This window comes from Arvicola amphibius, chromosome 9 (genome assembly GCF_903992535.2).
Source record: "Arvicola amphibius chromosome 9, mArvAmp1.2, whole genome shotgun sequence".
NCBI classification, from domain to species: domain Eukaryota; kingdom Metazoa; phylum Chordata; class Mammalia; order Rodentia; family Cricetidae; genus Arvicola; species Arvicola amphibius.
In genome coordinates this window covers 121,252,410-121,374,305 of record NC_052055.2, presented here as the reverse complement: position 1 = coordinate 121,374,305, position 121,896 = coordinate 121,252,410, and the positions used below count along the sequence as shown (strand labels likewise).

Genomic DNA, 121,896 nt, shown 5'->3' with positions numbered 1-121,896 from the left:
TCTGGCCCTCCAGGAATAATGGATCCAGGCTGGCTTGGAAAACCTGTAAGAAAAAGTAGTTGTAGATGAGTGAGTGCATTGTCGAGACTAGAGAGTCTGGTAATGGCTGTCACCGTCCACTGCTGCGGGTGTCTCTGGATGGCGGTGAGGCCAGAAGTAGGGAAAGAGGGATGGCAAAAGCGCTGTCTGCTAAGCAGGTTCCAGTGCTGCAGGCCTGAAGGCCAGCTTACCTTTGGCCCTGCCCCTCTGGATGGTGGCAATACCTTCCTGCATGTCAGTTCCAAATGCTGCCTGGGTTTTCTTTTGCTGGCTCCCTTCTGGCGTCCCTCCCACCTGGCATTTCTTCAGGGTTGTGGGATACAGAGACAGGCAGGAGAAGTCCGAATGTTTTAAGTATAGTCACGTATTTTATTTGAGCCTCATTTCTTTGGAGAAAGGGGGACGGAGAGGAGAGGAGGTAGTCAGAGACAATCTGGCACAGTTCGCAGAGACGTGTAGAGTGTGCAGGGAAGCCGGCGCTGGAAATCTGCCGAAGGTGGAGTCTGGGGCTCCTGGGACCTCAGAGACAACTGTGGACCCCAGTCACGCAGCCTGGGCGTGTGCTGGGCATGTGATCCCGGAACCCAGAAAGAAGGAAGTCAGCAGGTGCAGGGTTACAGAGCCAGAAACCGTGGCTTGTACCCAGTCTAGATCTCGTGCCCGAGTGATGCCTTTGGGCCGGGAGGATTCGCCAAAATAATCTGCCTGCTATCTCTTCCCAGTTCACCTACTAAGTGTCCTCATCGCCGTGGGGCGAGTTTGGATGTGCTCGCGGCTGTTTCTTCTCCGCTGAAGGCGTCTGAGGTGGAATACGAGACTGGGAGCTTGCAGTCCCGAAGCGATAGGCAGTGAAGTAGTTCCGCCAGGGGCTGTGAGCCCTGGTCCGGGTCCTAGGCTGGGGCCTCCTCTCTTTCTCTGACTCCAGCTCTGGCTCTGGCTCTTCCTCCGTCTCAGGCTCTGTCTGGGCATCTGTCTCTAGCTCTGCCTCCAGATCAGATCTGGCTTGGATCTCAGACTCCAGCTCAGACTCAGGTTCCAACTCTGACTCCTGGTCCAAGTCCAGGTTCAGGTCCAGATTGAGCCCCAGCCCACTGTTCTGTCCAGAATCCAGGTTCAGGTCAAAATCCAAATCATCCTTGATGGGCTGATGGGTCTTGATGTAGTTTGAACCTGCACGTTGGGGAGCTTCTAAGATGCTACTGCCGGTTTGATGTCTCAGATTGCTCAGATTGCCGTTCTGAAACAACGCACATTTGGAGGGTTAAGACTTACCAGTGAATTCCACTTCCAAGCAGTCAAGGATTTCAGAACACAGCACTGACCGCTCTTCCAGAGGACCCTGGTTCAATTCCCAGCACCTACATGCTGTTAACCGCAGAGCCATCGCTCCATCCCCTTAATGTCAGGCGAGCAGAGAGGTGCTTGTTGAAGGGCGTTGGTGAAGATGCCCACCGGAAGCCACACTCGCTCCAGACTTAGTGCGCATACTCCAGAAGCTTCTCCCACCAGTCCAGCAGCAAAGCAAGACCTATCACTCCTGCTCCCCTGTCCTGGGGACCCTGACTTCAGCAACAGGACGTACTATCAGAGGAAGAGTTCTAACACAGGAATAGGAGATGAGTGCTAGATTTGTAAATAAAAACTATTACATGTTTGTGAGTGTGTATATGTGGGGGTACATGGGCAGGCATGTGTGTGTGTGCTCTTGTGTGGGCACTTGTGTGGGCGCAGGTGTGTGTGTGGGCATGTAGGGGTACATGTATACTATATGTGTGGGCACATGTGCGGTGTGGGTGGGCACATGTGTGGTGTATGGGTGAGCACATGTGTGGTGTGGGTGGGCACATGTGTGTGGGTAGACATAGGTGTGTGAGTGGGCACACATGTGGAAGTCAGAGGAAACTTGAGAGAGTCAGTTCTCTCCCTCCACCATGTGTGTCCTGGGGACTGAACTCTGGTTGGCAGGTTTGGCAAGTGATAAGTGCCTTTACTTTCTGAGCCTTCTTGACAACTTTGTAATTTTTTTTTAATAAAGAAAATCCATGAGAAATAACAGTGAACCTTCTCATGACTGGTAGAACACTCCAGAAAGTTGGTAAAATAATTTTTTTTTGGTTTTTCGAGACAGGGTTTCTCTGCAGCTTTAGAGCCTGTCCTGGAGCTAGCTCTTGTAGACCAGGCTGGTCTCGAACTCACAGAGATCTGCCTGCCTCTACCTCCCGAGTGCTGGGATTAAAGGTGTGCGCCACCACTGCCCAGTGGTAAAATAATTTTTAAACTTCATCCTTTCCTGTCCTTTGGAGTTTTCCTTCTGCCTGCTTTGCACAGCTGTCTATTGGAGCATTTGGTGCAGAATAAAGTTACTTTTAATGTGGTTTTTAGCTTGGGATTGGGAAGGACAGTCTTGCTATACTGTCCAGGCTGCTGACAAACTTGTGAGCTTAGGTGATCCTCCTGCCTCAGCTTCCTGAGCAGGCGGGTTATAAGTGAACTAGCACACCCAGGTGGCAGAGACTTGTTCTGAAAGGCAATTAACAACAAAAACAAGTAAAACGGGGCATGGCAGCTCAGCAGTGAGAGCATTGGCCTCTTCCTGAGGGACCGGAGTCTGCTCCTGGCGCACACATCAGGTAGCACGCAGTCCCTTATAACTCCTGCTCCGGGGGATTTGTCTCTGGAGCCAGCCGCCTTCCTGTGACTGCAATGCTAGGAGACTGGATGCATGCAGAAAACCTGCGCCCAGAAAGAAAGGAAAGTGGAACAATACACATCTCAACCTCCTCTGTATTTTAGGGTGATTCTTGACAGAGATTTTGTTTGCCTCTCTGAGGACAGGACGGAGCCTGAAGAATAATGGTAATAATGGGTTAGGAAATTGGGAACTAGAACCAGTGTTCGAATGTATTCTAAAGTGATGCCGATCAAAACAGCATGGTGTGCCAGCAGAACAACAGAGCAGCAACAAACCCCTAAGCTATACACGTTTTCACAAGATGTTTATGTGAAAATAGTTTCTCAAGCTGGAATGGGGAAGGCTCACTCAATAGAGGTCAGCAGGTGCTAACATTTGTGTGGCCTTCAAGACTGATGTTGGAACTTAATACCCACTGTGCTCAGCGTCAGCTTCTGGCACGGGTGCAGCCCAGCCTTCCGTGAACACCCTTCACCTCTCATCAGACACCCCCTCTCCCCACTTCTCCCCCACCTTGTCTGACTCTGAGTAGGTTTCATGGATCACAGTCTCAGTTGCATCCGTGCTTAACTCCGAGGGCTCGGGCATCTTCCTTGATAAGGCAAACAGCACTGCATCGTGGAGGCTGAGGAAGAGCTGGGCCTTCGTGATGCCTTGGTCAAAGAAGTCATTCTTCTCCAATGACTTGACCACAGAGGCTACAAACCAAAGCCAGACACACAGGTGTCAGCGCCTTGGAGCAGAGCACTGGGGGACAAGACACACAATCTCTCACACGGGGGAAGGGTACTCACTGTGACACCCTGAAATGAGCACCAAAATGTTGGCATTGTGGAAGGCATTGCAGATCTGCAGGGAGAGAGACAGCCTGAGTCAGAGCGTTGCATGCGCACCAGAAATGACCCACTGGCTGGGTCTAACGCCTCAGCGGCCGTTCACTACTCCTTCCTTCCAAACCCAGGAGCATTGGGTGAGTGGGCCTTTGAGTACCATGGCTGGGAACACAAATACCCATCAGTGCATCTCATGTGGGTGGGGCGTGATGGGGAGGGGTGCTTAAAACCCAAGTAGGAAGACTGTTCCCATGATGATGCTTACATGAGGCAGCTCAGGATACATGGGGCGAGGATGCTTTTGGGAACATTCTAGATAGTGGTTACAAAGAGTTACCCTCCTTGTAAAAAAAAAAAGTTGTATTTTTATTCATGTGTGTGAGTCTGTATGTCTGCAGGGTGTGCCTGGTGCACATAAAGGCAGAGAGGACGACATTCAGCCCTCTGGAACTGGAGTTATAAACAGTTGTAAGCTGCCATGTGGGTGCTGGGAACTGAACCAGCAACCTTTGGAAGAGCAGCCATCTTAACCGCGGAGCCATCTCTCCACCCCATTTTCTTTATTTCGGGCAAGTGGACCATAAAAAATTCCTACAGTGAGAAATGCACAGGACCGTTGCAGAAGCATGAGGAAGCCTAGACTGCAGGACAGAGCTGTAGACCATGCGTCTCACAGCTGTACGGCAGAGGATCCCGGTTTGCCTAGACCACAAGGCCTCCTGTGTGGGTCAGGTGTGGGTGCCTCTAACGGGAGGCAAGAGAGGGGAGATGAGAAGAGCTAGGAAAGCCAGGTGCTTGACGCTCTGAAGCACCAAGCCGTGGACTTTTCCAAACAGGGCTGTTATGGGGGCTGCTGGGAGGATGGAAGGCAAAGATGTGCCTATGTGGAGCAGCCATCCTGCAGACTGCATCCAATCACGTGACCTCAGTCACTCTAAAGGAATCAGTATAGCACCAGACGAGAGGAAGGCAGCCTGGCCTCGCACGAAGGCCTACGATGGAAAGTTTGGGAAAGAGACCACATCAAATACATTTGGATCTAAATGGGTGGTGAGGGCTGGGCGTGGTGGAGCACACACTTAACACCGATACCTGGAAGACAGAAGCAGGCCAATCTCTGCTTGTCCCAGGCCAGTCTGGTAGGCCTACATAGTGAGTTCCAGAGTTCCAGACCAAACAGTGCTACACAGTGTGAGACCCTGTCTAAATAAGAAAATTAGAGCCGGGCGGTGGTGGCGCATGCCTTTAATCCCAGCATTCAGGAGGCAGAGGCAGGCGCATCTCAGTTCGAGGCCAGCCTGGTCTACAAGAGCTAGTTCCAGGACAGGCTCTAGAAACTACAGGGAAACCCTGTCTCGAAAAACAAAAAAACAAAAAAAACAAAAAAAAAAAAAAAAAATGAGAGAGAGAGAGAGAGAGAGAGAGAGAGAGAGAGAGAGAGAGAGAGAGAGAGAGAGAGAGATAGGCAGATTTCTGAGAGTTCAAAGTCAGCCTGGTCTACAAAGCAAGTTCCAGGACAGTCAGGGCTATTAAAAAAAAAAAAAAGGGGGATCTTGCTGGGCAGTGGTGGCACACACTTTTATTCCCAGGTCTCAGGAGGAAGTGGCAAGCAGATCTCTGAGTTCAAGGCCAGGCTGGTCTACAGAGCTAGTCCTAGGATAGCCAGGACTACCCAGAGAAACCCTGTCTTGAAAAAACAAAAATAAATAAATAAATAAATAAAAATAAAGAAGGATCTCAGGCCTAAACTCACCAAGTGACTGGTGATGACCTTGAGCTACCAAATTTCTTGCCTCCACCCCCAGGCGCTGAGATTATAGGTGTGTGCCACCACAACCAGTTTCTTTGGTGCTGGGAAAGGAACCCAGAGCTTCAAGCGTGCTGGGCAAGTGCTCTGCCAGCTGAGCCACATCTCCAGTCTTAGGGACGCTCACAATGTTAACTCTTAAGGGCTGCTGCTGAGGAAACAGACACTGGGCATCTCAGGAATGAGGGGCAGAGGGACAGCGCTAGCTCGGGAACCCTAGGGAGCCCGCCTTGCACAGCCAGTCACAGGTTTTCCGGCTTTGAAAAGCTTCTCACGCCTCAGCTCAAAGAGGAGCCAGACTCCCTTAAGAGAGAAGCTTACTTCTTGAGGAGTGTGAAGGTTTCATAAACCTGGATCCAAGTCAGAAGAGGGCATGCCCATCAAAGGAGCGCAGCTCACAATGGGCAGATCCATGGGGGCTGGGAGGGAGCCATTGTGGGCAAGGGTGGGACAGAGAGAAGTGTCTGAAAGGAAAAGGAAAAACAACAAAGCCAGCATGGTAAGCAGGCAGCCTTGCTGTCTGCTCTGTGGCAGAAGCAGAGGCTCGGCAGAGAGTAGAGGAGGAGGACCTCTTGACACCCCATAGGCAGGGCCAGGAGCAGCTGAAAGGTGGAGGATAGGGGAGGGTGGGAGGGCAGGGGTGTCTGGTCCTCCATAGCTGTCCTGGAGTTCCACAGTGGGTGGGACAGATACTGCCTCAGCGATATTAAGAAGCTCTGCTCCCAACCTTGAGAAATGAATGAACCATGCCCAGGGAACTAACTGCTCTAGTTCCGCAGACCAGCGCCGGTTCATGTCCTTCTTATTCTGACTGACTTTACACCACCTTTGGTGTCCCCGTCTCTAGGATCTGAGCAACACCATGACTCACAGAATTACACTGGGATGGGGCTATGTGTGGGAGGGGTTCAGAGCCTAGGGCCAGGTCTCTGTGGTACGTGCCTGCCTTAACACGACCGAAGCCTGGCTGTCCACATAGTGCACCATGGAGAAGTCCAGGATGATGGTGTGGGTGCTGAGCTGCGCACCCGACTCTGAGTAAGGGACGATGACGGATCTGGACCGACTCTGCGCTATGCTTTCTGAGGGCTCAGGCGGAGGCAGTGAACTGGTCCTTGAGACGTTGCTGGGCAGCCAGGCCTTCTCCATGTCCTCATAGCTCTGCCCTAGATTTTTCTGCGACGTGGAAGACACCGTGTAGGGGATCTGCTCCTCGGAGGTGGTCTCACTCGTATCCATGCTGCCCAGGTAGAAGCAGCGGATCAGGTTAATGGACGAGTGGTCATGCTCCTGCTTGTTTTCATATCGCTCTGTGTAGACGACCTGGGGTGACAGGGGAAGTCGGGGCCCTGGTGAGGCTCAAGCAGGGCAAACGCAAAGGCAGTGTGTCCCCTAGCTCCCCCATCTCCCCTTTGAAGCTTTACCTCATTGACTTCCTAAGGTGCTTTCTCTCTCTCTCTCTCTCTCTCTCTCTCTCTCTCTCTCTCTCTCTCTCCCTTCCTTCCTCCCTCCCTCCCTTCCTTTCTTTCTACATGCATGTGTATGTATGTAATGTGCCTATGTGTATTACACAGCATATACATGAGGCTGAATACAGCACGTGACAGCTCCCCTAGAACTCAATTACAGGCAGTTGTGAGCCACCTTCTGTGGGTGCTGGAAACCAAGCCCAGATCCTCAGGAAGAGCAGTGCGTGCTGTCAATCAGCGACTGCGCCATTTCTTCAGACCTGTAACGTGCTCTGTCAGGCTTTCCTCAGTACCTTCTTGCATGTGTGCAACAGTCTTTCCTCAGCCTTCTTAGGACTGCAGTGGGCCATTTCTGGGAAGCCTGTCTTTATCTCTGACGACTGCCGTCAGTCTCCTGAGAGACCCGGGCAGCTGACACCAAGAGCAGGAAGTGCCGCACTGTGCAAGGTCCTAGCATGGCCTCTGCAAATGGAGTGTGACTGGATTCATGATCACTCCCCTGCCCTTTCTTCCTCACCCTTCACCGCATTGTGCCTGACTGAGAGCAGCCTTCTGGTGATCCTGAGAGCCTCGGGGTCCTTGCCAAGTCCCTGTACTAGCGTCAGTGTCTCTCAGCAGCCCGTGCCACTCTCTGTACACCAGAGCCGTCTGTGTTGAGAGGAGCTAAACACTGTTGGGGGGGGGGGCAAACTCATCTGCTGCTGTACTGCACCGCTCCTAGTTACTTTCCTAGTCCAGCTGGAGGCATGGCTCAGTGGTTAAAAGCACTGCTGCTCCCAAAGAGGATCAGAGCTCAATTCCGTGCATCCATTTCAGGTGGCTCACAATCATCTGTGACTCCAGTTCCAGGGGATTTGATGCTTTTCTGACCTGTGTAAGTGCCTACATATGCACACACCATATATACACACATGCATAAACACACACACCATACACACACACATACACCATACACACACACCATGTAGTCACACCATACACACATATACCATATATATATACACATGTATATACATCATACACACAACCCATACACATACATACACACACATACATATACACACATGCTGTATATACACATGCATACATACACACATATATACATACATCACAGACACACAAACACACACGTGATACATATGCATACACATAGACATATACATAAATTGAAAAATAAAAAATTCAAATTGTAAAAAAAAAACAAAAACAAAAACAAAAAGAAAAAAGAAAAAAAATTCAAATTGTGCGCTGGAGAGATGGCTCAGAGGTTAACAGCACTGCCTGCTCTTCCAAAGGTCCTGAGTTCAATTCCCAGCAACCACATGGTGGCTCACAACCATCTGTAATGGGGTCTGGTGCCCTCTTCTGGCCTTCAGGCATACACACAGACAGAATATTGTATACATAATAAATAAATAAATTAAAAAATTCAAATTGTACCACCATTTACCATCTAGAAAGGAGAAGATATTAAAATTTTATGCTTGAATTATATAAATCAGAAATGTGAAAGATGTTAACTTTATGTCACATTACTGGAGAGCTGACTCCCTAATTTAATTTTAAACCCCATGAATTGCTTTAAACCAGTCTTGCACATTTTGGGGGTTGAATAGATAAGCAAAACAAGCTTAGCTATGGACTGCTAAACTTTAAAGCCATTCAGTGTGGTGCGGTACACACGTCTGTAATTCTAAGATTTGTGATATCACAGGATGATTACTGTGAGCTTGAGACCAGCCTGGACTACACGGTGACATCCTGTGAGTTCAAGGCCAGCCAGGGCTACATAGTGAGTCCTGCCAAAAAAAATTAATAAAAAAAATATGTGCATTGACACATGTGCTTGAGTGCAGGCAAGCACAAGTGCATGTGTGTGATATATGTGTGTATATGTGCATGTATTAAACATTAAATATTAAATATTAATATTAAAATATTAAAAGATAGCCAGTCGGTGAAAAGATTCACCACCTGCCTCCCAGTATTTGGGAGGCAGAGGCAGGGTGATCTCTGAGTTCAAGAACAGCCTGGTTTACAAAGTGAGTTCTAGGACAGTCAGGGCCACAAAGAGAAACCCTGTCTTGAAAAACAAGAAAAAAAGGAAGAAAGAAAGACAGACAGACAAGACACACACACACACACACTATGTTGTTGGGATCAGACCCACCCCACATTCTTCCACTCCAATTTCTCTTCTACCTCCACCATCACTCCCAACCTCATATGGCTCTCTCTCCATAGCCAGAGTCTATTTAGTGCATTCGTGTGTGTGGAATGGACTGTTTTTTCCTTAAAGGGGATGGCTGTTTCCTTTTTACAGGAAACGGGTGGAGAAGTAGGAAGGACAGGCGTGGCTCACCCTGGTCTCCGGCTCCACCTCTTCACAGTCGCAGAAACACCTACAGATCTTGTTTTCTGATAAATTGGTGTAACTATCACTAAAGAGGGTGAATATTTCTTCTTCTTTAAGAGGCATCTTCACCATGTTGACCTGGGAGACAGAAGAGGGGTCACACAGGGAACAGGCGGTGGAGACAGAGGCCCAGGGCGTGAGGGCCTGGCCGGCAGTGGGTCCTCACCTCCTTTAGCAGCTTGTGCTTCAGTCTGTACACATTGACAAACGTGATGGAGCAGCAGCACTGCAGGATTTTCACCCCAGGGATGAGCATCGCCTGCAAGACACGCTGAGGTGGGGCACAGGCCTCTGCTCTTTCAGGGAGTAAGAACCACACAGCTTTAATGGCTCCTCAAGAGCTTCTGGCCTAGCCAGGCAGTGGTGGCGCACACCTTTAATCCTGGCACTGGGGAAGCAGAGGCAGGCATATCTCTGTGAGTCTGAGGTCAGCCTGGTCTACAGTGCGAGTTCTGGCTATTCAGAACAGGCTCCAAAGTAACTCTGTCTGGGGGGCTGGGGCTGGGAGGGGGAAGGAAGAGAACTTCTGGCCTCAGTGAGTTGAGGGCTAGAAAAGACCCCCCTCCTAGCGACCTCTCTCTCTCTCTCTCTCTCTCTCTCTCCTTCTCTCTCTCTCTCTCTCTCCTCACTACGAACCTCTTGCTAGCTCGCTGAGGTCCAAGGCAAGCAAACACCTCCATAACTGCCACCCCGTACTCTTCCGTGTCTTACTGCTATCTAGCCTTCTTCTCCCTGGAGTCCACAGTGAGAGGGCCCCCTGCTGGCTGGAGGGGGTGTGGACACTACCTGTCCTCTGGAGCCCATTGCCAGTGAGTGGGTTGCAGTGCCTTGGTGAAGGGTTTGGGGTTGAGCTGGCCATTCTCCACACCCCCTTCCGTGTGTGTGTGTGTGTGTGTGCATGTATATGTGTGTGTGTCGCACACACACACATATACATACACGCACACACAGGAGTGCAAGTACACTGATGTGTAGGGGGTGTGTGTGTGGAGGCCAGAGGTTAAGGTCAAGAGTCATCCTCAATTGCTGTCCACTGTTGACTGAGGCAGAGTCTCTCACAGAAATCCAGAGCTCTAGGATTCATTGAGTCTAGATACCCAGTTTGTCCCAGGGATGTCCTCTCCTGCCTCCCAAGACTGAGATCCCAGTGAGCTCAGAGGAAGTGGACCGGCTTTATCCACTGAGCAATCTCCCCCATACCTGGACTGGCTCCTTACCTCCCGATAGTCATTGACGTTCCTGTAAATGTTGGTGTTGGGGATCTGACCCAAGACAAGGATCTTGGTCCTGGAAGGAAACGAGCTTGTCTTAGGTCCCAGCGCCCTGGCCCGGCCGTGGCTGTCCTCCACCCACCAGAGGCTGAGTACCTGTGGGAACGAACAGTGATGATGAAGAAAGCAAAGACTAAGGAAATCAGCAGTCCAACGTCCAGTCCCAGGAAGATCGCGGAGGAGAACGTCACCATCCAAACAACCTTGTGTGAAAGGGTGGAGGGGAAGGAGACCGTGAAAATGAGCAGACCAGAGAGGTGCCAGCCTGTCACAGAAGACTTGGCCCTCGAGGTTGTCTGGATGTTCTCTGATAGAGTCCTGATATCTCTCCCTTTATTTCTTTCCTGGATGATAGTTAAATGTCTGTAATAGTTATTATACACATTTAGTCTATTTTGTTTTGTTTTGTTTAGTTTTTCGAGACAGGGTTTCTCTGTAGCATTGGGGCCTGTCCTGGAACTAGCTCTTGTAGACCAGGCTGGTCTTGAACTCACAGAGATCTGCCTGCCTCTGCCTCCCGAGTGCTGGGATTAAAGGTGTGTGCCACCACCGTCCAGCTTAAAATTTTATTTCTTTTGTGTATGTATGTGAGCGCTCATGTTAGTGTGGGAGTCATATGTGTGTGCATAGGTGAGTATACATGTGTGTGTTTGCATGTGGAGACCAGAGGAACTATATATACTTTGTGTTTTTCAGACTGGGTCTCATTGGCCTAGAGCTCCTCATAGGCTAGGCTGATGGCCAGCGAGCTCCAGGGATCCCTCTGCCTCTGCCTTTCCAGTCCTGGAAGTCTAAGTGTGTGTCACAACGCCCAGCTTTCTTAGTAGGTTCTAGGCTCTTGAGCACCAAGAGACAAAGCCTTTGACGGCCCCTTCTGAGATGTTTAGCGATGCTGCCTGCAGCTCGGCTCCGGCTGGTTCTGTTCCCCCTGCAGGCTCCAACTCCATCCGTCTTCCCCCCAACCTCTCCATCCCCCTGGCAGCTGTACTCACACAGTCGTACTGGTCCTGCCTCCACAGACTGGGTAAATAGTAAATGGTTTCAAGGTAGGGTATCACATTGCTCAAGATGATCCCTGCCAGCACAGCCTGTGAGGGAAAGATGAACCACCCTAACTGCCTGGTTCTCCATTCAGCGACGGCATTCCCAAGTCTGCACAAAGGAACCACAAAATCTAGCCTTGCCTCTAGAAGTGCTGTGTGAGTTTATTTTATTTCATTTTTTGAAATGAACAGCACGCCCAAGATCTGGCTCACGGTTCAAACACTAAAAGCCCTCTCCGTCTTTCTCCAGTTTCCTCAATAGTGTGTCAAGTCTGACGGGGAAGGCACGCACGTCTTCAATCCCAGCACTCGGGAGACAGAGGCAGGCGGGTCTCTGTGAGTTCCAGGCCAGCGAGGGCTGTTACACAGAGAAATCCTATCTTGAAAAACCAAAATAATAAATAAATAACCCCCCCCCCAAAAAAAACAGTGTCAGAAATTGCAGAAAAAGAAGGCATCTTAACTTCACAGGGGCTTGTAGAATTCTTTTTCTTTCTTTCATCTTCCTTCCTTCCTTCCTTCCTTTCCTTTTTTGTTTTTTTGTTTTGTTTCGTTTTTATTTTTGTTTTTGGAGACAAGGTTTCTCTGTGTAGCCCTGGCCATCCTGAAACTCACATTGTAAACCAGGCTGGCCTCTAACTCACGGAGATCCATCTGCCTCCCTAGTGCTGGGACTAACAGTGTGTGCCACTGCTGCCTCACTGGATTCTTTTTCTTTTAACCTGAGGCGAGGAATAGCCCTAGGAAACAAATCTTATCATAAAGCCACACACAGCAAAGCTGTGTCCTTTCTGAATATTAAGGGGAAACATTTGCTTCATTAGAAATTAATTGCATTCCTATATAATGTCATTAAAAATTTTTGTTTCTTTAAGACAAGGTCTCTCTGTGTAGCTCTGGCTACCCTGGAACTCACTACATAGATCAGGCTAGCAGGCAATCCTCCTGCCTCTGTATACTGGGTGCTAGAATTATAAGTGTATGTCTCTGTTATTTCCATCACTGAAGAGACAGCCACTGCTAACATTCTGCTATGTTCTGTGTATCTGGGCGTCAGCCTGTATTTTGCTTAGAGTCACTTGCTTACAGGTGTAATAAACACACACAATATGGTTAAAGATCAGGTCATGTCTCAAGCAAAGGGAAGAAGAGATACATTGAAGCAGAGACACCCAGCTGAACACAGAGCCAGGAGTCAATCTGCAGGCCTGTCTTCTAATGCTCTGCATAACTAAGAGGCTGTGTGACAGCAATGGAGGGACCAAGTGCAGACACAAAGGCAGACAAAAGCCTTCTGGAAACAGCTAAGTGAGTCTCACTAGCAATGGGGTTCACGTTTCTGAATCTGGCTCTGTCATTACTCACAGAGTCTCCACACTTACAGCTGAACTTGCAGCTTAATGAGACCAGATGTGACTCTTTCTTGACCACCACTGTGAGTTTAGCATGATCTTGCTTTACATGAATATATACATGTATTACATACAGACATGGATCCCAAATAATCATGTTTAATGTTTAACTTACAATGGAGACACTGCCACGATTACTGCTGTCTGAGTTGGTCCACGAGTTACTCAGAGGACGGAGGAGAACCTCAAAGGCCCTGCTCTCACTCCTCGCCATTCCCCACACTCTCCTTCGTCAAGGTCTCTCACTGAACCAGAAGCTTACCAATTGTTTTTCCTGTTGGTTTTTCGAGACAGGGTTTCTCTGTGTAACAGTCCTGGCTGTCCTGGAACTCACTCTGACTCTGTCGACCAGGCTGGCCTTGAACTCACTGGGATCTGACTGCCTCTGCCTCCTGCGCGCTGGGATTACATGCGTGTGGCACCACTCACCATTTTTTTAAGCTAGGCTGGCTAGTCATCAGGCTCCAGCAATCCTCCTGCCTCTGCCCTCCTCCTTCTAGCACTGGGCTTACAGGTGCATATAGTCGCACCTGTTTTTTCCATGGGTGCTGAATATCAATCACCCTTACCCACTGAGCCATCTCCCTGGCTCCAAGATGTCATTATTTTAAGAAAAAAGATTGGGAACCAGGCAAATACAATTCTCTGCAAGAACGCTCTACCAAGATTCCATCTTTCTTCCTTTGAAGATGAATTTATTTTTATGTGAATGCGTGTTTGCCTGCATGTATGTATGTGTGCCACATGCATGAAGTGCCTGAGGAGGCCAGAAGAGGGCAACGAATCCCTGGGGAGTCATTATAGAAAGTTGTGAGCTGCCATGTAGGTGCTGGAAACCATCTCTCCGCCCCGGGATCCCACCCTTCCTGACTTCCTCCAGCCGCTCAGTCCCACTTACGTTGGGCAGGTTGTGGAAGAAGTTCCCCATCTTCACCATCAGGAGCACCATCACACCTGCGCCTACCAGAGATGCAAACTGAGGAGATAGAGCCGGTTGGAGAGAAACCGTCAGGAGTGTGCTGGTCCCTGTCTGCAACTGAGGCCTTCTGTTTGCTGGGAAGTGCGCCATTTGCATTTCTTAGGAGTTGAGGGTTGAGCACACCTGTCTTTTAGGATCTTAGTGGTGTGGACCACACTTAGTAGGTACTTCTTAAGTGTCATGTGACTGCTGACTGCAGAGTTCCAGTTCTCCCTGTAATCCTTCCTGTCACCGCTTAGGGCTATGGCTCTCCTAAGATATATGGCTCGTATTCCTTCAGAACTTTAGCCTCTCCTCACACAAGCAGACCCCTTGCTGGCAGCCTGAAGTTCCACCCATTCTACTTCCTGGGTAAATAAAGGCCCCATCTGTCTCTGTGTTGCCGGGAGCTTTGACAACTTCCCAGCTTCAGTGCTGTTCCATCTTTTATTTGTTTTGTATTTGAAACAGGATCTCATGGTGCAGCCCTGGCTGTCCTGGAGTTCCCTCTGTAGACCAGGCTGGCCTCGAACTCACAGAGATCCGCCCGCCTCTGCCTCCTGAGTGCTGGGATTAAAGGCGTGCGCCACCACCGCCCGGCTTGTTTCATCTTTTTAAAGGTGATTTTTATTTTATCTGGATGAGAATTTGCCTGCATGCATATATTTGCACCATGTGAATGCCTGGTGCCCCAGGAGTCCAGACAAAGATGCTGGATATCCCAAAACTGGAGCTGCGGATGTTTGTGAGCCACCTGATGTGGATGCTGGGAATCAAGCCTGGGTCCTCTATATTCTTAACCATTGAGCCATCTCTCCAGACCCCCAATAGGGCAGGGGATGAGTGCTGGGGGTTACAGGCATATGCTACCATGTGCCTCTCCCAATAACTTTTTTAAAAAATAATTTATTTTTATTTTATGTGCACTGGTGTTTTGCCTTCATGCATGTCTATGAGGATGCCAGATACCCTGGAACTGGAGTCACAGACAATTGCGAGCTGCCATGTGGGTGCTGGGAACTGAACTCAGGTCCTCTGGGAGAGTAGCAATTAACTGCTGAGCCATTTCTCCAACCCCCCAATAACTTTTAAGACAAAATATGAGCAAAAATTAATGTGAGCGTGGAACCCAAACTCTTCCCAGAGTCTTTCCACTGACTAGAACATTACAATGAAATCAACCCAGATGAAGCCCTTCTATAGACAGACATGCAGACAGCCATGGGCACAGACGTGCATCTCTTTCCTTATGGGGACACCCTAGGGACAGGACTCCCTTTCAACACACCTGCTGTCTTCCTCCGGATTTGTCTTGGATAATAGTCCTGGCCATGGCACCCGTAAACACACACGATCTGAAAAAAGAGCTGACCACATTGCAAAGGCCGATGGCTATTAAATCCTGTGGAGAAACAGCAGAGCCTTTGAGCCCACATTTTTTTGAGGAATCTGATTTTGAGCTAGAAGCACACTGCTGTTAGGGTTCTTACGCCCCTCCCTTCCGACAGCACTTGGACGTAGCCTCAGGAAGCGTACAGCGAGGGCCAATCTGATCTAGATTATGCTGGGTCTCTGCCCTAGCCTCTGACCATAACGGAAGTACTTTATGAAAGTAATAAAACTGACGCTTGCCTTTTCCTCTTTCCCGTGACCCCTGGGACTCAGACACACAGAAAGAGCTCAGTGGTGGCTTCTCCCCCCCTCTACACTAACCTAAGTGTCTGGCTGGGGCACCACTTGCTTCTGTGTCCCTCTTGACTTTTTGAGAAAGTACCACTTTCAGAGTAGTTGGAGATTTTTTTCCTAAAAAATAAAAGCAAAGGCCAAAGGCAGGGAGGGTATTGTCATAACGACAGGCAGCCTGGTTCCGTATGTGTTATCACATGGTTCTGGTGCCCCAGCATGCACCTGCCTTCTTCGGCCATAGGGAAGTGTTGACAGAGGTTTCTGTCCCACCCGGTTCTGTAGTCATTCAGTCCCAAAGAAACACACAGAGGTCTACATTAATCATAAACTGGTTGGCCTAGTAACTCTTATTAACTAGTAGGCTTCTTATTAATTCTTATAACTTATATTAGTCCATAGTTCTTGTCTGTGTTAGCCACATGGCTTGGTCCCTTTCCTGGCAAGGCAGTCACATCTTGCTTTCTCTGCAGCTGGGTCACGACTGCAGACTGAGACTTCCCTCTTCCCAGAATTCTCGTTGTCCTGCCTCTACTTCCTGCCTGATTGCCCCACCTATACTTCCTGCCTGGCTACTGGCCAATCTGCCTCCCTGGTGCTGGGACAGCAAGCATGTGCCACCCCACCTGGTTAATTCCTTTGCCTCTCTGCCCCATATCTATTCTAGGGAAATAACGTGTTGCATGAGTTCAAGCGTGTTCAAAGTTACACATCCTCCACTTCTCAGAACCCTTATGTGATTACAGTCAGATTATGGTCCTGGTGGCCGGTGAAAGAGTAATGAAAGTTGGTGTGAGGCTCACAGCAGAGAAGAATCCCTCACCTGGTTGGAATTGGTTCTGTAGTTATGTAAGCTGGCGATCTTCTTGCCCAGAGATATGAGCAGAAAGGAGCTCACTAAAGATAAAGACATGGCTTGTAAAATAACCCTGCTAAGGATGCCGAACTCTGGAGTCTCCGGGAACACGAAGCTGGAACGGAAGACTGGGATTACTGCCGGGTGGCGGGGAGTCCCTTACTGCACCTCTCCCACTCCTCCTCATGCCAGGCAGGCCGCAGGACAGACAGAGCAATGGAGGCAGCAGCTGGCCAATGAACTGAGCCAAGTTACAAAGGAACTGGTCCCAGTTCCTACCTTAAAGTGGGGCAAGCGCCAGATGTGATTGAAGGAGGATGTTTTGCTGCTGTCTGAGAGCATCCTGGGGTGTGTGGGGAGGTTGACCTACATCCTGGATGCTCTAGAGCTCAGCGGCTCCACGAGTCCTTTTCTATTCACCCTCTTAGGACAGGGCTCTTCTCCCTTCCAGGTCCACACAAATTCCACCGCACCTTCTCCCCTGGACTGTTTTGTTTTTACTTTTTGACTCAGAACCTTAGACATCCCAGGCTGACCTGGAGTTACTCCCCAGGGCTGGGGCCATAGCTGTGCACCATCACACCTGGCTCATTGAACTGTGTACGGTAAAGAATGAATCTTGCGGATATCAACAAGATGATGAAGGAGTGGTGCAAATAACTTTATGCCAATGTGTTTGATCATTCAGAATAAATGAATAGATACTTTGAATGGCTCAGATGAATGGAGTGTTCTCCAGGAGAGACAGATAACACAAAGTAGACACAATGATCACACGGTGTGATGGTTGGTGGCTACTGTCAACTTGAAGTATCTGGTCACCTGGGAGATGAGCCTCCGGGCATGTGGTCGTGGTGGGGATTCCCTCCATGGCATTGATTAAGGTGGGAAGATTTGCCCATTGTGGCCAGTGCTGTTCCCTGGTCAGAAGGGAGCTGAGCATGGCATGCACTCCTTGCCCTCTGCTTCCTGACGCAGGTTACCCTGTCACCAGCCACCATAAGCTCTGCCACCTTGACCTCCTCTGGCATGAGAGGCTGTGCACTTGCAGGAAAAGCCAGACTAAACCCCTTCTTCCTTGAGTTGCTTTTGCCAAAGAGTATTTTACCACAAGAAGGGACTGAGACACAATAGGCATTTTGTTTAGTAACATACAAGCTGGGTATGAGCATTTGCCTGTGAAAAACCCAGAACATGGGAGGTAGAATCTGGAGGAGCTCAATGCCAGACTTCAAGCTTAGGCTGCCTAAGACCCTATCTCAAAAATAAACTTTAAAAATCGCACACTTAAAGCTGAATTATAATTAAGAGCCTTCCCTTTCACTGTGAAACCTCCAGGCCGATCTAGCTACACTGGTGGATTCTACCGAGTGTGTAAGGAAGAGATCATGCCAGTTTTATAGGAACTTCAAGAAGCTGCAGACATTATAGGAAAAGACATTCCCAGCCAACGCTTTTCATGGCTATAATGGAAGAGATCTGACCAGCCTATAAACTGTTAATATGACAGGACCACTTGGGCTTCTTCTCAGGACATGAGAGGGTTAACCTTCAAGTGTGCTTATCATTCATGATAGGAAAAGACAAAAAAAGGAGAAGAAATCCTAATGGTTTGGGAGAGAGATTTTATATAGATATAGATATGTATGTATGAAATATATATAACTTCATGCTGACACAATATGTTCCATCTTTCCTTTCTCTATTTTTGTGGTAGACTTTCCTGCAGAGCAAATAATAGCTTATCTAATTAAAACTTCTTAGTTCATGCCTAAAGCCCACCTCCCCCTCTTTGTTTATTTATGAAGGTGGGTGAGAAAGTGGGTGTTCTAAAGAGGTAAATGACAAACACCATTGACCACACAGACTCAGCAACACGAACCGCTGGCTCTCCCGCCTGCTGTTGTCTGTGCCATACTCTTTCTGGGCTTTTTGAGAAAGGGTTTCTCTGTGTAGCCCTGGCTGTCCTGGAACTCACTCTATAGATCAGGCTGGCCTCCAACTCACAGGCCCAACCTGCCTCTGCCTCCCAATTGCTGGGTTTAAAGGTGTGCACCACTACCCTGTGCTCAATTCTTACCAGAAAATTAGGATTAAAAAGGACACAGAAGCTGGGCATTATAGAGCACATCCATAGTACTAGCACTTGATGTGCATGCTGGAGGATCAGGAATTCAGCACTGGTCTGGACTACCTGTATCACAAAAGCCAAAACCACCACTGAAAGCAACAGAAAATAACACCAGGAAACATGAGCATAACAGGAGTTAAGTTACAGTATCCAGTTTTACCCATTCCTGGGAGCCATGTATTAAAGAAGGGGGTGGCTCAAATAAAGAATGTTTAAATTGGAGTTTGAAATGCTTTCTTCTCTAAATGTGAATCTTTTGGTGGAAGATTAGCTGAAGTGAACTGGGTGCTTTGGAAGTCATGAAGGATACGAACCGGGCTGAGGGAGCGCTCAGGGGTAATGCTCACTGATGTTCTCCAGCACGGCTGCCGTCCCGAGCGTGATTCCCGGGACGTGCACAGTATAAGGAGAGACCTGACTCTGTTAAGTTGTCCTCTGACCTCCACGTGCACACTCTGGCATGCACGCTCCTCCCTCCACAGATGTGAAGAAAAAAATCTTTAAAAAGAAAGCAAGTTGCTGGGCATGGTGGTACACACACCTTTGAACCCAGCACCTGGGAGGCAGAGCAGGTGGACTCTGTGTAATCACCTTCAAGTGGGTGATGGCAAAGCAACAGTTCTCCCCTGAACACAGAACCCTGTTTTCTATCAGAGACACTAGAAAATGGATCTCTCATCCTAGCTCTTTTGGTTTGTTTTATTTTGGGGGGGGGTGGTCTCAAGCAGCCCAGGCTAGCCTGGTAATTGATGTGTAGCCAAAGCTAGCCTTTAACTCCTGAGCCTCCTGCCTCCGCCCCCTCCCCACAAATGCTGGGATGACACATGGGCACTACATGCCTGGCTTTCTTGTTCTGCTCTTGAAAGTTAATCAGACAAGGGTGGGGCTCTGTGAGACCCATGATACCTACAGAGAAAAGAATCAAGGCTCTGTGTTCTGGGCTCCCAGCGGGTGTCTTAGTCAGCTGACAGGCTCTCTTATGAGAAGAGTGACAGAGGGTGAGTAAAGAAGAAACAGGAGATGTGCTGGCCTGATTGTTCACAACCTCCGCTCTACACCTGACCCCAGTTGAAACTCTGAGAACTGTTCCTGTGCCAAGTGCGGCCAGGGACACCCACCACCCGGGCTGTGTGCAGGGAGGCCTGGGGAGAGTGCTCAGAAGGGAAGAACAGTGCCATGAAGGCAACATCTGTCATCCCTGTGGCCAACCTGGGCTATAAAGCAAGACCCTGTCACAGAAAAATAAAGGGAAGCAATCTTGAAAGGTGGAATGACACCAGTTGGTGATAGCACAGGCCTTTAATCCCAGCACTCAGGTGGCAGAGGCAGGCGGATCTCTGAGTTCAAGGCCAGCTTGGTATACAGGCTGAGTTCCAGAATAGCCAAGGCTACACAGAGAAACTCTGTCTCAAAAAAAAAAAATCAAAAACAGAGTTGGGGAGATGGCTCATTGGTTAAGAGCAATGGCTGCTCTCCCAGAGGTCCTGAGTTCAATTCCCAGCAACCACATGATGGCTCACAATCATCCTTAATGAGATCTGGTGCCCTCTTCTGGCCTGCAAGCTTACATGCAGGAAGAACACTATATATATATATATATATATAATCTTAAAAAACAAAAACAAACAAACAAAAGAGAAGAAAGGCAAATGAAATGACTGACCTGTACGGAATCATGTTGATTAACATCTTGCTGTTTTCTGTCGCCATGCTTATCTTGTTGGTAAGTATGGAGAAGCCAAGAATCTGTCCGGAGTTAAAAGGAGAAGCATATGACTAAATATGACTAAATACTGTGCATTGACTCCAGAAGCGAGGTGCAGAGGCCCCAGCATGACGGAATGAAATGTGGGCCGTCCTGACATGAAAGCCAAGAGAGGCCTTATGTTTTGATTCTCCAGGCTCCTTGTGGCCTGGTCTCTGACACACGGATGGGGACTGAGGCGTGCCGCAGCTTCTCTCTCCTCTGGCTTCCAGCACAGGCCCCACCACTGCATGTGTTCCAAGAACCCGAAGGCCAGCCAGCCTGGCTAATCAGGACTCCAGGTTCAGTGAGAGTCTCTCTCAAAAGAACAAAGAGGAGGGGATGGAGAGATGCTCACGGCTTAAGAGCACTGGCTTGTTCTTCCAGAGGACACAAGTTCAATGCCAGGCACCCACATCACTGGCTCAGAACCATCTGTGATTGCTGCTCCAGGGGGCCCAATATCCTCTTCTGGACTCTGCCGGCACTTATATTCACACAGACTTTCCCTGGACATGCATACATACAGGGAATTTTTTTAAAAAAAACTTTTAAAATTTCAAAGAAAAGCCAAGGTAGAGAGCAACAGAGGAGGAAACTTCTGGCCTCTACATGTGCTCACATGGGCAAGCACTCTCAAACACACATGTGCATACATACACATCACATACAACACATTCTCACATTTTAAAAACATAAGCATTTCAGTGGAGATCACTGATACAGCCTGGGGCCTGCAGTTAACAACAGTGTACTGGAGCTTGAAAACTGGGAAAGAGATAGATCTTAAATGTTCTCACAATGAAAAGATGATCACGGGCCGTGGGCTCTGTGTTAGCTAGCCGTGGGCACTGTGTCTGTTAGCTGGCCGTGGGCTCTGTGTCTGTTAGCTGGCCGTGGGCTCTGTGTCTGTTAGCTGGTCGTGGGCTCTGTGTCTGTTAGCTGGCTGTGGGCTCTGTGTCTGTTAGCTGGTTGTGGGCTTTGTGTCTATACCCCAGAACTTGAGGGTAGGCTGAGAGTTGGATTCTAGCTAGAGCTGACTGGCAAGACCTGTTTCAAATGAAGACAAAGAAGCAAAGGAGAGACACCTGTGTGGTGGCAGAGGTGCTGACTTGACAAACCTATAACATGCCAAAACCTCTCCAAGTGAAGCAAGTATATAAAATTCCTATGGTCAAGTATGCCTGAGCAAAACCTAAATTTTTTAAAAAACCAAAACACACGACTGATTTAAAAGGTCAAAGCACTTGCTGGGTGCTAGGCTGATGACCTGAATCTGATTCCCGGAACCCACAGTGGAAGGAGAGGGTCGACCCCACCAAACTGTTCTCTGACCTTCCCCCACGCTCTATAGAACTTAGATGCTTGTGTGCTTGGCTTATACATAAGAATAATAAATTAAAGCCGGGCGGTGGTGGCGCACGCCTTTAATCCCAGCACTCGGGAGGCAGAGGCAGACGGATCTCTGTGAGTTCGAGGCCAGCCTGGTCTACAAGAGCTAGTTCCAGGACAGGCTCCAAAGCCACAGAGAAACTCTGTCTCAAAAAAAAAAAAGAATAATAAATTAAAAAATAAAATAAAAACAAGACATGTCACAGCCAGGTTTGATAGCACGTGGCAGAAGTTCCAGCATTGGATAAGCTGAGGCAGGGGGACTGTTATGAATTTGAGGCCAGTCTGGGCTACATAGTGAGACTCTATTTTAAAATACCAGTGAGAAGCCGGGCAGCACGCCTTTAATTCCAGCACTTGGGAGGCAGAGGCAGGCGGATCTCTGTGAGTTCGAGGCCAGCCTGGTCTACAAGATATAGTTCCAGGACAGGCTCCAAAAGCTACAGAGAAACCCTGTCTCGAAAAAACAAAAAAAAATACCAGAGAGAGAGAGAGAGAGAGAGAGAGAGAGAGAGAGAGAGAGAGAGAGAGAGAGAGAAAACAAGAACCAGAGTCACAAAGAGAATTTTACAAGAATAGCATACATTTAAAACTGTATTTAGTGGATTAGAGAGATGGCTCAGTGGTTGAAAGCAATGGCTGCTCTTGCAGAGGACCTGTGTTTAATTCCCAGCACCTCCATGGCAGCTCACAGCTGTCTGTAACTCGAGGTCTAGGGAATCCAACCCCCTTTTCTGACTCCTCAGGCACAAGGCATGTAGGTGCTGCCTTGCACACATGCAGTAAACTCCTATACCCAAATAATAACTCTTAAACAGAGCAAAAGCCTATAGCAGCTTTGACCTGATTTAATGTTTCCTTACAATTCTTTTAAAAAGAGATTTATGTTATTCTTATGTATGTGTTTGTGTGTATGGCATATGTGTGGAGGAGTGTCCATGGAGCCAGGAGAGGACATCTGATTCCTGGAGCTGCAACTGGGTCATGGGGAAGGCAGGTCCTGTGAGCACAACTCAGACCCTCTGGGAGCAGCACACACACACACACACACACACATACACACACACACACACACACACACAGACTCTCTCTCTCTCTCTCTCTCACACACACACACACAGACTCTCTCTCTCTCTCTCTCTCTCTCTCTCTCTCTCTCTCTGTCTCTCAACAGGGTTTCTCTGTGTAGCTCTGGCCATCCTAGAACTCACTCTGTAGACCAGGTTGCCCTCAAACTCACAGAGATCCACCTGCCTCTGCCTCCCAAGTGCTGGGGTCAAAAGTACAGCAAACACTCTTAACCATCTCCTTGCCTGCGGTTCTTTTTTTTACAGTGTTATCTTTGCCTCCCTAGGTTATATGTTTCATGCGTCTTTCAAGAGCGAGTGTCTAGACTCACTGGTGGAATTGTGGAGTCAGGCCGTAGAGACACCTACCAGGAACAGCTCCATGGGGAACTCAATGGGGTAGCGGTTGAAGGAAATGCGTATGCACTTGTTGATTCTCAGAGCCACCACAGAGGTGAGGAAGAGCAGGATGCTGGTGGAGTTGGCTTTGGGGAGAGCGATGCAGTAGTTAACTATGTTCTGAAAGGAGAAAACGTTGCAGAGGCTTCCTTAGGGATACTGCCTGGGCTCTACGGGAACACTAGGGGCAGGTATGAGGGCTGTGTTGTTTGGGTAGTTTTTCTCCATGCTGGGGACTGAACCCAGGGCCTCGCTCATGTTGGGCAAGTGCTCTTCCACTGCACCATGTCTCCAGCCCTCTATTTTGTTCTTTGAGACAAGGTCTCATTAAATGGCCCATGCTGGCCCTGAACAAATCTTGTAGCACAAGCAGGTTTTGAACCCGAGATCCTCCTGTCTCAGCCTCCCAAGTGAGATTACAAGAATGAGCCACCAGCCTTACTTAGCTTAAAATGTTTTTTTTTTTTATTTTGGTTTTTAAATTGAAGAGTAGATACTTTAAAAGGCGATAATGCTAAATCAGGAGAGAATATGCTTATGATTATTATACTTACACTCATTGTAAGGGGAAGGACTTAAGAATCTATTTAGGGGGTTGGAGATTCCTGCCTGGCCTGGAACTTGTTATATAAAAAATGTTGCCTCTGCCTCCAGAGTGCAAGAGTTCTATCTGTTAACCTGTCCATGTTATTTTTAAGGCCATGAATGCTATTTAGTTGAATTTTTGTTTCATTTTTGCATTCAGGGGCTATTTACACTCTGCGTATTTAGGATACAAGTCTGCTATGTGGCATGTGATAGGGAGAATAATGAAATGATGTGGGATTCCCCTCTGTATGCTATGAATATGTTTTGTTACCATTGGTTAATAAATAAGCTGCTTTGGCCTATGGTAGGGCAGAATAAAGCCATGCGGGAAATTCAAACAAAGATAGAGAGAGTGGGCAGTCAAGGAGACGCTATGCAGCTGCCAACGGAGAAAGAAGCCGCTGGAACCTTACTAGTAGGCCACAGCCTCGTGGTGATTAATAGAAACAGATTAACTGAAGATGTTAAAGCTACCTAGGAATACATCTAAGCTATTGGCCAAACAGTATTATAAGTAATATAACATCTGTGTGATTATTTGGGTCTGGGCGACAGGAAATGAACTGACAGTCTCTGTTTACAACTAAATAGTAACTTCCTGACAAAATTTAAATTTTTTACGTTTAGTTATTATATGAGTGTGTGTGTGTGTGTGTGTGTGTGTATACACAACTTTTGGTAGTTCACTCTTGCTTTCTAACAGGTGGGCTGCAGGGATGCTTAAGTATGTAGCTTAAGTCTACATACTTGCTGGCAGTCAACTTTACCAGCTGAATCATGTCACTGACCCCATGATCAATCTTTTTTTGGGGGGGTGGGGTGGGGGCAGGGCTTCTTTGTGTAGCTTTGGCTGTCCTGGAACTCACCCTGTAGACCAGGCTAGCTTCCGGAGATCCACCTGCCTCTGCCTCCCGAGTGCTGGAGTTAAGGGGGTGCTCCATGGACAAATTTTAATGCAAACCCTCTAGCTTAAAAGCTGAAGTGAAGTGAGCAGTTGCTCCAGTCAGCTTCTGTAGTGGAACAAGACCCTAAATCTGCAGGAGACAGAGTTGCTTCTGGGCCCCTCTTACCCTCTTGGTACAGGCAGGAGTCTCTCTACTCAGGCCCAGTTTTCCTTCTAGGCCAGAGGAGGGGTGTGTGAACTCTGGGAGAGGTTTGAGTTTACTCACGTAGAAGAAGGAGATGGGACCAGCGTGGAAACTGACCATGATCCCAAAGATGCATGTCATCTGGGCCAGTATGACGTGTAGGGCCACAGCAGCAAGGTAAGCACTGATTGCTGCCTCCGGAAGGTATGTGGCTACGAAGCCCATCCCCATCATACCCATGGACAGCTGTGGAGTTGGGAAGAAAAGCAAAAGATCAAAGAGACTTGGGTCATTGTGCTGGCTAGTTTTGTGTCAACTTGACACAGGCTGGAGTCATCTGAGAGGAAGGAACCTCAAATGGGACTATGACCCCATAGGATCTGGTTGTAAGCCTGTAGGGCATTTTCTTTCTTTCCTTTTTCTATTTTAAAAAGATTTGCTTTGGGGCTGGAGAGATGGCTCAGAGGTTAAGAGCACTGCTTGCTCTTCCAAAGGTCCTGAGTTCAATTCCCAGCAGCCACATGGTGGCTCACAACCATCTGTAATGGGGTCTGGTGCCCTCTTCTGGCCTGCAGGCATACACACAGACAGAATATTGTATACATAATAAATAAATAAATATTTTTTTTAAAGATTTGCTTTATTTATTATATATACGTTTGCCTGCAGAGTGCATCAGATCTCATTATAGATGGTTGTAAGCCACCATGTGGTTGCTGGGAATTGAACTCAGGACCTCTTGAAGAGCCATCTCCCCAGCCCCTAGGGCATTTTCTTAATTAGTGATTGATGGGGCAGGGCCCAGCCCATTGTGGGCCGTGTCATCCCTGGGCTGGTTGTCCTCAGTTCTATAAGAAAGCAGGCTGAGCAAGCCATGAGGAGCAAGCCAGTAAACAGCAGCCCTCCATGGCCTCTGCATCGGCTCCAGCTGCCAGGTTCCTACCCTGCTTGCATTTCTGCCTTCATATCACTTCAGTAATGAACTATTATATGGAGCGATGATGGAAATAAACCCTTTCTTCCCCAGGTTGCATTTGTCACTAGTGTTTCAGCAATAGTAACCCTACAGCTATCAAGTCAGCAACATCAGCTCAACTCCCCAGGGGCCCACGACCTCTGCTCAAAACAGATTCCCAACCAAAAGATCAGGAGCGCCTTGGAGGGCTCCTTAGGCTCTCCTTCCCCAGGGAACTGGGGTCCTTGAGTGTTGACTACCCAGCAAGCACCAGCCCACATTCTTTTCCTTCTGAAACACTGGCAGCTGTTAGGCTCCTCCCCTAGAATCTCTGCCCTCTAGATGGATGTGGAGGAAGAAGCGACAGAGACTGACAGTCACAGGACCCATCTTTTCCAAAGGCCTTGGGTCGGAGCCCCTCTCAACTCTATGAGGAGCACCACTTTCCACAAAGGCAGAGGACCGCAAAGAGGAACTGAGAGGGAGAATGTGAGGTGGTGGCACACACCTGAAGCTTCAGCACTCCAGAGGTGGAGGCAGGAGGATCGGGAGTTCAAGGTCCTCTTTGACTATAAAGTGAGTTTTAGAACCCTGGGTTATGTGAGTCCCTGTCCCAAAACAAACAAGCAAGCAAACAAACCCAAGCACCAGATCAAACTTCCCGGCCTTGTGACTCCTGTGTATTAAGAATGATTCAATGGGGCTGCCTTGGTGGCGCACACCTTTAATCCCAGCACTCTAGAGACACAGGCAGGCAGATCTCTGTGAGTCTGAGGCCAGCTGATCTAAATACAGAGTTCCAGGACAGAAACCTTATCTCAAAAAACCACCAACGACATCAACAAAAAGAACGATTCAATAGGACTTTCTTAAATCCTTGCCATACCACTGGGTCATCTCTCCAGCCCAAGTCTCCCTTTCTTGTACTTTAAAATTTTGTACACTCTTAGCCCTCGGAGAGGGGACAAACCACTGCGACTCTGGACACGTGAGTTGCGGGAGGGCCTTTCACAGCTGCTGTGTGAGTTACCACTGTGACTAAACGCCCAGCGAGACGGGGCTGACGTCCACCATGGCGCTCGGCTCCCCGCACTCACGTCCTGCACAGTAGGAAGCAAAGAACAGACAACATGGGGGACTTGACAAAACCTCCAGACCTGCCTAGGAGCCAATTCCTCCGCGGGCCTCTGTCTTCTAAAGGTTCTGGAACCTTCCCAAACAGTGTCACCAGCTGGGGACCAAGTGTCCACTCACAGGAGTAGAACATTTCACAGTCAAACCACAACGGATCTGTTCTTTACTTCTTTACAAATTCAAAGATTCAGTTCCTACCTGAATAACTCCCGTCAGGAAAGTTGTGGTTGCCACCACACTCAAGGATCTGTTATAGTTTTCGTAGAAGGTCGGGAGAGAAAAGTCATCCTTGATGAACGTTCCCATGAGCAGGTGGCCGTTGTTGAATGGTCTTTCCTTCAGAACGTTGATCATCAGAGCGCTCACGAGGAAGAAGGGGCCTGTGAAGGAAGTGTGGGAAACAGATGGCAAGCTCAGAAAAACGGAATCATTATTATTGTTGCTGTTTGACAAATCATCCTTGAGAAGGAAGAGAGAGCAGGGACGAGAATTGGGGCTTCACAGGTTTGGTGGTTCAGGAGTTTCACCTCTTTGTAACATGGGCATAGAGGCTGGGATACAAGCGCAGGCTGGCTGGAAGTCACTGTCAGGCTTAGCCACTGTGCCTGCACCTCGAGACTAAGTTAAAGAGGATGGAGCCAGGCATGGTGGCATACAGCCTTAACCTCAGGACTTCTGAACTATGCTGGAACTGTAAAGACTATGGAGAGAGACTTAGGGAATGACTGATGTACTTTGCACTATGGGACAGATGTGGGTTTTGGGGTTAAGACACTACGCTTTGGCCTCAAATGCTCCCTAAAAGCTTCTATGTTGAAGTCTTGGTGTTCATGCTACTGGAAATGGATGAAGTAGGTCCTTGAGGACATGCACTTGAGGAGTAACTCTTGTCCCCTGCCCCATATGTGTGTGTCTATGTGTGTGCATTCATAGATGTGTGTATATGTATAATCATGTGCATGTATGTATGTGTATGCATGTGTATGTGTGCACACATGAATGTGTCTGTATTTGTGTGTGTGAATGTATTTGTGTGTGCATGTGTGTGTCTGTGTGTATGTGCATGTGTCTTGTGGGCATACCTCTGTGTGTGTGTGTGTGTATGTATGCGTGTGGGTGCATTTGTGCATGCATACAAAGATGTGTCTGTGTATTCATGTCTATGTCTGCAGGTATGTGTGTATGTGTGTATGTGTGTATGTGTGTATGTGTGTCTGTGTGTGTATATGTGCATACGTGTCTCTGTGTGAGAATGTGCCTGTGTCTGTGTGCATGAGCCAATGTAAACTGTTCCTGTTTAAGTCCATGTTCCCAAGCATTTCTTTATGGTGACTGAAAGCTAACTGGCACTGGTTGCTAAGCAACAAGTAGATAACTGACATATCATCTAGCTCCTGTGGCTCCGACATTGAACTCACCGATGGACATTTGATGGCATGATCCAAATATTACATAAATGACTGAAGAGCAGAAGGCAGCATAAGTGATATTGAGGGGAGGAATCAGTTGCCTTGTCAGCAAACTAAGTGTCAGGCCTGAAAAGCAAAATAACTTAATTAAGCAAAGACAGTAGCTTGGCTTTAAAAGTTACCTTAAACCGGGTAGTGGTGGTGCATGCCTTTAATCCCAGCACTGGGGACGCAGAGGCAGGCGAATCTCTGTGAGTTCGAGGCCAGCCTGGTCTACAGAACAAGTTCTAGGAGAGCCAGAGCTGTTATTCAAAGAAACCCTGTCTTGAGAAACCAGAAAAAAATTACCTTAAAATAAAATGGCTATGGATACTTAGCCTGTATGTAAATAGCTCCTATAGTGTCCTAGTTTCCAGCATGCTTTTATAACTTAGCTTTTGGGTTTTTGTTGTTGTTGTTTGTTTTTGGAGACAGAGTCTCATATAGCCCAGGCTGGTTTCAAACTCACTACATATCAGAGAGTGACTTTGAACCTCTGATCCTCTTGTCTCCAGCTCCCGAGTGCTGGGATTACAGGTGTAAGCCGTTCTGTCAGTTTGTGAGTGCTGGAGAGTGGACCCCAGGGCCTTTGAATGTCAGCAGGCACCCTACCACCCGAGCTACAAACCCTCATGGACTCACTGAGTGGCTGCAGCACTGACATGGAGAGGAGACGTGGCACTGAGTGCTAGCTCCAGCACCCTGTGCAGTGCTCATCTCTCCCAGCTCCAAAGGCCTGGAGGGCTGCACACACGGGCAAGCAGTGCAGAGCTCTTGCTGCTCTGCCAAGGACCTGGCTTTGGTTTCTAGCACCGAGGCTTGGCAGCAGACAGCCTCCTGTGACTCCAATTCCAGGGGACTGGATGCCTTTGGCCTCTGAGGGCACCTGTACTAACACGTACATACACACAGACACACACATATATATACATACATAAATGAAGTAATAAGAAAGAAAAAAGGCGACCCTGGGAATCCTCCAGGACCAAAGATAGAGCTCGAGAACAAGGCAGAAGTCACACAAAATCACTTGATTTTGGCTTGCCAGATGCAGTCTGTCTTCTATATGGTAACCAACCCAGTGTCTTTTCTTAGTATTCCTATTCAAGGTTTCAAAAACACTTATTTATGGCTGGCTGGGTGTGGTGGTGCAGCACTGGGGAGGCACAGGTAGACAGATCTCTGTGAGTTCAAGGCCAACCTGATCTATAGTTCCTTGTGAAAGACTGGGTCCAAAACAACACTAAACCACCAAAACGCTTATTTATTATTATGTGGTGTGTGAGTGTGCACACATCTGTACCACAATGTGTTTGTATGTGTGTGTATGTGTGTGAGAGAGAGAGGGTGTGTGAGAAAGAGAGAGTGTAGGTCAGAGGACAACTTCATGCAGTTGGTTCTCTCCTTCAGGTTCTGAGGGTTGAACTCAGATCATCAGGCTTGCAAACCTCAGGCAGTAAGCACTCTACCAGCTGAGCTGTAGCCCCAGTCCCAGTCTGTTGTGGGAAATTATTAACTAGGCAAAGATGTGTCACATTTGTTTGTGCTTATTTGTTTAATTATGTGAAGATGTGTTGCTATTTCACCTTGCCTGCTTAAGGAACCTGATTGGTCTAATAAAAAGCTAAATGCTAATAGCTAGGCAGGAGAGGGATAGGCGAGGCATAGGGTGAGAAATCTAAGCTCAAGAGAGAAGATGGAGGTGAGAATGAGAGAGAAAGAGAGGGACAGGCCCAGGGCCAGAAGCCAAGCAGCTGCCAGCCAGCCAGCTAGACACGAGAAGCAGTGAGAGCAGGACAGAGAGAAAGGAAGGGAGGAAGGAAAGAAGGAAAGGGAGGGAGGAGAGGAAGGGAAAGGAAGGGCAGACAGAAGGAAAGAAAAGGGGAAAGGGGGCTGGCAAGATGGCTCAGCAGTTAAGAGCATTGGCTGCCTTTCCAGATGACTCGGGTTCAAACATTCCCAGCGCCTACATGGCAGCTCACAACTGTCTGTAACTCAGTCCCAGGGAATCTGACACCATCACATCAATAAAATAAAAAAGGAAGGAAGGAAGGAAGGAAGGTAAAAAGCCCCAGGGCAAAATGTGGATAAAGAGAAAGAGATGAAAACAAGAGTTCAGCTAAAGCTGAGCATTCGAAACTAATAATGTCTCCATGTCATGACTTAGGAGGCCAAAAGAAAGCCTGCTATATCTGTCACCAATTTTATCCTTTTTTGGGGGGGGAGGCAGATATTTGGAGACAGGGTTTTTCTGTTCTGGAACTTGCTCTGTAGACCAAGCTGGACTTGAACTCTGAGATCTACCTGCCTCTGCCTCTCAAGTGCTGGGATTGAAGGTGTGCACCACCACCGCCCGGCCCTAATTTCTTTCTTAATCAAGCCTCTATGCATTGCTAAAAGTAGAAGCTGTGCTTAGATTAGCTTATACTAAATAGGGAATGCAATATGAGGGCTTGAGGGACAGTTAAACTTCATGAGAAACTTGAACCAAAAGGCCATTTCCCTCACCCTTGTTGTCTTCAGGATTTCACAGTACTCTGTCTCTGGCCCCAGGATGGGCCTAAACTAGGGATGTATTCTGGTGTATATCTCCTGGTCCACAGATATACAAATTCTTCAAGATTTTACATACTTTTCATGAAAACTCCTGAGGCATACTTACTAAGCATATATTGGCAAACTTTGCCAGGTGGATACAGTCAGTAAAGACTCGGGGGGGGGGGAGGGTAGGTGTAGTCACTGAGTACTTCCCTAGTGTGCACAGGGCCCTAAGTCAACCTCCAGCATGACTACGTGGGAACCATGACTAGTGGGAGCCAAGGGTAAGGAAACCCAGCCTCTCTTCACAGTGATCGTCACATCTGGTCTTCGGAGATGGGATAACAGTAGAACATCAGTGCTACCAGAAGTATTGGCATGGTAAAAAATGAGCCCTGTTAGCACACTCCATCTGCAGAGAGCCTGGGGATGCCTTGATTTGGAGCCTCTCTGAACACAGGGACTCCTCAGACTTGGTTTGTCACTCTTGGAGGTCCTAGAAATGACATTTCAGGGACCTTTAAGACAGTGGCTGGCTCCAGGAGCCCAGTGTCCAGCAACAGAGGAACAGATAAAGAAATTGTGGCATAGCTACAGGAGAGTCCCCGGCCATCGAGAGTGAAGTTGTGTCATCTGCACAACATCTGGAGGCCATCAGAGGAAGTGAACTATTTGTGTCTCAGAAACACAGATATGGGATGTCTACTATCATATGTGGTTCCTAGGTCTTATTATATAGGCACATGAAATCATGACTGTATATATAACATGTAAGTACAGTAAAACCGTCTAGGAGAACAGGGGACCAAGAGGCAAAAAGGGAGGAGGATGAGGAGATGTGCGGTCATGTTCAATGCATAGTATATACTTAAATCAAAGGTCTGTGTAACATACTACCACGTATAATCAATATACACAATGGAAAAAAAGAGAAATTGGAAATTTCTTTAAACACGTAGCTAACAAAAAACAGTTGTGGAACCCTTAATAAATTCAACATATTCTCTGTGTGTGTGTGTGTGTGTGTGTGTGTATTAAAAAAAAAAGGTTAAAAAAGGGTGTGTGTGTGATGGCTCAGGACATAATATCAAGCCTGAAGACCTGAATTTGACTTCTGGGACCCATGTCATGGTGGAAAGTGAGAACAGACCCCCCCCTTAAGCCATCCCCTGACCTCTACATATACACAATAAATAAATAAATGTTAAGAAAATAAAAAAAAAGCTGGTTGTAGTGGCACACGCCGGTAGGATTTGCTGAAGGAGGCAGAGGCAGGAGGATCATGAGTTCGAGGCCAGCCTGGGCTATACATTAAAAAAAAAAAAGAAAGTAAAAAAAAATAGTTGTGCCTAGTAGCACAGCCCTTTAATTCCAGCACTAAAGAGACAGAAGCAGGCAGATCTCTGTGAGATAGAGGCCAGCCTACATTATGAAACTGTCACAAAGATAAACAGACAAAAGAGTTTCTGATTCCTATTTGGAGTTGAGATTTTGTTTGTTTGTTTCTCGATAAATTCTCAAGTAGGCGTGTCCCCACCTTTTGGTGCTGGGGCTGCAGGTGTGCTCTACTGCTCCTGGGTAGAAAGGAGCTTTCTACAGCCCAGTGAGATCTTGTGGTCTCTCACCTAAACTAGTAATTGGATAGCAGCTGTGGTGTGTCACCTGCTGGAGAGACAGGTGCCCTGTTCCCTAGCGCTCTTCTTTTCTTAAGGAAAAGTAACACCTCCTGAGATCTACTGTCATCATGAGTGTGAAACCACCCAGGGGCAGAAAATGACCAGGAATGGGGATTGCAAATACTGTGGGAAGTGATCATGGGTCTCAATTCAATCAGAGCTTTTGGAACCACCTGGAGAGCTTAGAGACCTGGGGATTAAAGGGAGAAATGACCACAGTAAGAATGCCACTCCTGTGTTTCCCTTCCATTCACCCAGCAGAACTGCTTGCTCCTGAAAGTCGTTGAGGTCTCGTAGATCAGCTCTGGTAAGAAGGCTTTGGATTGCCCTTACCTTGGGGAACTTGAACAAGACCAACACTTAAACCAGCAAGTAAGTCTCCAAGAAGCCAGTCCTTGAATCGATACAAACACATCCACTCTAGGAAGGGAAAGACCGTAAGCATGCATCGTAGGAACTTGTGCCATGAGCAGCTGGGAGAAAGAAGAACAGAGACTCAATTAGGTTCTCCAGAGAGAATCCCCTGGCCAAGTAAAGACACAGGATGCAACCCTCATTCCCTTATAGTGCAGTTTCTCATCAGCATGGCTGACATTTTAACATATTGGACCGAAATAGTCTTTGTTGTGAGACTGACCGTCCTATGGTTTCAGGATGTTTAGCATCCCTGGTTTCTATCACTAGATGTCAGTAGTCTCTCCTCCCCTGGCTTACAGAACCAAGGATATTGAGAAATATCCCCAGAGGACAAAACTACCAGCAAGAACCTGCAAGGTTGTAAGGACTGAGATTCACATGCCAGTTTTGTGTTTTTATTGGCTGTTTAGAGAGAGTCAAACTTCAAACTTACCTATTTCTTCTTTGTTTTTTCCCTTTTGGGGGGAGGCTGTTTTTTGAGACAGGGTTTCTCTGTGTAGCTTTGGCTACCCTGGAACTCACTGTAGACCAGACTGGCCTTCAACTCACAGAGATCCACCTGCCCCTGCCTCCTGAGTGCTGGGATTAAAGACTTCTAGTAGAGAAGGAAGTAATATCACTGTCTCTTCATAATAACAGTGTTTGGGGGGCTGGAGAGATGGCTTGGTGGTTAAGGACACTTGTTGCTTTTCCAGAGGACCTGGGTTAATTTCCCAGCACCCACATCATTGTCCATAATCATCTGTAACTCCAGTCTCAGGGGATCTAATCCCTCTTTTGGCCTCTGCTGGCACTGCACACACACGGTGCACCCACATACATGCAGGCCAAACACCCATATACATTAAAAAGACAAAACAAACCATTTTGTTGTTGTTATGAAATCAATGGGTGGTAGAGATAGTTAACACCTTAGTTTTCATGTTTTTGATGTTGGTTTTTCGAGGCAGGGTTTCTCTGTGTAACCCTGGCTGTCCTGGAACAAGCTCTGTAGACCAGACTGACCTCAAATTCACAGAGATCCACCTACATCTGTCTCCCGAGTGCTGAGATTAAAGGTGTGCGCCACCACCACTTGGCAGTTTTCATGTTTATTTACTTGTATGTATGTATGTAAGCATGTTAAGTACGCATGTATGAATGGATGGATGGATGTGGGCACATGTATGTGGAGATCAGAGGACAACTTTTAGGAGCCAGTTCTCTCCTTCTACCACGTGAGTCCCTGGCATTGAACTCTGGGAGGTTGTGCCTGGCAGGCTAGGCAAGCGCTCTACTTGGTAGCAGGTGCCTTCACCCTTGAAGCCATCCTGCTGTGGTTAGGACTGTCATATTATTCTCACACAGAAAAAAACAAACATTAACTGTCAGGATTTGCCTGGGACATCTAGACAATTACAGAAATGGAGTTAGCCATTTAAAGAAAAGACTGTGTGCTTTAAAGGCTGTGTTATCTGTGGGTCTCCAAAAGGAGCAGTCTGTCTGTCCCCAGGAGGCATGTGGACTGTGTCTGCAGATCCTTAGGACTGGATCCAGTAGTAGAAGCCAGGAATACAGATAAATAGTCTACAATTGACAGGACATTTCTCTACCAGAAAGAAACTGGGGAGTGGGCGACTGGGGATGTGGCTCAGCTGGCAGAGAGCTTGCCTAGCATGCATGGAGCCCTGAGCTGTCTCCAGCACCACACAGACTAGCTGTGGTATATGTGTTACATGCCTATAATCTCAATAATCATGAGGTAGAGGCAGAAGAATAAGTTCAAGATCATCTTTGGGTACATGGTGACTTTGACACTAACCTGGAGGACATAACCTGTCAGAAAGAAGAAAGGAAGGAAGGAAGGAAGGAAGGAAGGAAGGAAGGAAGGAGCATTGTCAGGTGTGATGGCACACTTTAATTCTAGCACTCTGCAGACGGAGGCTGGGAGATCTCTGTGAGTTCAAAGCCAGACTGTTCTACAAAGGGAGTCCCAGGCAGAGCCACACAGTAAGAGCCTGTCTCAAAACACCAACCAACCAACAAATAAAAAAACGCAGCATCACCACTACCACCAAAACAGAAACAAATTCATGCTCCAGAATGTTAGCGTGAAAAGCCGAGTCTAGTGGCACATGCTGCAGTCCCAGCCACTGTGGAGTAGCACATGCTGCAGTCCCAGCCACTGTGGAGTGGCACATGCTGCAGCCCCAGCCACTGTGGAGGCTGAGGCAGAAGGATCACCGGAGCCCACGAACCATCCTGGAAAGCATAATGACACCCTAACTCGGAACAAAAACAAACGTCAGTGTTGCGGAGACCGGGTAACCCTACAGCAGCTTGAGGTCATCTAAAGCTGTGGTTCTCAACCTTCCTAATGCTGCAACCCTTTAATACAGCTCCTCATGTTGTGGTGACCGCCCAACCCTAAAATTATTTTCATTGCTACTTCATAACTGTAATTTTGCTATTGTTATTTGTATTGTAGATATCTGTGTTTTTCGATGGTCTTAGGTAACCCCTGTGAAAGGGTCATTTGACCCCCAAAGGTATTACAGCCCACAGGTTGAAAACCACCGCTGTAGAGGAAGGTAACAACCTACTGGTGAGTAAAACCGGTTTGACTTTAAACTGCCTTGTGTCATTTACACTTTGGCATGGACTGGCGGGAGACTAGATGGTTTTCTTCATGTCCATGTTGGACTAGATAACAGATTTAACTATAACAACAAATATAACTTTACCATGTGGAACACTAACGTGTGCACTCAGAAAAGAGGCAATTTCATGTATTTAAACATTTTTAGATTTATTTATTTTATGTATTTGAGTGTTTTGCCTGTATGTCTTGTACCAAGTGCATGCAGTGTTCAAGGAGGTCAAAAGAGGGCGCTAGATCCCCTGAAACTGGAGTTGTGGATGGTTAGGAACCACCAAGTGGTTGATGGCAATTGAACCTGGGTCCTCTGCAAGAGTAACAAATGCTTGCCCAACCCTGATCACATGTATTTTGTCTTGCATGACCATAAGTATCTTTAAGGTAGATGAGGCCAGATAAGTAGGAATGATCTCCCCAAAGTCAGTGTCACAAACATGAGCAGAGTTGGGGCAGAAAGCCACGTCTCCTGACACCTAGCTCAGTGTTCTAGTCTCTCTACAGACTCAGAGCCTCCTGCTGACAGATGCTCCTCCATCCTGCTCAGGTTTTGGAGGAAGGTTGAGCTGTTATTTCCATGTGGGTTGCTGGGTTCAAGGTAGATGCACAATCATAATAGACAGAATGATCTTGGTGTGCATGGAAACCCAGAACATGGTGCGGGGACAACCTGGCACAGTGTTCCCTCTCAGACACGTGAACCTGGCTGAAGACCACTAACCCTGTATAGTCGGCATCAGGGAAAACCAACGAAGATGGCCTGAGCTACACAAAGCCAAGAAGGGAGATGGTTCAAAGAACAAAAGGAGCTGATGGGGGAGACGGAAGGCATTTAGAGAGAAAGTCTGATTAAGTGAGAAACGTTGGCTCGGGGCGTGGCGCAGTATGAAGACCTGAATCTGAGTTCCCAGGACCAGGGTGAAAACCAGACACGTAGTTTAAGAGCTTGTAATCTCAATGACCCTCCATGGAGGTGCGGAGCGGAGACAGGATCCTCAGAAGCTGAACAGCCAGCCAGCCTGGCATATGCGGCAGAAAACAACAAAGACAGTATCTCTAATGCGGGGGAAGGTAAGGACCAACCCAGGGTTGTCATCTGACTTCCACACATGGGTATATATGCACCCCCTGCAAGGAATGTGTGTGGCCTGGTGGCACACATCTGTGTGGCACATATCTGTGTGGCACACATCTGTATGGCACACATCTGTATCCCTAGCGCTTGGGAAGTAGAGAATCAGATGATCAGTGGTTCAATGTCATCCTTGGCTACACAGTAAATCTGAGGACGGTCTGAGCTGTATGCGACCAAATGAAAGAGTGAGGAGTACAGGAGCCGGTAAGAAAGCACAGGGCATTTTGACGTGAAAGGGGCAAAGGTAGTTGCTAATCAAGAGAAAGAAAATGAGGGAAGAGATAAGACGTGTTTCTGCAGAAAGGAAGAGATGGAGTTGATAGATTATTTTATTTACTAAAAATGTTCCTCAAGACCAGAAAACCAAAACCACTTACATAGTGTTTACTATTTCCTAGACATAAAAACAAACAAACACTACCACCAACATATCCTTTAAATCCTCCTTATAGACCCAAAGCAGGTGCCATCATCAGCCCCACTCTACAGAGGAGAGGCAGCACAGGAAGAAGGGGGCCTAGATAAGTTACCAACTGCCACACAGCTGGGCACCCTGAGATCAGAGCCACGCTCTCAGTGCCCTGCTGGCCTAGATTTCTGGTTAAAATTCAGAAGAGGCCAGAACTGTGTTTTAGAAGTGGGAATATGAAGAGAAGAGAAAGAAAAATGTGAGCAATAAAAGAAAAGATTTTTAAAAATAGAAGCTGAGACTCAGAACATCTATAAAAGCCCACGGGAGAGGCTGCAAATACGCTCAGAGGTGAAGAGCATGGAACACTCTTGCAGAGGCCCAGCGTTCAGATCCTTGTCAGCTGGCTCACAACTGCCTGTAGCTCCAACTCCAGGGGATCTAACGCGTTCTCCTGACCCTCGTGGACACCTGCACACACATGGCATCCATGTATACAGATACATACATAGAAATAAAATAGGCACACACGGCATGCAACTCTTTTGACAGTGTCTCATAATGTAGTCTTGGTTGGTCTGGATCTCTGTGTAGAACAGGCTGGCCTCTTTTCCTGCTGAGTGCTAGGCTTCTTAGGCACGTACTACCGCACCCAGACCTTAAATTAAAAATAAAGTAAAATAAAATAAAAAGGCCCACAGGAAGCTGACTCAGTCTTATTTAAGTGTCTAGATGGAATGGTGGAGCAAGCAGAGGCCAGATAAGTTGAAATAGCCTTAGTAACAATTGTTTACAAGGGTAAAGTCATAAAAAGCAATCATTTTGTCTGCTTGCTGGGATTCTGGGGTTCGAACCCAGGGCCTTCCACCTGCCTTGGTGAGAAATGTCCCCATTGACACACGTTCCCTTCTGTTGCCCGAGGTGGAGGAAGTTGGGGTGGTGACAGGGGAGCAGAGGGGGGACATCCAACTGCAGCTTGCACAAGGCAGGATATGAATAGAGGGAGTGGAGCATCGGAAGCAGAGGTGCAGAGGACTTTGCTATCAGCAACTGCAGGCCAGATTGTGACAGGCCAGCAGGGGATTAGGGGCAGATAAGGCCGGATGTGGGTAGGGCAACTGGAGCGGTGAGTTACCCTCAGTTATGAAGCAGCTCACACGGGATTCTCAACCTCATTTAGTGGACCCTTGGGGGTCTCAGGCAGAATTGGAGGCGAATGTGAATTTGGGGCTAAAAGAGTCATTATTTCCACTAACTTCAGGCCTAAATTTCATATTTCCTTCAATTATGTTTTGTTCGTTTGTTTTGAGACAACTTGCTCTGTAGTTATTGTAGGCATTGTACATGTAATTTAGATGACCTCAGACTCATGACAATCCTTCCGCCTCAGGCTCCCTGGGGTTACAGGCATGTGCCACCATGACAGGCTCCTTCAGTTAGGAGTATTGATTATAAACTGAAGCAGAGCCCAGAACTGAATGTTGTAATCAGAACATTACTGTTACCATAGGTATCCTTTTGTGTGTGTGATAGATTTCTTCAAATCTTATTTACATTCCTTACTTCCTTGAAACTATGGTTTTTACTATGTAGTTACTAGGCACATGCACACAAACACACACATACACACACATATACATATATGGACTAAAGGCTGGGATTAAAGGGGTGCGCCACCACCATCTGGCTCACTAAATTTTAATACAACTGTTTTTCCTTATAATTTTATCTAGTTTATATATTAATAAGTTCTTGGGCAGAGAGATGATTTAATCAGTTAAGATTCTGTGCTACTCTTGCAGAGGACCTGAGCTCAGCTCCCAGAATCCACATCAGTGGGTTCAAGGCCATCTGTAACTCTGGTTCCAGGAGATTTGACACCTCTCCCCTCTGCAGGCACCTGAAGTATCGTGCACAGACCCACGTGCATATACACATAATTAAGAATAAAAAACAAACAAACAAAAACGGGAAAAAAAATGTCACAAGGCTTTAATCCCAGCACTTGGGAGGCAGAAGCAAGAGGATCTCTGTGAGTTTGAGGCCAGACTGGTCTACAATAAAAATTCCAAAGTAGCCGAGACTATTATGTGGAGAAATCCTGTCTTAAAAAAACAAATAAAATTAAATTAAAGCTATTCTTACTAAGACCTTTCTCTTTTCCTTCCTTCCTTCCTTTGGTTTTTCAAGACAGGGTTTCTTTGTAGCTTTGGAGCCTGTCCTTGAACTTGGTCTGTAGACCAGGCTGGTCTCAAACTCACAGAGATCCGCCTGCCTTTGCCTCCTGAGTGCTGGGATTAAAGCGTGTGCCACCACTGCCTGGTGCTGAGAATGGGAAAGTAACATTCTCTTCAATAGACCATGCTGTTAAAGTGGAATATCTATAAATTAAAGAATAAAGTTGGACCCTGACTTTATACAAGGTACTAAAAACTAAAAATAGATCAAAGACTTAAAAGTGAACACCAGCAGGCGTAGTGGCTCAGGCCTGTTAATCTCAGCTACTTGGGATGCAGGGGCAGGAAGATTCTAAGCTCAAAGCCAGCCTAGGCTATTGAGTGAGTTCAAAACCAATCTGGGAAACTTAATAAGACCTTGTTTCAAAATAAAAAGTAAGAAAAGAGTTGGATATAGCTCAGTAGTGGAGCCCTTGCCTCAGGAGTGGGAGGCCCCATGTTTAGGAAGAAAGTTGGATACAGCTCAGCAGTGGAGCCCTTGCCCCATGAGTGGGAGGCCCCAGGTTCAACCTCTAGCTGGAAGAGAAAAAAAAGGAGCTAAAGTATAAGATTCTTAGGCTAAAACATAGATTGGATTTTTATCAAAGTAAAATCTTTTCAGAGCTGGAGAGGGGGCTCAGTGTCTAAGAGCACTGGCTGCTCTTCCTGAGGTCCAGGATTTGGTTCCCAGCACTGTCATGTGGCTTTCAGCTGTTCATAATTGTAGTTCCAGGGCACCTGCAGTCACATGTACATTCCCACATACAGACACAAACAACTACACATAAGTAAAAATAAGTATTTTTTTTTTGCTTGTTTGTTTTTCGAGACACGATTTCTCTGTGTAGTGCTGGCTGTCCTGGAACTCACTCCGTAGACCAGCCTGGTCTACAAGAGCTAGCTCCAGGACAGGCTCTAAAGCTGCAGAGAAACCCTGTCTCGAAAAACCAAAAAAAAAAAAAAAAAAAAAAAAAAAAAAAAAAAACCAAAACAAAACACAATGGATTATTACTCTGCCATAGAAAAAAGGAAGCGTGCTAGCCCTTGCTATAACGTGGGTGGGTCTGAAAGTATGATATTAAATAAAACAAGAGAGACGCAGAAAGACAAACGCTGTGGCTCTGCTTGAGTCACAAGGGGCGGGTTCATAGCTCCATCTCGAAGAGGCAGACTCGCAGGGACAGTAGGGGTGGGGTGAGAGGCAGGGAATCATTGCTCAATGAGTACAGAGTGTCTGTTTGAGGTGATGAAAAAGTTTCACAAATCAACTGTGGTGGTAGTTGCACAATAACAATTATGCCACGAAATCCCACACTTAAAAATGGGGAAAACAGAGCCGGGCGGTGGTGGCGCACACCTTTAATCCCAGCACTTAGGAGGCAGAGGCAGGTGGATCTCTACGAGTTCGAGGCCAGCCTGGTCTACAGAGCGAGTTTCAGGACACCCAGGGCATACTGTATATATTTTACTATAATAAACACACACACACACACACATACACACACACACACACACAATGGCACTCTGAGGACACAAATCTATGACAGAGTGCTTGCCTAGCATATGTCAAACTGTGGGTTCAAGGCCCAGTACTGGGGATAAAAAGCAAAAGAGCTGGGGGTGGCGGCGCGCACCTACAGACCTAGCACTGGGGACGTGGAAGCAGGAGGCTCGGGACTTCAGGCTAGGCTGGACTACATGGAGAGTACCAGGCCCTGTCTTGAAAAAGAAACAAAACAAAACAAAACAAAACAAACTTAATGAAAGAGCTGTTGTGAAAAGTGTCCTTTCCCTTCACTTTGTCAGTTTGCAGAGAGGCTCACGGCACAGGAACAGGTTCAAGATCCCCAGCTAGTCAGGGGAGTTAGAGGCGGCGTGTCCTCTCTGTTACTAGTGCTTAGTCCGTCAGAGCTGTCTTTATGGGAGACTGCTAGTGGTGGCTGGTGTTTTATCACATCTGTTTAGTGTGGAGTGGAATGGGGAACAGTTTTGTAGAGTCTTTTCTCTCCTTCCACCATGTGGTCCCAGGATTAGAACTCAAGTCCTCAGGCTTTACAGCAAGCACCTTTTACCCACTGAGCCATTTTGCCTGCCCTGATCAAACAATGTGTTTATTAGACATCATCCCGAGATCCTGCAGGAGGTCTTTATGGCTACAGAGGCTGGACTGTGGCTAGTCTTGCACAAAGATTCAAGTGCTGAGAGCTTGGGTCCAAAGGAGGCGATGTTTGGAAGTAACACACAGTGAGACCTTGGCTGTGGGAGCCGCTCCCCCAGGCCTGGATCTAGCTCTGAGGGGCTGAATTGGCACCTGGAGAGCAGCTTTTATAAAGTGAGGCTGCTCCATGCCTTGACCACTTGGCAGCTTCCCTTTCCACTCCTGCTACACTGTGACACAGCAGGGTGTCCTCACCAGGACTGTTTGGACCCACTGGCTATCGGAACCATGAGCCAAACAAACCTTTTATTTATAACTCAGTCTTGCACCTTTGGTTATAGTAGAATACTAGAAAACAGACTCAAAGACAGTGCCAAAGAAGTTTATAATCAGAGGACCCTGCAAGACATATACAGGCACACAGACACACAGATAGACACACAGTCACACAGACACACACACAGACACACAGTCACACAGACACACACACAGACACAGACACACACACACAGACACACACACACACACACACACACAGAGATACCCACCAACAGACACAGAAACGTCCACAGACAGACAGACAGACACACACACATCTAACAACAACAGAAAACATCATACAGTAAACAGCACGGTTCTGACAACAGGGAACCAGAGAAGGGAGAGAGAGAGATAGAAGTGGGCCGCAGAGGAGTCCGGTTAGAGTTGGCTCCTGCCTGGCTTGGCAGCCACTGAGAGGCAGAGTACACGCACCGGCACTGGACGTGGTGTTTGAAGGTGGTGATGTTGATGTCCACGTTCCCGGAAGAGGGAGCCTTCCTCTTGTGCTCCTGCTGGAAGTTCTCCTCATTATACACATTTCGCTTGACATCGTATGCGAAGGGGATTTGCCTGTATCTGCTGCCCAGACTCTGGATGCTCCTCTCTGTCTGCATTCTTCCTGGGTGAGCTGGAAAGACGCGAGATGAAAACGGGTGTTAGGGCCGATGAGACCAGACAGCTTAGTGGCCTAAAGGTGTTGCTGGCAAGCCCGACTACCTGATGACCTGTGTGTGACCCTGGGGTCCACATGACAGGAGAATACCCGTCCCTGTAAACTGTCCTCTGACTTCACATACAACCTGCGGTAACATACGCCACTCCTACCACCGGATAAATCAACGTAACACAAAATATTTAGGGTTAGGTGCTTATTAATCCCAGCACCTGGCATGCAGAGACAGAAGGATTTCTATGAATTTGAGGACAGCCTGGTCTATATAGCAAGTTCTAAACCAGCCAGGACTACATAGGGAGACCCTATCTCAAAAGATAAGTACATTTTTAGAAATTTAAATCATAAGCACTTTTTTTGATTTTTTTTAAAAGATACTTTTATCAAGTCCAAAGACCTCAACATAAAGCCAGCCACACTGAACCTTATAGAAGAGAAAGTGGGAAGTACACTTGAATGCATTGGCACAGGGAACCACTTCCTAAATAGAACCCCAACAGCAAAGACACTGAGAGAAACAATTAATAAATGGGACCTCATGAAACTGAAAAGCTTTTGTAAAGCAAAGGACACGGTCAACAAGACAAAACAACAGCCTACAGAATGGGAAAAGATCTTCACTAATCCCATATCAGACAGAGGTCTGATCTCCAAAATATAGAAAGAACTCAAGAAATTGGACACCAAAAGATCACATAATCCAATAAAAAAAATTGGAGTACAGACCTAAACAGAGAACTCTCAACAGAGGAATCTAAAATGGCTGAAAGATACTTAAGGAAATGTTCAACATCCTTAGTCATCAGAGAAATGCAAATCAAAACAACTCTGAGATTCCGTCTTACACCTGTAAGAATGGCCAAGATCAAAAACACTGATGACAACTTATGCTGGAGAGGTTGTGGGGAAAAGGAAACACTTCTGCACTGCTGGTGGGAATGCAAGCTGGCACAACCCCTTTGGATGTCAGTGTGGAGATTTCTCAGAAAATTAGGAAACAACCTTCCTCAAGACCTAGCAATACCACTTGTGGGTATATATCCAAAGAATGCTCAATCATGCCACAAGGACATGTGCTCAACTATGTTCATAGCAGCTTTGTTTGTCATAGCCAGAACCTGGAAACAACCTAAATGCCCCTCAACCAAAGAATGGATAAGGAAAATGTGGTACATTTACACAATGGAGTACTACACAGCAGAAAAAAATAATGACAGCTTGAATTTTGCAGGAAAATGGATGGAGCTAGAAAACATTATTTTGAGTGAGGTAACCCAGACACAGAAAGACAATTATCACATGTACTCACTCATAGGTGGTTTTTAAACATAAAATAACGAAAGCCAGCCTACAAACCACAATCCCAGAAAACTTAGACAACAATGCAGACACTAAGAGAGACTTACATAGATCTAATCTTTATAGGAAGTAGAAAAAGACAAGATTTCCTGAGTAAATTGGGAGCATGGGGACCTTGGGGGAGGATTGAAGGGGAAAGGGAGGAAGGAAAAAAAGAAAAGAAAGAAAAAAAGAAAAGGAAAAAAAAGATACGTTTACTATTTGTGTGTGTGTGTTTGTGTGGGTGTGCTCATGTGTGAGTACACGTGCTCTCCAAGCCCTGAAATGGGAGCAGGAGTTTGTGCTTATGAGCTTTCCAGCGTGTTACTGGGATCCAAGCTCAGGTCCTCTGCAAAAGCTGTGTTTGCGTTTATTGGCTGAGCCATCTCTCCAGGACCCTTGCTTTTTTTTTTTTTTTTTTTGGAGAGAAGGTCTCTTGTAGTCCAGGTTGGCCTCAAACTCACAATGTAGCCAAGGATAACCTTGAATTCACGATCCTCCAGCTTCCATGTCCCAAGTTATGGGATTACATACATGGCCTACTATCCCTGTGTCTGTTTGTTTTGTTTTTTTAATTAGAAACTTTCTTTGTTGCTCAGTCTGGTTTTGAATGATGAGTCTTCAGCGAGTGCCCTACTTCACTCTGAGCACTGGGACCATGGGCGTGTCTAACTGTGCCTGCCTTTCAACATACTTTGATGGGAATGCAATTCACACATAATCATGTTACATTTGCACTGCAGTTTGATAAGACCCTTCCTCCATGTTGCATAATTTTACTCTCAAAGCACATATTATTCTCATGTTCAAAATGGACAAGGTGTCAGGTGTGGTAGCCTGGCCTGTAATCCCAGCACTGTAGACACAGGGGCAGAAGGACCACGAGGCTGAGATCACACTGGGCTACATACCAAGAGCCTATCAGAGCAATTGGACACAAGACCCCAAATGAGAACACAGCTCAGGAATTTAGGCAACTTCAGTGTTTACTGCTTGCTTACTTTGTGTGGCGGCATGTGTGCACTCAGGTGTGTGTGTGGTCGCACACGTGTGCGGGTATGTGGGGGGGGGCTATCTTTGTTCTCACTATGTAGCTCTGCACTGGGAAGACGCTGGTATTTTCCTCACAACCGCCAGACTTGTCTTTTCTGACAGGTGTAGGAAGTTCCTCAGCACACCACAATGATTCAGTCACAGACACAGTTCAGGCCCTGTCTGTAAAACAGACATCAAGTCTTAAACCACGTAACCTAGGGCAACACTGATGGCCCCTGAGAAGGTGAGTTGAGACTCAACTCAAGTCGGGGAAGAGGAATAGCCGTTTCCGGGACAGGACTGGACACAATCAGAGATGATATAAGGGAAAGAATCCAAAAGATCTGAGTCAGGCCTGCTTTACACTGTGGGGGAGGGGTAAAGGTATCCTAGAGGAGGGCCCGTGAGCTGACAGCTGGGGAAAGCACCTGCCACTAAGCCTGACGACCTGAGCTGGATCCCTGGACCCGTGTGGTGGAAGGAGAGAACTGACTCCCACGGTGGTGTCCTGACCTGCACTCGGCAGTGTGGCCTGCGTGCATGAGCACACGCACAGAATAAACAGCTTAACTGTTTCTAGAGGGAGCTGGGTGTGGTGGCACATGCCTGTAGTCTCAGCACTTGGCACACAGAGGCAGGAGGATCAAGGGTTCAAGACCAGCCTCTGTAATGTAGCAAGTTTGAGGTCAGCCTGGTTATATGAGAGCTTTTTTCAAAATAAACAGACAAGACCACACGCCAAATAAAAGTCATTTCAAGAGGGTCCTGGAGGTTTGACTTGCCCTGGATCTCCTAGGATCTGGAGCCGGAGAAGGAGTCGTGTGTGTATGGGATATACGTAAGGAGACATTGGATCAGAGGTGCTGCCTTGAGCTGCATGGTCCAGAATGCTGAGCCACATGCTCCACAGTGGCTCACACACAGCTCACACGTGGTTCACACGCTGCTCATTCACAGCTAGTGACTTCCTACCAGTGCAGGTATAAAACTTACTGTCAGTAGGAGAAGCTGTTTTGAACAGGGCTGGGGAAGGAGAGGTCAAGGCACCATTAAAAGACCTCTGCATCATACTGATCTAGGGACAGGATAGTAAGTCATTTAGAATAACTGACCAAGCAAACAAAACCATGAAGCCCCAGTGGAGAGACAGGTGGAACGCTGCCTCTGATGTCTGATCCTATGTCTCCCTGAAACATCAAAGGGAAACACATGACTTCCTTATTATGACTTTCTTTGGAAGTCTCAGCAATGGCTCCAACTCCATGACTTTGTATATGTGTTTGTGTGCATGCATGTGTGTATGTGGTGTGTTTGTGTGTGTGTGGTATGTTTCTGTGAGTGCATGCATGTATGTGGTGTATGTGTATGGTGTGTTTGTGTGTGTATGCATGTGTGTGGTGTAAATGAGTGTGGTGTATTTGTGTGTATGCATGTGTGTGGTATATGTGTGTGTGATGTGTTTGTGTGTATGCATGCATGTGTGTAGTGTATGTGAGTATGTGTGGAGGCCAGGAGACTATGCTCTCTATCTTTTTTTTTGGTAAAGATTTCCTTATTCTATTTTTACTTTTACATGTACATATGTGCACTGTGTGTGCCTGGTGTCCTCTGACTCAGAAGAGAGTGTCAGATCCCCAGGAATTGGAGTTATAGATAGTTGTGAGCCACCATGTAAATTCTGGGAATTGAACCCAGGTCCTCTGCAAGAGTCTCTTAACCACCTTATTTTTGAGACAGGGTCTCTTACTCGACAGGAGTGCACCGATTCAGCCAGACAGGGTGGACATAAGCTCCCTGTTCCTTCCCCTCCCCAGCTCTGGGTGTCTGAACTCAGCCCTCATATTTTCTCAGCAAGTACTCTCCTGATGGAACCATCTCCCCAGCCCTTCCATCTCTTTTTGCTTTCATGAAAACCCAGCAGCGTCTCACACGCCAACCCTTTCTGCACATGTTGGGATGTGCAGAAATCCTACGGACATGTGAGCCGCACCGAGCAGGACTTCCCGAATCACAAGTTCTGGGGCAGCACACAAATGTGTTTCAAGGAGTTGGGTGAGCCCAGTTTAGCGGCGCACGCCTTTAATTGTGGCACTCAAGAGACAGAAGCAGGCGGATCTCTCTCTGAGTTCCAGGCCGGCCAGTGAGAGAGGCAGCAGCAGCAGGATTCTGATATAGAGTAGCATATGTGGGTGCTCTAATCTAAGCTAAGCTAGTTATCTTTCCCGTCTTGGCTTTTTTAATTTTTAATTTTAATTGTTGAGACAGGACCTCATGTGGTCTAGCTGCTCTTGAACTCCCAGTCCTCCTGCCCCATCTATCAAATGCTAAGATTACAGGTATACGCTGCCATGCATGCTTTAATTCCTTTTTTTCTTCCTGAACTGGGAATGCACCTGAGGGCCTCACATGCTAGACTGCTCTACCCTGAGCCATAGTCCTAGCCTTTAACTATCTTTAATCAGGCTCTAAGTGCTAAATTTAGAATACTATTAAAATACAAGCGCTTTAACCCAGCTCTTTCAAAACATCCACTGCCCTTATTCATTTATCCGTCTTATCCGTCCATCCACCCAGCCACTGATTGATTCGAAGAATCTCCATTTGAAATATTTAAATGCAAAAAAGTAACGTGATATATAAAATTTTGACCTAACAGAAAAGAAATCCTGAAAGTTAAGGTGCAAGAATATCTTTCACCTGATACAGTCTTTTTTTATTTGTTTCCTATAACCATTAGGCAAAATTCAGTTCCAAGTTTTAAAAATAGCACGTGTAATTCCCAACCAAAACCTACTCGTTGCCTGTGACCTTCTCAGTTTTGATGGAGAATGTACAGGGGACACGTACGGCAAAGGTGTTCGCAAATAGCGTTGTCTAGTGTCAGGAGATAATTGAAGGTGACAGCCCTCCAGCTGCTGATCACAGGTCACGTAAAACACGGACACCTTCCTTTAGGGTCATACAGTGTGTTTTACATAGTAAAACACGGACACCTTCCTTTAGGGTCATGTTACCAAGGGGGTGTGTTGGTGAGCGACTCATCACTGGGCTGAATGGAGAAGGTTTCATGGGCGGACCCAATACATAATCTATAAGCAGGGATTTGACTGGAAGACAGACGGGGAGTGGGGGTGGGGGTGGGGGTGGGGATGGGGTGGGAGGCGCGGAAGTGGAGCAGGGTTTAGCCAGAGAGAACGAAATGAACGAAAGCAATGAGGTTGAAAGGATAAGGAGCCTTGGGCTGAGGCCTGAAGGGGACTCTGATCGGGTGAAGTGTGGTGAAGCTCACAGACCGGTTCTCTCAGCTTTTGACAATACGGAGAGTTTTGGAAGGATCCAGCCTGCAAAACCCACTGTCTCTAGTCACTGTTTCACGTGGCCTTTCGATAGGAGAGAGAAGTTCCAGGGACCACCGCCATTCATTCATTTATTCATTCATTCACCCACTCGTTGCGCAAATCATTCAAAGGGTGTCGGGGACCTTCCGGGGTTGCAGGTGATCCAAACAGCCCAGCCCTGGGACGCGCCGCAGCTCCCGGGGTCCCGGGCTGCAGCCAGTGCTCCCGATGGCTCCCGACCGAGGCTCACCTGGTTCCCGATGGCCGGCAGGAGCGCTGACGCTGGGGTCAGACTCGGCTCCAGCCTGGCGGGCGGCGGCGCTGCGGACGCGGAGGCCGGCAGTTCCCGAGCCGTTGCTGCAGAACCCGCCGGCGTTCCGGCTGTGCGGGTGACGTCTGGGGCGAGGAGAAGGGTACCTGGCTGCCCTACACACCCCTGGGCCATGGGTACCCTCTGGATCGTCTAGAAATAGCCACGAGAATAGGAGGTCCTTTTCCTCCGTCTCCGTGTAACAAACACAGGCATGCGTTGGTCATAGCGGGGTGGATGTGGGTAGGGATGGGTTGAACTTGCCCCGTTCACATTTATTACTAGCTTTTACAGAAGATTTCACTAGGTGGGAATGTAGGGCAGGATTTCTCGTGTAGACACGGGAGCCAGGGCCCAAGTAAGGTCAACGGACTTGCCTAAAAGCGGGACTGTCGCCCTGTTCCCAATACTCCCAGAGGCATGAGATAAGTCTAAAAATTTCTCTAAGTTTAGATTCTAAGATTCTCCAAAGTTTCCTTTAAATTTCTACATTTTGGATGGCTCTAAAGGGCAGGAGTCAGTCTCAAACTCCAGTAACAGGTTTTGGGGTGTTTGACATATGATCTCATAATGGCCCGGGCTGGCCTCTAATTACTCACTACATTGCAGAGGCTGGTCTTGAACTGCTGATCCTTACAAATGCTGGGATTACAGGCTGTATAATGTGTGTGTGTGTGTGTGTGTGTGTGTAAAACATATAAACATTGCATATATACATACACACATTATATTCATGAATATGTGTGTAAGAGGAGACCTTCCTGAAATGGAATGACTTACCTACTAATAATTTATGTAGTTTTATATATGTGTGTGTGTGTGTGTGTGTATGTATACATATTTCTCTTTCCCTTCCAGTGCGGGGATGGAACCCAGGACCTTGCATATGCTGGCCTCCAGCCTGACAGCGCACATTCTTGATGTCTATTCTGACCTTGTCCATTGGACTCCCTATGGGTCCCTGGAAGTAGAGGAACTTCCAGGGTGGTTCTTCAGCTTGAGAAAATTTAAGAGCTACTAGAAGCGTCTGTAGAGAAAGCCTCGGTTTTGAGGCAGGGTTAATATTTCCTTAAGGGGCAGATTTCGTCAACACCCCCAGGAGTAAGCCATGTGTCCTTGAGTAGACAGGAATGCAACAGCTTTCTGGACAGGGCCAGTCTGTTCTTGCAAGGGTTTCTTGGAAATTGCGAGCTCCAATGAGCAGGTGGCTTGCAGTTCAAAGATCTTTTGGCTTCCCCCCGCACTCCCCCGCCCCCATACCCGACGCTGTCACAGTCAGTGGCTTTCCGCCATGGCGCCAGGCATTCGCCAAGTCGACCACAAAGAGGCGCGCGCGGCATGCGCTGCGGCCTCCTCCTCCGCGCCCTGGAGGAGCCGAGTCCCCGAGAGTTCCTGCCTCGGCGCCCCAGCTGGGTCTCTCTTCTCGCGAGAGCTGCTTCCCTCTCTCGAACCTCCCGTCCCCCTCCCCCCCCGCCCCCCCCCCCCCCCCCCCGCAGGTTCCATATTGGGTAAGATCTCGGCTGGCCGAGGGCTGGCTCCGGGATCTGTTCTCGCGAGACTTCTGCGAGCGGCTCCCCGTCGTTGCCTGGAGGATCTCGGCCACAGGAGCCCGAGCGGGCGCTGTGGCGCGAGCTGGTGTTTTGCGGTGTCGGCCCGGGCAGCGGCTGCAGGGGGACCGCGGCGGGAGCAGCCTCGAGCCGCAGAGCCGGCTCCCGCACGCTGCCGAGGCTCGTCGGAGCCTTCGCGGCTGACAGGGGTCGCGCGCCGGGGGGTCGCTGCGTCTGGAGCTGCGCGGGCGGCTGGGGCGGCAGGGTCCGGCCAGCCGCGCGGAGGGCGGGCGGGCGGGCGAGCGGCGGGCGCAGAGGAGAGCGTGCGGCTGCAGGCAGGGGCTCCCCCGCTCGGCCACCTCCTCGCCCCGCAGCCGCCGCTGGAAGATGTCTCAGGAGAGGCCCACGTTCTACCGGCAGGAGCTGAACAAGACCATCTGGGAGGTACCCGAGCGATACCAGAACCTGTCCCCAGTGGGCTCGGGCGCCTATGGCTCGGTTTGGTGAGTGTCGCCGGGCCTCGGGTGGAGGGACGCGGTGGAGCAAGCAGGGTGGCCCTGCATGCCTGAGGGCCAGGCCTGTCCCCACAGCTCAGCGATGCGCCCAGCGGCAGGAATTCTCCGGGCGTGTGTGGGGGTGCAGGGGGCAGTCGGAGCGGTGCGTGTGCTGCACCCCTCACCCTGCACACGCAGGTAGGTCGGGAGCCATGTGCAGGAGCGGGTCCACGGTGGGCGCCCTGCGATGGTGCTCCACCCAGCGCTGTCTCTCTGCTTAGAAGATTGTTCCTCTCGGGGTCCCCCTGCAGCCGTGCAGCCGAAGGACCCTGGCCCCGGGTGCGGCCACTTGGGACGCTGGAGCCCTGCCCCGGTGAGCAGACGAGCCGGGCGGAGCTTCTGCGGGGAGCAGTAGGGCAAAGCCTGACCCGGGGACTGTGGTCACCTGAACGAAACTTGCAAGAAAAAGCGCTCCTTTCCCGAATTTTTTTTTTTTTTTTTTTACAATCCTCCATAGAAAAGTCCTGGTTTACGAACCGTTCTTTTGGAATTCGCACATGAATTAGCAGCACCCCGAAGAGCTTAAAATACCGACTTTATCTCGGGGAGCGCGGTGCCAGTTTGCGTGGTGTGTTTCCGATTCGGTCGAAAGCTTTATTTCCTTTTCGGGGGAGGGAGGGTGGCAGCGCCTGCAAGGACGCTACTGCTCGCCGCCTAGTCACATACCACTGCTCATTTCAGTATTGTTTGACAAAACAGTTTTTCAGTGCGGAGCCAGAGGGATTCTGACCTGTTGGGCTTTCTTCTCAGAATCAGAAAAGTAGGACTAGGGCTCGGAGGTTTTTAATTGGAACAAGACCTGGGGATGCTTGCCTTTTTTTTTTTAAAGCCCCTTCGAAGATTTACAGGGGAGCTTTATCAGCTTTTAAGGACCGAGGTACATAGTGGTTTTCGTGAGAACTGGAACGTGTATAGCAAAGGAAACGATGTTTTTCAATTTTAAGCCACACCGTGATTTTTGGTATTTTATTGTTCGCTTGAAACTATGTATCTCCCTGGCTGTCCTGAACCTCACTGTCTTGGCCTGAAACTCAGGAGACATCTCTCCTCTGCAGGCGCTTAGCATAAAGTCTTTTACCACCCTGCAAGGCTCTGGGAATGGGTTTAAAATTAAATCCATACCATACAATTTCCACTACAGAAATGTCTTAGGAACTTTCATTCCTACAGTATCTTTTAGACTTGGTATCTGATTAGAACTCCCATTCTGAAAGTAAGCGTCGGGGTCAGCAGATGAGCTCTTTCTGTCTTTTAGTAATTTATCTGCATTCCTGCTTTCCAAAGAGTCTGGGGAATTGGTTTGTTTTGTTTTGGAACAAATTCCAGGCTTCTGGATGTGTTAATCTCTAAGTATGAGTCCTGTGTTACTTAAAGTCACACCATGAATTTCCTGTTTGGTAGAATCTTCTGGGTAATTGAGATTGTGCAATCGTGTCCAGCAACAGATCGTATTACATTTGCTGGTACGAGCTGCATAAGTTATGTTGCAGATGGTACCAACCTTGACGCCTTTCTCCCTGTTTACGGTGTGGCAGTTTGCATTTTAATAAAATGGCAGTAATACACATTTCTCGTGTATTTGCGATTGGATTGTTATATTCATTATTTTTCTAATATTAGCTCATTAGCATACCTTTATTTTTCATTCCTAATTATTACAGTATCAGGCTTTTGTTTCCATTTGAATGCTCAGGGAGTGATTCAACAGAATAGCTCCACTGTAGGCCATCTGGGTGGGTAAACCTGCAGGGTTTCCCATGGACACTGCTGCCCTGGCAGAAGAGCAGGTTTGCAGTGACGTTCAGTAGTGAAGTGCCATTAAAGTCCTCGCCACTTCCTCCAGTGCTGGTCTTGTCTATGAGACAGAATTGAGCACAGCCTCACAATTTGAAAGGACTTTTAGCTAACAGCTTCTTAAAAGTAGTTGATGCGGGACCAGTGATGTAACTCTTGGTACAGCCCTGGCCTTGCCTATGGGAGGCCCTGCATTCCATCCCCAGCAACACAAAGCAATTCATTATGTATAAAGTTCAAAAGGTATGCCACAGTTCCCCAGCCCTACTTTCTCTTCCTTCAGTGACAACCACTCTTCAGTTCCTTGCATGTCTTTTCAAAGAGGCAGTTTCTACAGAGTTAAGATGTGACCTATAACCTATCGATGGAGCAAGTACCATTTTCAAGTTCGAAGTTGTGGGGGTTTTTGAAGATTTTTTTAAAAAATGTTTATGTGTATGAATATTTTGCTTGCATGCACATATATGTGCACGAGTGCTTGGTGTATGAATATTTTGCTTGCATGCACATATATGTGCACATGAGTGCCTGGTGTATGAATATTTTGCTTGCATGCACATATATGTGCACATGAGTGCCTGGTGCTGTAGGTCCCCAGAACTGGGGTTACAGACACAGCTCCGTGGGTGCTGGGAATTGAATCTGGGTCCTCAAGAGCCAGAGTTATGATTTCTGTTAGCAGCTTTTTAAGTGCGACTGAAAACACCTTTTTGAATTTCTTTTTTTGGTTTTTCAAGACAGGGTTTCTCTGTGTGTCTCTGGCTGTCTGGAACTCACTCTGTAGACAGGCTGGCGTTGGGGTCACAGAGATCTGCTTGCTTCTGCTTCACGAGTGCTGGGATTAAAGATGTGTGCCACTGTGCCTAGCTTCTTGAATTTCTTTTTTAACCCACTTAAAGGAACACTTGGGGCTCGTGTTCCTTTTCTCCATCTCATCCTCTGAGACAGTTTGGTGTTGGAAATAAGGAAGTCCATTTGAATGCAGGTAATTGAGGGGGTTAGGACCGAAGCCTTGAGAAGTGAGAAGGCAGTGCAGCTGGTGACGGTGTCTCGTGTCGGTGAGGGTAGACCTATAATGTCACAGCCTTTTTTGTATGGCTTATTAAACTGGAAAAAGGAATCTTTGAATGGGACATGGTACATTTTGATGTGTAACTATTTTTTTACGTTCACGCTTATTTTTAATTTAACTTGCACTATGTAGTGAACAAAAAAAAAACAAAACAAGTATAAGCTGTGTAGTAACCAACTGAGTCAAAGATCATGGCAGTCAGACTAGAAATTTGAGAGTTGATACAGCTGTACAGATATCTTTCTTTTAAAAAGAGTAAAAGGGAACTAAACCAAGTCTTCAAGTTTTAAGGAACTTTGTTCATTGTCTGTAGGGGGAAATGAAGCAAAATTGCTTCAGACCACATTGTTGCAAAGCATTGATTTTGTGGTTTGGGACACAGGGGACAATCTCTGTGGGGAATTTAAGGAAATACAAACAGGAACTTCAGTCCCTTCCCTCTGGGGAAGGGGGTCTTTCCAGCCCCCTTGCATGGCTGACTTGGGCACCATGCATTGCGCGTGAGAATTGAGAATTTCTTCTGGATCATCTGTAGCCATGTACTCTTCAGTGTCTATTGCATTCCACCAAGTAGTGGCTGGGTCCTTGAGACAGACGAGAGAAGACAGTTCATTCCGTCATGGGCTGGTGCTGCAATGGCTACTTTCTATGGGTTGCTTACTGTGTAGCAGGCAGGGTGACAGTCTGTAATCAGCAAACATGACAAAAAGTAGTGAAGTAGTGGAAGATGGTAAGTTTTTTTTTTTTTTTTTTTTTTTTTTTTTTGGTTTTTCGAGACAGGGTTTCTCTGTGGCTTTGGAGCCTGTCCTGGAACTAGCTCTTGTAGACCAGGCTGGTCTCGAACTCACAGAGATCCGCCTGCCTCTGCCTCCCGAGTGCTGGGATTAAAGGCGTGCGTCAGTAAGTTCTTTTAAGAAACCAGCAACTTAATGCACTATACAGGACAAGATTCCAGTAAATATAACAAAAATAAATACGGCTTTTAAAAAACTGTTACTAGCCATTCACCATTTATTTTAACAAACCAAGGTAAAAAACAAAACCTCCGTGTTAGGTATGAAAAGATGACTCTCTTGACCTGTGAGGAGTCTGTGCTTTTTACTTCCTTTTCCAATAAAGCGCTTGTCCCTTTTCTTCCTTCCCTCCCTGCCTTCCTTCAAGACTGCTGGCCTTGAACTCTTGATCCTTTTTGCTGAGGCTCTCTACTGCAGGTACCACAGGAGTGGGCCACCAAGATGCTTTTAGCTGACATATCTTCCTTCTACTTACTGTCTTTGTAACTAAAAGTAGAATACTTCCCTGTATGTTACCAGTCTTAATAAGAAACATTTAAATATATTTATTAACTTGCAGCCACAAGTTTGAGGCCAGCTTGGCCTCAGAGTGAAAATGAAGCCATCTGGAGAAAACCATAAACAGACAAAACCGCCCATGGTTACTGGCAAGAGGGTGTATGTGTGTGTTTAGATTTATGTGTATTGTCTGAATGTATATCTGTATACCACAGTGTGTTTGGTGCCTTCAAAGGCCAGAAGAGGGCTTCCTATCCTCTGAAACTGGAGTTACAGATGGTCATGAGCCATCATGTTGGTCTTGGGAACAAAACCCAGGTCCTCTGACAGCCAGTGCCCGTCACCACTGAGCCATCTTTCTGGCCCCAGTCACTGGCAAGGGTTTGTGTGAGGAGTGGAGAAAGACTGGTTTAAGTGTTCAGCCGATAGTTCTGTTCTATTGAATTCCGTTTCCCATTCATAGCTTACCACTGGACCCAAGGCCTCTCAGATCTGCCACTTTTGATTTTGCTTTTGCTTTTGATTTCTCTTTAATTCAGCCTCAGAGAGGATCTGTGTTGCCTTTGCCTTCTGGGGACAATGCTGTGAATTGTGCTGAACCCTAGGACTTAGGACTCAAATGTAGAAGAATTCTTTGGATTTAGTCACTTTGCACTTTGGTATTAGCTGGCATTTTATTAGATTCTGTAGTCCGTCGATCATTTTCAATTCAAGCATTATCAAGCTCCTTTTCTAGCTCCACGAGGCTGGTTTTACTTCTCTCTTCTCCCTTTGTGCATGCTAAACACGTTATCCACTGAGCTTCACCCCAACCTTCAGGCTGGCATTTTAAACCTAGTTTTGTGGATGAGCTGGGCTTATTTAAAGGAGACACGTTTGCCAGAGCAGCTTTGGTTTGGGGTCTGGGGTTCCAGCACTTGAGTAATGTCTTTTCTCATCAGTGTGCCTGCTGGTTGTATGGGGACAGCGCCTCTTGTGTAGTCTTTTGAGATAGAGTTGTGATTACAGGACAGAGGACTCTTCAGGGTCGCTGTGGGTAAATGACAACCCACTTAAGTCATGTACTCCCTCAGAATTGATAAATTAAAAAAGTGAAGTTAATGCCCAGATGAATCTCCCCCTCCCCAAGAACTAGGTAGTTCTGATAGGTGACTTCTGGATTTATGACTAACATTCATTGGAATTTATCAGTGTGTACCTATGGAAAGTTAAGACCAGCCATGTTGGTGTTGTATAATATAAGTATAGTATATGAAAATGAAATAAACCTTGCTAGGCCTTTGAAAATACATCAGATTTTTATTCTTTGTGAAATTTGTCCTATTCAAAGGGGTCTGGTTGCTGCGATATCAGTGCATTTCAGTATAATGGTCCTGACGGGTTTCTGCTCAGGCTTGTCATGGATGTGCATATTGTGTACAGTTTTTTTTTTAAGGAAACAAGACCAGAACTTTCTTTAAGCTTGATTTTTTTTTTCTTTTTTTGGTTTTTCGAGACAGGGTTTATCTGCAGCTTTTTTAGATCCTGTTCTGGAACTAGCTCTTGTAGACCAGGCTGGCCTCGAACTCACAGAGATCCGCCTGCCTCTGCCTCCCGAGTGCTGGGATTAAAGGCGTGCGCCACCACTGCCCGGCTGAAGCTTGATTTTTTTTTAATTTCAGTTTTAGAAGATTGATCTTTGCAAATTGCTTTATAAGCTACATTTGTAGTGAGGATTAACCAGTTTTCCAGTGGACAAGCCTTTAAGAATTTATTACAGGGAAGAAAAGGTAGTGTTCTGTGAAATACACTTTACAGGTTGTTTGAGGGTTCTGAGCATGCTCCCATCCCAGGCTGCTGGTGAGATAAAAGTGGTATAGGTGAGCGTGGCAATCCCTAAGTTTTGGCCTTGGGGAAATGGATAGATTGTGGTGACGTGCCAAAAGGTACAGGGTTGTAGGTTCATTGGTGTCTCCAGGGACATGGTTACTTACTTCTTACTTCATTGTGGGGCTTGTTCTTCAGCTACAGAATGTGGGATGATAGCAACGTACAAAACGCTCGCCTGTCTGAAGCTGTGCTTGCTGACAGTGGAGAAATAAACAAGCCACGTTTATGGTGTTAGTGTCATTGGGAATGTGAGGCCCGCAAGTAAGGCGCAGAGTGGCTTCGCTTCTCCTCCTCCTCCTCTTCTTTTTTCCTCTTCTTCCCAGTGCTGAGGAACTTTGGTCCTCGCACATGCCACGCAAGCCTCCACTGTTCGCCATCCTCCGTTGCACTTATAAGCCAGAGGGTGTGTGTGTGTGTGTGTGTGTGTGTGTGTGTGTGTGTAAGTGACAGGAAAGACCTCAGCTGAGGTGCTGGGCATGGTGGGGCGAGGGGGATTAACAAGACAAAGACCTGTGCTGTGTGATCAGCACAGCTAGAGCTGATGCATCTGGCAGCAATCAGGAGGAGAAGGACTTTGCAGCTGGTGGGGCTCCTGTAAGGTTGTGTTTGCCCTTGTAAGGACCAACTTTTATGCTGAGATGAGACAGAAGAGGGATTTCGCCCCATAGTTCTTTCTGTTCCTTAACTGACACAGGTACTGTTTGTGGTTCAGGATAGCACAAGAGAGAGGAATCCTTGCAAAGCTCTGACCTATGCCTGAAGCTTTCGTTCCACCAGTCCCAGAGTGCCAGAGATTCAGGGTACTCCATTCCAGCTCTTTAAATGACATGGGTTGGCTTCAGCTTTTTCAGGGTTTTGTTGCCAAAAGGAAGGGAGCACAGAGATTAGCTGTTGGGTTCAGCTGAGAAAGGAAGGTGAACTGCTGGAGGGCTGAGCGTTTTCTAACGTCTTTGGCTTAAAGTTGTTTTTAATCTTCCTTAGGGTATCTGAGTATTTAAGATCCCGTTTATTTTGCTCTTTGGCTTTGTGTCTGTTTTCCATTCCTCTGCCTTTCCCTCCTCATGTTACCTGGCACTGATGTTTTTGGCTATGAGGCTCCAAGGGCTGTTAACTTGAATAGATGGGACAGATCTGCATCTCCAGATACTTGTAACTGCTTTCTGTCCTGTCTGGGCTGCCTTCATTGAGCTCCTTTCTTGATTCTTGGAATCTCTCCCCCTTCACTGCTCTCCCGTCTGGTTGCAGAAAGTAAGTTCCTGCAAACACAGATTCCCATGGCAACAAAACAGAAAGGTATTAGAACAAGCGTTTCTTGTGTCTAGACCTGCTGTCTGACCGGCTGCAGCCCCTGAGCATGTTTGCTCCTGTTGCGCTGAAGGATGTGCTTACAGATTTCCTCGTTTCCCTTGTAGGCCTTGCCACTGTGTTTGTGACATGGAGGAAGTTGTTTGTGTGCCCTGCTGCAGGTCTGTCCCCAAAGTGTGGTGGTTGTGTCTCCAAGCTTGCAGTCAGCATACAGCACACTCATACCTAAAACAACAGCAGCTGCCCCTTTGCTGTCGTATACTTGCTAGTACTGGGCATTGTGTGTAAGGCCAAAGCAAGGGAACTGGGGAGGTGGAAGTGCTTGCATGAAAGCATGAGGACCTGAGTTAGATTCTGGGCACGGCACATACTCGTGATCTAGCACTAGGGTGGCCAGTTATCCTAGCCAAGTTGGCTTGGCCCATTAGCTCTAGCCTCTTCTTGGCTAACTCTCATATCTTGATTAACCCATTTCTATTAATGTGTGTAGCACCACGAGGTGGTGGATTACCAGGACGATTCTAGCCTGCGTCCATCTCAGAGAGGATAGCTATGGCGTCTGCCTGAGGCATCTGCCTGACTCTGCTTTCTTTCTCCCACAATTCTGTTCTGTCTACTCCGCCCACCCAATTTTCTGTCCTATTAAAGGGCCAAGGCAGTTTCTTTATTAACCAATGAAAGTAACACATAGACAGATGACCCTCCTCCAACAGGTGAGCTCCAGGTTGAGTGAGAAAGCCTGTCTCAAAACAAGGTGGAAGACACGTAAGGTCAGTCTCTGACCTAGACACAGAAAAGCAGGAAGGGCCCCAGGTTGCTTCGGAAGTCTCTGTAGCTTTTCTTTTTGCATCTGTTCAGTGAATCTTGTCACCTCAGAGCTCCCTTTATATCTCTAAAGAATCTTCTGTCTCTCAAGTTCAGTGACATTCTAGTAGCTTGTCACATCTAGGACAGCTTGGTGCCAGGGTATGTATTGGAAATCTGTGTCAGAGAAGCCTTTCCATCTGGTGATTCAGATCTGGAACAGATGACGTCAGCATGTGCCCACAAGAGGTCAGAAAACAAAACAAAACCTCTTTTGATGTGTGAAGGCTCTGGGAGGCTGTTTTAGCAGAAGAGGGTGTGAGAGTAATTGGTTTGGGTCCTGGGCCCTTGGCTGTGTCCACGCGGAGCAGTGTCTTGTGCTCAATTCTGCCTCTACTCTCTCTGTGACACTCAGCTTGGGGTGTCTGACTTGTGCAAGTGCTGAGTTCATCTTGTATTTCTTCATTCCGGTAGCAGACTAATTTAATTCCCAGAAATAATTTCCTTATTCATAGTATCCTCGGAAGCTGACTCTCTCCCTCTGCCCTCCCTCTTAAACCTTTCATTTAGTGCTTTTGCTAGCTTGAACCTCCTTGAACTTAGACTTAGGAATACATAGTTTCTGTTTGTTTTCTCTCCAGTTTACCAGTTGCTGATGAAGATTTTAGTTCTCTTTCTCATCTGTAAAAAGGGGAAAAAAGCAAAATAAAACCCTCCTCCCTAAAAATGCTTGTGTTAGGTTGCAGGGAAATATTGATGTTGAAATTTTGTATTATTATATTTCTGTTATTCTGTGATTTTTGTGTGTGTGTAAACATTCTTACACATATGCATATACGTGTGTGGAGGCCAGAGGTTAACCTCAGGTATTGTCCTTTGTCACTCTCTACCTTATTTTTTTAAAGTATCTCTCGAAGAATCTGGAGCTCATGGATTGGTTAGACTAGCAGGCCAGCGATTCCCTAGGGACCTTCCTGTTTCCACCTCCCAATCTCAAATGCTGGAGCTGATTACAGGCACATAGCATCATACCGTTTTTTTTTTTTTAATGTATATTGGTGTTTTGCCTTCATGTATGTCTATGTGAGAGTATCAGATGTTGGAGTTACAGACAGTTGTAAGATGTCATACGGGTGCTGGGAATTGGACCCCGTCCACTGGAAGAACAGCTACAGCTAAGTGCCCTTAACCACCGAGTCATCTCTCCAGCCCCCTGGTTTTTGTTTGTTCTTTTTTATGTGGGTCCTGGGAATCAAACTCGGTCCTCATACTTGCTAGTGTAATCACTTTCCCAACTGAGCCATCTCCCCAGCTTTTGTCACCCCTCCTTTGATGCTGCAGTTTGGCTTGCATAGGTTTCTGATTTCTGTTAGTGTTCTAAGTGCCTTATGGTGGGCTGATCTCTTTAGAAATGAGCAGTCTCAGTGTTAATTGATGCTGATGCTAGGCCAAAGGTTGAAATGTCACAGATTAAGAGCATGTGTCTGTTACTTTGCATCCCCGAAATCCATTTACATCCCCAGACATAGTATAACAGGGTTCCTCAGTCTGCAGACATTCTGGGTGGGGCTGATAGGGTATTGTCGTTTAACAGTAGTGCTGTCTCCTCATCTCAGGATTTATAGTAGTTTCCCATTGTGACAGCCAAAATTGTCTTACAGACATTGCCTTATGTTTGGGCGCCAGTCTCGGGAAACAAGCACCCATAATTGAAATATTTAGGATAATTGGTCTGGAGTGAAAACTAGAGGCTGACTTGACTTTTGACCTGTCAGCAGGGAGGAGTGCTTCCTTCTTCCTTCAGCATGACCTTCCTTATTCCAGGGACCATCAGGGACACTGGCTAGGTCCCAAGCTTGATGGTTGGGACAGCTGGCTTAGAATGCTGTCATTGACCATGAGAATAGCTGTATAGTGTTGTAAAGAAACAATGTATGTGAATGACTTGTTTTCTTTTGGTCGTGACCCACTTAGGATTTGTAAATGTTTCTGGAAAGGAAAGCTAATTATTTAGGACATTAACATTAAGTCCAAACTAAAGGTAGTGTTTTCCCACAGCATCTCTGGTATTTTCTGGCCCTGTCTCTCCTGTCTTCTTTCTGTAGATACCAAAGTTCTAAAAATACAATGTTCAGGCCAGCTAGGGCTATATAGTGAGATCCCATCAAAATAAAAATGTTAGGAAAGCAAGAGACTGTCAAGTAAACAAAGAAACAAAAGTACTAGCAGTTCACATCCCCGGTTTGTTTGTCTAACATAGTCTAGATGTATAGCCCTAGCTGACCTGGAACACACTGCAGACTGGCCTGACTTCAGACGCACAGCAGCCCTGCCTCTCCTGCCAGGATTACAAGCATGCACCACTATTTTATCTGCATTTTGAAGATTCTTAACATTTTAGTGTTTAAAACATTAGACAATAACAAAGGGCGAATTTCTTAGTAATCGTGTGGATCTCAGCAGTAACTGAGGAAAATTAGCTTTAGTCTTGATTTAGCGCCTCTTATTTAGACTTTTGTTTTGGTGTTTTCCTGAATTACCTGTGGTAGTGCTTGAAGAGCTCTGGTGTGGCAGTAACAAATTCTGTATTAGGATATGCAATTTTTAATGTTTAATGTTGTTCTTTATATCTTTGTGTGTGTGTGTGTGTGTGTTCATGTTGAGGCTAAGGGATATAGTCTACCTTCTCTGAGACAGGGTCTCTTTCATTGGCCTGGAGCTCACTTTAGGCCGCTAACCAGTAAGCCCCAGGAATCCTCCTCTCCTGTCTCTACTCCAGTATTGGGATTATAGATACACAGCAGTATGCCAACACTTTTACATGGGTTCTAGGCTAGAACTCAGGTCCCCACAGATCCCCCATTTTAGATCATTTTCAGATATCCTCAAAGTGTCCTATTCTGTTTTCCGTATTTCTTATTTCATCTTTGGAGGCAGTTTTACTGTTTATTATCTTTTATTTTTTGCATCATGACTCATTCTTAAATTGTATTTTCTTTGTGTATATCCTTTTTGGATGCATTATCTTACAATCTCGTCCACTGCTTGTTCATATAATGTGATTTTTGAATTTCAAGAATATCTTTCTGAAAATGTAATTCAGTGGTAGAATACTATTTGGCTAGCAGACACAAAAGCCCTAGGTTCAGTCCTCTGCAAAGCAAGTTTGCCTGCTGCTGCTGCTGGTGCACACCTTAAATCCCAGCACCTGGGAGGCAGAGGCAGGTGAATGAATCTCTCTGAGTTTGAGATCAGTATGGTCTACAACGCTAGTTCTAGGACAGCCAGGACTACACAGAGAAACCCTGTCTTCAGAAAACAAAACAAAACAAAAGAAGTAACTGTGTTGTTTTGGACTCCTCTATTGTGCTAGGTGTGGTGGTAGAGGCTAGTAATCCCAGCACTCAAGAGGCTGAGGCAGGAGGATTGGGTGGTTGAGGTCAGCTTGGGCTATGACATGAGAACCCTATTTCAAAGCACTAGAAGATCTAATCTTGTGGATTCCAGGTCTGTTGAAATGTTAAAAAGTTTCCATAGCACCCTACCTTCCCTTTGCACATTTTTTCAGGTTGCTCTTGGAACAATGACTTTCTTGGCATGGATTCACATCATATATCTGTATGGTTCAGCCTTACATAGATAGGAAGTTGGTATTTAAAGGAATCTTGGTGGTTAGAAAGTATACTGCTCTTGTAGAGGACCAAACCCACATCAGGCAAACTCAAAACTGCTGTCACTACAAATCCAGGGAATCTGACTCTTCTTGCCTCTGAGAACACCTACTCTTGCCTATACACACACCTATGTACAGACACATATACACATCAATAAAAATGTGTGTGTCTTGTTTCTTTTCCTGTTACTTTGGTGAAGAAGTTTTATCTTGGCTCACAGTTCAAGGATACAGTCCTTTATGGTGGGGAAATCATGGAGGCTGGAGCTTAAAGCAGCTGGTCACATGACACCCACAGTCAGGAAACAGCCAGGAGTTCATGCTGCAGTTTAACTTCCTTTCCCTGCTGATCTGCTCACAATCTATCCCAGCCAGGGTGGGTGTCCCCAGCTCAGTTCATATCACCAAGATAAGACAGTCATGCCCAGGGAGGTCTGTCTCCCAGAAGAGTCTAGATCCTGTCAACACTAACCATCACAGTGTGTGTGTGTGTGTACATGTGTGTACACATTTATATTTATGTTTTAGATTTACTGTGGTCAGAAAGTGTTCAAGGTTTATCAGTATGTCAGAGATAAAGACTAATGACTACAGACACTTGGTGTGGACATATACGCAGAAGTGGTGGCTTTGTGGGTTATAGTATTTAGAATGCGTTCATGGAGGAGAAAAGTTTTGAGAATTAGTTTGAGAGCTTAGTAAACTCCTCGGTGGGGAGGATGAAAGGAAACAAACAGACAGACAGCAGGCGAGTGAATAGATGTGGAGAGGACCAGCCTGGCCCAGCTGCGGGTCTCACCGGCTCAGAGTCATTTGTGGAACTTTAACTGTACAGATGTCAGAATAGTCAGCCATCTTCCTGGTTAGCAGGGCATCTGTAGGCAGCAGAGAGCTGTTCCCCTGATGTGTACGGAGGAAAGGATCAGTGTTAAGCTTTCTGTCTGAAGCTGCGGCAGGGATTGGTCAGAAGAAGCGGAGTGCTGTTCTGCTGCAGTGTGCAGCAGTTTGTCTACAGACACCTGTCTTTTTGACTCCCGGGCTTCTCTATTCTTCAGGTCAGGAGTGATCTGTTCTTGGTATGTGTTTATTATTTTTGTTTTATGTTCAGGTCACGACTAGATGCCAAAAATAAAGATAAACCACAGCTTCTGTTCTCACAGCCTGGAGGAAGAAACAAGCACATGGATGGTGGTTTTGAGTCAGTCTCTACAGACTGGCTATACTATGTTGTTGACTACAGTAGGTCCCAGGTTCCATCGAAGAGTCATTGAATACGTGTACGCTTTTAACTTGTGAGACTCTAGGTAACCATAGAAACAAATGATCAAGGACTCTCAATTATATTTTAATAATCTTCTCTTTTTTACTGTTTCTTTAGAGATATGGTCAACTTCCAATCTGAGAGAAAAAGATATAAAAATATCTACTAAATATCTGAGGGTTTACTACTTGTAAAGTCCCATGCTGGAAACTGCAGGTACAAACTTACTTTATAGTTGAGTGTTGATTTCAATTTGGAGTATTTAAAACTACCTTCTGGGGCTGGAGAAATGGCTCAGTTGTGGAAAGTGCATACTGTTCTTGCAAAGGATCCAAGTTCTGTCTCGAGTACCAGTGTGAGGAAGCTTACAACTCATACCCTGTAAATTCTGGCTCCAGGGAGTCTAATGGCACTCACGTGCAGAAGCCCACACACAGACACAAACACAAGATTAAAAATAAGGTAGTTTTTTAAAACTACTAGCTTTTTATAGTTTGTGAAGCACACCCACATACTTAACCTTATTTGAGCCTTTTCCTAGCATTTTGAGTCAGGCAGTGCTGGGGACTCCCTGGTTTATTATTTGGAAACAGGTTTGTAAGAGCTTTGTCTGGGATCACCTGTTGGGAAGTTCCATAACCCAAACTAGAGCTCATCTTTTGATTACTGGTTTGTTCTTTGTATGGCAGTGTGTATGTTTAAATTTGCTAAGTGGAATTTTCTAGATCAATAAAAAAGTCAAGGTGTTCCTTGGCTTACATTGGTTTTGTTTTATTTTATTTTGTTGTATTGAGACAGGATCTCTCTGTGTAACCTTGACTGTCCTGGAACTCACTCTGACACCAGGCTGACTTTGGAACTGGAGGCGTGTGCCACCACCTCAGCGGCATTTGTGTTTTGCTTTTGTTGTTTTGTTTGCCCAAAACGAAACAAAAAATCCTGGAAGTTAAAATGTAAGTCCCAAGGCTCCGAAAACACCTATCCACCTCAGTGTCTCCCCTTAGCAACAGTATGCTGCAGTGTGGGCACAGGGCTTACTAGATGGACACTGTCGCCCAGCATTGGGAGAGCATCTGACTACTCAGCAGCCTGTGGAAGGGCCCACCAGAATTCCAGGTACTTGGTACTGAATGCTTGTCACCGTCTCTCTATCTTAAAGGAATAGTAGAACCAAAGTTAGAGACCATCTGTAGTCTGATTAATGAAGGCACTCCTTCCGTTGAGAGGCAGAGCTTAGTTCCCCTCCCCTCTACTGAGGACTGTACTTGGTGGCTCAGTATTCTGCTGTGTAGAATGTGGCAGAAATGAGTGTGATTGCAGGAGTTATGATAAGGTGTACCTCCTGTCTTGCCTTTTCTCTGGGATCACTCCTGTGGGAGCAGGCACGTCCAGCCTGCGACCCACAGGCTGCATCACAGGCCATGTACATCTCAGGATAGCTGAATTCCACCGAGCACACTGTAGATGACACCATTCTACCACAGTTTGGAAGGCTGGACACCCCTGCTCCAGAGTGTAGTTTCTCAACTCAGATACACTTTGGTATTTGGGGTCAAGTAGTTGTTCATAGTTCCTGACTGTCTGATCTGCTGTAGGATGCTTAGCAAGCAGCATCTTTGGACAGCACCTGCTAAGGTGCCAATTACATTTTTGCTCTAAGAGTTGGTTGTGATAGCCCAGAATGACTCAGATGTCCTCTGGGGGACAAAACGGCCCTCTTTTCAGACCCTCTACTAGAAGCCTGTGACACAGCTCTGTGAGGCCTAGATGGCAAGCACATTAGCCATGAGGGTGCCTCACCTTGGAAGAGGAGTTTCAGCCTCGTCAAATGTAAAAGTGACTTTTCGGGGAGCGATGGTTCAGCAGTTAAGAGCACTGGCTGCTTTTCCAGAGGACCTGAGTTTGATACCCAGCAACTACATGACACCTCACCTGGCTGTAACTCCAGTGCCAAAGGACCCGACATCCTCTTCTAGTGACTGCTGCATGCTCACGGTGCGTGCAGCCACAGCACTCATTCACATACAGAAACAAAATTTAAAGCAATTAGAGGACACTTGCTGTGGCCCGTGTCTTTCTGCAGCTCGAGTGTGCCAGAGCCACCTTGCTAAATTACTCCCTGGCTCTTGACCCACAGCAGTGGGAGATAATAAACCACGTTTAAAGCTCCAGATTTTGGGGCGATTTGTTATCCAGCAGAAGGTAATATCCTAAGTGCTGTCACACAGTGTACAGATACTGTAGAAGGTGGGAAGTTCTGTGCTGTGGAGACACCAGTCCCGTGCAGTTAATGTCAGCACATGCGTGTAGCCTGGATACGGAGTTGAGAGCTGTTGTATGGAAACCTGTCGCATGCTCGTAAGAACTTCAGTGCAGCGTGATTAGTCGGGTATAGCAGATTCGTTTGAATGAATTATTTATGATTACTTTAAAAATTACCGCTCTTGAAACTTTGAAACAAAAATAGAGAAGTGTCTCTGATAGTACATTGTAATGACACTTTAGAAAATAGGAAGGCATAGCATACTCAGAATGTAGGAAATGTCCCATGGAACCCACTATTGGGCTATGGCGATAAAATAAGACTGTGCTGGAGGGTCCTCTTGGAAGGACACTCATCCTCGTAGCCATTGGCAGAGGGCCTCCTTACTATCTAGATCTCAGCACAGGGCTGCTTTGAAGTCTTCCTCTAGATAGTGGTTCTCAACAGAGGGGATATTTTGTTCCCCTAGAAACTGCATTTTTAAAAAGGGGAGGGCTGGGGTGGTGGTAGGCACTTGTAATCTGAGCACTGGGGAGGCAGAGACTGGCAGATCTTGGGCATGTTGGCCTCCCAGTCTAGCCCACTCAGTAAGTTACAGACCAGTGAGAAATCAATTGTGTCTCAAACTACCCTTTCCAGCCTGGCAGTGGTGGCAAACGCCTTTGATTCCAGTTCTTGGGGACAGAGGCAGGTGGATGTGGTCTACAGAGTGGTTTCCAGGACAGCCAGGGCTACACAGAGAGACCCTGTCTTCAAAACAAAACCCCAAAACAACTAAACAAACAAACTGCCTTTTCAAGTCAAAAGAACGAGATGGTGCCAGAATCTAGTATCATGATCACACGTGAAATAGAGTTTGAATTTCTTTTCTTTGAGCTTTCCATTTGTTTTTTGCATGATTTGTAATTTAGGGCAGAAAGTATAATTTCTCTTCTCTTCAAATACTGCTTTGATACGGAGAAGAAGGAGCCTTGGAAGCGAATTTTAGTGCGTAGAGCCAGGACTTTAGCAGCCTTTGCTGGAGGGTTAGCAACACATGAGAACAGTGTCTGAGTAATTCCTGCATGTCTCTTATGTGTAAATTGTATTTTAATGGGAGTGTGTGTCCTCTGTTGTAAAAATTAGTATGTTCTGACATAGCATGTGAATTGGGAAGAAGCAGTGAGATAGGTGTTCTTTGAGATGGTATTTTGTTATGTGTGTGACTAAGCACCTGTCAGTAACAGGTTGACTGGGTAGACTGCATTATTGAGAATATTGCAGAATACAGATCTGAAAATTGGTAAAATGAAAAATGATTATGGTTTAGGGATATAGGTTCCAGATTTACATATGGTGATTATGACCATATGCGTATCATTCAAAGGAAATATAATTGCTGCTAACTAGTAGTTTCATTAAGTTGAAAATGCCACTCAGTGACAGAGCAGCACTGTGATTCATGCTTCTCACTAAACTAATGGCCTCTTTGAGAGATGGAAGCTTGTTTAAAAAAAAAAAACCACAATTGAGAATAGCCAGGTGGTGGTGGCTATTAACCCCTTTAATCCCAGCTCTTGGGAGGCAGAGGCAGGCGGATTTCTGTGAGTTTGAGGCCAGCATGGTCTACAGAGCTAGTTCCAAGACAGCCAAGGCTACACAAAGAAACTCTGTCTCAAAAAACCAAAAAAGAATAAATCTGAAAATAGAAACACATACAGTTCAAAAATGTTAAAAGTCTGGCATGTTATTAGACATTTCTTCTGTACAGATTCAAAATTTCCCTACGATAGGATCATCTTTGCTTCTGAAACTCGTTCTTTGCCCTCAGTACCTGAAAGAAGTGGAGTCTTGCTGATTGCTGCATGTGTGAGACATGAGGATGGACTAGACTTTAAACTCTTCCTGTTGGGTTTCAAGCAGTTTCTTGTGACCAGGCTGCAAAGGCCACACACTTTGAACCCTGCTCTGTTTGTGTCTTGTCCATGTGTTTGAGACAAGTCTTCCTCTGTAGTCCAGATGGCCTCTACCATGTTCTTGCTGTCTCTCCCTTTCGAGCTCTAGGATTATAGGCATAAATCACTACCCCCAGCTTCAGTGTGTGCGTGCGTGCGCGCGTGCGTGTGCGTGCGTGCGTGCGTGCGTGCGTGCGTGCGTGTGCATCTTCACAGGCTCACACTTGTGGTGTCAGAGGGCAGTTTGCAGTAGTCAGTTCTTTCCTTCTGCCATGTGGGTCCCAGGGTTGAGTTCTCAGGTTGACAGCAGAGCCTTTACCTGCTGATCCTTCACCTGCCGAACTGTTTCATCAGGCCTCGATATATGTGCTTTTTATTTTTTTATTTTTTATTTTTATTTTTTTATTTTTGAGACAGGGTTTCTCTGTAGTTTTTGGAGCCTGTCCTGGAACTAGCTCTTGTAGACCAGGCTGGCCTCGAACTCCCAGAGATCCGCCTGCCTCTGCCTCTTCCCAAGTACTGGGATGTACCACCACACCTGGCAATATATATATTTTCAGAGTCTGCGTTTTGAGAAATGTTAAACTGTCTCTTGGCTGTTTTATTGGGCATTCCTGGAATCGTATATATTTGTTATCGCAAATAGATAAGTTTTGTGACATCAGCTATTATACTTACTGTTTTTTTGTAACCATAAAAAAAATAATGCAATAAACCATGAGTGGTGGCTGGTCTCTAATCCTAACACAAGTGCCTGGCATGAGGATTATAGATTGAAGCCAGTGTAGACAAGTTAGCAAGACCCTGTCTCGAAATAAGCGTAGGAAAGGACGCATGGCTCAGTTTGCTGACTAGCACTTGTCCGGTGTGTCCCACCCTGAGGGAACTGTTGAGAGACAACTGAGGAAACTGAAGTTTTTCTTCCTTATCCCCAAATAACTATATTATAAAATACTCTCTGGTGTACTTTTTGTTAAACAGTTCTGGAGAATGTCCTGAGTGCCAGGAGTTAGGGTAAGCCCTTTGTACCATGACGGTGAGGGAAGCTGATGCACTTCTTGCCCTCAAGATGCCCAGGGTGAGTGGCAACAGCAGCTGTTATTAATGTCTGGTATTAGAGTTTTACAAAATTAGCGTTTTGTTAAACCTGCCATAAAAGCTTGTACTTTAGATTAGATACAAACATCATCGTTATTTTATATATGAGGTTGATAGAATTTAATTAACTTCCTCAAGATTATACGGTTATTAAGTGGCAGAGCTGGTATTAAAACCCAGACAGTCTACTTCCAGAGCCTAGCCCTTGTTTAACTACCTGGTGGGTGATAAATAAACATATAATAATCATTGTGATTATTGGGAGCTGCTGGATCCCGGTGAAGCATCTGTCACCCACTGACCAGTGAGTGGAGTCGGGTGGGTAGAACATGCGTGCCTTGCTCTGGAGCCAGCTGAGAATGGCATGCTTGGGCGGTCGTCATGGACAGCTGTCGTGTTTCCCCAGCCGAGCTGAACTTGTATGTGCAGTCACACCTGCTGGCCCTCCCTGCTCCCCACAGGCTCACCCCAAGGGAGGACACTCCAGGTGGAAGTTGAAAAAGCCACATCATGTAGGAGCCATAGCCGTTTCCCCACTTACAAACCAGTTTAGAGAACTGAGTTTAAAGAGTGGTCAGGACTCACACACTGTGGAAAAGGAGGGTTGTCTTCTTAGGGTTTGTAGAAACACAGGGAGCGTGAGGGCTGAAGACTCCCAGAGTCTCCCTCAGGCCAGGAGGTACATCCTGGAGGAGGGGGACAACTAAATAAGTCCATGAAGAACAAAGATTTAGCGGGGGGTGAGTCGGGGCTGGTGGTGAAGGAACAGCAGTAGCAGCCTGTCCAAATAGTTTAAGGAACTGAAAGAAACAACACACCCAGAGTAGGCCTGGGGTGGGAGAAGGTCATGGTCCTGATGGGATGCACACATGGGCACCACTGACTGGGTGAGCAGCTGGACCCGGTCATCTCATCTGACATTTAGGCTGTGGAAGGAAATTTACGTCTTATTCTCTACACCAAGGAAATTCCTTGAATTTAAGAGTCACAGTTTATTTGTTTGTTAGTGTTTTGAGGCAGGGTTTCTGTGTAACGGCCCTGGTTTGTACTGGAACTCACTTTGTAGACCAGGGTGGCCTGAACTCAGAGATCAGCCTGCCTCTGCCTCCCGAGTGCTGGGATTGAAGGCGTGCGCCATCATAGCCGGGCCCTATTTATTTTTTTGAAATTGTGTATGTGTGTGGGGGGTGAGCAACATGTAGGATTGGACTTAGGTCATCAGGCTTGGTGACCAGCACCTTTACCTGCTGAGCAAGGGTGGCTAGAGCAGCCAGATGGCCGGCCATCCATTCACCCGGTGTAACAGTGACAGGAGGAGAGCTGTTGTGGGGTTCGCAGCGCCCACTTGTCCTTCCCCAGCACTGCCCCCTGTGTGGCCACCTAGAGGAGGGAGACTTTGGGAGGGCTGGAGCAAAGGCTACTTCAGCTCTTCTTTTCTCAGGGTCTTTGTGTGGTTGCCTGGACCCATAGACTTGAACAGAGCATTATGGGGATAGAAAAGATAAGATGCCCAACCCAAGCAACCTCCTTCCAGCCAACTTCCACCTCCTAAGTAAAAACAACAACAACAGGTTATATTTGTTCAATTTGTGGGGGTGGAGGTCAGAGGACATTTTTGAGTTGTTTTTCTCCTACTATTTGAGTTCGAGGAACCAAGCTCAGGTTGTCAGGCCCAACCCTTACCCACTGAGCCATCTGATTGGGCCCTCCCGTCTCCTAAATTTTCCAGACTCTCTAGTTAGACATGGTGGCACATCTGTAGTTCCAGTGTTCTGGAGGTAGGGGCAGAAGGTCCAGGAGTTATTTTTAGTTATTTAGTGAGCCTAAGGCAAATCTGAACTATTTGAGACTTTGTCTAATAACAGTAACAGAAGGAAACAGCAGTGTCACCGGCTGGGACTCAAGTGTTTAACACATGCACCTGTGGAGGGCATTCCACACTGAACCCACAGAGGAGGTTGTCAGAAGGAGAATGTAGGAGGCTGCCCAGGACATCCCTCGAAGAACTCCATTATCAGGACTACACAGTGCAGAGACGGTTCTAGAAAGCCTGTAGAAATGTTGTTATGCATGTCTGTAGGGATTAATAAGAGGAAGCGGAAGTGGTAACCATGCCAGATGCTAATCCAGGAAAGTGGTCATTGGACCAGTACTGGACTTGGGAAGGAAGAGCAGCAGTTCCAGCAGGCAGGATTGGAGGAGGAACGGGAGCTGAGAACAAGCTTCATATCCCGAACTGTATGAATCATCTCAGAGGCCTCTCAGGCAGTGCCAGGGCCTCTGGTTCCTGAAGTATAGTTTGGACAGCAGAGATGTAGGTTAGGAACTCTTATTTTAGTGCATGAAGGGTCTGAGAAAATGCAAACCACTGGCCTTTCTTCAATTTCTGATTGCAGCTCTATGGTGTTCAGCTTTTTTAACTCCTCGAGTGAAGCTAACATGAATGGTTCCCGTACCTTGAGAATTTGGAGAAGTTTTTAACTATGGTGGTGTGTGGTGTCATCAAAGAACTTTAATAAAATGGGAAATTTCTAGAGCATATTCTGAAGTGAATGACCCAGTAGAGGGGTGGAGTTAGTGAGTCAGTGGTAGTGTTTGCCTACCATCCACATCCCTGGGTTCAATTCTCAGTCTGTCTCTGTCTGTCATTCTGTCCATCCACCCCCACACACATGTGCATGCACATACGCATATAAATAGTATAATCCAATATTACAAGGAAAGAAGGGGGATGCAAAGAAATGTCTCTGAAAAGATGTGGCTGGCTTCAGAACACTGTCAGTCTGGGCTTTTGATCAGAGGGGATGCCTTAGAGCAAGAGAGGCTGTGGAGAGCATGGTCCGGGGCACCTGGGGTAACAGGTGTACATGGAGGGATGGAACTCACTTTGATAGCTTGTATTCTCTCAAGGAAAGTGTGTGTGTTGGGGGGGGTGTTGAGAGGCAAAAATGTCAAGTGATTATTTTAGAGTAGAAAATGGCCTTATGAAAAAGGTGGCACTATTTTAGGGCATATTTGAAATTATGTTCAGAAGTTTAGAATTGTCAGTCAGTCAGTCTGTACATTTTATTTTTCTTCAACCACAGTTAGCCTTGTATTCAGACGTGGGTAACTAAGTGGTTGGGGTCACCTGAGGTTTGACTATCCAAGGGGAGGGCACAAGGGAGTGATTATCACTATTGAGCAATTAGGGACTGAAGAAGGAGCGGCTGGAGAGACAGTGATGATCAAGTCGGCAACTTCGCAGTAGTCAAGGTGGAGTAAACTAAAGCAAACCGAAAAGCAGGGTGGGGTGCTGGAGTGCGGCCCTGAAGGGCTGTCTGAGGTGGAGTTTCCTGAGGGGTCAGGAAACAAGGGCGTTGGATATGCCCTCCACTTGGATGTTGTAGTTGCCAAGAACGTTGACAGGAGTTGGGAATGGAGGGATACTCTCTGATAGGACAGACTTTTGGTGGGTGATGGAAAATTCTAGTCAATAGATAACAGCAGCAGGGCTGAGGGTTTTTCAGAATTGCAAGCAGGAAAACAAATGGGAAGTGGTAGTTTTTAAACAGTGTGAAGACACCTGTGCTACAGGGACGTGTGTGCAGAGAGAGCGCCCTCTGATGGACACTGTCGCAAGTGTCTGCTTAGCTTACTGCATAAAGAGGTAGACAAGGCTCAGAAAGAAGGCTGGACGGGTCCAAATCAAACTGACGGCTAACGATTGAGGATCCATGTAGGTTTGGGGGTGACAGGAGGACTCCTGGAGTAAGGGAAAGTTAGCGCATCATCCTAGCTAACGGCGATGCTGTGCTGTCGTTCGTCAGTGTTGTGTTCTCCCATCTTTATTCTGAGGTCGCTGTGTTCATCACTAATAAGTATTTATTCTCTCTGCCACTCCTCCCTGCACCCAGAGAGCTTCCCACTGTACCTCAGTCTGTAAAGTGCCCAACACTTTGGAAAGAGCTTCTTCTTCTGAAAGCAGGGTGGTTTCTGAGGCCTTTCCTTTGACCAGCATCTCGTAGCAAGGTGACAGAGAAGCCTGGTCACGGGGTACATACAGAGATTATCAGTGTTGTTTCCTTTGGACAGATGGCTGCCTGGCTTCATGAAGTTTATTCTAACACAGCCACACCCATTTTATAGGTTCTTATTCTCTAGCTGCTCTCAGGCAACAACTATAAGCTGAGTGTGAGGAACCTTACCTAGGGTCTGGAGAGTATAAAACCCTACTCTCTGTACCTCTCTGGGAAGTACTAGCTACCACTGATGTAGACATACGGAGACAGAAAAAGCATGGAGAGTAAACCGGAGCTCGTAGGCAGTGGGCAGAGTCATTGTAGTCTTCATCTTAGTCTCTGTTCTTCCTGTGTCCTGCCACACATTTAAGTTGGAAATGGAATTGCCTTGAAAGTATTAGAAGTAGTTTTTGGAGCACTTTTAATGGTGGATTTTTGTTGTTGTTTTTTCTCCTTAGTGCTGCTTTTGATACAAAGACAGGACATCGTGTGGCAGTGAAGAAGCTGTCAAGACCGTTTCAGTCCATCATTCATGCCAAAAGGACCTACAGAGAGCTGCGCCTGCTGAAGCACATGAAACACGAGAATGTAAGTTCTTATGTCCTTGCACAGACCAAGGGCTTTGTGTGCACTGCTGCAGGTGCACACACACCACGCTGGGGCTGTCGGGTTGGGTTGTGCTACTTGAGGATGATGGTGCTACCTCTTCCCAGAGCTGCAGTTTTATTCCAGGATCTTAAGAAGCACTTGATTTTTTTTTTTTATTTTAATTTAAAAAAAATGTATGTATAGTTTCTGTGATTTGTGTTTGCCTGCTTGAGTTTATGTGAGTCATGAGGTAAAGGGCCCTTGGAGGCCAGAAGATGTCAGATTCCCTGGAACTGGATGGAGTCACAGGTGCTTGGGAGCCACTATGTGGGTATTGAGGACCAGGCTTGACTGCTCTTGAAGAATAGCCAGTGCTCTTAACTGCTGAGCCCTCTCCAGCCCTCAGTACCTTTCTTTGTATGTAACTCCTTATTTTGTGGGTATGTGTATTTGCATGTGTGCGTGTGTATGTGATGTCAAAGGACAGCTTGTGGAAGTTGGCCCACAGTGGTCTGTAAATTTACTTTCAGGGATCTGATACCCACTTCTGGCCTCAGCTAGCACTGTTCACATGTGGTTCACAGACATAACATGCAGGCAAAACACCTATATACACAAAATGATAAGAAAATTTTTGAAGAAAGATGGAGTTTTACTTTTTATAAGTTTTGTAATTATGTATATGTGTTTGTGTACATGTGGGAATACACTTGTGTGCAGTGCCATGGAGGACAGAAAAGGGCACCAGATACCCTTCATCTGGAGTCACAGGTGCTTGTGAGACACATGACTCTGATGTTGAGAATGTAACTCCGTCCCCCGGAAGGATGGCCAAGCCCCTCTGCCACCCCAGAAGATGGGTTTTGGTTATGCACACTGCTGCTTAGCTGCACTGTCATTGTATGTCAGGATGGTCAGGGCCCAGTCTTAAAGGCCCCATACTCTGATATTAGTGGGTTTTGTCTTTTAAAGGTTTGTTTGTTTGTTTGTTTGTTTGTTTGAGACAGGGTCAATCTACGTAGCTCTGGCTGGATTGGAACTGCTAAACCACTCCAACTCCATTGCTTTGTTTTTTTTAAAAAGCATGCACATAGTTGAATGTCTCAATTTTCTTGTCTACTGACATGTTTAAAGGGGAGATGGGAAAAGACCAGAAAACTTACACTTAATATAGAAATTGTCTCACCTTTCAGATTATCCTGCAGACATTTGTTAGGCACTTAAGATATAGAAGCAGTTGTGCACAGTGAAGATCCAAGACTGTCCTGGGGAGATAGATGTCTCAGTGGCTATGAGCACTTGGTACTTTTATAGAGGTTACCAGCAACTACATTGGGTGACTCACAGCTGCCTGTAATTCTAGCTCCAGAGGATCCAGTGCCTCCCTCTGGCCTCTGAGGATACACGTCACATGCTCATACACATTTAAAAAACAAAACTTCCAGCAAGTTTGACCTCCAAAGAGAATAGCAACAACCATAACCAGGCTCTTAAAGGCCATTACAATATTCAGTCTTTTATACAAAAACTTCTGATGGTAGCAAATGACAGAGACACAGTCACTGTGAGGGTAATCAGCTGAGTCAGCTGGCCTGTTCTTGACTGAACTTGAACCCTTGTTCTCATACACCTGCTCAAGGGCCGGTCCCTCAGAGGCAGCCTACCAGCTGCATCCTTAGCTGTCTGCAGTTAGGACAGAGCTTGCTTGCTTGTCTGCAAGTACTGCATATCTTAAATTTAAAAACAAATCCTCAACATCCTCAATCCCTAAGAAGAAATGATGTTAACAAGTCTAAAACGGAAATGCAGTGGGGTAAGCAAGTCAGTCCTCCAGCACACCAGTAGAACTGGATTTGGAACCTGTCCTCTTTCCACTGCAGACCTGATGGGCGCTGTGGGAGCCCACTGCTTTCCTACTGATTCATTTTTCTGTGTTCTTGCAGGTCATCGGTCTGTTGGATGTGTTTACGCCTGCAAGGTCCCTGGAGGAATTCAATGATGTGTGAGTGAATCTTTTGCATTTGCAACATCAGCTGGAGGATGAGGATGAGCAAGTAGCCCACAGAACTGCTCAACAGTGCTCAGACTCTAGGAGAGTATTCTGTCCCCCACCTCTCCTGGGCACCTGTGGGGAGCACAGAAAGTAAAGATTATGCATGGTGCACTTTAGCACTTTTACTGTCTCAGGCGCAGTGTGGCCTGTTTAGAGTCAGCAATGAGTCCTTATGAAAATTGCAAAGAGTTGCAAAAGAGGGAGGGTATGGAATTTTGACTATAATTTTTTTTCTTAAAGTGCCTGTCCACATAGATGTTTCCCTCTTTGAGCCCTCACGGATAGGGAGGTGATAATGAGGCTGCTGATCCCTGAAAGTTTTTGTACTGGGGCAGATGGCAGCCCCTGCATGTTGGAAAAGATTTCTTCCAGTCTGGTGCCTCCCGGAAAGCAGAGCCTGGGATCCCATCCCAGCAGCCAGGAGTAGAGAGCCGGGGAAAGGTCTCTAAAACGGAAGGAAGGAAAGGTCGTGCATGGATGTGTTGTAGTGGCCAGTCACCACTGAGAGCACCTGGGCATAGGAAACCGCAGAATGCACTCAGATGGGACCAGTCTGGTGATCGCGCCTAAGGTTCGCTCCACTGCTGATGAATGTCTTCACATGCAGGGTGGCACCCTTGTGAGAGCAAGACAGATTCCAGCAGGTGTCTTCTGCTCCACAACAGTCTCCCCACCATGACAGCTTCCCTAGTACCTGATTAACACTGTATTATTTTCAACTTGATAGACTGTAGAATCTGATGGCTTCTGGGCATGCCTGTGGGGATTATCTTGAGTGAATTAATAGATGTGGGAAGAGCCATCTAAATTGTGGCTGGGACTATTCTCTTGGCAGGGCATCTAGGATGAATAGGATAGAGAAAAACAAGTTGAGCAGTAGCATCTAACTCATTTTGATTGTTGCTGCAGTGTGGCCACCTGTCTGGGGTTTCTGTGGCTGTGCCTCCACTCAGAGGAACTGTGAACTAGAGTACAACCTTCTCCCTTAAATTGCCCTGTCCTGCTTTAGAGACACACTGTGCTATAAGAGAAGAAACATCTTCTAAACATTTTTATGTCTATGGATCTTTTGCCTGTTTGCATGACTGTGCACCATGTGCATTCAGTGCCCACAGAGGAGGGAGGAGGGTGTCAGATCCTCTAGGACTGGAGTTACAGATGGTTGTGAGCCATTGTAGGTGCTGGGAATTGAACTCAGATCCATTTGGAAGAGCAAACCATTTGCTCGTAAGTGCGGAACCATCTCTCCAGCCCGAAGAAGAAACAGCTTAAGCACAGTTACACGTTTGGTCCTGTTGCAATTCTGGCATTCCTAAGTGGAAAGGATGTTTATTGTAAAAGTCAAACAGAATTGTAAGACATTACTATTCTTCCTGAACTTTCTATATTAGTCATCTTTCTTTCTCTGTGACAACATGCCTGAGAACATTATCTTATGTCAAGAGAAAAAAGGTTATTTCACCTCATGGTTTTAAAGGTTCCAGGTCATAGTCAGGCCCATGGCTTTTAGGTGTCTGCTACGGGTGCCAGGTAGCAATGGTAGGGAATGTTGGTATAACAAAAACCATTCATTGTGTGGCTAGAAAGCAAAATGAAGAAAAAGACCAGGATTCCAGTTTTCAAATCCATATTCCTAATGACCTAAGTAAGCCCTGCCGCCCAGAGGTTTCACTGCTCCTAATACCCTTTGACACATGGGGTGCAGATCGGGGGCAGGTCACTCAGCGTCCAGATTGTGGCATTTCATTCCCAATGCTCCCAGTGCAAAACCAACTCTTCTCCAATCTTTTTTTGGGGGGAGGGGCTATTTAATCTTTTCCCCAAAACAAGCAGACAGATACATTTTCACTTGTGTGTTACCTTTATAGAAGGGAAAAAATAGAGGGAGAAGTGAATGACAAAGACGGGTGGAGAGGAGGAGGAGAGGCACTTTGGCCCATGTGCAGGAGCTCGGCCGCATTAACCTGACCCTGCAAATGAAAGTTTAGGACTGGCAGTAACTAAGAATGACATGCTGTTCCCACAGCCCTGTCTCAGTGCCAGAGCAGAGGCTTCCAAGGATGGCCAGAGGCTCCACACAGCTGAGCATAGACTATGGAGCCTGCTGCAAGCTGTGGTTGGAAAAGAGAATGTTGTGGAATCTGAATGGGGAACAAATGCTACTGCTGTGTGTCTGTGATTTACTTTGGAAAATGTCAGTTAGGTCTGAGTTTTACCCTAGGATTTTTATTGAGGATAGACTTTAACAGGGAAAAAAAATGATTTATGGACTAGCAAGTATTGTGTTTTGGTTTAATTGAGCATCCTGGAATGGATAATGGACGTGTTTTCTTACATTGAAGAGGCCTTAATGAAGACTAAGATCTAGTTGAAGGGTTAAATTTTACTGACTATAATTTTATCGCCATAGGGAAGCCCACCAACTATCTAGTGTCTCCCTAGCAAACTAAAGTTACCTTCATTGACTGAGCAAGTCCATGACTGGAGCAGAGCATCTGTCTTCTGTTAACTCCAGCTAGATTCTAACAATTCTTCTTTTATGGGGTTTGTTTTTTTTTCCAAGACAGGGTTTCTCTGTGTAACACTGCTGACTGTCCTGGAACTAGCTCTTGTAGACTCAGACTGGCCTCAAACTCACAGAGATCCACCTGCCTCTGCCTCCCAAGTGCTGGTGTACCACCACCGCCCAGCTTGTTTTTTTTTGTTTTTTTAAGATTTATTTTTTATTATCTTGTGTGTGTCTAAGAGTGGCTGTGTGTATTTGTACCTGGTGTCTGTGTAGTTCACATCTTCTGTCTAGAGCTATGAGTGGTTGTGATCCACGGTGTGCGTCCTAGGAAAGCAGCCAGTGCTCTTGATCCCTGAGCCCTCACTAGTCCCAGCTCTTCTGTGAATTGAGCAGCTCTCAGGTACTGCCTGGTGAACACTTCCCTATGCTGAGTCCCTGCCAGACGATTAACGTGCTCTACCTAGAAACGGGGAACCTGGGCCTATTAGGAAAGTGTTTTGCTGCTGACTTTTATGATGTTGATAGTAGTCAAAAATTAGCGCCTGTCCAGAGCAGTGCTTATTTCTGTATTCTTCAGAGCCAGTGAAGAGCACACCCAAGAGAACAAACTTTTTCAATATGATTGCAGGGTTTGTAGGGCCACACCGATAACAATTCTGTCCGGTGTTACATCTTTGTGTGTGCCAAAGCCTAGAGCCTATGTCTCCTAAAAACATTTGTGTCCACTAAGAAAAATAGGCAATCAGGCAACACCCTGAGGACCAAAGATGAAGGTTGCTGGTTGCACAGCAGGCTCTGATTTTGATATGCATTTCCCGTGCTAATTAGCAAAACCTGTAATTGCCTTTCAGGTGTACAGTTGACTTTTGTCTATCCTCTCCTGTGTTTGTGTATCAAGTATTGCTTTTCATTTCCTCATTCAGATTTTTGCTTCATCACTAAGGCCACATAAACCTGCCAGAAGGTTGCACGTTTTGTTTGTGACCAGCAACCTGTGGGCACTGGGATGACTTGGGAAATGAGCATATCTAATTTTGACTGCTGTATGACTTGGTGGGGTAGGTGGCACATTTTTACAGAGACAAACACGGGAGAGCACGTGAGCACTTCTCTGGGTGTTCTCAGTTATCGCCTGGACTATTTCATTGGTGTGCATTCTGACCTCATACTGCAAATATTTGGAAATGCAGAAAATTTCAGTAGATGATATTGAAATCAAGTCCAGAAAGAGCTGCAGTTTCTCCCAACCATTCTTAACCATAGTGGTTCTTCTGCCCAAGCTGAGTAGGCAGGGGGAATTTTAGGACTCTTCTTGGGAACTGACTTGTCATGGGTTAAGTAGAGATGAGTCTTCCAAGTCATTTCCTCCCTGTTTATAGCTTCTCATTTCTGGTTTCTTCCTTTGTTCTTTTTGTTTCATTCGTTCATTCATTTGAGATAGCTCACTATGTATCTCAGCTAACTTGGAATCCACGGAGATCTGCTCTCTTTCCATTTCTGCTTTGCTCTCTATTAGTTTGTATTTGAGATGGGATCTCATGTATCCCAGGGTAGCTTCAGATTTACTATGCAACCAAGGATGACCTCGATCTCCAGCTTCTCTCCCCTCTTCCCAGTGCTTGGATAACAAGCAGGAACCCAGTCTATGTCATGCTGGGCATAGAACCAGGGCTTCATGCATGCCAAGCAAGCACTCTGCCTCTATCAACTTAGCCACACCCAGTCCCCTGCTTTGTTCATGAAGGACTCAAGAGCTTCTCAGTGGCCCTCATTTTAATGAGAGCTGGTGAGCAGTTGATCACTAGGCTGGCCTTGCCCCTGTGGAAATTGCACTTCCCCAATAAGCTTGAACATTCTGGTTCAGTTAACTAAAACTGAAGGGATCAAGTCAGTGAAGACTTCAGGGTTTGCTTTTATTGATTCTATTTGGTGTTTATATCTACCTCTACCAGACACAGCTCTCATCCGTGAGAAAGACAGCAAGCACACATAGTCTATAATCACTGTGTTGATTATTGATGAAGAAAAACAAAATTTAAATGAGCACATGTTTTGAAGTGTGGTAGATTTGGAGAGCACCCCCCCCCCCAAATGATCTGTCTCTGTACGTGAAGTGACCTCGTGTGACTCACTTTCCACCTCTGTCTCTGTCCTTGTGTTCTTCCTCTAATATGGACAACCAACTATATCCCCAACAAAACCTCTCTGTGGTCACCACCATGCCCGAGCTCTCCACATTTGCTGATTGGCTCTCATTTCCCATCGAATCCCATACTAACCATGGACTTCTGATCAGAAACATGTTCCCTGTGCTCCTAACTGAGCTGTGACCCCAAGTCACTGTGTCCCTTGGTCTGCTGGGTTCTTTGTAAAGTTGTCAGCTTTTATTTCTGCCTGTTTGCTCCCGTGCCTTGTGAGTCTTTTAGAGAGGTTGCTTTCCTTCCCTGAGTTGTTAGTGTTTGCAACAGGCACACGCCTGCAGGTATTACTTATGGAAGAAATAAATGCAAGCACCTATTGGGTATGGAGTGCTAGGGGGTCTCAGGCATTGCTGCCCATCCCAGCTGATATTTCCAGAGAATGCTGTGCAAAATAGTCCCTGAGCTGGTGCTCACTTGGCGTTGGAAAGACTCAGAAAGGAGAGCCAAGCCAGATACCCAGAGAGAACTGGGGGTGAAGTACTGCAGTAGCTCAAGGGCTGTCATGGCAGTGGGGCCAGGGAGATGGCTCAGCAGTAAGAGCCCTGGCTGCTCTTCCAGAGGACTGTGGCTTGTTTTCCAGCACCCACATGGCAGCTCTCAACTCTGTATAACAGCAGTTTCAAGAGATTCCTCTTCTGGCTTCTGAGGGTACCAGGCACACACATGGTGCACATACATACACACAGGCAAAGCACTCATACACAATAAATAAAAATAAATAAATCTTGAAGAAAAAAAACCAGATGTATACTGGGGAGAAGCTGAAGTGAGGGGGGGACTACTAGGTTATTCATGACTTTATAAGCTAAGGAGATTGTCCCAGAAAAGAGATCAAAAGGTCCGGGGCATGGTGTGGGGCTGGGAAGGGGAGTAAAGGCTTTGCTTTTATGTGGTGTGACTTCCATTCAGCTCCGTCTCCAGTTACTCATACCATAGACACTCTGTAATATTCAAGGAGATTTCATTGTAGCAGATGTAGTTTTTCTCCTGAATGTACACTAACAGGGTCAGAACTGGATGGGTATAGCAGCTGAAAACAGAGGCTTTTTTCATATAGTGGTATTCCTCATTAGTAGCTGCTGTCAGCTTCTTTTCTGCTTTGGATTCCTGGAAACACTTCCTTAGTTCATAAACATGGTCCACCAGACGTGATGATGCACACCTTTAAGCCCAGCACTCTGGAGGCAGCGAGAGGCAGATCTCAAGGCCAGTTGGTCTGTCTGCATAGCAAGTTCCAGGCATCCAGGGCTACATAGAGAAACCCTGTCTTGAAAAACCAAAACAAAGACCAGAACCATTGCCCACTGCAGCCACGAGCTAAAACTAAAACATTCAGACGATCTGTGGTGCTAGCCGGGTGTAGTAGCAGCTCAGCTCCAGTCTGGAGGGGTTTTCTCTCTTATCCTGAGGGAGGAACATTTGGGATCTGATTTTCACTTTTAAAAAGAAGTGCTCTGCCCTTTGGTGAGGACTTGCTGTTAGTGTCACCTCCTGGAGCGGGTTTAAGCCCTGTTTAGATATGGAAGGCAAGCTCTGCCTTTTTGTTACTGCTTAGAGTGGAGCCAGTACTGGTGGAGATAGCAGGCTAGAGCAAGAAGCTTTTGTTTTGTTTTAAACCTTCATTGTATTTTGCTTTCAAAAGGCATGGGAGGAGAAATCTTGACAACTGGGTGTCACCCAAGCAGGACTTAGTAAAGGGGGCTCTGAGACAGGGCACAGTCCTGAGTCCCACCTAGTGCTGGTCCACTGCATCTCACTGATTCCTGTCCCTGGAGGACATGTGAGGGCACCACCTTCTCAAGAGAGAAGCAAGATTCGAATCTGGTTGTGAAGTCATCATTTTGGCCTTCAACTTATGATATAATCTCACTTAATCTTTTAAAGATGAAGTATTAAATAGCTTTCCAACTACAGTGCACTGCAGCCTTCCTTATTATAGGAATTTACTGTTTAGTCCAGTGATGGTGTTAGGCGTGTCTTCTCGAATGTCATGAAGTACGCTTGCCAGAATCAGATCCTGCAGAGACATGTGGCTCTCCAGCGGTGCCCCTTTCCGAGTGTCCATCTTGCTTCCATGGTGCTGGGTGGAGCCAGGCTTGACTTTTGAGTGAGTTCATCTGTACTCGTCCTTCCATGTCCTGCTCACTGGTCTGAGAAGCCTGACTGCCATGAACAGAAACCCCAGATAGTGCTTGCTCCTGTCCTCTGTTGTGTGATTGTGCAGTGGTTTGATGGACTCAGCCTCCTAGACATGTCTGTGATAAAATGCATCAGAAGCACTGAGCCCATTCATTCGTCTCCAGATCGTCCCGTACAGTTGTGTGTGGTAGAGAAATGCACTGAGAGTTACACAGGGGCGGGTGGTCTACATTGTGTCTGTGTGTTTGTGGTGTGCAGAAGCATGTGTGCCATGGTGCACATACAGAAGTCAGAGTGCAACTTTGGGGAGTTGGTTCTTCTCCATCCACCATGAGTCCTAGGGGTTGAATTTAGGATTTCATGGTGAGTGCTTTATGCACTGAGTCATCACAGTGCCCTAGTCAGTGTTCTTATATTTACCAGATTGTCTGCCAGTTTGAGACTAAAAATAAGATAGGTTCTTGAAGCAGGTGTTTGAGCTGCATACATCTAATCCCAGCACTCAGGAGGGTGAGGCAGAAGAATGTCCAGTCCAAGGCCAGCCCAGGTAAATAGTGAGACCTTGTCTCAAAAGCTCCAGGACTGGGGGTGTAATTTAGAGAGTGTCTGCCAGCATGCATGAGACACTGTGTTCAATCCTCAGCACTACCAAAAAAATTGAATGGATGGAATCAAGAGGGGATAGTGCTGTGCTCTTGACAGTCTTCACTAAACATTCAGAAACCATTAAAGAAATCATCTAGAGGGCTGGAGAGATGACTCAGTGGTTAAGAGCATTGCCTGCTCTTCCCAAGATCCTGAGTTCAATTCCCAGCAACCACATGGTGGCTCACAACCATCTGTAATGAGGTCTGGTGCCTTCTTCTGGCATTTAGGCACACATGTAGACAGAATATTGCATACATAATAAATAAATAAATAAATAAATCATCCCGAGATAAGGTATCCTTGGTTATTGTGACATCTTAAAATATTAAAATTTTATTAATTTATGTATGCGTGTGTGCATATTGTGTAAATTTTCATGCCACACAGCCTGCATGTGAAGGCCAGAGGACAACTTATAGGAGTCAGTTCTCTCCATGGCCTGGGTCCTGAACATGGCCCTCAAGTCGTCAGCCTTGGCAGCTGCCTTTGATTATAGTCTTTGAGGCCTGGAACATCACTGAAATAAAAACTACCCTGATGAAAACACTTCAGAGAGTCTAATGTACTCTTTTGGTTTTTTGTTTGTTTTTCAAGATAGGGTTTCTCTGTAACTTTGGAACTTGTCCTAAAACTTGCTCTGTAAACCAGGCTGGCCTCGAACTCATGGAAATCTGCCTATCTCTGCCTTCCGAGTACTAGGATTAAAGGCATGTGCCACCACCGCCTGGCTTACTCTTTATATTTTTAAGAATTACTGTATGTATATGTTAGAGGGTATGTATCTGAAGCTGGAGTTACAGGCAGTTGTGAACCACCTGACATGGATTCTGGGAACTGAACTCAGGTACCCTGGAGAGCAGGAAGCATTTTCACTGATCAGCTATCTCTCCAGCCTTCTAATTCACTCTGTAAATTACATGTAGAGCTCGTCTTTTTCCTTAAAGTCACAACTAGGCCAAATCCCTCTGGTCTACTTACGACAGTAGACCACCTGAGCACTGTGCGAGGCAGCTGAGCTTTCTCTCACGGAGGAGACACACCTACCCTTACAAACTCAGCCTTGTGGTTCTGCTCTGCTCTTTGGTGGGGTGAAGACGTTGGGTCTAGAGTCTCTGTGGCAAACCTGCTGGGCTTGAATGCAGTCACTCCCATATAAAGGCAGGGTTACTACTCAGCACCACACCTGTGGGAAGCTCTGGACCGCCCTGTTCCTGCTTCCTTTAGGGTAGTGCCAGTAAACAGCCTTTTGCTAGTCATTCCTGGAAAAAAGAAAATTACACTTTGAAAATCTAAGGGCACACCTGTTTTAAAACCTACAACATAGGGCTGGAAAGATGGCTCAGCAGTTAAGTTGGGTCTTCCAGAGGACCCAGGTTCAATCCCAGCACCCATGACAGCTCACAACTGTCTGTAACTCAGGTTCCAGTGGATCCTATTCCCTCACAGGGACATGCAGGTCAAACACCAATGCACATAAAAATAAATCAACCTACAACATCGATTTACAATGAGGTAAAAGTACAATGATGAGATTGCAAGTATGTGATCCTTATGGGCATGCAATTAGTTATACTGTATATTTCTCCTGCTAAAATAAGAAAGCTGATGGGACTGGAGTGTGAATTAGAGGACTGCCTAGCATTCTTGAAGCCCTGGGTGTGATCTCCAGCACTGTTCTATTGCTGTGAACAGATGCCACAAACAAGGCAGCTTACAGAGGCAAACATTTAATTGGGGGCTTATCGTTTTAGAGAGTTTTTAGAAGGGCCATTAATTATGGCGAGGGGGGCACTGGTGAGGGCTTTTGAAACCCCAAGAGTTCACCTCCAGTGAAACCTCCAACAAGGACACGCCTCTCTCAGGGTTAATTTTACAGTGATGAAGCACCATGTCCAAAAGCAACTGATGGTGGTGGGTGCTAATTCACCAGAAGTCATGAAGGCCGGAACTCATACAGGAGCCTGGAGGCAGAGCTGATGCAGAAGCCATGGTGGGCTGCTTACTGGCTTGATCCTCATGGCTTGCTCAGCCTGCTTTCTTTCAGAACCACCCACAATGGACTTGTCTCCCTCCCCCCATCAATCTCTTAATCATCTTCATCTTCGATGTTTTTTTTTTGTTTTGTTTTGTTTTGTTTTTTTGTTTTGTTTTTCAAGACAGGGTTTCCCTGTAGTTTCTAGAGCCTGTCCTGGAACTAGCTCTTGTAGACCAGGCTGGCCTCGAACTCACAGAGATCCACCTGCCTCTGCCTCCCGAGTGCTGGGATTAAAGGCGTGCACCACCACCACCCGGCCTTCGATGTTTTCTATGTATGTATGTATGTATGTATGTATGTATGTATGTATGTATGTATTATTTATTTATGTATACAACATTCTGTCTGTGTGTATGCCTGCAGGCCAGAAGAGGGCACCAGACCCCATTATAGATGGTTGTGAGCTACCATGTGGTTGCTGGGAATTGAACTCAGGACCTTTGGAAGAACAGGCAATGCTCTTAACCTCTGAGCCATCTCTCCAGCCCCCGATGTTTTCTTTTTACCTCAGTTTTTTCTTTACAGAATGTGGAAAAGCATTCAGCAAGCAGGAATGGGTATAAATGTGGTGAGATTAGATTGCCAACTTGCAGGTGGCAAAGTTGAGGTTTTGGCTGTCATTGTGGTGCTTCTGGGTGGTCTTCCCTGGATTGTCTGTAATTGCTCTTCTGTTTCTAGGTACCTGGTGACACATCTCATGGGCGCAGACCTAAACAACATTGTGAAGTGTCAGAAGCTTACTGATGACCATGTTCAGTTCCTCATCTACCAGATCCTCCGAGGGTTGAAGGTACAGCCAGTAACGGTGTCGTGTGGGAAAATGAATTCTCCCCTTTTCCTGTCTAGTGAGGACCTACAACAGTCGGGTTTTCTTATGAGAGACTTAGAAGAGTTACAGAATCAGCCAACCCTGCTGGTCATATATTTCCCAGGCCACAGATTTCTATGAAACAAGTCTAAGTGTTGTGTCATCCGTTCCTTTGATCCTTCAGTCTAAACATCCAAGAGTGGTGCTGTTGGCCATATTGAAAAGTTAGTATCAATATGATACAAGCTGGTGTCTTGTGTGATCCGTGTGATATTGTGGCTTTAAAGCATCCCCAGGCCTTGACTGGCCTCTCTGTTCGCTCTCAGGACTGGAGAGGTAGAGGAAGGAGGACCACTGTGGGCAATAGATGAGTGCCAGACCATCCAGGGTTGGTCTTGGAGGGGAGGGTGCTCCGGCTGAGGAGACTGCAGACGTGCAGGGTGTGACGTGGAAACTGACGCTCTTCTCTTTTGCAGTACATACATTCAGCTGACATAATTCACAGGGTACGTATTGCGCCTTTGACAATGTGGGCGGGGCTGGAAGAGTGACTCTAGCTGAGGGCTCTGTCAAAATAGTGATTGACTTCAACCTTGCTCTTAGTGTAGGCTGGTAGAGGAGCACTTGCCTGTGTACCTGCTGAAGGCTAATTTTGCTCGGACACTGACTGTAGCTTGGAAGTCTGCTTGTCTTCCATGTGTCTGCATCCTTTGTACCAGGAAGTGGGAGGACTCATTGTGCATCAAGTTGATACTGTTCTCTCCGCTTGCTTCTTAGGACCTGAAACCTAGTAACCTAGCTGTGAATGAGGACTGTGAGCTGAAGGTAAGGAAGAAAGCATGGAATATCAGACTGGAACTTTGAACTGTAGGCTAAGCAAGCTGTTTAAATGACCTCGGAAGTAGATCTCAGTAACAAATCTTTAATCCCAGCACTCAGGAAGCAGAGGTAGGCAGACCTTTGAGTTCAGGCCAAGCCTGGTCTACAGAGCAAGTTCCAGGACAGCCAGGGCCACATAAAGAAGCCCTGTCTCAGGGGTGTGGGGGAGAAGAAAAAAGAAAATAAAATAAAATTAGAAATATAGCATGTTGGGCTAGAGAGATGGCTCCAAGGCTGAGTATTGGCTGCTCTTCCAGGGGTCCTGAGTTCAGTTTCCAGAAACCACATGGTGGCTCACAGCCATCTGTAATGAGATTTGGTTCCCTCTTCTGGCCTGCAGGCATACACACAGACAGAACACTGTATAGGTAATAAGTGAATCTTAAAAAAAAAAAAAAAAAAAAAAGAAAGAAAGAAGAAAGAAATATAACATGCCAATTGTATAATAAAGGGGTATTATAATCTGTCTGTCATGTTAAGGAATGTTAAGCATTCCTGAACACTCACTATTAGTTTTCTGAAAAGAAAATGGCAGAAACTCAATGATTCAAATAAGATAAAAGTGAATTAACCATCTGTAAAAAGTAAGTAGTACTACATATTTTTAATGAATTTTTGAAAAAGGTAACATACGGAGAGCTAGAAGGATGGCTCGCTTCCCAGCACCCACTGAATCTGGAGGATCTGATGCCCACTTTTTGTCTCTGTGGGCACTGCATGCTCTTGGGACACAGGCATACATGGCAATCAAAATACCCATACACATAAAATTGGAAAATTAAAAAAATACAGTAAAATACACCCATTTTAACTTTACTTTTTTTAGGGTTCTAATGTCCATATAACTACTACCATTATAACATAGTAATCTCCATAACTTCAAAAAGTTCTGAGTATCTCCTCCTAGTGACCCTCGCCCCTTCCCCTTCCCCCTGTTCCAGGTAGCCACTGACAGGATTTCTGACTGTGAAGTATTCTTTTGTAATGGAATCCTACAGAACCGTGCCCATGACTGTGCTGCGGTATTAGGTTCTTCATCTGGACGCTGGGCATCAGTGTTCTCATTCTGTTGCTCAGTAGCCGCCCGTCTCAGAAGCGCACCCAAGCCTCTGTTCTGGTTTGAGATAAAGCCATTGTGAACGTCCCTGTGCAGACCTCTGTGTGGGCATATGGCTTTGTTCTTGAGTAAACCCCTAGCGGGGGATAGTGTGCTTTGCTGGCATCTTTCTTTTTAAAAAGTTCTTGGAGTATGTTTGCCGTGTATCTTGAGTTAGGACAGCAAAGCCCATGGAATGAGAGAAAAACCATTTTCTTTGTCATAAGGTAGCAGAACTTGCCTGCTCCCATGCCTGATCTCTGCTCTTGCCCTTAGATTCTGGATTTTGGACTGGCTCGGCATACTGATGATGAAATGACAGGCTACGTGGCTACCAGGTGGTACAGGGCTCCTGAGATCATGCTGAACTGGATGCACTACAACCAGACAGGTGCTGCTCCAATCACCTGCCCAGACCTGACCCAGATGGGGGAGCGATGCTGCTAACGTGATTTGCAGATGACTCAGGGCTGGGTCTTTACCAGCGGAGAGTGGGTTGACACCTCAGTATTCCCGGGAGGTCCACCATTCACCAGTGAGAAAAGTGCCCTTCTGTGAGATGTTTGTTTATCTTAGTTATATGCTAACTTACATGACCTGTGGAGCCCTTTATTGGGTGACAGTTTTAATAAGCTTATTTATTTCTACAAAAAAAATGGTTGTTGAATGTCAGGTGTCTTTAAGTGTTGATTTGAATCTTTCACTCCCAGTTTGAGTCCAATCTGTGGCCATGACCATGAATGAATAGAAACCATGTTTGTGTTCTCATTGCTATTCCAGTGGATATTTGGTCCGTGGGCTGCATCATGGCTGAGCTGTTGACCGGAAGAACGCTGTTTCCTGGTACAGACCGTATCCTTTAACATGTTTTTGCCCTGCTTCTCATCTGTGTTCGGCTGTTGTAGATGTGTGTTTCCCTTACTCGGTTGTGAGGAAGGCTCAGGTGCTGCTTTGGAGGTCCGTCCTCTTGTTGAATAGCTCACCTTGCCAAGCAAACAAGCTTAAAACTTAGCTGTCGTCTTTTTGCAGCCCGTCCTTATTAATGAGTTCAGTCTTCTGCAAACCCTTAGCAAGCGTGCCCAGCACCTGGAGCTCAGAGGGATCATGTTCTCACATTTGCTTACACTAAAAAGGCTGTGGCCCTGTTCTGACATGCCTGCTGACTCTTGTCCTTTTTGTTGCTGAACAACAAACAGTAGAAGCAAGAGGAGAGAGTCCCCTGTTGTGATTTTGTTTTCCACACATTGTTTCTGGTTAGAGCCAGCCCCACTTGAGTCTCATACTCCACACCATCTGGGTTCTGGGCACCAGTCACCCTTTCTATCTGCTGGGCATGTGTTCCGTGACCTAGTAATAATATTGCCAAATGTGGTTTGAGACCTCTCTCCAACTCTGGGGAGAATATTTAGATAAGAATGTTAAAACACAAGCTTAAAATTAGTCCTCAGGAAGGGTTTCTGCACAGCCTGTCATAGCCTAGAAGTGATTTTGGTTGGGCTCTTAGAAAAGACACAGCAACCCGTGCTTCATCTAGCTGCAGGGCTAGCTGACCTGCCACACCTGAGTCTGTGAGCTCACGTGCCCGCGGCTGGAGCTGCTCTTCTCCAGGGATTGTCCAGGCCGTTTCTTCTGGACAATGTCTTTTTTTTTAAAGATTTATTTACTTATTATATATTCAACATGTATGCTCGCACACCAGAGGAGGGTGCCAGATCTCATTACAGATGGTTATGAGCCACCATGTGGTTGCTGGGAATTGAACTCAGGACCTCTGGAAGAGCAGCCAGTGCTCTTAACCACTGAGCCATCTCTCCAGCCCTGGACCATGTCTTTGTGAAGCGGAACCTCTGCTCCTCTGGGTGCTACTGGACCAGAGTCCAGCCTCCCCGTGCTCAGCTCGCCCTGTTGCTCAGCTCACCCTGTCACTCTCTGGGACATCAGCACCTAGAACATCTCCCTTCCCGTGAGATTTTGGTTTACATGTGTTACGGTCCAGGCAGAGAGGACCCTTCTGCTGTCTTCTGAGCCTGCCCTGACGCTGCCCTCTGGTCTCTTTCTTCCTGTGTCTCTCCAGCTCCGCTTTGGCTAGTCCTAGACATACATACCTTCATAGGCAGACAGACAGCAACATCTGTAGGGACCTCTCAGTTCCTCACTTTTGTAGTCCAGGTATTCATGGGTTAGGGGTCCAGACCCTGGAATTTAGATTTAAGCCCTTTTACTTCGAATTATGTGACTTTGAGCAAGTTTCCCAAGCTTGGTGTTCCTCAGTTTCCTTAACCATAACATGACATTAGTGTACAGTCCAAAAGGTGATTGTGAGCCACCAGGGAGTGCTAGCAGCATCTTCACTATGGCTGTGTCAGCCACTTGCCATGGCCACAGATACCTGAGAGAGGATTTAAAGAAAGGAAGATTTATTTTGGCTCATGGACTCAGAAGTCTCAGTCCATGGTGAGGCTGAGCATTGTGGTAGCGGGAGCACGTAGCAGAGGAGTCTGCTCACTTCATGGTGGCCAAGAACCAGGAAACAGAAGATGGGAGAAGAAAGAAGCCAGGGACAAAATAGGACAGATTCCCAATGACCTAATTCCTCCATCAGGCCCCACCTCCTAGTGTTTCCGGCACCAAAATAGCACCGCCAGCCAGGGACCAGACCTTCAGCAGGAGGCACTTAACATCCTATCCCTAGCCTCTGAAGGCCACATTCATCTTATAGAGCAAAATGCATTCAGACCACATCCAAGAGTCCAAGTCCTCTTGAGTCTCAGAAGTGCAAGGCAAACTTTGAGCTGTTAGCCCGTTAAAAACAGATTATATACTTCCAGTATTCAGTGGCATAAACAGTCTCATCCAAAGGTAAGGAAGGACCAGACCAAAGCGGCATGAAACACAGCATTAAAATTCCATAGTTCAGGTCCGTCATTAGAGAGCCAGGGTGGTGTGAGCTGAGTTCCAAAGGGCTTGAGCAGCCCAGCTCCTGTGACGTTGCTGGGTGTATCCATATGGTCTCTCTCTTGGCTCACTGCCTGTAGCTGTCACGGTCCACATTCTGGGTACTTGTGTTTCCTGGACCTCTTGCATCATCAGCTTTACTCTCGCAGCTTCATGAGTCATGCTCTCAGGCCACTCACAGGAAATCCAGCCCCAGCGTACATAGCCAAGTTTCCCAGACTTCCCTTCTGGTGGATACTTCAGCCACCCTGTACTTGGATTCTGCATGTCTCAAAAACCAGTATCATGTCAGTGACACCAAGGTTCATTGCCAGCTTGGTCAGTAGCTCGCTTTTCTTTCTTTCTGAAGCATGACTGCAGTGACCTGTGAGTAGCTCAGCACTGAATGATTCCTGGGAAGACACTTCCTAAGTGGCCCTTAGTGGGCAGGGATTCTGGAGGTACTCTTTTTTAGGGATGTTTTGGATGAGTTTACACTTTGTAGCCTGAACCTACAGTGGTTAGGGGTGTCTCCAACTTCCAAGGGTCTCTGGTGATTTTTCTGTCTTCTCTGCATGGAATTTTGTTTGAGCCGGTCTTAGTTTGTGCTGACCTAGAACTCACTGTGTATCTCCAGCAGCCTCAACCTCACAGTGCTCCTTTTGCCTCAGTCTCCTAAGTACCAGCTGCCTGTGCCTGATGCTCAGGGCTGCTCAAGCCCTTTGGAGCTCAGCTGCCACCACCCTGAGCCTCCAGTGATAGACCTGGAACTGTAGTTTTCTTGCTGTACTGGTTTTGGAACCTAGGGCTCTGTGTGCCTGACAAGCACTTTACCAGCTGAGTCCCATCTCTTGGCAGCTCTGCCAGGCTGGTGTCTTGAGTAAAATAGGAGTTAACCCACTTGGATTTAGTTTAACGGGGTGAACTAAGTAGGCTTAGCAGACCTCTTCCATTTTTCTTAAGGTCTTGATGAGTCAGGTTCTCCTCACTGCCTTGTTCTGATTTCTAGAGTTCTTTCCAAGACCTCTGGAGATCATGCTGACTCCACAGCAGCTGGCCTGGAAGGCCTGAGGTTTATGAGAGGCTCATTGATGAGACAGTGTGCAGGCTGCCTCTCTGCTGGGTTCAGTCTCCTCTATGGGTTTCTGTCTGCCTCTCTCAGTCACTGTGCTGTTAGGATGTGTTATATGGGTGTTATCACAAGCCTGTGATGTATGTCACTTGATGACTGGATTTTTGTGGGAAAGTATATATAGTATAAAAGTCACTAATTTACTCCCATTGTGATAAAATTTCCATTAACAAAATTAACCTCAACAATTTTAAACTTTATAACTTAACAGCACTAATTAAATTCATGATGTTGGACAGTCCTTGCCTCTAACTACTATGCTTGTGACTCTAGAAGACCCTTCCATCTGGCTTAATAAGAGTGTTCATAGTAGTTGTGTAAAGAGTAAGCCCTTCTCTAGAAGCCTACCTGACTGTGTATCAAGTGAGTTCAGCCAACAGGACTTAAGAGCAAAAGAGGGAGACTAGACGGTCTTGTCAAGTGGAATCCTAACGTTTTCCAGATGCCACCAATTTTGAAATCTGTGAGTGTTAGGTATTGGAGTCACTGATGCCAGTACTTCATTCAGCCTAAGAGCAGGGAATTGTGTAGCCTTTTCCTTATGTGTATCCAGTATCTACCAGTGATTACAGCCTTGGATTGTGTCTTACGGTTTTATTGCTGTGAAGAGGCACCATGACCACAACTGCTCTTATAAGGAAAACATTTAATTGAGGCTCACTTAGCATTTCAGAGGTTTAGTCCATTATCATCATGGTGGGACATAGCAGTATGCAGGCAGAGATGGTGCTGGAGCTGAGGCCTGCATCTTGATCCAGAGGCAGCAGGTTGTGAATTGTGTGCCATATTTGGCCTAGCTTGAGCATAGGAGACCTCAAAGCCCAGTCCACAATAGTATGCTTCCTTCAACAAGGCCACACTTATTCCAATAATGCCACACCTCCTAACAGTGCCACTTCCAATGGGGGCCATTTTCTTTCAAACAACCAACAGCTCGTTATTTTTCTTTCCTATATAATCAGATAAATTTCCTTTGTGCATAAAAGCCCCGCCCCCCATTATTATGGCCATGTTACTCTTAAGATGTAAACTGTGCTCTTGAGAGATGGCTCAGTAGCTAGGAGCATTGACTGCTTTTTCAAAGGACCCATGCTCAAATCCCAGCATGATGGTTCACAATTGTCTATAACTCCAATCTCAGGGGTCCAGTGTCTTTTGGTCTCTGTGGGCACCAGGCATGCACATGGTGCCCATATGCACACAGGCAAATGCTCGTACACATGAAAATAAAGATTAAGAAAAAGATGTGAATGAGAGGTGCTGGTGCTGCTGGGTCATTCACACCCCACTGTTGCTGCTCTGACCTGTGTAGTGTCCTCCATGTATTAGACCAGTCTCAGTGCAGTGTCGGTCCTTTCTTCTTCCCCAAGCATGTTAAGGGACGTTGCAGACATACAGGACAACAGTCCTATGAACCCCGTGTCTGCTCCACCCAGATGATGGAATATGGGTAGTTAAGCAAACCCACTAGAGTATCATATCTGTCCATTGCTTTCCATTATTGAGTTCCTTTATTTTCTCATTTTTTTGTTTTTTTCTTTTCTTAAACTCAGGGAGGGACTTATAAATGCTAGGCAGATATTGTACCACTGAGCTGCATCTCCACAGTTATTCCTCAAACATTGAAGGCAAGTATCTTATTTAGGGCTGGAGAGATGGCTCTGTGGTTAAGAGCCTCCACACCAGCCACTCGTGAAGAGGGAGAGAATTAGTTTCCCGCACCCGTGTCAGGCATCTTACACCTGCCTATAACTACAGATCTTTTGACCTGTCTGCACACAGACACAATACTTGAATTTAAAAAAAAAGTGTCTGATGGCAGGCATGGTAGTCATATACCTTTAAGCCCAGCATTTGGGAGGTAGAGGCAGGCAGATCTGAGTTTGAAGTCAGCCTGCTCTAACATGGTATATTCCAAGCCAGCCAGTGCTCATGGTGGAACCCTGTCTCAACAAAGAAAAAAGAAAAAAACAAGTGTATGTTGAAGAAGAAAAGTATTTTATGAGATTTGTTGTGGGAACTCCTTCAGCCAATATCCTTTAAGGTATCGGCCCACTTTGGGCATGGTCTCATGTACTATAAGTGCAGACTAAAAGTGCATGCAGCCCTTTTTTTGCTGGTTCAGTTCCAGTTCCCAGTGCAGAGAGGACTGTGGATGTCTACCCTTACTGTGAGTTTGTCCCCAAATAAATAATCCTTTGTTATGCTCCATTCCAGGCTACTGTGGAGCTCTTGGTCACATCTGCAGAGTTTATTATCTGCTCTTTGTCCTTGAAAATGTATTTTCCTAGAAAAGAGTATATGTCTCATGTTTGACCAAAAACCTTAGGAAATATTTGTGTGTGTGCTAGTGAAATTTGACTATGTCCATAGTCCAAAAGAGAAGGGAGCAGGTTGGGTTCCGTTGAAGTCTATCCTGTCCTGTCCTGTCATTAGAAGAACTGACTTCCCTCCCGGAGACTTGTTGAACTAGGCATGAGGACCCAGCACCTGTGATCCCAGCACCTGTGATCCCAGCACCTGGGAGGCTGAGACAAGGGGATTTCTGTGAGTTTGAGCTCAGCCTGAGTTACATTAATTTTCAAATTATTATTCTTTCCCCTTACCTGGATATTCTGCCTTTGGCTTCTGTTACAGAGAATTGATCTCAAAAGTAACCTTGGGCCTAAATTGTCTATTTCTTCATGCTTCTATAGACTCAGGAAATTTATGAGTTAAATTTTGGTATTGTCACCCTAATTGGAATATATTTGAAACTGACAGTAAACATAGCTTTTGTGCAGGGGAAGAAGGGCTGCACAGTTGCGAGGGTGGCCCACTGTGGGAATGGTTGACTGCAGTGAGTGTCACTGTGCTCTGAGGTGTAAGCCGGTTGGTAGCTTTGCCGTAGGTAGTAGTGTTAGGATTGGTGGTGGTGGTGTTTGCATGCTTTGCCTACAGCTTTCAGCTGCTAAGGCGGTTTCTTTTATAGTGTGTTTACTGCCTTCCAGCTCCCAGACTGTGCTGCAGCCGCTTCATCCACAGCCCCTCCCTTCACACTGGGCGCTGTGCTCATAGGCTGCACTTCAGACTCTGAAAGCAACAAGCTTCTTACTACTTTTTTTTCTTTTTGTATAAACTGCATAGAATGTGTTGTGGGCAGTGAGTCAAGTTGAAAAGCATATTATAGCTGGGCAGTGGTGACACATGCTGGCACATCCCAGCACTCAAGAAGCAGAGGCAGGCAGATCTAGGCTAGCCTGGTCTACAGTATGAGTTCCAGGATAGACAGGGTTACACAGAGAAACCCTGTCTCGAAAAACCAACAATAAAAGAAAGAAAAGAGGGGCTGGAGAGATGGCTCAGAGGTTAAGAGCACTGCCTGCTCTTCCAAAGGTCCTGAGTTCAGTTCCCAGCAACCACATGGTGGCTCACAACCATCTGTAGTGAGGTCTGGTGCCCTCTTCTGCCTTCAGGCATACACACAACACAGACAGAATATTGTATACATAATAAATAAATAGATATTTTTTAAAAAAAAAGAAAGAAAAGAAAAGCATATTACAAGTCTCCGGATCAGCCAGCATTTGTCAGGCTGGCTGCCCCAGGCAAGGTACTGGGGAGATAGATGATGCCACCCTGCCCTAAACCAGAGTGGTCAGGCTGGGCTGACAAGGAGAGATGGCAATGACTTGAACGGAAATCTTCCTCTGGTGGAAAAACAAGGTGGAATGTTTAATAGAGGTATAGATAAATTACTGGGGAGAAAAGCCAAGCATAAATTAGGACTCCAGATAACTGCTATGTACATTCCGGTAACCCCAGTCCTGGAGTGGAGGGAGGAGACTCTGTTTAGGTCACCTCGGCTACATAGTGAGCTTGAGGCCAGTCTCAAATAAGCATTTCCAGAAAGACTTCTTGTTTGAACAAGACATAGAAGGCTTCATGGCGGGGAGTAACGTCTGTCCTTTATAACAAGCATAAAGAGGCTTAGAAGTGCCTGGAATATTGGCTGTGAGTTGAAGCCTTGATCCCATTCCAGAATAGTAGTTTGAGACAGGCAGAAAAAGTATAGTGACATTTCACAGAGGGGCATGAGTGTGACCTGCTGAGTCAGTTACAGCTTTCATTCACCCTGAGAGTGCTCACACCTGCAGACAGAGAGAAGGTGTGGAACACTTGCCTGCTGCTGAGTGAGCTCCCTAGTCAGAAAGGTTGCTGCTCCTCAGAGCAGCTAAGATACAAGCCAGACTGCAGACCCATACTCCTCAGCCACTTCGCAGAGTTCTGAGGCCTACACTGCAAAACCAGCTGCCAGGGGCTAAAGGATCTATTTCCTCCTGTTGCACGTGTCATCCTGCAGCAGCTGCTCAGATCGCATGCTCCTGGGAGGTGGAGGTGTGAGTGGAGCTGGATTTATGGAAACCGGGTGGCTGTGTTTTCAAGGAAGATGCTTCTGTCTACCCCGAGTGACCAGTGCACATCTCACCCCCCTCTGTCCCCAGCTGGAGACTCCTGCCTTAAGCTTCACTTAGAGCTTATGTTTATATTTGCAGTGGCAGGGTTGTTTTGTTTGGTTTTGGTTTTTTAAACCATTCTCTACCTTGAGAAATATCTTATGTGGGTGGCCCTGCTTCTGGTTTGCCTTCAGTTTTCTGTAGGATGCAGTTTCTGGGTCTTAAAGGACCAGCTCAGTGCCTGTTGTAGGCTTGTGAACTGTGAACCAGTGTGCAGACAGCAAATTCACGGCCTTGTTGCACGCCAGGAAAGCTTCATGTGTGAAACAAGCAGCAGGCCACGTCTTCCTGTCACCTTTCTAAAATCTTCTTTTTAAGCAGATTTTTTTAAGGCAAGATGCCATCTTATTGCATAAGCAGTTCCAATAACTAGGCAGCTGTGCTGTGGTTTGCAGAGCTGTTCTTATTATTAAGTTATACTGTCTTGCCTCTGTGAAAACCAAATCAGGAATATTTTCATCTACTGTATCTGCACTTTAAGTGATGCTTGTACCTTTTATGTACTAGATAATAATCTAGAAATTAGGTATAGAATGTGGGTGATGGCATACATCTGTCATCCCAACACACTTGGGGGAATGAAGCAGAAGGATCCTGAGTTCAAAGCCAGCCTGGGCTGCATAACCTGCAAAATGAACAAGAGCTGCTTCCCACCTGAGAACTGGGGATAGATATCTTACTTACCTGGCCTTGCCTGCCTGTGCACTTGCTAAAGGGACAAGGCACAAGCACACAGACAGTTCCCAGACAGTGCTCAGAGAGTAAGGGGTGTCAGGAGGTTGGGAGGGGGCGTTTAGACTGGCATGTGGAGAAAGGATACAGTCCTGCAGATCCTGGTCATTGGCATAGATCTGAATAAGCTATTTAGATGCTCACAGAAAATACTAAAGGCCATTTTAAGGTGTTTTTCCTCTAACTAAAGGCAGTGAACAAGTGGAGTGTTTGATCTTCTGGTGGATACATGTACATTTGTTCTGAGTAGATAGCAAGGTGCTGGATGCCAGAATGAATATGGGCCCTTTGTCTTTTTGCTTAAAACATTACTTGTGACATTGGCTAAACCTTTGTATTCCTTCACATTCATAAGGCTGAAGCCCAGTGTATATTGGGCCACTCTGACAGAAACCATAGTGTGTTCCCTCTGCCTCGTGGGGGAGGGGAGGTGTTCAGAGGCACTCTCCAGAGGGCAGCTTTGGGGTCAGAGCAGGCCTCCCAGCTGTCTGTCAGATTGCAAACTCACTAGGTCAAGCCTTAGGGGAATAGTCAGAAATAGACCACATAGCTGTGTGCTCTGCTGCTGTTCTCTCTGCAGCCCTCTGCTTGCTAGCACTCCCTGCTTAGCTGGCTCCTGGTACCTTGGTAGAAATGAGATGGAGGTGTAGGCTGGACCATGGGCTGCGTAGCACGGCTTGTTTTCCTCTGCTGTCTAAAGCCCAACCCCAGTGGCTTTACTTCTGCTGTGTGATACTGACAGATGTGTGTGTGTGTGATGGCACTTTGAATACTTTGAATCTTTGTACAGGAGGAGCGTATCCTGGAAGTGCAGCCTGCAGAAGCCTTCCACTTAGGCTCTTTCACCATGTTGATCTTGTTTGGGGGTTTTAATTTTCATTGTTGGGATGTTTTGTTTGTTTGTTCTGTTTTATTTTGTTCATTGTTTTTGTTTTTCCACTTTTATTTTGTCCCGACATTTTCCTTTATAGTCCACCATTAGATATTGATCAGTTGAAACTCATTTTAAGACTCGTTGGAACCCCAGGGGCTGAGCTTCTGAAGAAAATCTCCTCAGAGTCTGTGAGTTGATGCCTTGATTGTAATTACTGCCCTTTTGGGGAGCCACTTGCCTTCCATCATTCTGCACTTTGACCTTTGAATGTTTGTGAGTGTGTGTGCTCTGTACATGTATATGCACACATGTGAGCCTGCATGAGCCTGCTTGCATGCATGAGTGTGTTTTATTCTATCTTTATCTGGGTGTGGACTTCAGATCATGGGAACCCCTTTGGGGCAATTGTATGCTAATAAAACTGAGTTGAGATTCCATTTCATTCTAAGAGATGAATGGGAAATCTATGTCTGCTTCTGAGCTCTCGCTTCTCTCTGAGATTGACCACATGCTCAAAGGCTCTTTCTTTCTGCTTTCTGTTGAGAGTCTATAATCTCTGAGCATTTACCATGTGCTAGTCTGACATCATCTCTGGGGGGGTCACCTACTTCTTTACTTCCCTTGAGGGGCTCGTCCTGTGCAGGGAGCCTTCCCATGGGGCTCCTGTCTCCCAACCCCCACCCCCAGACCACACAGAGAAGCTTACTCCACTCCTGACAATCTGCAGACAGCTCTGAGCTCCTCTAGGTACCTTGGATAATACAGTAACCCATGGAGGCCCTAAGAAGGTGACTTCAGTTTACTTTAGCATTTTTTTTTAAACTGTTGGTTGCTTTCTGAGGCCAGAAATTTTGAGGAAGCTAGGAAAGCCCCTCACTCCCTCTTAGGGAAATAAACCGAGGAGCCAAGCCCCAGCTGTGCCCTCCTAGGTCCTCCCACCACTTCCCAGTACAGGGGCCTCTGCCCAGTTGGGTAGCAGGAAGCAGGCAGTAACACATCACCTCGTCTGGGAAGGTCAGGACCCAGCATATGATATGTGGCTGTACATAAAGGGCCGTGGAGCTAGAACAGCTTTGAATCTCTGTTCTGAGGGTGTAAAATGCTGTGCTGGACACATGTCATAGCGCATCCTTTCCTTGTTAAGATAAGGAGGTGAAAATACAGAAGCTGTGACTGCCTGACTCATGCTTTGAGTCACTGGGCAGAGGCAGTGGGTCCCAGGTGCTCTGGGAATGGGGGCTCATCTTCGTGCACTTGCACATTAGTGTGAAAGTCACTGTCAGAGTGTGGGCCCTAGCCGGAGAGCCAGAGCTGCGAGGGGCCTTTAGAAATGAAGGGCTGTGGGGTTTGTTTTAGCGTGTTAAAAAGAGTGGCGGGATGCCAGGTGGTGGCGCACACCTTTCATCCCAGCACTCGGGAGACAGAGGCAGGCAGATCTCTGTGTGTTCAAGGGCAGCCTTGTGAGCCAGGACTGTTACAGAGAAACTCTGTCTCCAGAAAAAAGACTGGTAAGAGGACTTGGGAAGGAGTGCGGCTACATAGAGGATAGTGTTGAGATGTCCTCTTCCCGTCACCGTCTGCCTTGTAGGTGTGTGCTGCTTGCTATAGGTGCTGAAACACATCTGTGTGAAAGGTAATATGTACTCATCACTAACCCATTATCTGTGTTTAAGAAACAATGCTGTATATGTGGCCTAATAATGAGATGTCTTTATCTTAACATGAAATGGACATCATACATTTCAACAGTTCTACTGCAGCCCTGGGCAAGATTAAATCAGGTACCAAACAAAGTAAGCATCCTCTCAGTAATACTCTGTTAAACATAGTAATGAGAAAGGAGCTTTTTGCCTACATAATTGTCATGAGTGGATCAGGGTAATCTACATGTTTAAAAGTGTTGGCAAGGTTGATTGAGTGTGGATGACACCACCCAGTACTTCTGAATCGCAAAGCACATGATGCAGGTGTGGTGGTGCAAGCTTGTAACCCCAGCATTTAGGCAGAGGCAGAGGGACCTAGGCTACATAGCAACTCTGAGGAAGGCAGTGATGGCACACACCTTAAATCCTAGCACTCAGAGAGGCAGAGGCAGGTGGATCTCCAAGTTCGAGGCCAGCTTGGTCTATAGAGTTGAATTCTAGGACAGCCAGGGCTATGCAAAGAAGCCAGGTGTTGAGTTGTAGCTTAGTTACATCGAGACCATGGGTTTCTTTCCCAGAAGCCCATAAGGGTGAAGAGCACAAAGTGCCTAAATACAGGTAGAAAAAAAGGCAGGTGAGTAAAATTACCGAGAAAATTGAAAGATGAAAGACATTAGTAAAGACTCGTAGTCAACAGAATGCTATATATACTTCATTTCTCCCAGGAAGAATGGAACAGTGACGTCAGCATGACAGGCACATAGGACCTGAGTAGCAGAATGTCAGGATGGGTTAAATAGTCCAGAGAAGGAATAAACCACTATACTTAGAAAGCAAAGCCCTAGCCGGGTGGTTGGTGGTACACACCTTTAATCCCAGCACTCAGGAGGCAGAGGCAGGAGGATATCTGTGAGTTCAAGGCCAGCCTGGTCTACAAGAGCTAGTTTCAGGACTGGCTCCAAAGCAACACAGAAACCCTGTCTCAAAAGGAAAAAGAAAGCAAAGCCCTTTAGAAGTCTTTCTGACCGTTAGATTGGGGGGCAGCGGGGGCAGGGGTGTCTGATCCTGTTTCACAAAAGCAGACAAAGCCAGATCTTGTACATGTGATTCCCAAGGAAAGAGTTGGCAGGACTTAAGTGTGTGAGACCTAACTGAATCCTGTTCTGGCTGGTTCACTCTGAGGCCCTGTTTATTCTTTCTCTTAGCATGCAGACTATTGTTCAGTATGTAGTTTGCTGAAGGGTAAGTCTAGAGTCTGTGGTCAGAGGGGCCAGCCCGTCTTTGGGCTCAGTGGGAAGAAGGGCAGATATATTAATGGTAATCTGACGTCGAACAGCGTTTGGCACACTCGAGCTAACGCGGAAGTGGCATTCAGGGGAGCCACAATGAAGTGCTATTTATTTGGCTTGGTGTTTATTAAAGATAAGACGTCAGCTAAAGAATGAACTTGGTACTTAAGGGAGTAGAAAGGAAACTCACTAAATCATGTTAAGATTTAAATGCTGTCATCACTTCTGTTTTGAGAGGGAATGTGTGATACACTGGCAGTGGGCTCTTAGATTTTAGGGGCTGTAACTTAGACCTGGTGAACTGATTCTTAGGACCCAAATGGTGGGAGAAGAGAATTGACTCCTACAACCTAGAGGCCCCTGACCTGCACGCATGAGTGGTGCTTGTGACCTGCCCTTACTGCCATGCACAATGTAGAAGTGCAGGGAGTAAAGCTTTCCCTGTCAGATAAACATGGTGCTGTGAACATTCTGTTCATTGATGCTAATGTGTTCACTCACTGTAGGTATGGGGTAATTGTTGTGGCGTGCTGGTACCAGCTTGTGCCTTCTGTTTTGCTTTTGCCATCAGCTTCATAATGTACCCTTCTTTGCCTACCTATGTGTTTGTGGCATGTTGTTGGGTTTGTTTTTTGTTTGTTTGTTTGGGTTTTTTGTTTTGTTTTTAATATTTATTTATTTTGTATACAATATTCCGTTTCTGTGTATGCCTGAAGGCCAGAAGAGGACACCAGACCTCATTACAGATGGTTGTGAGCCACCATGTGGTTGCTGGAAATTGAGCTCAGGACCTTTGGAAGAGCAGGCAATGCTCTTAGCCCTTGAGCCATCTCTCCAGCCCTGTTTTTGTTTTTTGAGACAGGGTTTCTCTGTGTAGCCCTAGCTGTCCTAGAACTTGCTCTGTAGACCAGGCTGGCGTCAGACTCAGAGATCCACCTGCCTCTGCCTCCCAAGTGCTGGAATTAAAGGCGTGCACCACTACTGCCTAGCTGTGGCATGCATCTTAAATGTAACATTGCCAGTGTCTTTGAGACTTGGCATAGCTCAACACCCACTCTCCTGTCTCAGCTTGGGTGTGACTCCTAGAGAACCTCTGTCTCCAGCACTCAGCCTCTTCCTCAGGTGGGTCTAGTAGATCTTTCAGTTTTCTGGAGTTTAGTCACCATTGTGGCAAACAGGTTTTGACTGTTGGTACTTCAAAACAGTTCTCTGGCAAACGTCCTGGATCAAGGAACGCTCTACTTCCAGGAAACTTGAACTATTTAAAGTTGACACTTAGGGAAAAGCTAGTTTTCGTGTCTGCATGGCTACTCACTGGCTAGGTGCCTAATAGCTCCTGCCATTCTCCAAAAAAATGTTTTAGCACGTACCTTAGACTCTGAGCTGGGGCAGGTGGGAAATAGAGCTGTTTTCTTTGGGGATGGCTTTTAGACTTTAAAAACAAAAACACAGCTAGAGTTGATTTTTGCACTGTGTGTTTAACAATACCCTTGACTAGGCGTCTAAGATATTAACCAGCTTCAGCAGATAATGCGTCTGACGGGGACACCCCCTGCTTATCTCATTAACAGGATGCCAAGCCATGAGGTGAGAACAAACAGCACATTCAGGGAGGTCTAACTCAGAGGCCACCTTCTCATTGTAACGTCTGTGTCTAACCAGCAGTTTCTACTGTCACCAAATGCTTGCATGTGCCCCGAGGACTGCTGCGGCAGTGACTGGCTATGTGCTGCCAGGGTGCTGGCATTTGGGATGAAATGTCGTGTAGACCAAGGCAGTGAGATAGTGTAGGCTTGTAAGTAACAAAGTAATGTTCATTGGTGTTTGGTTTTCTGAATCTTGTGCTAGAGGCCCCATGTGTCTTTGTTGGTGTGTGTAGTTAGTATATGCTGCAGCTTCATCACAGGTGTGAAACACCTTCTGCTAATGGATTGCTGTGTTTTTTTTTTAAAACACAAGTGGTCCATATTAAATATGAGCATTCAGGTAGAATCAGGTTCTTGACCAGTTCATAATCATTACCCTATCTCCAGTTTGTAGTCAGAGGTGACTGGGGTACTTCTCACAGGCCCTTGGTATTTTGGGGAACCAGGTTAGCAAACAAACCGTCATGACAGCACTGTTTGCATTTCAGCCCTGTCTGAACACTCTCCTTGTCTGCACTGAAGGACGGCTTCTCTGGGGGAGATGGGTCTCTACCTCTCTCTTCAATTCCTTCTTCCATTCCGCATGGCTATGTAGGAAGGGATTACAGCCATGTGTGTCTGTTACTATGGCTGCAGGTTAGAGTGAGTCTCTGCTGCAGTACCAGCTTCTCTTCCAGATGTAGCTGACTAGGAAGACAGTCCAGGAAAAGACCACTTCTTAGAAGTCTCTGTTCTCTTCAGACCTCTGACCCTATCTGTGATGAGAAGACTAATGAAGGGCAGTTGATGGTTGGCAGTCTCATCCCCGTGAAACAGAACTGTGGGGGGAAATACAGTCAGTGGCCTCACACTGAGGAGCTGAGGGGCTAGAAGGGGGAGGAACCGCTGAGACAGTGTTCCGCACTGTGCTGCTGGCACTCCGAGAGCAGTAACCGTACTGAACACAGTCATTCTGAGAGTCCATGTTTTTACAGGCAAGAAACTACATTCAGTCCCTGGCCCAGATGCCGAAGATGAACTTCGCAAATGTGTTTATTGGCGCCAACCCCCTGGGTAAGTTGATCTCGTTCATTTGGGGACTTGAAATTTTGTTCTGTGTCTTTTGGATCTTAATAAATATGGCTGTTACTTTCTGCTTATGCTGTCACATTTAAAGAAGAATCATACAATGGGTCGCCGAATATGGAGGGAGAAAGGATGCGTGTAGCAGACACCGGAAAACTGTGGGAAGAAGGCAGGAGACTACAAGCAGACACTGATCCTCACAGCTGCTGGTGGCAGATGGGGCCCAGCTGAGGGCAGAATGCAGAGACAGGGCCATGCTTAGTGCCCAGCATCCTGTTGCCCTCCACTCTCACAGACTCTTTCCTCTTCTCTCTGCCCTTCAGGGGCCTAACCAGCTGGCTTTGCAGAGTTAATTTGCCATCTCAGACTTAAACTCAATTCCTTCCTGCCTCCATCACCTCTAGGGTCCCCTGGCAAACGGAAGTGACAATGGTAGCTAAGAATGTGTCTTTCTGGGGGCTGGAGAGATAGGTCAGCATTTAAGAGCACTGGCTGCTCTTATAGAGGACCTGGGTTCAATTCCCAGCACCCACATGATAGCTCACAACTGTCTGTACTCCTGTTCCAGGTGATCTGACACCCTCACACAGACATACGTGCATATAAAATAAAAATAAATCTTTAAAAAAAAAGATATGCCTTAGCCAAAACTACAGTTACTATTCCTTAACGATGGGGCTAATATGTACTTCAGCTGATTCCAGCAGCTTGCTGAGGTGCTAGTTCCTTACTCTGGGACATTGTAGTGGGCAGTAGTAAACACAGAAGGCCAGACCACAGACTCACTGCAGTGGGAAGGGAGTGAGTGGGTGTGGCAGCTGGTGTCCTTGGCCTCCTCACATTCCTGCAGATATTACTGCAGGCTGCTTCACGCTTCTGTGTGGGTTATGTTAACTTTCTGAGGCCTCCAGAAGCCGTGCACCAGAGTGGACCAGAGTCAGCTGTTGCCTCCGGAGAGCTGGGGGCCAGGGCAGTGGGTTCAGAAGCTGTTTCCCATACAGAATGCCATCCATAGCCACGGTGCAGTGGGCTGTGCACTCTTTGTGGCAGGAGAGGTGCCCGCACTCTTGGAGGAGTGAGTCCAGCCTAAGCTACATCAGTCAGGCCTTGGGTGTGCAGGGTGCTGAGGGTTTGGGCTGGCTTTGCAGCCTCTGTGACATGTTCTCATTGGTCTTCTGTGACATGCTTTAGCTGCAGCATCCAGGTAAAGGTCTGTGAAGTCTCTGTGATCTGTAAGGTCTCCGGGATGTTGGGATGGAAAATGAGTCCACCCCAGCACCCTACATTTCAGATGCATCAGTGCCTGTTTGACTCCCTCTTGTCTGCCTCAAAAGGATTTCTTCTGCCTGTGATTGAAGTCACATACATCCTGATAGGTGTCCCCATTTAAACACTAAAAAGAACCAGCTACCAGGAGTCAGTCCAGACTTCTGGGGAGTGAAATCTGGTGCTCAACACAGCCTGCTCATACCCAAACGTGCCTCACAGCCTATTGCCAAGTGTTGATGTCAGGGGGAACACACTGTGACCGATCACTAGCCATCTCCAACAAGCAAGCTGGCCTGCACACCAGCGATGTATTAGCTGCCCTGTGGTCAGACACTGGCTTCACATCATTGCTGTTCCTGAACAAAGCATAACTGAGAACTTCATTGTCTGCCACGATCCCTGAGAAGTCTTTCTTTCTTCTGACCTTGTCCTCATCTAAGTGCATTGGTCCTGAGGCTGTGTAACTTTTTACCATAGTGTGGCAGGTACCCGCCCATTTGTGTTCAGTATAAAATCAGCAGACTTGTGGAAGACCATGAGAAGAATAGCTAGGCAGTTCACCTGGTGGCCTGTTTTCTGGTCCTCTGCTTCCTCTCCCAAGTGCTGGAATTGCAGTGTGCACCACCACACTCTGTGTATGCACTGCTGGTTTGGAATCAAAAACCTTGTGCACACTTGGCAAGCACTCTACAAGCCACACCCCAGCCCCTCTCTAAAGATAGGCTCACGAATCTGAGCATCTGCACATTTCCTGTGGATGACTCTGGAGTTCTGGCCGCAAGATGCTTGATTACTGTGATAGCAGAGGACATCATGTCTTCAGGAAGCTTTCCTCCTCCTTGGCACCCACAGCCCTCCACTGTGAAGAAACCTCAGCCTCTAATGAGGCCATGACACTGGGGAGAAAAAGATCAGTAATGCTAAAACCATTATCGAAAGTGACTGATACTCTCCAGGAGCCAAAATATTCCCAGATGACTCACGTGGGGAGAGAAGGAAACACTCGGATGCCGTCACCTTTAGCTCCGCTGGCAGTGGAGCAAGTGGCTGTCGTGCCCACCAGTTCAGAGCACCATGGCCTGTGACGTGCCCGTGCCCAGGGTGCCTGACTTCATTCTGACCAGAGATTTAGACCTATATATAGAGAATCGGAAAATGGGAGGGTGGGTGCATCAGCACAGAGAAGTAACGGAAACCTGTGATGGCTGTCTGCTGCACATCTGGAATATGCCAGTGTGCTCACGAGGGTGAGTTCAAGGTCAGCCTGGACTAGGTGAGGCAGCTTCAGAAAAGCCACAGAGAGAGAGAGCCCCATACGCAAATCTTCGTTTGAACAAGTGAGTTGGAGACAGCTGTGAATTGGAACGTTTTACCACACACCGGGTTTGGGTTAATGACCGTGTCGTGGTCGTGCAGGACGGTGTCTTTGTGCTGCAGTGTTTGGGCTATAAAGTGTCATCTCAGTAATCTTCATACAATTCAGGAGAAGCACAGAAATAAGGTGAGAAATATGTCAGACGTGGACTGATGCCCCTGCAAGGGCATGGGTGCCCCTGCCGTTTGAACAGCTAGTTCTGGGTCTCGGTTTTCACTCTATGGGTCATAAGGATCAGATACCTTTATCGAGAAGTATCTTTTCTCCTCTGGGAAACCCTCAACTTACTAATTGTTTGAAATTCTGGATGAATATTTATTTATATTGTTAGTATATAACATTGTGTACTGTTATATAAGTTGTATAGTAGGCGGGGGGGTGGGGGGGGACTTCGGTCAAACAGCCTGCCTCATAGATTGCTTTAGCCATCAATCTCCTTTTCAGTACAGTTTGGTTTAGTAGTCACAGTGTGGTGCTGACATTGCAGAACAGCTTCTTCAAAGCCTGGTTTTGGGGAGTATATTTTGCTTTGTTTTTGAGGGGTTATTTTGGGGGTGGTAAGACAGGGTCTCACTATGTAGCTCTGGTTGTCCAGGAACTTGTTATGTAGTCCAGGTAGGTTTTGAACTCACAGAGATCCTCCTGCCTCTGCCTCCCAAGTGCTGGGATTAAAGGTGTGAACAACTTCGCCCAACCCAAATTTTTTTGTTTCTAAGCTTTCTTTTAACAGTTTGTTTATTGTCCTGGGTTTGAAACCTAGGACAATGAAGAATGTTCAAGGAAGTACATACCTGCCCAGCCCAGTAATTTTTTAAAAATAATACACACACATATAGTTTATTTATTTTCATTTTTTATATGCATTGATATTTTGTCTGTATGTATGTCTGTGTGAGGGTGTCAGATCTTAGAGTTACCAGCAATTGAGCTGCCATGTGAGTGCTGGGAATTGGACCCTGGCCCTCTGGAATAACGGCCAGTGCTCTTAACCACTGAGCCATCTCTCCAGCCCCTCCAGTAATTTTCCTAAAATGTGCCAGCTAGCTTCGTACATGTAGACACAGGAAAGGGGTTGCATGCAGGAGCAGATACCTGAGAAGGTCCTTGGTTTGGCTGTGGTGGTGGTGGTGGCACTAATGGCATGTGTCCTCTCGTGGACAGCTGTGGACCTGCTGGAAAAGATGCTCGTCCTGGACTCAGATAAGAGGATCACGGCTGCCCAAGCCCTGGCACACGCCTACTTCGCTCAGTACCACGACCCTGACGACGAGCCTGTGGCCGACCCTTACGACCAGTCCTTTGAAAGCAGGGACCTCCTAATAGATGAGTGGAAAAGTGAGTCCGGGGCTTGCGCGGGCTCAGGAGCTTGATCTCGGTTTAGTCTTGGCTTGTTGTTTTTCTCTCTGTAGGGCTGGCTGTCTCTCTTGGAACTGGCTCTGTGGACCAGACCTACCTCTGCCTCCTAAGTGCTGAAAAATGTGTACCACCATGCCCGGCTTATTGGACTTCACACATACTGCACAAGTGTTCTACCACTGAGCCACATGGCCAACCCAAGAACTTACTTTTAAAAATCTTTTCTGGGGCCAAATGGTGGTGGCACACACTTTTAATCCCAGCACTTGGGAGCCAGAGACAGATCTCTGTGAGTTTGAGGCCAGCCTGGTCTACAGAACCAGGGTACACAGAAAAAGCTATCTTGAAAAACAAAAAAACAACCAAAAAAAAAAAAAAAAACCAAAAAACACTTTTCTGGGAAAAATAAGAACTCATCAATGGCCACCTAGTATTGTGGTTCCGGTACTCAGGGTCATTCACACTGCATACATAGGTAGCTTGAGGCTGGCCTAGGCCTCATGAGATCCTGTCTCAGTAAAGCCCTTGTGAATGGTTATTGCCAGCTCACTAAACTTGCAGCCATGGTCTTCGGTGCATACATTCCCTGATGCAGGCTGCAGGTGCAGTTCCCTGATGCAGGCTGCAGGCACACACGCAGAGTGCAGCTCTTCACACTGACAGACCGCTGAGGCTCGGGGCGTGGTCGCATTAACAGCATCTCTGGACTAAGCAGGGCCAATGCATTTGCAGTGTTCCATTTGATAAAACTAGGGCAAGAGGTTGGTTGGTTTTGGTTTTTGAAGACAGGGTTTCTCCGTTGCTTTGGAGCCTGTCCTGGAACTAGCTCTTGTAGACCACAGGCTGGCCTCGAACTCAGAGATCCTCCTGCCTCTGCCTCCCGAGTGCTGGGATTAAAGGTGTGTACTACCACCGCCCGGGCCAGGGCAAGAGTTTTTATAGCTTACCTTTGGCCTTGTTAGGGACTGCCAGGAATAGAGCCACATCTCCTTCATCCAATGTCAGATTCCTTCATAAATCACAAGGTCAGCTGTCCAGTTAGCCCCCAGAGCTAGGCCTGTCGTCCACTGTAGTACCTGGGCTGACTGCTCCTGAGCAGTCATGAGTGGCAGGATAGTCCTCCCTGTGAGAAGCCATGCTGCAGGTCATGAGCAAGTAGCAGGGCAGATGAGCGAGTGTCTGCTGGCAAAGACAGCGGTCTCAGTTCTCACAGCTCACCCTTCCTTCCCTGTCACAGGCCTGACCTACGATGAAGTCATCAGCTTTGTGCCACCACCCCTTGACCAAGAAGAAATGGAGTCCTGAACACCTGGTTCTGTTCTGTCGATCCCACTTCACTGTGAGGGGAAGGCCTTTTCATGGGAACTCTCCAAATATCATTCAAGTGCCTCTTGTTGAAAGATTCCTTCATGGTAGAAGGGGGTGCATGTATGTGCATAGTGTTCGTGTGTGTGTGTGTGTGTGTGTGTGTGTGTGTGTGTGTCTCTGTCTGTCTGTCTGTCTGTCTGTCTGTCTGTCTGTCTGTCTGTCTTTGTGGATGGAAGTCACTTCATGAGTTGTGGATGCTCCATGACAGCCTCTGCCTGCTTTCTCAGAGTCTGGGCAGGCTGATGGAAACGACTGTCTTGTTAGGGATGTATTAAGTGCAGAGTAAAATTTTAAAAGATCCCTATTCCTAGTTACACTTTTGCCACTCTGGCTTCTCTTGTGTCCCTGCCTTTACCACACACCACAGTGGTACAGAGAGGCCATGCCCCAGCCATGCACACAGCCGAAGAGGACCACCTGGCTCCTGGGCTCTAGCCTGTGATTGGCTTGCTTACCGTGTCCTCAGAGCCTGACTGGTGTGTCCAAAGCTGTCAGTCTGTTTGTGCCTTAAAAGGAGAAGGACGCATAGATAGTTACAGAACCGCAGCTGCTGACATTCTGAGCCAGGCGAGTGCACAGGGCTATTGGGTGGCCAGTAGTGAGCTGGAAGAAACAAGGCAGCCTTCAGGGAGGCCGTGTGTGTGTGTCTGTCTGTGTGTGTGGTCTGTTTCCGCGCGCATGTGCATGCATGTCTGTGTGGCCGCCCTCCCTCTCCCAGGAGTGAGCGGTGTCTGTGCTTAACCCTCACCTCAGTGAGATGAGGTTCCTGCCGTCAGCCGCTTCCTGTGTGCTCTTCACATCTAGCAGAGTGCGGGTGTGTTTGCATGCTTGTACAACCCCTGTCTGACTGCCGGGCGCGTGGAGACTTCCTGGCCGCTCTAGTCCACGTTGCCTCAGCTGAAGCCATGGGCACGCTCCTGCCTCCTCACTCCAGCGCTCCTCTGTGTTGAACACAGCTGATCCTCCAAGGTGCTCACGGCGCAGAGACACACGGGATGGACAGAGCACCTGGAGGCTTGCCGTCTGTCACCAGTCAAGGGGAACGAGGCCTTTCCTCAGCTCTGGAAATCGTGTTCTCCTCACTATGATAACCAGCTAAGAAACTCTGAACCGAAGTGAGGAGCAAAGGCTCGTGGGCCAGGACTCGTTCCAGTCTCTCTCAGTAGTGTTGTTAGGGCAGAGCCAGGCAGTCAGAGGCACCTTTCCTTGGAAGGGTCCTCCCGGCAGCTTGACACTGACTGATTCTCGGTCTCAGTGTTGATTTGAGGAGAAATCAATTTTGTCTTGGAATTTTGTATGTTTTAGGAATCCTGAGAGAATGTGATTCCTTCTGATGGGGAGAAAGGGCAAATTATTTTAATGTTTTGTATTTTCACCTTTATAAAGATGAAATCCTCAGGGGTGAAGAACTGTTTGCATAACTCTGAATTTCAGGCACTTTGTGCTATATGAGGACCCATATATTTAAGCCTTTTGTGTAATAAGAAAATGTACAGCCAATTCCAGTGTTGGCCATGACAGGTCTTGTATTTAGGTCAAGGTGTCTCTATTCTCTATCAGTGCAGGGACATGCATGCTCCAGACTGCCAGGGTAGGACCCTACATCATCCGGAGCCAAGGAGGAGGCAGACTGGCCAGGCCTTGCCACCTCAGTGTGCACCTCAGCTTCCACACCCCAGCAGGACGCATCCTAGTGGCGTGTCTGGTTATGAAGGCAAGTGTGATTCCCAACAGTTCTGCTCGGAGTACTTTATTGCAGATGTCTTTGCACATGTGACCATGCTGTGTTAAGAGGCCATGCTCCAGGGCCCAGACTCACTGGAGCTGGCTGAAGAGCTCCTGGCATCCATAGCCAAATGCTGCCATCTCCCAGGTTCTCCTCCAGAAAACAAGGGAATGAGGGAACTGCTATTCTGTGTGTATTCATGAACTCGGCTGTAGTCCCATACGCCATAGGATGTCAGGCAATACCACTGGGTAAATAAAGCCTATTTTTCAAATTCAGTGCTTTCTCAAGTTTACTGTGTTCCTCTTCATGGTGGTGGTTTCAGCATGGGCTGGCACGCATTTCTGGCAGACCCTTTAGAGCTTAGTTCACTTGTAGAGTCAGCTCTCTGCTGTGAGCAAACACCTGTTTCCACAGTGTCACGTGATTGAAAGGGCCCAAAGATTATTTTTTTTTTGTAGCATGCATAAACTGATGTACAAGTTGAATCCCAGTGACCAGAAATTAAGTCTGATCGGAGAATGCCCACAGTTTGCTCCATGCCTTCTGTGGTCTCCTCGCTACAGTAAGAGCTGGAATAGTTGAGACAGAAACCATGGGATTCACCACCTGTCTACTTAGCATTTGGCCCTTGTCAGCTCCACTGACCACTCTTACACAGTGGATTTTAAGTTGCTTTCTGATTAAATATTCTAAGTGCTGTATATTTTTATCTTTAAATTGCCAGAGAGGGGGCTGGGCATGAGACTATGTGTGTAGGATTGTAGTACATCTGTTGGACTCTGCTGTCTTCATGTCCCTGGAAAATGTCTTTTAAAACTAGCGAGCTGCATCATGGGATTAAAGGCTGCAGGGTCTCACAGCCAGGCTCTCAGGGTCTTGGCTGGTATGGTTCCCGGCTATCCTGGGAGGACATTGAAGGAAGCACACGGCTGGGCGTTTGGACCCATGAGAGCCATTTTCTGGAAATGATGTCGATAGTCAGACGCAACACTAGTGTCAGCTCTGTTCTTTTCCCCTGGCTTCCCGTGAGCATGAGGGAAGGTGGCTTCAGCTAGCACGCAGGTGTGGGTGGCTCTGGTAAAACTCAGCTACTCCAGTTTAGGAGTAGAGTGACTTGTCACCAAGCCTGACAACCCGAATTCAATCCTAGGAACCCACATAGGGGAAAGAAAGAACCAACTCTCAAGTTGTCCTCTGACCTCCACATAAACAGAATTTTTTAATGTAACAAAAATAAAAATCAGACCTCTAATCCCAGCACTCGGGAGGCAGAGGCAGGCGGATCTCTGTGAGTTCGAGGCCAGTCTGGTCTACAAGAGCTAGTTCCAGGACAGGCTCCAAAGCTACAGAGAAACCCTGTCTCAAAAATAAATAAAATAAAACCAAATAAAAATAAAAATCAGATAATTTGGGGGACTAACAGACCTGGACCCTGCTCTCCTGGGGCTATGAGTGGGCCTGCTTAGACCAAGGAGAACTGACCCAGAAACTTGGGTGAATGAACTTCACATGGTAACCGGAGCCTCTTAGGATATAGATGGGAAGAGGAAAGGGGAAGGCTCTGGTTGCTACTCTTACCCCAAACAGCTAACAAAAGTGTGTTCCTAACTTACAGTTCATATCCATGAACAAAGAATGATCCCACTGTTTGGTTATCCTCATTTGTATTTTGCAACGTGGTCACAGACGTAACTTCTGTAAATGCCAAAAGGTGGACTGGGGAGATGGAGATGTCTCTGTCAGCAGAGGAGTTGCCTTGCAAGTCAGAAGCACCCGGCTCAATTCTCAGAACCTTGTACAGATGTCTAGGTGGGGTAGCGTACACCTGCAAACCCAGGCTGGCAGATCTCAGGCTCCCTGGTCAGCCAGCATAGTCGACTTTAGGACAATGAGAGCCTGCCTCAAAAAACGTGGGGCCTAGAGATGGCTCAGCAGTTAAGAGCACTGGCTGCTTTTGCAGAAGACTCGGGTTCAATTCCCAGCACCTTCATGGCAGCTCACAGCTGTAACTCCAGTTCCAAGCAGTCTGATGTCCACTTCAGGCCAGCAAGCAGCGCTCTTAACCACTGAGCCATCTCTCCAGCCCCCCATCCTGAAGTTATTAAGTGCAAGACGAAAACAGCTGTTGAGCGCCACGTTCTCCCTGGTAGAAGGTACTGGAGACAACCTAAGAGGATGTCTTAGTTAGGGTTTCTATCGCTGTGATGAAACAGCAGCCCCAAAAAGCAAGTAGAGAAGGGAAGGGTTTGTTCAGCTTACACTACACAATGCTGTTCGTCTCTGAAGGAAGTCAGGACAGGACCTCAAATGGGGCAGGAACCTGGAGGCAGGAGCTGATGTGGAGGCCAGGCCCGGGAGTTATCTACTGGCTCGCTTCCCCCTGGTTGGCTCAGCCTGCTTTCTTAGAGCACCCAGGGCCCCCAGGCCAGGGACAGCACCACCCACAGTTGGCTGGGGCTCACCCCACATCCACTAATTAAGGAAATGCCTCACAGCTGGATCTCATGGAGGCTTGTCCTCAACTAAGGCTCCTTCCTCTCCGATGACTCCAGCCTGTGTCGAGCTAGTACACAAAAGCATCCAATACAAAGGCCATCTGTGCAAGGGAGCCCCACACAGACCCATGGGTGGTCATCGGAGGTACATGGTGGGAACTAAAGCAGTGATATTCCCAGAGTATGCCCTCCCCCTTTCCCACTGGTCATTGGTGAAGGTTGAGGATCCCCAGAATGTTTGGGGCCAGGCACATCTTTGATTTCAGAGTTAACAATTGGATGCCTCTAATTGGAAACTCCAAGATCTAAAATGGACGTTCCAGTCTTCATATTTAAGAGAAGCACACTGCCTAGCTATGGCCAAGAGTCTCCTAGAGGCTTACAGCCTGAAACATCATCAGCATTTCTGGCTGTCTGCAGCTAGAATGTCTGGTTCTTAGTCACAACGAGGAAGATCTTAAGAATAAACCTGGCCTGAAGACCCGGTTCTCATAACCCTTTCTCTGTTACAGCCTGCATCTAACTCCCTGGCTACAGGAGAGCCATACCCCAGAGGGAAGGGGCCACACCCCAGCGGGGGGGGGCGGAGGACTGGTGAATTCCTCCCCACAGTCAGCGTTTCTGGGGGATCTGAAGCAAGGTTTTCTAACTTTGCCACTGCTGCCATCTCGGCCAGATAATTCTTTCTCACAGAACCACCCTTTGCAGGCCACCCTTGACTCCACCCTCTAGACGCCAGCAGCACCCATGCTCCCTTCCTCCGTGTTTAACGGTCACAGATGTCTCTAGATAGTACCAAACAGTTTAAAATAATCTGAAGTCTTGCAGGAGTCCCATGCCTCTGTTCTTGAGAACACATTCAAGGGCAACATCTTGTAGCCTGCTGTAACTTGGAGATGTGGCTTTGACATCCCAGACACAGGATACCTTCTTTTGAAAGAAAGACGGGGTTAGGGGGAGAGGGGTTTAAAGGGAACAGAAGGGGAGGGAGTGGGATTGGTATATAAAATGAAAAAAGATAGTTTTTCTTTTCTAAATAAATAAATTTATAAACCTAAAAGAAAAGACAGCTATCTGTGCCTAATGGCACACAAGTTTAATCCTAGCACTTGGGAGGCAGAGGCAAGTGGATCTCTGTGAGTTTGAGGCCAGCCTAGTCTACACAGTAAGTTCCAGGACAGCCAGAACTGCGTAGTTAGACCCTGTCTTGGGAAAAATAAAAGTAATGACCTTTTTAAAGACTGACATGTGTCTTGAAAAAAGTAAAACATTTCAGAAGGAAGGTCTCAGGCACACCTCACCTGTAACCCCAGTAGGTAAAGGTGCTTGCCTCCAAGGCTGAGAACCTGAGCTCAAATCCTGGGGCTCACAGGGTAGGAGAGAACGGACTCCTGAAAGCTCCCCTTAGACTCGCACACACATGCCATGGCCCGTGTGCTCCCCGCACCACAGAGTAACTAACCGTCATAAAAAATGTAGACGGAATCATACGTGCATGACGTCAGTAAGCTGCGTCAGAATGACTGAGTAGCTGCTTCCTCTCTGGGAGCCACAATCATTGCCAGACAGAGGGAGAATGGACATGGAGGAGGAAATGAAACCCAGAAGCCACAAGGCTAACGGGTTTGCCGAGGGTGAAATGGCAGGACTCGGTGAGGCTGGTTGCCGCCAGGAGCCTTACCCGCTGCCCTACTCCAGTGTGACTGTCCTGGAGTGCAGACAGATAACATCTCTAGTACCAACAGAGAGGGTGAAGCCGACCTCCCGTCTCACAGCAGTGTGTTCAGACAGAAATATTTCACAGCCAAGAAAGCCAATGAGACGCGGCGGTAGGGGCTTGATGGCACATGCTCGAATCCCAGCACATGGCAGCTCACAGCTGTCTGAATTCTAGGGGCTCCGACGCCCTCTTCTGGCCTCTGCCCACATTGCACGAACATGGTATAGAGATATACGCTCAAAGACATACACAGGTAAAACAGACTACTCATAAAATTGAATAAATCTTTTTTTTTAGTCTCTTCTCCCCAATTAAAGAATAAAGTATGTTTGGTACCAAACTGTATTAATTATTTTCATATTGCCGTGATAAAAGTAACTTGGGGGAGGAAAGGGTTTGTTTGGCTTACAGGTTACAGCCCACCACTGAAGGAGGTCAAGGCAGGAACCTGGAGGCAGAAACTGAAGCAGAGGTCTTGCAGAAATGCTGCTTCCTGGCTTGCTTCGCTTGGCTCTCCGCCTGCTTTCAAGTACAAGCACCACCCACCCAGGGTGGCTCCGCCCACAGGGGGCTGGGCCTTCCCGCACCAATCATCAATCAAGAAAAACCAAATGTGACCATCGGCCAGCTTCATGGCGGCAACTCCTCAGTTGAGGCTCTCTCTTCCTGGGTCACCCTAGTGCACGCAGATGAAGGCCGTTTCTCAAAAGTATACCGTGGCGGGGCGGGGCGGGGCGGGGGGGGGGGATGGAGGGACTGAGTTACTTTGTTAAGAAGCAACCGCCATTATCCACAGACAGGAAATCTCGTCATTAAATGCATTTGCTTCCTCGGGTTTCTTAGCTGGGTCATCAGTGGAGCACAGGGGAGAATTGGTTTCAAAGTGAAGAACCTGGGTTTAAAGTTCCCTCAGCCTCGGGTCAGGTGTGTAACCTGGACAGAGTCGTTACTAACGTTCAGGTGTGTGGTAAACACCTAGGGTCGTATCAGCCGAGTCCTGACTCCAGATCGGTTGATCTGATGCCAGATCGACTGATCACAGTGTAACCACTGTGAGTTGCCAGAACTACGTATGAAGAGGCCTTGAGACCCAAGGGATTCTGGCTATTCTGGAACTCAGTCTGTAGACTTGGCTGGCCTCAGACTCCCGCCTCTGCCTCCCAAATATTTTAACTAAAAGCTTGAGCCACCATACCCGGCTTTCATTTTGAATAAAATATAAAAGTGAATTAAAGCCTGGGGCGAGGGGGCAGCGGCAGCACAGGCCTTTAATCCCAGCACTGGGGAGACAGAGGACCCCAGTTTGATTCCCAGCCCTCCTGGCAGGTGGCTCACAATTGTTGTAACACCAGCTCCAGGGGATCCCATGCTTCTGGTCTCTGGTATCCAAGGGCACCTTTACTCCTGTGCACAACCCCCCCCCACAAAAACTCACAGATGTGCACATACTTATAAAATAGGTATTTTTAAAACGTCCAATTTTTAGTTCAAATCTCTCCCCCACTGTGATGCCCACTTTGAGATGGGAGAAGACAGTTGTGCGCTATCACCCTTCTGGTGCCCCTGGAGCAGAGCCTCCCAGCGCCCATCGCTGGAGGCCGTTTCCAGGCTAAACGCACCTTTGAACATCTCCCTGACTCACTGCTGAGAGTCCAGCCTGTGTGTCCTGTCCTGGGTGTTCCCGGACCTGCTGAGCGGGCTCTACCCTGTCAGCTGCGGTGACGGCGATCATCTACTGCGACACAAAGACCCATTTCCTCCCGGCTGTTGCGCGGACATGCGTGGAAGGCGTGTCATCCGATGACTCTATGATAGGGCTGTGGCAGCAATGGATGGCGAGTGTCCCAGCTACAGGCGCAGGGCAGCGTGGCTGCTCTGCTCGGGTAAACCCATGCTGCTCTCAGAGACCACTGCTTTCCGGGCTCCCGCCATCCATGCTCATCCGTGCTCAGTCCCTGGGTTTCCGTGGCTTGTTGGAGATTGCTGATGCAGAGGGCTGAAGAAGGATGCTAAAAAGAAATCCCACACTCGCTCAGAATTGAGTATAATAAAATGTTATTTATTTAGGGGTAGACTCACAGATCACAATCCTCTGCTGGAACGTTTGGGAGGCTAAAGTAGGAGCCAGGGCTGGAGAAATGGCTCAGAGGGTAAAGGGGCATGCTCCCAAGACTGACAACCTGAGTTTAATCCCCAGAAGAACCCACACAGTGGAAGGAGAGAACGGACTCCCAAAAGTGCGTCCTCTGACCCTACTCCCATACACTGTGGCATGTGCACACCCCTACACACACTAATTAATTAATTAATTTAAATATAAAAAATTCTAAATCATAGAAACTCAAATGATTTTGCCTTCTTTGCCCCATTTTATCTGCGCACCAAGGACTATTGGCAGGGTCAGAATACACTTTGGGCTCTTACCCTTGACATGATCCTAGCATGTGGGGTGGGGGAGCTCAGGAATAAGGTAAACATTCTGCAGTGTGAGGTCAGTCCCTCCCGTGGAGGGAATCACCTGAGCGAATATACAGTGGGGTCAGGGCTGAGAAGCCAGTAACTAGACATGGATTGGGGGTGGAGCAGCAAGATGGTTCTACGAGTAAAGGTGCTTGCTGCTAAGCCTGAAGACCTGAGTTTGATCCCTGGGGCCCACAGGGTGGAAGGAAGGAAGGAACTTCCTCTCGGCTGGCTGTCTTCAAGGCCCCCTATCCTGCAGCAGATCCACTATGCAGTTTCTTCCTCTGTAGGACAGACACGGCTTGAGAACAAACATGAGGCACCTGTCCCCAGACCCTCAGGGTCTTGTTTGCTTCTTTCAAGACAGGGTTTCTCTGTAGCTTTGGAGCCTGTCCTGAAACTTGTCTGTAGACCAGGCTGGCCTCGAACTCACAGAGATCTGCCTGCCTCTGCCTCCCGAGTGCTGGGATTAGAGGCGTGCGCCACCACTCAGCTGACCCTCAGGGTCTTGATAGGTGCCCAGTCACCTCGGAATAAACAACACAAAGCTTCCTTGCACCCTGCTAAGTAGTCAGGGACCTCAGAGACAAAGGAGCCGCTTCTGCCCTCCCAAAACTTGCACTGTGGACTCATTTAAAAATTTCCAGATCATTTTCTTTCTTAATTTTTTTTATTTGTTTGTTTGTTTTCACAGATCATTCTTAAATTTGGTCCTGCTATACCCCAAACCCTCCAGGAGCCAGAGCAGGGGAAGCTGTATGCAAAGGCTTTCTCTAGGGACCAGTCCAAGTCGCTGTTGAGCCAGACTGGGGGAGCCAGGGGTGGCGTGACCTCAGCAAATCAAAGGAAGGACTTTCCAGACAGGAGCAAACACCCAGGAGGGGTGACAGTCCAAGGAGCGGCTCCATGAGTAAGAAGGATGCGGGAATGGAGGGCGTGGGTGCTACAAGACAAGGAAGGCATCCGGGAAGGCACAGACTCCTCAAGGAGGGCGAATGACAGTGGGGATTTGCCCTGAGGTACCTGGGAGATGCAGGGTGGGTATCATCAGGCAGGCCATTAATCAGGCCAGGCTCATACTGAGCTAGGCTGTTCCGGGGCCTCTTTCCCGGGGCCCAGAGGTAGGTGGGTCGGCCTCTGGTTCTGAGAGGGAGTGGCAGAAGATGCTATGAGAGAGGGGCTTATCCCTGTCAATCAAGATGCTATTCGGTTTCCTTTCTCGTTTTCTCCGTGTATGTGTTGATTGTATATGAAACCCTGTCTCAGCTTGGTGGCCAGTGCTTTTATCTGCAGAGCCTTCTTGCCAGTACTCGGTGCTTTCTCACGTCCAGGGCTGTGGTTTGGTCTGGGGGAGTTGGTGAGGTAAGGCGTTTTCACCATGGCCACTGAGACACACTCTGCCTCCCTGTGCCTCTAACCTAGAGTTGTCTCCCCACCCAGCACTGGCTACATCTCCCCAGGAGAAAAGGGGCCCGGTCATGAGATTTGCATAGTGATGCAAAGGGAGAGTCATGATTATAAACCCAGATGGAACTTTCTGGAAAGTGAGTGCAGAACTGGCTGAAGTCAAGAGAGTTCCTATTAGATCCCCAAAGGGCCCTTCTCAAGTGTGGCTGAGGAGGGTTCCTGGAGGAACTCTGGCAAGAACGACTGGGCTGGACCCTGTCTGGACACTGGCCATTCTGGGGTTACTGGCTCATCCGGAGGACTCGAGTTCAATTCTTTTTGGTTTTGGTTTTGGTTTTGGTTTTTTCCAGACAGGGTTCCTCTGGGTAGCCCTGACTGTCCTGGAACTTGCTCTATAGACCAGGCTGGTACACATATATATTCAAAAGCTGATGCAGCCAGAGAGGCTGTCTGACTTATCTAAGGCCACACAGCCAAGGACATGAATTCAGAGCTGCAGTCAGGGTCACAGCTGCCAGCCCAGGCCTGCTTAGTCTCTTTGACCCTGATCAGAGACACAGATATTTACCTAGAAGGAGTGGAACAGTCAGACCCAGTAACCTCTGTCCTGGAGAAGCATCTTGGCCCTGAGGTGACAGGCAGGACGCACGGGAGTCTGGGCAGGGTCATGACCCCATCGCCACAGCTGGCAGGACATGTGAGCTGGCACAGCCCCAGGCAGGAAGGTAAGCTGGCTTATATATCAGGTGCAAAATGACAGCTACACAGTGGTACCAAGAGCGCCCGTGATGAAGCCCCATCCACGCCTGACATTCCCTCCTCTGCCACCAATGGGTGCTACTAGGGCTCTCGGAACAGGCATCAGGCAAAGACCTGACCCTCCTGAACTCAGTGTTCTTGTCTGGAGGAACAGTCAGTGTGTTAAGGAGAGTCACAGCAGGGCTTGGGGACAGTGAGGCCAGGCGCGGCTGGTGGATTGTGGCTGTGTCCATTTCTGTAGGCAGGGAGGGAGAGCTTCAAGCAAGGCCCGGAACTCCAAGGGCCACACATCAATCATCACGACCTCCTCCGTCCCTGACCAGGTAGACGGTGCTGTCCAGACTAACACGTGACAGAGCTCATCTGTTCAAGGTCACACAGCTGTAAAAGGTGTGACCTAGTTGTTGACACTGACCTACAGGAGCATGCCCAGAAAGCGTGGGTGCCCTGAGACCTAGGGAATCTGTGGGGCCATGGGGTCTAGAGGAGGCAGGGAGGATCCTGCTTTAAAGGGACTTTTTAAAAACTTTTAAAATGACGTGTGTGTGTATGTGTGAGTGTGTGCTTGTGCACGTGTGTGCATGTGTGTGAGTGTGTGTGCCTGTTCGCGCATGTGCATGTGTGTGATGTGTGTGTGTGTGTGTGTGTGTGTGTGTGTATGTAATTCAGGTGCCCGAGGAGGCCAGAGGAGGAGTATGACCTCCTGAGATGCAGGCACTTGTGAGTCCCTGGACATGGGTGCTGGGAACCAAACTTGGGACCTCTGGAAGACAAGTTCACATCCTAAATGGCTCAGACATCTCTCTAGCCCCCCCTTTTTTTACATTGTGTTTATTCATCTTGTGAGCACAAGTGTGTGCATACCGTCGTGTATGGGTCAGATGACAGCTGGTGGGAGTTGATTCTCTCCTTTCACCGAATGGGTTCCGGGGGATTCAAACTCAGATTGTCAGACTTGGCAGCAGGCACCTTTACCTCCTGAGCCCTCTCTCTGGCCCATACCCTGCTTTCCAATGGGATTCATGACTTTTCTTGGGGAAATACAGAGAGGTCTGCCCCCCGGGACAGGCCACAGACCAACAAAGGTAGGGATTCCGTCCACATCCAGCTTGGCAGAGCAATGAGTTTATTGGGGTTACTTGCAGGAGTGTGGGCGATATGAGCAGCTGAATCACCATCAAGTCATATCCCAGCACGGGTGATGACTCATGAAGGCTGTGCATCTTAAGTCTTAAATCTTATATCTTTTTTTATTTTTGGTTTTGGTTTTTCAAGACAGGGTTTCTCTGTGTAACAGCCCTGGCTGCCCTGGAGCTAGCTCTTGTACATCAGGCTGGTCTCGAACTCACAGAGATCCGCCTGTCTCTGCCTCCTGAGTGCTGGGATTAAAGGCGTATGCCACCACCGCCCAGCCCCCTCTTAAATCTTATGGCTTTGCTGGCCATAGACCCGGCTGGGGGCAGCAGGGGTAGATGATGCCGTGTGAGAAGGCCACTTCCCCCAAAACTGTGATCGCCAAGCCACACTTTTATTTCCTCATCCTGATTTGGGGCCAAGGGATTCTGAAGGCCACCATGGGTGTTTGCCTGGAGGAGACAGCCACCACCAGAATAGAAGCTTGGTGTGGCTGCACGGGGGGGGGGGAACCCCAGATTCCAGCCAGGCCCTTTACCACCCTAGGCTGAACTTTGTGAACAGCACTTCACTTCAGGGTTCAGGGAAAAGGGGCAGAGGGCTGGGGATGTGGCTCAGCTGACAAAGCCCTGGCATTACATCCCCAGCAAGGCATAATTGGGTTTAGGGACCCCCATACTTGGAATCTCAGCACCAGGGAAGTGGAAGCAGGAAGATCAGAAGTTCAAGGACACCCTTGGTTATATAATGAGTTTGAAACCAGCCTTGGCTGCAGGAGATCCTGTCAATAAACAGACAAAGCCCAGGACAGACCAAGGCTACAGAACAACAATTCCACCCCTAGATGCTCCACAGTGGACCCCATTCCAAGCACACACTACTGCCTCCAATCCAATCTTCTGGGTCTTCAAATGGCACCCACCTCCTTTCCACTTGAACCCAGAAATCCAATCATCTCTGGCCATT

The 121,896-nt window shown here is 47.1% G+C and overlaps 2 protein-coding genes across 5 annotated transcripts; one reads left to right on the top strand and one right to left on the bottom strand.

Annotated features, from left to right (window-relative positions):
* Positions 1 to 769: 769 nt before the first annotated feature.
* Slc26a8 (solute carrier family 26 member 8) lies at positions 770 to 42,544 on the bottom strand. Its single transcript, XM_038343849.1, has 19 exons — positions 42,363 to 42,544; positions 32,973 to 33,112; positions 28,396 to 28,512; positions 27,176 to 27,357; positions 24,970 to 25,134; positions 23,183 to 23,332; positions 20,274 to 20,356; positions 16,447 to 16,594; positions 15,229 to 15,342; positions 13,881 to 13,958; positions 11,520 to 11,615; positions 10,624 to 10,730; positions 10,474 to 10,543; positions 9,423 to 9,515; positions 9,203 to 9,334; positions 6,314 to 6,694; positions 3,526 to 3,580; positions 3,245 to 3,429; positions 770 to 1,276 (listed from the first exon to the last, which is right to left on the bottom strand). The coding sequence occupies exons 1-19, from the start codon at positions 42,542 to 42,544 to the stop codon at positions 770 to 772; spliced, it is 2,985 nt and encodes a 994-aa protein (XP_038199777.1).
* A 7,901-nt stretch (positions 42,545 to 50,445) lies between these two features.
* On the top strand, positions 50,446 to 111,230 carry Mapk14 (mitogen-activated protein kinase 14). 4 transcript variants are annotated; one of them, XM_038343907.1, is made up of 12 exons: positions 50,448 to 50,674; positions 73,550 to 73,679; positions 75,623 to 75,681; positions 85,943 to 86,054; positions 86,549 to 86,578; positions 86,850 to 86,897; positions 88,324 to 88,438; positions 88,828 to 88,899; positions 102,655 to 102,734; positions 103,768 to 103,846; positions 107,664 to 107,837; positions 109,096 to 111,230. In XM_038343907.1, the coding sequence occupies exons 1-12, from the start codon at positions 50,559 to 50,561 to the stop codon at positions 109,161 to 109,163; spliced, it is 1,083 nt and encodes a 360-aa protein (XP_038199835.1). In that variant the 5' UTR covers positions 50,448 to 50,558; the 3' UTR covers positions 109,164 to 111,230. The 4 variants fall into 4 exon arrangements, with proteins under 4 accessions (XP_038199838.1, XP_038199835.1, XP_041911644.1 ...); XM_038343906.1 differs by lacking the exon at positions 102,655 to 102,734 and adding an exon at positions 98,324 to 98,403 and having other exon boundaries at positions 50,450 to 50,674; XM_038343910.1 differs by lacking the exons at positions 102,655 to 102,734; positions 103,768 to 103,846; positions 109,096 to 111,230 and adding an exon at positions 98,324 to 98,403 and having other exon boundaries at positions 50,446 to 50,674; positions 107,664 to 107,822.
* The last annotated feature ends 10,666 nt before the right edge of the window (positions 111,231 to 121,896 follow it).

Excerpts from the sequence above, each read along its gene's own strand:
- Mapk14 (XM_038343907.1), top strand. The coding sequence starts at position 50,559 with ATGTCTCAGGAGAGGCCCACGTTCTACCGGCAGGAGCTGAACAAGACC. Across the intron at positions 50,675-73,549 it reads GGCGCCTATGGCTCGGTTTG|TGCTGCTTTTGATACAAAGA; the intron begins GTGAGTGTCGCC and ends TTTTCTCCTTAG. Across the intron at positions 86,898-88,323 it reads ATGAGGACTGTGAGCTGAAG|ATTCTGGATTTTGGACTGGC; the intron begins GTAAGGAAGAAA and ends TCTTGCCCTTAG.
- Slc26a8 (XM_038343849.1), bottom strand. The coding sequence starts at position 42,544 with ATGCAGACAGAGAGGAGCATCCAGAGTCTGGGCAGCAGATACAGGCAA. Across the intron at positions 20,357-23,182 it reads TCCCCATGGAGCTGTTCCTG|ATTCTTGGCTTCTCCATACT; the intron begins GTAGGTGTCTCT and ends AACTCCGGACAG. Across the intron at positions 1,277-3,244 it reads CCTACTCAGAGTCAGACAAG|AACGGCAATCTGAGCAATCT; the intron begins GTGGGGGAGAAG and ends GCGTTGTTTCAG.